Raw genomic sequence first — 144,179 nt, forward strand, 5'->3', positions numbered from 1 at the left:
AATGGATGCAACCTTAATCAAAATCCAAAAGAATTCCCTTATTGTAGTCTACCCTTTCCACAGAAACCTCACCTCATCCTCCTTCACCCGGATTCCACCCCCCTTTTCTGAGGAGAGGGTGGATTTTTGAACACCAGTCACTGAAGGGAGTGTCACAGAGAGTAAAAATTTTGGGCAGGGGGAACATACAATCATCCTCAAATGATTAAAAAAAGAAGTGAAACATCGGTAAGGGAGGATTGCCTCAAACCTGCCATGGTTATAATCCTTAGGGCAGTGGGATTACATTGCCATTATCCTACAGTTGGTTAAACCCAAATTTTACATTTTAACCCCAGTGTTAAAATGGGCTTTCTAATTATCCCATGGTCACTTTAAAAGTGCATGAGGAACATCTGACTCCTTCCCAGGCTTACCTATTAGCTGTTTGGAGTTAGCTAGATTTGGGTGCTGGACAGAACCGCCCACATTGCTGAAATAACTGAATGCTAGCAAGGGAAAGCAAATTGCCGCTGGCTAAGCTGGGGATGGTTTGTGCAAGTTATGGGCAGCGCTCACTAGAGTAGCAGCTTGGCATCTGTAATGACCTGAAAAAAGGGTGAGTATAGGAGAAACTCTTATTTGTGCCCATCTCTCTACCTCCTTTTCCTTGTAAAAAGGCTGGCTTTTCTCCTGTGGACTGTTAAGATTTCCTGTTAGGATTCCCTCTGCTCCCTCTCTCAAAACCAAGGAAGCAAACGACTACTGCTCAGCCTAGGAAAGCATGAGATGCCCAAGTGACAGCGGGAGGAGTGCTCAGAAAATGCGAGCAGCTGTTTGCACACATAGGAGACAGCTGCCTGCTTTCCAGCACACAGAGAACACCCTGTTTTGACCAAGTCTTTTTAGGACAAATTTTTTCCTCATCAGCACAAAACCGAAGCAAGACAACAAAGTATTGTTGCCTTGCTCTCTTGTTGGCTTGTTGCACTACTTCCCTTTCTTTTCCATGTGTATTTCAGGTTACTAGAGGAGCCTGTCTCTTTCCTTTTGCTCTCTCAGACTTTCAGCGACAACATTTAATCACATTTTAGCTGGGCTTATTATTCAGGTAGGTCTGCCTGGCTCTGGGTTTTTAGACATAAGACCATAGAAGTGTAACTAATTAGCAGAAAACTAAAATGGCCTTTATAAAAACGTTATTTGCCTATGTAGCATAACATTCTGTATGTTTTCTCTGAGGTGCTAGAGAGATCATGTGGAATAATAAAAATATCCTTCCCAAACCTATTTGGTGAAAACACACAGTAGACTTGAAATCCACAATGTTACAACTTATTGCTGTAATTTTATTTTGTCTTCTTCAGAAAAAAAAAAGACACATTGACCTTCAAGTGAGTGTGACTCCTTTTCCCATTAAAAAAAATTTCTAATGGGGCAGCTCAAGCTTGATACAGATGCCAATTCCCAATCCAAAAGTATTATTCTTGCTCTTGCAGTAAAAATTATTATATTTTACACACTTTATCCTGTGAAACACTTCCAACGATTCCAATTTTTGGTTCTTCTTATTCAGCAACAGATGCTCAAGTGACAATTCTCAGCAGGCATGCTCCCCAGAATTCAGATTCCCAGCAGTCACATCAGCTATTACACACATCACCAGCTCGAACATAATGCCGTGCTTCCATCTGGAGCCTGGGGCTGGCCAGAGAGGTAGCAGTGCAGATGACAGGACAGCACAGTATAGATTTTAAGTATGTATCTTGGATATTTAAGATGTAGATGTGAGCCATCAAACTCTCATAGGCTCCTTTGTGGTCTTAGAAGCTACCAGTATTATAACAATAGCAACTTAATTCCATTTGGTTTTTTTTTAGGATTTTGGGGGCTGTTATCTTAGAATCATGGAATCACAGAATGTCAAGGAGCTGAAAGAGACCTTAAAGGTCATCTAGTCTCACCTTCCCTGCCATGGGCAGGGATACCTCCCACTAGACCAAGCTGCTCCACACTTTATCCAGCCTGGCTTTGAATGCTGCCAGGGATGGGGCACCCACAATGTCCCTGTTACTTCCAGCGTCTAACTACCCTCACAGCAAAGAATTTCTTCCTAATGTCTAACCTAAATTTACCCTCTTTTAATTTGAACCCTTTACCCCTTGTCCTATTGCTGTAGTTCCTGACAGAGTCCCTCTCCAGCTTCTCTATAGGCTCCCTTCAGATACAGGGAGGTTTCTATGAGGGTTGCACGCAATCTCCTCTTATCCAAGCTGAAAGCCCCGATTTCCTCAGCCTGACTTCACAGGGGAGGTGCTCCAGTGCCCTTATCAGCTTGGCGGCCCTGCTCTGGACGTGCTGCAGCTGTGCTCGCCTGTGGCACGCACACGCGAGGAGCAGATGAAGGACAAGTCTCACTGGCAACACCTTCCGCTGGGCTTCACCTTCCCAGATCTAGAAAGCACTGGGTTGCCCGGCTTTCCCTCAGCCCACGCCGGTCTCTCCCTCAGCCCGGGGAACTCCCGCCAGGGCCGGCAGCCTGGGCCCGCCCGCTCCCCGCGCCGCCCCCGTCCCCGCCCGCCGGGCGCCGCCCCCGCGGCACCTGCGCGGAGGCGGGTGCGGTAACGCGGGGCAGGCCGCGCTCCGCCCCGGCCCGGCCCGGCCCCAGCCCCGGCTCCGCCCGGCCCAGCCGCAGCCCGGCGGCCGCACCGAGCCATGGCGAGCGCCGCGGTCCCCGCGCAGCCCCGGGAAGCGGAGGCCCCGCAGGAGCGAGGCGCGGCGGCGCCCGGGGAGACGGAGCCGACGGAGGTGTCAGGCGGGGCCGGGGCGGCGGCGGTGCTGGGAGAGACGGGGCTGGCCGTGGGCTGCTGCATAGCGGCGGCGCTCAGCTGGGAGCGGCCCCTCCGCAGCCTGGGCGGCTTCGTCTGCGCCAACCTGCTCTTCTGGTGAGCCAGCCGGGCCGCGGTGGGCGCGGGGCCGGGGCCGGGGTCGGGACCGCCCCCGGGATGGGAAAGCCCCCGCCCCGCCCGCAGCGGGCGTCTCCTCCCCCGCCCCGCGCTTCCCTCGGCCCCCGGGAGGAGCCTTGGCCCCCTGCCCGCCCCTCCCGAGCGGCCCTGGCGGGGAGCTGACCCGCGCCCCCCGCCAAGGAAGGTCCTGCTCCTCGCTTCACCTGCGCCACGGCATTCCCTGCCCCCGGCATTCCCTGCCCCCGGCATTCCCTGCCCCCAGCCGCCGCTCCGGGTCTGGCCGTGGCCAGTGCATCTGCTTGGTCGGGTTCTTTCACCCTCGGCCTCGCACACACACACACACACACACACGTTCTGCCCCCATATCCCGCAGCATGATGCGTGATGATGATGATGATGATGAGGAGGAGGAGTCTCAGATGGAAGCTGAGCAGGGCGGCTGCAGGACACCCCCCCGAGAACTCGCGTTTGTCACAGCCGAGAGGAGCCGCGGGCCCGCATTTCTGTGCAGTTTTGAAGCCTGCTGAAATCAGGTCCCGAGCCCATCGGCTGTGCTGTGCTGATGCCCTGGTCCAGTACTTTGGAGTTCACTTTGAGTATATGTGCTTTTCCAAATTGGTGGCCTACTTAGTGGAGTCTTTGTCAAGTGGGCACAGCCAGAATGTTACTGCAGTGCACCAGTTCTCTTTTTGGACTAAGCTTTTTGTAGTCAGAGACTGTTTAGTTGAATAAGTCCCAGAGATTAACATAGGGATGTGTTCATTGTTGTGTTTGTCATGTCTCTTTTGTTAATTTGTGTAGGAAAAAAGTTGTCTATGTGAAACTTCTTCAGGGCTTTCCCGTGATCTCAGGTTTTGCCAATGCCTATGTTTTTTTGCTTTCTGATCAGAAATGTTGTTGTATGCCTGCTTGATCATGTAGAGCAATTTATAAATTAGTGCACTAATAATACTGGAGAGGCTCTTACGAGTGAACAGTGTTTTCTTTCCTGTGGCTAGAACTGCCTCCTTTCCTCTTAAGCAATAAGAGAGGTAAACAAGCAGTGCAGTGGATTAATAGCAAACTCTTCTTGGTTCTTTATAACCCTGAGAGTGTGATGTTTAAAATGAGATCGAAATCATAAAAAAGGACTTTCTGGAGCTTTGTGCTGCACAAGAAAATCTCAGCAAATCTTTCAAAATCATTTTATCCTCTTTGATTCCAGAAGCAGAGTGTGCGTGACGTCTAATTTAGGTTGACTTTTATTATCCATCTTGCTCTTAGGTATCCATGGTAAATCCTTTCATTGAGAAAGTTACATGGTTTTGCTCTCATTTTCCGCATACTTCAGAGGTCACCTGTTCTTTCAGCCATTTGGAAGAGTCAAAATGTTTTATATTTCTTTTCAGTGTGGCTCTGATAAAATTTTCAGGGACAGCATCTAGCAGAATACATTTCCAAGTCTCAAGCAATCATAGCTGCTGGGCAACCCCTTGGCTATTTTTTTTCCAGATTTGTCCCAAGCATGGTATAAAATGCCTGCATTATTCAATGCCTGTAAGAAGTCACCTTTGTTAGTCTTACTGGCAACTTGTTATTGTGACCAGTACTTGAAGTTATTTTATCAAAATTCATAGCTTTCAGAATGAGTTGGAACAGCAAAAGTCAGGGCACGGATTGTTCATTTTAATTTGGTGGTATTGTACCTCAGAAGGAAGCTCGCTATCCTAGTGCCAGGGAGTTTTGAGAGGTGTAGACGAACAAGGAAATGTGTAGAAGCAGGAAGGATGACCAGTAAACTTCTGTAGCTTGAGAACATAAGGAAAGACCTCAGTAAAAAACCTATGAAATCTGACACTCTGAAAATTAAAGTCATTTAAATCTAAGGTCACATTTCCATGCTTTGGTATTGGGATCGTGAGTGTTTGCAGCGCAGTGTGTTTGCTGCTTCTCCTTTTCTTGTTCGCAATCCAGCTGGTCAGCCTGGTTTGTGATGACTCAGACAGTCACAGCTGCTTCAGGACTGGGAACAAGTGTCCACCCCTGCTGCCTGTGAAGTCTCTCCCAGGCTGGCTGGAGCCTATAGGTAGAAGGAGCATTTCCTAGTTGCTGTTCCATGTGCCTTTTCTTTCTTTGTCATGTGCCTACAAGTATCCGTGCCCCATAGGGGGACTCCCAGTGCATGCAGCCTCTGATCAGGATATCTCGGCGTTCATATGTCTGTATTGCTGGATGGGAGACTTCTCCCACTATAGCAGCAGCAGCATTGGTGGAAGAAGGAGAAAGGGGAGGTGAGGTTGAATTTTATAGTTTTCTGAATTTTGGAAAAGCAACACCAGGTCCTTCCTCCCATCCATTTAATTTTGTTGGGACTGTTTTCCTCACGGTTAGGTTAGTTCTTGTATGTTCACCCATCAAAGTATTTAGTGTGTAAACTGTTGCAGTAGGAGCTGCTGAGAGTGATCTGTTTCTCTGGTGTCACAGGATTTTTAAAAAAATATATTTCATTGTAGCCTTTTTGTGTTAAAAAAAATCTCTTAGCCATGGTACTGTTTATAAATGCGTTTCTGATGGTTATGACTAAAATATTGTTCTTGTAAGTACAAGAAATTTACTAACTTAATTTCATTCTGATTTCCTTGCTTTTCTTAATATTCCTAACAAATCATTGTGGACCCTTTAACAAGAGAATAGTAAAAGTAAATAGTAAAAAAAAGGACACAAATCTGGCTACTGAAAGAGCATTTTTCAGTTACCACCTCCATTATTTTTTCACCATGAGCAGCTGTAAGCCTCTTGCCACAAATAAACCTGACAAAAAATCTTTAAAATGAACAAGGGTTAAATAGCTATATTATTTTGCACCTAACCATCTGAAATATTATTTAGATTCTTGTGCTGTATATAGTTTGCAGACTGAAGTCAGAATAACACAGGAGAACTAGGCTGGATTTTCCCCCGTTTTACACCTGTTGTAATGAAAAAGTGAGTGATTGGGCCAAGAGCAGGGAAACTCTGTGCTGGTGCCAGAAGTTCACTCCAGGTGTTCTGAGTGTTAGGCTGTTGACTGATAACTTTCAGTCTTGGGTTTAATCTTATCCAAATATTAACATTCAGTCCTAGATTTTTAGAATTCTATCCTAATTATTATTCTCTGAATGTATGGAATAGAGGGGATAGTGGCAGCTTTTTGTTCTCCCAGTCTGTAATTTTAAATTTCTACAAGGTCACCGGGACAAGTTTATTTTCAGTAATTTTGTACTGTTCCATGTGTTTTGTAGTTTGCAGTTATCTATTGCAAATACATGTTTTCTGTCTGCAGATAAATGTTTCAAACTAAAGTGCATTCATGTCTGCAAGGTCATCCCTATATACACCACTTGCATCTGCTCACCAATTGCCCAATTTCCTGATTTCCCTAGGATTTTTTTGTGAAGGGAGGCAGCAGAAAAACTAAGAGGTAATAGATCTTTTCTCTTTTCCGGTCTTGTGGAATGAATTTATTGTATTACCCTATTTGCTATTGTCTTCACCAATTCAAATACTTTTTTTTTTTTTTTTTGAGGATTTTAATATACCTTCTGACCTCAGAAGGTATATTTGTATGTTACTGCAGGTCTGTTTTTAACAATGTTACATGATGTTATTGTACTGACTCAACAAAGTAACTGACCAACTGTGTAAAATACAAGTATCAGTCCTTGATTTAGACAGGTGTGCAGGCCTAATTTTCCATTAAAAACTAGTCTTTCATCACCATCCCTACCCATACTTTTTGTTTGTTTGTTTGGTCTCAGATATAGTGTATATTTCCATTGTCTGAGAGAAACAATCAAGAGAGAAAACAGTATTGCTTATATCTGAATTGTCTGTGTGCATTGCATCAGGTAAAGATTGTGTATTTTCCAGACAGAAAATCTCATTGCTCTTTAAATGTTAGTAACAAAACACACCTTTGGAGTTTAGTGGTTTGGTGTGTTTTGTTTTTAAGTATCCAATTTGTTTCAGGAGTTGTTATTGAAGTGTTCGAGTTGTTTTAAAGTATCCAGTTCACTTTAAGACTTGTTCTTAAAGTGTTTCTTACTTGAAATCTCTGCTCTGCAATGATGAAGTATACCATTAAGGGATCTCAAAGTACTTTTCATTCATTAATTTATTCTTTCAATGTAAGAAAACAGTACTAAATTAAGGATTTCTTTCATGTATTTGCACACAACTTGTAAATACTACCACTACTATACCTCACTTATATATAAATCAAGATTTCTGCCCATTTAGAGAGCAGTGTGCATGCATAATGTATGCTTGCATTTTTCTTCTTTGTTACAAGAAGAAAACACATGCAGCAGCCCTGTTCTGTGTATTTGTGGACTGTACATTTTTGTTCACTGTCAGCCCTGACTGTGGCTATCACTGGAAATGTAGTCTAGGGGACCTACTCAGACATTCTTAATTGGAATAAAAGAAATATTTAAAATCAAAACATAAAGAAAATACATGAAAATTAACTGAATTGGAGTAAAGCTGGATATTGATATTCTGAGTCCAGTTTGTAGTATGCTGGTCTTCAGATCACTTAATTAAATTTGTAATATCTTCCAAGTCAGGACAACGCATACAGATTTTTCCTTATAGCACCCAGATGCTAAGTGAATTTTGAATGTGGGAAATTTTGGTCTTTGGCTGTCTTCATTACAGGAAATCTTAGAGCTACATTCATAGTTGTCTTGGGGTTACTTTCCTGAAATCCAAAGTGTCAGGATAGCACACAAGTGAATATTCCTCCCTTAAATTCTAATAAGTGTTTGCCTCTGATTACTCAAGCAGGAATAGTACAGTAGGTTAAGTATTGACATTATTATTTTGTAATGATAATACCTTCATTATCAGAAAATAGAAAAAAAAATACTGGCATAGACAGTTTTGAAATTCACTGTGCATTCATGTGAATGGGTTTCTTACATGGTTGCTAGTTTGTTTCTTCTAGTCTGATAGTGCTTAACATTTAATTTGCTGCCTTTTGCTAAGTCTTTGTAACTTATTGGTATTGAGATTTTCTTTTATTACACCTAGCTATAGAACAGCAAATTGCTGACATTTCTTTAAGCATGAAGAGATGTTTGTGGTTTGTTGCTTTTTGCTTCCTAGCAAAAGGAAGGTGGTATTCCAAAATAGTCTTCCTGAAGTAAAGCTAAAATTCCAATCTCAGCACAAGGTGTGATATAATTTTAGGGTCTACTTGTTTTTAACCAGGCATTTTTAGTCTTATGTTCACTTTTCCAGTACAAATTATGAAAACTTTTGAAGGCTTTGGAACTAGAAAAGTGGAACAGAAAATTAAATTCATTTGATTTAGTTAACAAAAATGATTAAAAGCCATTAACAGCTTTTTAGTGACAGTTTTCATACTTTTGGCTGAGGGATTAGTTTACAGGAATGAAAATTGACATTGTTTAAGAGCCAGACAGTGTTACATAAAAACCTGGACAGTTGACAGCATTTTTCAACCAATAAGATGAAATCAGGATCAGTCAGAAAAGAAATCAAGTGGGATAATTGAGGAAAAGCAAGCATTACTGAAAAAATTAGAATCAAATCTAGGATGAGAACATTATGGAAGATGGAAATCCAGAACAAAGGAGAACAGAAATTATTGCAGCATGGCTTGTGTTTATTCTGTCTTGCTGAAATGTACATATGCTATGTCTAAAGCAGTTGTTTCAAGAGAGAAATTATAATTTCTTCTTATATTGCTTCAAAATAATGAGACCTTTCAAATAGTAAGTAGAATTTTGAGAACAATGGATGTTTTAAGGGGATATGCTATGCTCCATGGTAGATGTTACAGGACTAATGAGAGCATTAAAGAAAAGGAGATTTAGGGCAGCACGGTAGAGGTGCTACTGCTCAAACTGCTGGTACTGTATGAGAAAATGGGATTAAGATTTCTTCTGTACTTTGCCAGAGCACAGGTTAATTAAGGTCATCTGGGCATTTGTCTGCAAAAACAAAGGAAGCAAGGTTATTTGATGTTATGTGTTTAAATCAAAATAATTTTAACTTCCGTGAAAATACCGTCCCCTCTTTCCACTGAGGTAAATGTAGAATTTGATGTCATGGTAGACTCAGAAGGTATGTCATTTAGGTAATTTAAACTTTCTCCTTCTTGTGTGCTTTTTATGTGCCTGTCTGAATGCAACAGGTTGCAGTAAATCTGATCCAAAAGCACAAATATTGAAACATGATTCTAACTGCTGAATTCCTCAAGAGGTTTTCTTGCAAACAGTGTGAGATAATTTTGCAATGTGAAATTATTAACTTCCAGACCACCACTACACTTCCAAATGTACCAGTTCATAAGCACATTTTATCTTTGGTAATTAAATGCAAAGTATTGGAACACTTTTTCTAGTGTTTTTTCTTAGGAACATATACTATTTTTTGTTTTATTTAGATTTATTTTTAAGTTTAAGAGCTGGTTTCTTGAGTTGGGGTAGAGAAAATACACAAATTGAATTCTTATGCTATGTGTTATGTTAGCAATGTCCAGCTGTTTTTGCTTTTGCCCTGAAGCCTGTGCACAGACCTTCCAGAGAACTACCCCTTCTACAGATGCCTGTAACAGTGATTTAAATTTCTAGGAGTCTGTTTCTTAGGACAAGAGGTTTATTTATGATTCAAAATTTTTTGAATTCTAGTAAGTTCTAGAAGGTTTTCTAAAGAAAAACTGATTTGGTCCGTGCTTTCTGGCTGAATACGATCCTAATCTTTTCAATGAGACCTGACAAATAAGCTCTTTGAATAAAATGTTGATGGCTGAGTTTTCTTTGTCTTAACAAAGAAAGAATTTTAAAAAATTATTCAAGTTTTAGAATAACAAGCATGCTTTTTTTGCCTGAGGGTTATTTTTTTAAATTATATGTTTATTTTTATATACCTAGTGATAGAATTTTTAGATTTCTGGGTGCTATCCAATGGAACACTCTTTGCTAGCTGGCACATGGGTTACAAATCAACTGCTTTTCAGTGCTTCATTTTACTCTGAAATATCCCAAGTACCTAAGTTTCTCTCTTATTTAAAGAAAAACTTGAAATGAAAAATGGTCCTTCTTTGTAATTTATATCTTTATGGAAGTTTTTTCTCCACTAAATTAGACATGATCTAAAACATTTTTAATGTACATCTTTTTAAGAAGCATTCTATTACAACATTTCACAGGTTTTCAGCTAAACAATTATACAACTTTCTAAGTTCAAAATGCCAGGCACCCAGAGTGCTAGTGTGCATATTTTAAATGTTAATTAACATTAGATGTGGAGTAAATGCTTTTGAAACTATTTTATTCAACAAATTGTGCTTTTTGGAAGGGTGGGGAGGTTTTTTAGACTGAATTTAAGCCTTTGTTCCTTCTAAAATTTTTGACAGAACATATACAGATGTGTTTTTTTACATGTAATTCCCTTTATTCAACATGGAATCTGCTGTACCAGTTCTTGTGTATTTTTCAGACATATCATATAAATAGAATAATATTGTACTAAATTCTGTTCTGTAAAGACATTCTACCAAAAAAGTGTGCATAACTTCCTCTGACTTAAGTGAAAATCTACTTCTTGTGTAGGAATTGGGAAGGGATTTTTGCATTATAATTCTTAAACAGTTACCTAAATACTTTGGCTCAGACCAGGTGTCTTGGTGTTGGCTGGGATGGAATTATTTTTCTTCCTGATACAGTGTTGCAGTGCTGTATTTTGGATTCAGTATGAGAACAAAGTTGATAAAAACCTGATATTTCAGTTGTTGCTGAAATGTTTACTGAGCAGTGTTTACTGCTCAGGAAAGTCAAGGACTTTCCAGTTTTCCATGCTCTGCCAGCAGGCAGGTGCACAAGAAGCCAGGAAGGAGCACAGCCAGGACAGCTGACCTAAGCCGGCCAAAGGGATATTCCAAACCACAGTGTGTCGTGCCTGGGAGGAGCTGGCCAGGAGCTGCCCATCACTGATCAGGTTGGGCTGGGCTCTGGTATTGTGCATCACTGGCCTGTCCTGGATTTTATTAATCTTCCTTTCTGTTGTATCAGATTTCATTTATTATTATTGTTACTCTTATTAACTTTATTTGAGTTATTAAAGTGTTCTTAAGCCCTGGCTTTTACTTCTTTCCATTCTCCTTCCCATCTCACCAGGGCAGGAGAAAAGTGAGTAACCTTAATTGTCAGCTAATGTTATACCACAATACCAAGATATACTAAAGGAGCAATAGGAAAAATACTGGATTATTGAGTTCTGACTTCCAATGTTTTGAGTACTCAAGGCTTGGATTTCTGTATACATAGATAAAGCATTTTAATATTTACAGAGGTTCAGTATGAAAATCTTTTATATAGAAGAGCATTTCACATAAAAGTTGTAAATTTAATAGACATACAAAGCAGGATTCGCAAACCTGCTTTGGGATGGTTTTTCTGTTAGGAGAGTTTAAGCATTAAATTACCTGTAAATAAAATAGTGTTGAATATATATATTTTTCTTCTTGATTCACAGGAGGGCGAATAAAATGATTGACCCTCTGATCAGTAAGGACACAAGCTTTCTGATACTACCTTTACCATGTATTTCAAAAATGTTGTTCAGGCAGTGTACATCATGCTGTTAATTAGAACAAAACTAGCTCTCTTCCCCTTCCCCAGAGCTCTTGCTTGAGACAGTCATCAGAACTTTTTGCAACCACACAGGTGTTTGATTGCTCCAGCAGTAAGTGTGGAAGAATGGTCTAAATTCAGCTCCAAAGAGGAAACAGTTACCACCAGGAAGGAGTTATTACCACATCTTTTCCTTACCCAAATGCCCTCGCTGTAGATGTTTGTCTGAAACAGAGTTAGGTGGTCCTCTGTAAGAGCAAAGTACTTGTAGCTTTGAAATTAGCAGTTCAGTGTTCTCAAAGTGCACTAGAAATATTTCCTCTCCACAGGTGAGGGCCATTCTCTATGTGGTTAATGTCATAGGCCATGCTTGCTTATCAGTGTCTGATTGGAAGAAGACCAGTTCTGTGGAAAGCTCTGGTGGGAAGGTGTCAGTGGATTTTCACCTTAACATTTTATGAGGAAACAGTTATATACCAACCTGTGCTCTTTAGAACTCCACGGAATTACTCTGAAGAGTTTGGCCTCTGGTTTTAAGATGTAAATATGAGTTTGTGGAACATAGAACTGAAGTCCACAAGTCACTCATGCAGCCAATAAACATGTCATAAAAGCTGATGGTGAAGCAAAGCTCCATTCTCACATCTGTGTTATTGACACCTTTCATTTATTTATGTGATTATCTCTGGATTTCATCTAGGGATAGATGACTATTAAAAATGTGCCTGCTAAGGCTTTCCAGAAATAACTAGAACTGGCTGCTGATAGTCTAAATAATTTAATTTTTGATTAAATTTTTTCTTATGTTTTGTGTTTACAAAATGCAACTCATTCATAGCTCTAGAATGTGTTGTGAAAAACCCAAAACCTTAACAGCTGAAGTGAAAGAATAAAATTGATTTATTTAACATTTGAAACAATTTGGTAGGTCTGCACCTTCCCTGTATCTCATGATGCAATGAAAATAGCTTTTGTCATGCCCTGTAAGTTTTATTATGTTTACTGACTCTAATATTGTATGATGTTGTTAACCATCAAAATTTCTTACCTGGCTCATGACACTTGAATAACTTTGCACAATCTGGTTTGTGCAGTTCATTGTCCCAGGTGCTCTGGGACAATTCTGGTGCACTGTGAGATATCTGCTTTTTGATACAACAAATTGACAGTATTGACTGTATTGACAAATGACCATCCGATGCTTTAAAGAACCAGAGAAAAGACAAGAAGGAGAAGGTATTTTAGGCTACTTTTCTATCTTTAGGTTCACCATCATTTAATTGAAGAATTTTCACTTTTAATTGTGGAAGTTTTCAAGTTTTGATTCTTCCTGGTTCAATTTAGAATCATTTCAGAACAGCTGCAATATAATCAGGTCCAGAAACAGAAATTGTTGTGCCTTTAAGGTCTAAGGTCAGCATCTTACCACAAAATATTTGCCAACCACTTCTAATAGCCTACAATAATCACAGAATGAAAATACCATTCGGGTTGTAGGGGCTTCATGAGGTCTCTAGTATGGCTTGCAGCTCAAAATAAGTGGAATTGAGTGGCAGGCTGGCTGCATCACACTTACATTCTTCCTATATAGAAGAATGTGGGATGGAAGGACAGCTGGAGGTCAGCTAGTCTGGCTCCAAATAAGCTCCAATTGGAGCACATTGCTCAGGTTCTTACACAACTAAGCTTTTGAAAGTCCTACTCATAGTGATCTGCCACCTGCTTAGCACATGCAGGTAGCACATCCAGGAGCTCATTCACTTGAGTGCTCTGGACAAGGGGACATCCTTCACAGTGAGGCCGCTGTTGCCATCAGTGCAGAGAGCAGGTATTTCTTGCAGCCTCAAAGCCAGGTAGCCATATCCCACCCCTGGGGCTGTGTCTCAGTGAGGGCCTTCACTCTGCCCTGGCCTGTTTCAGCCAGTGACAGGGACTGAGTCCTGGGCACCTCATGACTGGGGTTTTTTGCAGTCCTGCACTGCCTACAGTAGAATTTCTCTCCCCGTGTTGTGCGAGCTGTCCTGTTAACTGCTGAAGTATTTATCTGGAATGCATTATTCTGTACATTGTTTCTTAATCCCTCTGTTCCCCCCAAAAAATATTCACAAAATACTGCAGAATTCAAGGGGGAAACAAATCTTGGTTATGTGTCCAGTAATGGTTTTTACTTCTGCACCACTTGTAGAAGAAATTAAACAATTTGAACTTCAGTCTGTTTTTTTATTGCTTAAAAAAGAGAACAAATTCAGTAAGCTTTTCTTATATAGCATTCTTCTACAATACAGAAGGAGTGCAGTATATGAAGAATTAATTCTGGAGCCTTTCACTTTTGTCAGATGTGTGTGTGTTAGAAATGCTTGAGAGTACAATGTGTTATTTTTTTTAAAAAAAAGGGGAAAAAATGCCCCAGCTTTTATTAACAAGCAGAAGTATTACAGAAACTGTTAGTCTTGTTGCTATGCATCATATTGATAATTCCTAGAAGAATTCTGACTCCTGACAGTGGTAGTAGCATAATAAGTGGTTTTCAGATCCCTGCATGTTGAGCTAACTGTTTGATAAGCTTATGTTTGATAGATACATACCAGAAGAGTGCAAGGGGACCTTAACAGCTTTTCACCAGGAAGAGCTTCAAGGATGCAGATCTCTGACATATGGCTCGCAAATAGTTTTTCTAATCTGTGTTGCTCTGGCGCCTGAGGACTGACACAAGCTGTCTGAGTGAATTCACAAGGGATGGTCTTTCTTGCAAACATCACAGTCTAGATAAAGAGCTAATAATGCTAAAACATGGGAAGTTCAGTCAGAATAATTCAAAGTTCTCCGAAGAAGAGTCCTTGTTTGGTGACTGCATTAGCTGCTTCAACTGGATTACAGTTTTTTTCCCGCAAACACTGGAGCAGGGACACTGCAGTACTGAGAAGGTGGAATGACATGACTTGGAAGCATCTTTCAGAGAGGATGCTACCTTGTTAATCCTTGTTTCCTAATCCTGGTCTGCATTAGTGCAATTGTTTTTAACAGCAGGTGACAGCTGTGATTGCAGTGAAACTAACAGTGTGGTTTAGTTGTGAGTGTAAAGTAGGTCAAACATGTTTTGTGCATTTTTTGAAAGACACACTAAGCCTTCTCAGTACGCATCTGATCTTACCTTGAAAAGCTAGTAAAATGTGTGTGTATGTACACACATGCACACATTTGTATATAAATTCTGGTATTGATGCATGCATTTGAGACCATCAAAGTGTGGCCAATGGTAATTGCTAAGTCAGGGCCTTCTGTGTGATTCTATAAACATTCATGCACAAGCACCATTAAGACCCTATAGAATAGACATGGTATTAAGCCCAAACAGTTTGAAGCTCTGCATTTGTTATAAACTTCTGCTGTCTGGAAGTTGGATGAAAAATTCTTAATTTGATTTTTTTTGTATAGCATCACATCTCTCCCCCAGCCCATTATCAGTAAATTAAGTAAGCTAAACAAAGTTTTTCATGCAGTGGAACTTAAAACTTAAACACAATCAAAGATTTTTAATGCTGAATAATATAACCAAGAAAAATAGTAGGACAACATGATGCAAAGCTGTTAGAAGTTTTGATTTATTGAGCTATGATTGGGCAGTTTTGATAGAGGTTGCCCTGTAATAACTTTTCTCTACACTTCTCTGTTGGTTTTCTTGAGCTGGCTGAATTATACAAAGGTGCTGATTTTATACACTTATTTTATAGAATAATCTTATAATTCAAATTCTCTACAGATATAAAACCCCTTTATATTTGGATAAAACCTTCAGAGTGAGCTTAGTGTTTGTATTGGAATTCATATACTGGTCTGCTCAGGGTGATTGGTATTATGAGTTTGTGTTAAATGTGAAAATTAGTGGCATGGATATTCTTTTAAATGGAAATTTTCTTTTTGAGGTTTTCAAGGAATATTGGAGCAGTTTGCTGCTACAGTAGTGTGTCCTGAGCTTGTTAGAAATATTGTGAAGTCAGTTTTCTTTCTAAAAACTCCAAGTGTGCTTAAAGAATACCTCTTGGCTTCCCGCAGTTGCTATGTTTGCTACTATTTTCAGTCCCCTTCCCCCTCTTTCTTGCAGAAAAACTCTGCAGCAAAAACTGGGTAGAAGCTGGGTAGCCAGCTGCCCTGTTTTCAAATATGAGAGGTTTCTGTGAAACATCCCAGCTTTGCAGGATTTTGTTTCTGTTGGTATTCTCATTTGATCCAGTGCCTTGAATAGTGGCTTCTTACTGGTTTTGGCTAACCTCAACTATTTAAAGTTAATTGCTTTTACTTTGAAAAATTTACTTGTTCACTGTTTCTCCTCAGATCAATGATTTAAAGTGTTCAAAACCAATTTTTAGTATTTTAGAACTAAAATTTAAATTTATTTAGTTGAATTTTAATTCTTTTTACTTCACACCCTTTTTTTTGTGAGTTAGGATATTTGCCAGTAAAACAGATAGAAGAGCTTATCTCCAAACACACCTGGATAGCAAAGTCAGCAATGCATGAGATTGTAATTCATACTTTCTGAGTCTAGGTCTGTTTGACTTGACTAGACACGTTCTAAAAAATTATGTAATTAAAACCAAAATTCATGAAAGCTTGTTGTGAAGACAAGTTTTAGTGTTATGCTGTTTTATAGATTTACCTCATCTTTGTGTTTGAAAGAATTTGTATAAAAATCTTGCTTAAACATAGGTTCTGTAGGAAGCAAAAGATCATTTTTAACCTTTTTTTGTGCACTGTGCCAAGACAATTAGTTTTAATGAAACAAAAGTTAATTTAAAAGTAGTACTTTCTATGCAATAATTAAAATATTTTTCTTTATTTTCTCTGTGCATAAATAAAAGTATGGACAAAAATCTACTACAAACTCAGTGTTTAATCTTCATATCTTTAAATGCAATGCTTGGAGCTCTCAATATTTGCTTCTTATGGAAAGGTTGTGGGGAGAAACTGAACTCAATTATTGCAATCCGAGTCTATTTCTTCCTATTTATTTTCAGTATTAGTAGCAGCAGTTAGTTTTTGCATGCTTCCAATGAGTTTTGAAGTATTCGACACTTATTTCTACTTGATATTCTAGGTTTGTTGCATTGACCCCTTGGAGAGTGTATCATCTGACTTCCCTTATAATACTTGGAGTGTTAATTCTTCAGATAATGAAGGATTTGGTATTCTCAAAGATAAAAGGTAAGTGTACTGATAGAGGTCCATGCTTGAATACCTGTACTTTGGAGCATGCTAATTCATTACTAAAGCCAGGTCAATATTATGATTATTGTAAAAGTATCAGCTAATATTAGAGAGTGATAGTAGATCTGTGATGGTCTACTGCCATTTTCAATTAAGTTTTGCTATATTTTATAGGGAGGGCATTAGGAGATTTGGTTTAGCACTTAGATGAGCGTGATTGTTAGGAGTGGACAGTCATTCTTGTTTCTTAACTGCTAGGTCTGAAAAATTGCGTTGTTTTCTAAAATACAAATACATTCAAACTTCTTCCATCATGTAATTCCAAACATGTAATTCCAACATGTAATTCCAAAACGTAATTTTCTTCCAACATGTAATTCCAATCATGTAATTTTTGGAAATTTTGGGACATCCAATATATATCAGTGAAATTTTTAAATAGATAGAGAAATTACCTATCTTAGCACACTTGAAATACGAAGTGAGCTATTTTCTTTTTACTTTATATAGCATTTGGTGTCCAGAGTATATAAAGTCTTATGTGAATACAACCAGTTTTGAAAGGGATTTTGAGATTGTTGACTGGTCTGGTGGTTTGGAATTTTTTTTTCAATTCCTGTCCTGTACTTCATTACCATCTTGAACAGTCTTTGACAAAATGCTCATCATAAGTTTTTAATTTTCATTGCCATGAAGATTGTTTTTTTCAAGATTCTTATTTTGCCTTTTATTTATTGTTGAATCCCATGCACAGTGTTTGAAAAATCCTGTGAACATAGTACAAAAGCAGGAAATAGATGTCAGAGAAGCATAGTATTCCTCTGTGATGTACTAACACTTAATTTCCGACTGCCAAAGCCAGTTGTTCCCTGCTTAGTTACAACAGGTATTTGCTACCTTTTCTGAAGAATGATTTACTGCCATTCCCTTTTCTGGGAGTTTTGGGTACCATTCTGTTTCCTGCTTGAGTATTGCAAGCCCAGAGGGCAACTTATACAGCTAAGCAGAATTTGATTTTTTTAAGCTCTGTACTGTATAAATTACCACAAACGTTGAATACCTTGATAGCTGGAAGGCAATGATAAATTCGTAAATTCACTCATACCTGCAAATAATATTTTTGTAGTGACCAAATTCAGGATGTACCGCTCTCATGTTTGTGTGATTATTTAACCATTCATTTTAGAGATGAGGCTAGAAATACCTCTGCTTCCTAGCTTATGGAATACTTACTGTAGTAAACTCATTTATTTTACTAATGTCTTTGATGCCATTGTAGACAGAGTTTAAGAAAAACCAGGCCCTTGAAGTAATACTGTAGGAGTCTTGTGGTAATGAATAGAAATCAATGAAGTGCCACTCCAAGAAGCAGAAAAAATTCTTCCCAGTATATCACATCTGTGTAGCTGCTTCGCGCTTTCAGCCAGCCACTAGATGGCAAGACTATTACAGATTCATGAGGAATGTAGAGTGGTTGTCAGTGTGTAGAAGTAGAGGGTAAGTTCATGTTAAAGTTATGTTGTCATCTGCATGACATTCTTCCATGTGGAAATGTAGCCATAGAGGATCCTGACTTTTTCCATTAATGATTTTAACTGTATGTTAAGTTTACAGAAAGCAATTCAAGAACTGTTACTATAAGGTGCTATAGCTTTCCTGTTTGACTGATACAGAGAATTCCTTAGTCATTTTGTCCCAATTCAGAATATGCACTATGAATAAAAAATAAAATTCTTTCTGTTTTAGTGCATTGTGTTTCATCTTACATTCTTACAATTGCAGGTGCGCAGCTATGGAGGACCATCACTGGCAAGTAGGTATTTTGTTTTTAATGCATGGTTATTTATTACTTTATTTTGTATAGTTGGCCTGGAATTTTTTTCTAATGTTTTCTTCTAATAAATTGCTGAATTATTATGATCTTAAAATATTTTCTAAGTTTATTTGTGCTTATTCATGATTTTTAATAAATTATTTCTTTTGATTTGAATTATATTAAAGTCTATAGTAACATATCAGAAAACCTCTAGAAATGCTTTTTGTTACACTGGGATTATCATGCTTCATGTTTTCTGGGAATTAGTGCTTTCTTTGAAAAGCAGAAGGAGGTAACTTTGAGAAGTTACAGAAGTTTTAGCACTTATACCACTGCTTTTGACTAGAAGTAGGTAAGATAGGTGGGGTTTCTCTTTAAGTCAAAATAAGTGATTGATTGTTATAATTGCAAATAAATATCAGTTGATATCCATATGAATAGAAATTAATAATTTTGAAGCCTGTTAACTTGCCTGTCTTAGGCAAATGCTTATGTCATATTACTGTAGAGTATATAATTTTTTTAATTTGTTGGCAGTTGTCCTGGTTCCAGCCAAGACAGAGTTAATTTTTGCAGTAGCCAGAAGGGGCGTGGCCAGGACTCAAAGGTTATTCTCTAGCACCTCTCCTCATTTTCCAGGGATGGGGGAAGGAGTCCCTTCCAGGTCACATAGTGTGGCAGCACGGTCAGGTGTGGTTGGGAGTTTACACGTGGTGTGTGAATCATTCACCTCCCACCTCCGCTCTGATATTGTCGCTGTTACTGTTTATTGTTCTTTCTTATTGCTGTTTCTCATAACTTATTCTTATTTCAACCCATGATCTTTACCTTTTTTGTCTCTAGTTCTCCTGTCCAGCCCTTCACAGGGGAAGGGGTGATGGGGAAGTGAGCGAGCAGTGTACGGTTTGGAGTGTTTCAGTGGGGACACTGAACTGGGGAACACCATTCCTTAAGCACAACAGCAATATAATCAATGTCTAAATGATTTGCAGACAATCAATTTTCAGAGCAAAAGGCTGCATATTTAAGGCATTATTCTTCTAAACAGACCACCAGGATTTATTATATATCTGACATAATTTGAAAGCATATCCATTGGTACACTATTGTATTATAGCCTGACACTGAAGAAACAGTAATGCAGAGTTGAAAAAGAGAAGATGCTGTGTTTTGTTCTTCTGTTTTGTTGTCTAGAGACAGGTATCAATGTCATAGCAATTACAGAAAGCAGTTCAGATGTGCAGCTCCTGTTCAGTTTCATACCTCTTAACGTCCACAGGTATGAAATCTCATAAGTATAAAATGGAGCTGTATGGAATTGATGACAGCTTAGTTTATAAACTGAGCAGAGTAAAATGCTTTTACCATAGCTAGTGCTACTTCATGTATCTGTGTAGAGTGACAGTGCTTCAAAAAATTTAATTGAGAAGCCATTCCTGCCGCACAGTAGATTAGTGTGATTTATATTTCATTTCTCCCTCTTGTTATTTGCCAGAGAAATTTACATAAAATTTACTGTCTTTTAGGGTTTTGAATCTGACTTTACCTGTCTGTTTACATTCAAGAAGAAGAAGGCAAAGAAAACCAAATTGCTTGTGAAGTGAAAGGAAACATAGGGTTTTGAGTGCCTTTTGTTTCCATAAAAAATAATTCTGCAGTCTGATACATTTTTCTTCTTTTACTCCCTAGTTCATCAGGTAACCAAACCAGAATAGTTGATTTTATGGAAAAGACTATAAATAGTACTTTAAATATCTTGGATTCAGGTTTTCAGTTGTTCAGAATGCTGGCCTTGATTTGCTGTTCTGTGGGAGACAATGCAGAGAGTGAAAAAGAGAATTTGATGAGCTCACCATAGCTCATGCCTTTGGGTAATATAATACAAGCATTGTATGTGTCCATCTAGCCCAGCATCTGCTCTCTGAAGGGATCCAGCCAGGAGAAACATGACCTTGGGTAATGTCCTGTATTAAAGCAGGACAAGCTTGCAAGGCTCTCCTGGTGTACTTTCCCAGCAGCTTCCAGTTGAACCTCACCCCCACCCCCCTCCCATGCTGTTCTAGGTGTACCTTCCGTGAATTTGTCACATTGCTTTTGTTCTTAGAAGCTTCTGCTGTTGGCAACATCCTGTACACAGAGATCCACAGCTGAACCACGTGCTTTGTGAACAGTCTTCTGTTTGTTTACTGCTCTATAATAGTTTGTAAGCTCTTCCTACATTTTTTCTTGTTGGAAGAAATACTGAGCAATTACTCTCTATTAATATTCTCCAGCAATCTGTGGCTTTTATAAACTTCTGTCTTGACCTGTTCTCTTCAGTTCATGACTGCTTAATTGTTCCTAAAATAGAGGTTCTCCAAGATTTGATGTCTTCATTGTGCTTTTCTGCGGTTTTTTTTCCATTTCTGTGCCCCCTTTTTGCTGGGGAGACAGAATTACAAATAGCATTCAGGGAGATCCTTGGACTATACATTGTCCCTCTCTTCTTTTCATAATAAATCCCAACATGTGATTGGGGTTTTTTTAACCTCTACTAAGCTCTGAAATGATGTTTTCATGGATCCATGTTTTCATGGATAATCACTTCAAGGTAATGTCCTGAGTAGTAAAGATCAGCTTAAAGCCCATATGACTTTAAGAATTGTTGGGGTTTTTTTCGCTTTGAATTTCTTCACATTTCTCATCTGCCTTTTTGCAAGAAATCATGTGATAGTTGATTAAATTCTGCTAATCCTTGCAGCTGGTCTCTGTCTACCAGAATAATTCCTCTCATTTGTCATGGCTTCTTATGCTCCATAAAAGCATTTGATGAGAGACCTTGTTGAAAGCCTCCTCAGAAATCCATGTGATTTTTTTATGGGCACAGTGTTCATCTAAAAGCAAGTTCACTTTTGGAAAGGACAGAAGGTTTGTGATACGATGTCCTTTAGAGCTTCCATTAGGACTGGCATGCATGTCCTTTGTTAGTTTTCCTGACAGTTTGCACAGAGCAGAGATGAGTGTTTAGTGGTTTCCAGTTCTCTGGCTCTTGTGTGCCTTCCCTAAAAATAGATATTGCTTTAGACACTTCACAGTCCTCTGCCTTAAGGCAGCTTTAAGAGAAGCTGTTTAACCAAAATGAAATTTCAACTGTTGCACCCAACCTTTAATTTATAAGTTCACATAAAGACTTTTGTAAGTTCACATAAAGACTTTGCATTTGTTTGCACTGTGGGTCGGTTTTTCTTTTTCTGAATGCTCCTATAAATGTGCCTGTTGATTATGTAGAAATTGAAAGAACTGCTGTAAGATGTTGAGGCTGGATGCATAGTTCCTTTTCATTTTACTCAAAATAGGATATGAAAAACTGTTTTCATGTTATCATATATGAGCAAGATGTGCCAAATATATCCCTATATCCAGCAGAGAATAACCTGCTCTTAAGTAACTTACAGAGAAAAAAATGGTAGATCTGTGATACTTTCAGTGAGAGACAACGCCTATTCTGATAAATTTCTATTCTTACAAATTAAATGTGTGCATGGTTTTTCTTTGGCATCATAGCCCTACAGCCCTGCATCCATAGTTTGTAACTGCCTTAAGGTCCATGCAGAATGGCTGTGTGCAGGCAGGAAAGGATTTCTAGTTTGTGCCAACTTTGAAAATCCATTAGATTGCTTTGGCAAGTGCTAGTTGGCATCTGCCAAAAATGTGCTAAGAGCTATTTTAATGGCTTAACTGCAGAACTGACCAGTTCTAGTGCCTGACAAAATTGCTACACACAGTTTGGTTTATTGAAACAGGTGTAGGTAGTAGCAAAATTATCTGAACAGACTAGTTTCCTGCCCTACCTTTTTGTTATGTGATTCTGGTTCTGAAAATTAATATTAGTCAGTCACCAGCATAGTAGAATGTTTCATAAATGGTGGCACCAATTTCTGATGAGTTTTATAGTAAAATGGGAAACTTTTGGTAGTTGGAGGGTGAATTACTGATTGTGACTGTTCTGAAACTTACATTTTTTCAACGTTCATGTGCATTGTGTATTTCATCTGCTGCATGTACATTCCAAGTATCAGAAATCAAAGTACTTCAATGAAAATGCTGTTAATTTGTGGCACTTGTTTTTGGTCCTCCTGCATCTTTGCTGAGAGCTGCTGATTAGTCAAAGCAAGCATAGCATTACTTTATTCAGTGCCATAACTTGAATGCAGAATGCTTGTTGTCTCACATGTAAAATGTGTCTATGTAAGAAGACCTGTGATTGTTTTTTCTAATAGAGTCATTTAGTGCTATTTTAAGTTTAAAATTTAAAACTGAAGATAAGCTGAACCTTCCATAGGGATGGTAGCACTGTAGCACTTTTTTTCCCCTATATCTAGTTCTGTTTCTGAGGAACTGCTGTACAGGTATCTTGCCTTTTTTAAAAATGGGTGACAGCTGTTAAAATAGCACTGGAAAAGGTCACTTGTTAAATTACTCTTCCTCATTATAAAGCTGTTTTATTTCTTCCTATCCTGGTGATATTTCTTTGAAATCTGGTGCTTCTCTAGTCAGTAGATCTATTAGAATATCCACAGGAATTGAAGCATACCTTAATTTCTTGAGTGGTCAAACTTAAGAAGGTCAAATTAATATCAAAGCGGGATTACTCTTTTATAGCAAGCCTAAAAAATCCCTAGTTGCAGCCTGAGAAGGGACTAAGAAACAGTCCTTTTAAAAGGCCATCAGTGAGTGACTGAAGAGAATAAGCCAGAAAGGAAGGTGTTAATGCTCTGAAGACCAGCAGCTCTGCTTAGCTTGTTTTCAGTCCCCTGTTATGTTTTATCATTTTCTCAGATCAAAGCTGCCTGGGACCTGTGGGAAGAGCCTTGCCTGACCAGTCACAGTGCTAAACTCCCTACTGCACTTCTGGCTGCTTCAGCCACAGACTGCAGTAGGTGTGTAGTACTTACTGTATTATTAGATGTTTAATGTTGTGGATATAATCCTTTGGGCTATGACAATAAATCCTGAAAGGGTTCTCCTGGCCCTGTAGGTTGAAAGAAAAGGTTTTTTTTATTTCCAAAGCACACCTTCTCCTCTGCTTCCAAGAGGAAGGAAAAATAAGCAAGTGCAGTACCATGAATAGTATGTCTCATCCACTGTTGCTCATGTGATCAGGTCAATGAAGATTTGGAATTCTGTAAGAAGAAATAGTAACATTTCCAAGAGAAAAAGGACACTTCTTGGTGGAAGCTTTTAACTGGCAGCTGTCTTTATTGAAGCACTTTAGGACTTGATGTTGAAAACCACGGTTAATATTGAAATGCTCTTGAAGCTCGGGAGTTAGCTAACTGGGATATTTCTGAAATAATAGCCTTCACTGATAGAAGGTTACAAACAGACACACAGAGGTTATTTTCTAAGCCCAGGACATTCCTGTTCCTCACCACCTTCTTCCTCTAATCCCTTCTTTGTGGATTCCTTTTATGACAGTTAGCTGTGGTGATACTTGTGGACTCCCAGAGCCACCAAAGTTGTTGCCCACTTGCAGGCGAGTGTTATTGTTTGGTAGATAACAACATCCATTACTGGGTCAGCTGATGTGACAGATGAGCTTCAAATTCAGGTCATAGCTTTTCCAGTTCTGAATTCATCTTTTGAGCTACACTGGTTTCACTCTTGCATCAGCCCAGCTCATAGACATGTGTATGCATTACAATGGTCAGTGTGTTCTGAAGAACAATATTCTGAGCTAGCACCATTCCGAGCTTGACAGATTGCATGTAATATGTGGCTATTGGGCTTTTTTCCAAGAAGAAGAAAAAATAATCTTTTGAATCTAATAACTCCATAACTCTAGTAACTCCATAATGCACTTGTGCAAAATTATTCCTAATATGTCATTGAGAGCAATGAAAAAAACTTTGTTGTCCTTAAATACAAATGAGACAGTTGCTCCTTTTATCTAATTACCATGCTTTGTTCATTAGGTCAGAGCCTTTACATACCTCTGATTTACATATGTTTTGCCTGCTGGGTTTGCTTAAGACAATCTGCAAGTCATGTGCCTAAATATTTCTGATGTAGTCTGCTTAGTCTGATTTCATGATCAATGGAGAAAGATTTGAAATACTTAATGGATATATACTTATATATACTGATCTATCTCTTCCCAAACAAATGTCTGTAGGTGGGTCAGGTATATTGTGTCTTAATGGTGACAGTTTGTTTCCCTTGAATATATACAGGAAGCCTAGGGTGGTGAGACAAGTGAGGGTGTTTACAACCCTTGTGTCATTGTTCCCTGTTGATATGAAGGCCTGTCTGTTTTGGAGATGCCATTGACTGCTGCTTGTGGCTACAACAAGAAACTGACTCTTGCACTCTTGGCACAACACACGGGAATACCAATCCACAGCAATAATAACTGCAGGGCACAGGGACTTGATTTATTTACCTCTTTGTGCACATAAAGTTCCTCTGAAATGAGTCTCAGGCATAGTATGACTGTGTATTCAGATCACTCTTGAAACACCAAGAATATGCTGCTTCACTGTATCTCAAAATAAAAGTCCTGTCCTTCAGGGTGTTGCAAAGAGATTTCTTTGCAGATGAGTGGATTAGGAAATAAGAGGTCTTTTTCCATTAGGAACTCCAACAAGATCAAGGCTGTAGCAGAAGTGTTTCTGTTATACACTTGTTAATCCATTTCCTTGATGTTATAGATAGGAAAAAATGTAATGTGAGCCAAGAGCAGTCATGTGGGCCAGTCAGTAGCAAAACACGGCACCATCAGTTCCTGTTTCTGTTGTGCAGTCTCTTTGTCTTGCTTTGGTCATCCAGACAGAATCCATTCCTCACATGGCCCTACACAACTACACAATCTGGTAACAGACTGAAGAAAATACTTCCTGTGGACCTACAGGCAGAGGGCAGAATATAGTCTAACAGATAGATACAGATAGGCTCCAGAGAGAAAATATTTGCTTCTTCAGTTATTTCAATGTAGTCTGAAGGCATTTGGAGTATTTAAAGATTTCCTTTGTATTTCATAGTAGTTGCTGTTCTGTTAATTTTGCCTCATACATTTGTATGAGTTTGTGTTGGAAGATATATATGACTGGATAACATACCTCAAACAATTCTGCTTCAAGTATGGTTTTCACAAATGTTCTTAATATATAAAAGCTGTTGCAGTCCTTCAGGAAGTGAATGCATACTTGTGGAAAGCAAATGGAAGTTTAGTTTTATTTGCAGCCTAAACCCATACTTTTTCAGTAGCCACTGTACTGTTCAAATACCAGACTGTAATTATCCTTTGTTTTATAGAATGTGTTGCTACAACTCAGATAGACAGCAATTTGTGTGGTGGGGTTTTTCTAAAGGAACTTTACACATGAATGATCAAACCTTCTGCAGATTGCAGAAAGAATTGTCTACAGTGCAAAAACCTCTCAATACTTCATTTTTTAGTTTTGTTTTTTTTTTGTTTGTTTTTTTAATATTGTGTGACCTTATTTCTCCTTTCTGGCTAGTTATTTCCAAGTTGTTAGCTACCTTTCCAAGTAATGTATTCTGCTGGGTTTGTTTGTTTTATATTGATGCATGATAAAAAAAAACATATTGGTAAAGTTTTTCTTACAGGAGCAAAAACCAATACTTCAGTAGAAATGCTGTAACTTTGGCAAAATTGTCACACTTAGTCTGAAAACTGTTTAATACCTTTTTCTTTACAATTGCAGGAAAAGGTTGGTGATTGGTTGGTTCTTTTCTTGTTTAAGGGGAAGGGAAATGAGGGATGTTGCACAGCATTTGTAGGTGTCATGTATCTCACTGGTAGAAATAGTTGGCTTGTTTGTTTTGTTGTTTTTCTTATATATGCCAAAAATTATATGTAGCATACATAACCAATTTCTTCTCACATAGAGTGGTTTGCAAACTTTTGAAGTCAGGACTACTCTCTATGGTTCTCTAGAGAACCATAATTTGGTTATATCTCAGTTCTGTCTTAGCCATCACAAGGCATTTTCCTCTCTTCCATGTCCCCAGAAGCTCAACTCACCTTTCATTAAGGAGGGTGCACAGAAGAGATGATGAGAACATGTTGGAATCATCCTGTTTCTTTGCAATTACCAAACAAATACTACATTCCTCTTTCTGTAAACCTTACTTGTGTTCTGTTCCTATTAATTAAACATAAAGGTTAAACATTATCTTGGCTGACAGAAGAGCAACTTCTGAAGAAGTAAAGGCAGAAACAAAGGACCAGCAGAATTGTACTGAGGCTGCTTTAACTGTTTTTATACAAGGATATATTCTAACCCAGTTATGTTTACAGGAACTGTCATTATTCATGTGTATCTGTATTACTCTGAGCATGATGCTCAAACTGAGCAACATCAGTAAACACTTACAGTATCATGTAATAGACATGACTGTTGCTGTATATGGTAAATGTCTTGTAAATGCATCTCAGGAATAGATTTTTTTTTTCTAAGACTTGTAAATAACTCAAGTAGAAACATTATCCTCTTCCACTGCACTGCTTGTTTAATAAGTTGCTTCCCATTTTGGATTTATGCACTTGGCTTGTCAAATATAGCATGTTCCTGATGAGTTAGGGTAGTTGATTTTGTGCCATTTCCCAGTCTGAGCTCCTATATATTTTGAACCCTGATTCTGTCCTTTGCTGTGTCTGCACTCCTCCTGGGGTATTGCAATTCACTCATCTGAAGGATTAAGGCAAATACTGAATGAAAATGTTAAGGACATACCAGTCTCATATAACAAGGCACTTCTAATACCCTGCTCTTGCCCTTTGGTATAACTTTTCAATTAAATGTGAAGTTATGGGGATTGCTTATATGCTGTATTTTTTCCAGTTTGCTTTTGAGTGTCATATAGCAGAATTTCAAAAGCATTGTAGCAGTTGAGATGTATGCTTTCATCTTCAGGACAGGCTGTGTACTTTTTAAAAAGAAATTATTTTTACTCTTTTGGATGCTGAATAATCCTTCTTGACTGCTTTAACAGCTTCTTAGCTTTGTTACTTACTTGCTCCATATCTTTCTAATATCCAACTGAGAGCAGTTGCTCTAAAATTGCTTGGATAGCCCTTTTTTTTCTAGTTTTACTTGGTAAACTATAATTAATAGAAACATTTATTACGCTACTTTTTGTCCCACAATCCTGTCTTTTCCTGTACCTGTACCTTTGATTACACCCACTGGCTAGGTGTAATCAAAGTAATCAATAATTATTTTAAACTTTTAATTCTATTTAGAGAGCTCTGAAAGCATTCCATATTGTGTATTTCAGGGTTCCAGTACTGAGATATAAGGGAATCATTTGGAAGACTGCTGCAGTATACTTCTGGGAAATTTTTTTCTTCTGTTCTAGTAACAGAAGTGTTCTTACACAAATATTTAATTAAAATTTTAAGATTCAAAAGAGCACCTCACATAGTCTGATTTGGCAGTTAATTTCATGGCAGAACACAAGGCAATTTCATGTGGAGGTTTCAAAAGATCCTTATATCTAGCATTGTGGTTGGACTGGATGATCTTGAAAGCCTTTTCCAACCTAAATGGTACTGTGATTTTGCCAGTTTGTCTCCATGCTGGAAAAAAACTTCATCTGGGTACTGTGAGATGTGTACTTTTACTATACTTAAATAAACTTTTAATTTTTTTAAATTTTTTTTTTAATTTTTTAAATTTTTTAAATTCTTTTTAAAATTTTTTTAATACTTTATTCAAGTGAAGTCTCTGCATCCATGATTAAATGTGTGAAATAAATACCTGACATAAGCACAGTCTGTGCAAACTGCAGGGTGTGCTGCATCCTGTGCAAAAGTGGCTCAGTAATTAATTTCCTTTGTTATACATTGGTAAAAATAAAATGCTACACTCTGTTGGAAAATGTGATCATAGTCTGTGGTGATGGGAGGATGGATATACAACCTTTGTTTGTCATTTTTTGTTTAAACATAGTGCAGTTTTTCTTCAGCAATTTTCAACACATAGTACAGCCAGCTCTATTCCATGTTTGATATTTTTAAGGATGGAGCTGCAGTCACTGTTCAGTTATTTGTGACAGTTTTGTTTCTGGATCCACTTTGTCTAAAATGCAGTTCTGTTAAAGGCATCTGTGAGCACAGGCAGGTGGGTTTGCCCATTGTGAACAACCAGAGAGCTGCTAATTCTGAGCTGACCCAGTTCTGACGTTGCTCACTGGCGTGTCATGTGCCACCCATATTGTCACCACTGGGGAAAAAATGCACCCTCCCCACCGCTGCCTTCCATCATCTCAGCTTTCTCACGTCTTTTTTTTGTCACTGTGTTTATTGTAGTGATAGAATGTTTATTTTGATCACAGCACTAACCAAACATTAGGTAGAAGATTCATAGAATTGAAGGTATTTGAGGGTTTTTTTAGTTCAGTTTTTTTTCTAGCACTTGAAAATAAAAGAACTTCCTAAAAATGATGGAGTTGTAAGGAAAGTTATAAAGCAAATACAGAAAATGGCACAGAGGGGGGTGAGTGAAGAAACAAACCAGGGATTTACAAGGAAAAAAATTGCTTAAACAGTTAGCATTACTCTGAAGCTCTCCCATGCCACTTGTCTCTCTCTCAGCTTTGCACTTTCTCAGTAAGGAGTGCTTAGATCTACTCTTCCATCTTAGACAAGAGCAAGTATGGCAAATGCTGAATTTGAATTTGCAGACTTGTGTCTGCAAACAGGTGTGGTCACCTGCCGTTTGGCAAGTTTTCCCAGCTTTCAACAAGGGAGTCTGGAGGTGTTCTTCACTTTTTAATACTTTCATATTTCTTACTTATACAGCAATAATGACACCAGTATATTTTTACCAACTGAGCTAAAGCTTTAAAAATCTTAATTACAGGGAAAGCAATTCATACTCTCATCTGTTTTGAGATGTGGGCCACACTTTGGTCATACAAGGAAAACTACAAGCTTCTCTTATAATACTTTCCTATCGCATCTTCATGGGACTTCACTTCAGTCTGTGAACATCTCTGTAGAGAAAAACTTTCTGAAAAACTGCTGAGGAATTGTGCTGGCACTATCCATCTCAGGTTACTTTTTCTGTTTTCAGGGACTTCTTGTGAAGCAAGCAATTAATCTTGTTGTGGAGTACAACACCCCACAGAGAGTACCAAATTAATTAAAATGGGCAATATCTGGTTACCTCCTGAATCTAATGAAATGTTGTTTTCTGGCTGGTCAGCTTGAGCAGATCAGCTTTTTCATGCTAGCCATAGCATCTGTTATTCTTTCCCTATTTTTTCCTCCAAGTTGCTTGGAAATTATCGGTAATGGCAGGCACATTTACATATTGTTGTCAATTCTGAATATTACTGCACTTTCAGCATAAATACTTTGCTTTGGCTTTTGTTTTGTTTTGTTTTTTTTAAAACTTGTTTCTATTTACAAATTGTTGATATAAATAGAATGCTTCAGCGCAGGATGTAGAAGGATACACTCTTAATTTGGCTGCCAGCCTAAATAGCATTACAGGAAAACCTGTCCAGGGATGTGATTGATGGGTATGTTGTCAATAAGAAAGTGAAACTTGGTATTGAGTGCATGAAGTAGAAAGCGACAAAGACCCCTCACATCTTAAATAAAGATTCTTCCATTTGAAGGATCCAAGAGGCTTGGACATAGTCTTACAAAATGTCAGCCAAAAGGTAATGTCATGTACTTCAACTCATGTGTTGAACTTACTAGGTTCAAGTTACAAGAACTGACTCTTGAAGGGTGGCAACAGCCTTCCCAACCAGATCAGACAGGGAAAGGAGATGACTTGGATTCAGTCACATCATTTTGAACAGAACAACTGGTCACTGCCTCTGTCAGGTGTCACCTGAATATTTATCCCTAATCCATAAAGATTCATGAACAGGTATTCCATATTCTGGGATTTTCTAATTTTTGGTGGGAATCCATGTGTCTTGCAATTTATGATTATGCAGAAGTAGCTTCATATCAATACAGTAGAACTGACACTAAGTTACTGACCAGAGTGCAATCTTTAATTCCTTATTTTCAAGTGGAGATACTGTACTCCAAGGCTTTCCAGACAGCACAAACTGGAAAAAGTCAATTCCTTGTAAAGGACATCTGTTTTCTAGGGCAATTCTCCGAGATAGCAAGGCTCTCTCTTCTAGTTCAAAGACTTCAAAGAGCTTGGGCAGACGTAGTTAGATGTCTAGACAGTCAGACCTCAGCTGCACATTGTGTTGGTAAGTTTGAATTGGTTAACAGGCAATAGTACTTTTTTTAGACTACCAAGGTACCAAGCCTTGCAAAAAAGAACAGAAACCTGACATACAGTTGAAGCATCCTCTTTCTAACTCCTTTTAAGCTTACACCATGAAATAAATGTAGCTACTGCCTAGTCCGGAAGCAGCCTGTCAGATTGCCACAGAGCTGCTGGATATGTTTGCCTGCCTCAGAGATTTGTTTTGCTTGCAAACATAATGTTTCTTTTTTCACATTTTTTATGTCTTTTAAAATGTGCATTATTATAGAATTCGGTGGGTTGCATCAAATTAGTGCCTAAACTAGCAGAATATTGTTGCAAGAAGTACCAGACTGATCGTAAGTAAAGGATAATTGCATTTTTGATGAGTGTAAGAGCGTTCATGGAATGACAGACCTCAAATTGCTCATAAGGAGAGAAGTTCACAAAGGTGACCTGTTTAAAGAGTAGAAAGTAAATTTAAGCGGAAAGAGTAATGTTAAAATGGTCATGTCCTGTGTGCTGTGTTTGTTCCATTGCACATGTAATATTTTTGCCATCAGTGTTTTTATTCTATTCTTACCACTTTCCATTTTAACAGTTGAACAACTGTGAGAGATAACTTGCAATCCTGAAGTCATTTGACTTGTCATCTTAAAGGGTATTTATAAACTATAGCATTCAGGGAGCCCCCAGTGTTACCTTAAATAGAGAGACTCCTTTTAAGATTAAGAAGAAAATTGGACCGTTTTATTTTGGAATGGCTTTTCTTAAATGTAAGTCTAATAATGGTTGATTAAAAGCTCCATGAAAATAGGTAGCGAGCTTAACCATATTCTGTACTTTTCTATTATCATTAAAGACTGCGTGAAAAGCAAATGGAATGTTTTCTGCTAAACATGTGAAAAATATGTTTTTCTCCTGCAAATACAAGTAGTTTTTATCCTGTTTTAATATTGGCCTGTATTAACTGTTTCCTGTAGGAAGAAATGCTGCTTTTGCTATATATATATTATTTAAAGAGTAGGGTTTGTTCTGCAAAAACAATGAAAAAAGTGCTGGTCTCTTAACAGCCTGTTGAGTTAATTTCTGTCAAGTTTTCAAATTCTAAAGAATTTTTTAAGGACAATGGAAATGTGAGGGTAATAAGAAAGAAAAAGAAGCAAGCAATTTTGATTGATTTGAGAACTTGATAAAAGAAGCAAGAAACATTTGTGATCAATGAAACAAGAAATATATATTATTATTTAGAAATATATACTAGTTATTGATATGGAGGGAAGAAGACATCCTTGCTTGAATATTTAGAATGGTAATAGTCAAGAGAAAGATCATAAGAAGTAGAGTAGTCATGTACTTTCCATAGTAGTCAGGTTTTGACCTTTAATTGCATCTGGTTTGCCAAATGCAAGCATTGGGTTACAAAACGCATGATGGGAATTATTTATAGGGGACATAAGAACATATAGTTGTAATTGGGGGTTTTTTGGTGGTTTGTTTTTTTTTTTTTTTAATGCTGCAGACGTCTGGGTGGTTGTAACATGTGAGGGTGTGCTTCCCAGCCCAGCATCTGATTAGTCACTAATTTAGGAAGGAATGTCCTGGCACAGTTTTGTTGAAGCATGTGAGCCTATCAGCAGAATAACATATTATACTCTTTTAGATGTTTCAACATACAGTTGAGTAAAACAGCTCAGACGTTTTGAAACAAACTTCATGGTATTCCTTCCAAGTCTCCTTTTCATCTCTTATTTCTTATTGACAGATGTTACATGTTTACTTTCTAAAATATATTTCATGCATTAAACACTTTTTAAATTAATATTCCAAATGTTTTAGAGTCTAAATAACACTGAAGATAAATTCTAGACAGCTATAAGTATTTTATTTTTACACTAAGGGAAACAGAAAGTAACATATGCTTATATTCTGCATGACACTCAATGAATACAGATGATCAGACATACTAAGGTGATTAGTTTAATTAAAATTTTCAAAGATAAATATTTGCTGTAGTGCAGAACCACGTTCTCCCTAGTCAACCTGTATGTTATGGCCACAGCACCATATGACACACATTTCCTTTCCCTAGGTTAGATTTTCCCTAGCTCCTCTTTCTGAAGTTCAGCCTTTTTTTACTGAGTGCTTGGATTAGTAGTATGATTAATAGGTCACTGATGTAGTTGTGGCCATTGAGATTACTGCAGGTCAGTTCATAGTGAGGTAATGCTAAAGAGAATTTCACAGTGAATAAAAAAATATCCGCTATTTGTGCTGGAGCTATTCTGAGAAATGTATTCATAAGGGATTTGAAAAGGCACTGAGTAGTAGGGATTGGGACCAGGCAGTAATTATTCAAGAAAATTATGAAGAATTTTAGAAGATCCTTACAGGATTCTTTCTCAGTAAAATAGCATCTGTAGATAACTGTGAAGTTATGCAGAAATACCAGTACTAAATTCATATATAAAACAATAGTGTCTGAAGGTGGCTGTAACCATTTGTGAATAAGATGTGGTCTCACAAAACCAGCATTGGTCAACAGACTAAATCTACTGTTAAGTATCAGTAAAAAAGACATGCAGGGAAAAAGCACTGACAGTCACGTGCCACTCTTGTAAACTTATTTATGTCCAAATCCTGAATACTCTGTGTGGGACTGATCTGCTCCCTTCCAGAAAACAGTACAGGAGAAAAAATAATCCGGAGCACAGCAACAAGGTAGATCAAATACACAGAACTATTTACTTATAAAGAACAAGTAAATGAGGTAGGTCTTTTAAAAAGAGAAAATGAATAATTAAAGGGAAGTACAATAGAGGTCTCTCAAAATACCGCACAGAACATGGCTTCTGTCTCACACTTTGGAATGAGGAGCATCAAAATAGCAGGCAGAAAGGTGAGGAAAAGTAAAAATGTGTAATAAGTTTCAGAAATCCTTGACACATTATTGTTGTAAATATTAGAACCATAGATGGATTTTAAATATAAATTACAGGACAGATTTTTTAAAGAAAATTAATTGGAGGCTTTTAAATAAAAAATCACCACTTCTGACTTTGGAAGTCCCCAAGCTGTAGATTGTTGTATGCTCTGTTGAATTTTATGGAGCTATTATTATGTATTATCCCATATTTTTATTCTGTTGCTTAGGTGTCCCCAAGAATTCAGTTTTGGCAAGTGTTAAAGGCAAGGCACAGGGCTAGATGAGCCTTTGGCAGGCCCAGTCTAGCATTGACTTTTTATTCAGCTAAGTGATGCATTAAGACTGAAATAAATGTAGCTATTTATATCTGCATTTTTATATAAATTGTATATAAATGTTAAACTTGGAGAAATCCAAGAAGGGCACGTGAGATGGCTGTTGCTCAATTTTAGATGGAGTGTCTGTTGCTACCACCACATTCCGAGGAAGTTGCAAGGTCAGTGTGTACCTTAACATCATGCTTTTATGCATTTAGGCATGAGATCAGAGTAATATAATTAATCAGAGCAACAATATCTGAGGTTTGCATGTCTGATCTTTAAAAAAATACTGTTCTAAACATTTGTAGCTTTCCTTAGAACAAACTGAGATGTGTCTGAACCATTACTGTATGAAGTTCTCATGTCAAGGCTGTACAAGAACAAGCTGTATCCATTGTATTCACCACTGTATTCATAAGCAGACAATTTTCTTAGAATGTGTGTCTTGACAGCTTCTGTCCTAACTGGTTAGCTGAATTTGATATTTTTCTTTATAATCAAAGTCTCAAAGTGTGGGAATTCAGCTAGAAACTCAATATGATGATACACAGAAACAAAGTTTCTGACAATGACACATAAATATAACTTTTTTGTTAAAGTTTCAAATACTTTGCTCAAAGTTCTTGCAGATATACCTTGGAAAATACTTATTTCTTCAATCAGTAATCAAACTCAAAACATACTGAAGAGGGTTTTTCTTTTGTAAGGAGTACTTTTAGCAGATGGAAATTAGTCTTTTGGAGCCTTCTTAGTCACTGAAAGGAGGTGAAAAGCACTGCAGGTTACCTGAAAAGCAGTTGAAAAATTATTTAAAGTGCTCTGAATGTTTCCCAAATAAATTATTTGGGGAGTTGGGGGTATTTTTTGTGGGTTTATTTTGTTTTGTTTTAGATTTAGAAGGGTTTTCTTGGTGGATTTTTTTTTGGTTGGGTTTTTTAATATGAAGAAACCACCTCACTGAATTAAAGTAAAAGTCTAAGTAGAGAGGGTTTTTTCCCACCCTCCTACTTCACTTCTTTATAGGAACATCCAGGGAGAAGGGTTCAATGGTTTTTATTCAAGATTCTAAAGGAAGGAGCAAAAGCTATGATAGAATACTGTGTGTTTTACAGATTTGTATAGGTATATAAAAATTTATATATAACTTCTAAATTGAAAGCTTAATTTTTCCGTCTTCAAGCAGCAAATTGTACTTTTAAAATGTACTTCATACAGCTTAATAAAAAAGGATTCTTTATAATTTTTTTGTTGTCCCTTTAAAAATGAGGGAAAAGGAAGTTTTAGCAATGACAGGAGTGGCTGTTGTGCTGTACAATACAAATGGTCCATACCTCTGTTCTAAATCACCTTCTGAAATGCCCTGAATTTAAATAAAAAGTAATAGGAAAGGAGTAGGGAATGACAAATTTGTCTCTGGGACAAAAGCCTAGCTAGCTGAAGTTAGTTTTGCCTTCCCAGCAGTTCTGTCAGCCCCCCAGCAGAAGCCATGGCTCCTGTCATCCTCTCCAGGCAGGGTGAAGGTTATCGGGTGCTCTGCCCTTCTGGCTGAGTGCTCTGGCAGCGCTCGCCTGGCCAGCTTGGGGGATTCCTCTCAGTCACAACTCAGCAGGTGCCCTTGCTGACAAACGGGTTAAGCTGCAGGCCCTCATTGATCATCAGCCCTCCTCTGAACCCTACTTGACTTCTACTAGCCCAGGCGCCACTTGGCTGTAGTTTTTTTGGGGGTGGGTGTGGCTGCAGGAGAGCGCTGAGCTCTCTCTTGGCTGCCCCTCTGCCTTTTCCATGGAGCTGTGTGGTGTTGCATTGGCCTCCCATTGCTTTAAATTTGCAGCTATTTCATGGAGGGCTGGATATTAAAAGAGCAGAATGGTTGGGTTTGACAAGTATTCACTTCAGAGAAACTCTGAAGAAATTGGTTTACCTAGTCACTTCAGGATAAAGCTTTGTTTTAATCAGTGCACTCAGAATTAACCATCTTGCTCAGCTTCTAATTGTGTATGCGTATGAATTGCCGTCGTGTGAAACATACTGTTGCTTTGTATAACGTGTTTCTTGCTGCTGCTTCTCATTATTACCCATCTTACCCTTCTATGTTGTCTGAAGTGATACTAGGTAGAACTATTTGCTTTAAGTTTTGATGTTGGCATTTAAAAAGTTTATGTCTGCTTTCTTTCTTCAGCTGGTAGGGTTATAATGTGAGGTCAAAACATAATATGAACTGTGGTGACAGGTTCCTATATTTTTTTTAAACCAGGTGATTGATCAGCATACACAAATATGTGCATTCTAAAGTGGCATGCACTATGACATTTTCTCCCTGATTTTATTTTGTAAATACTTAAAAATTTGCTTATATAAATGTACATGTTACTGTTTTTCTTACAGTATATCAGGATTGCTAACTTGCTGTTACAAGTGTTGGAGATAGAAAGTAGCAAACAGATGTAGCATACAGATTACCAGTTTCTCCATCACATGAAAATATGGCCTTGAAACTGAGTCATGCTAGTGATCATTTAATAATCTTTTCTTTTGCCACAGCTGCACAGTTTTATAAACTACCACACTGAGACTGAAGAAAGACACTTCTAAGGAAAAAAGCTCTTTTTAAAGGGAGAGAATATGATTGCAATTTTACCATCGGACATGTAAACACTGCAGAGTTCATGTCTTGTGTCATAGTAAGCAAACAGATAAATTGATGTTAGTAAGTAGATAAATTTGCAGTCATTTAGTCATCTCTCTCACTTCCACTATACAGGCATTGAAAGACTGTGAAGCTTAAGGAATCAAAATGAATCATACCTACTATAAAAATGTTTGGCTAGCAATTCTGAATATCAATCAAAACTTTGGTTCTTGGTGCTGGGACGGAAGAACAGGGTTGGTGTCAGTGAAAATAATGAATTATATATAACTGTCTGCTGTGCTTGCATTATAATGTACTTGAAGTACTGCAGTTATTCATCCTTAAGCTTCTAAGGTCTAATTAAAAACTGGTGACCGGGACATGGATCTAGTTATGGCTCGCAATTGCACTAATCTCTCTCTGGAGAGATTTTCTTACGCTGCACCAAATAAGAAATTATATAATTAGGTGGAAAACTGGCTCCTATCCTCATGTTCATAGGATGATTGCAGCACTGAAGTAATGGTGTGTCATCTAAGCAAATGGTGAGCATACCAGCAACATCTTTTAGACATAGGTGCACTCAGTATGTGGTCTGAGTATCTTGCTGTATGGTCTGCTTTCATACAGTTCATCTTTTTGTCAGTAGGAAAAGAAAACAACTGCTGAGAAGAAACAGATTCAGAGTGCTGCAAACAAAGAGACAGGGAGATGGGCAGGTTTCAGAATCTTGAATAGCATGTATGCCTAGGGAAAAAGAATGCATTTTAATATTACTTGACTGAATTACAGATCATGAGAACTAGGAGAAAACTAGTACCTTTGTAGAAATGCAGTATAATAAATCAAATAATTTAATGAAACAATATGTAAAAGGTTACTTGAAAATTTTGAAAAAATACTCAGTTATCTTCAGATATGGTTGAGATCATTGCTAGGTGGGTTTGGGTTTCTGGTTTAGTCTTTTTCTTTTGCCTCCAAATATTTGTTTCTTTTATAGCTGTTTAACAAGATTCCATGGCCAAAAAGTCACAGAGCAGTTGAGATTTTCACCCTTAGTGGTAAGATTTACCTTCCTGTCTCCAGCTCCTGTTTGTCACACAAATCCAGCATGATCTGTCATATTTGTAAACAGCAAGATTTGCTGTCTTCATGTGACTAAAATGTAATAATCTACTTTTAAAACTGCAGTTGAAGTGTCTCTTATTACCTTTAACTCCTCTTTCTGCTTGTGTTTGAAACTTGGAAATACTGTCATGCACCAGGGAGCATTATTATGTGTGCTGTGTGAGAAACAGTAAAACCTCATAGTGACAATTCATTGTTGTTGATACAAATCAGGTTTTGGTGTCTGTTTGCTTTCATGCTCAATTTTTTATGATTCTCTAAAAAAATTCATGTGCTTTGTTCTGCCCAGTGAATATTTCTTGCATGTGGTATCTTGTTTAGCTTTTTGAATGTTGTGCTACTTTTTTTTTTGTCAAAACGGAATGCTGTTTGTTTGGGTTGCTTTTTTTCTGAAAATGCAGCTTGTGATCTTGGAAATGTTTACCAATGAATTATTTCATCCAGGTATATATAAGAATCCTGCATAAAATGCAGAATTCGATGAAGAAAGACAAAATGTCCTGAGCATTTTATTATTTGCTTTTATTGATCTTCAACTGTTAAAAGATTTCTTTTTTCTTTTTATTTTTTTTTCCAATCCTGAACTTTGGTATAGCTAAATACCAGACTGTGTTTTGTGTGTAACAGGTGTCTTCATCTTTTATAGCACACTGCTTACTGCTTGTGGTTACTCCGGTATAATAACCCCAGCAAAGAACTGAGCATGTTCAGCAGGTTCAGTTTAAAGATTTTTCATTTATGCTTGTTTCCTATCTTTTAAAACCAGCCTCATTTGTATATCTCACAGTGTATGGAGAGACCTCAAGGTTAAGTAAATATAGTAAATATTTGCAGTTTGAATTCAGGTTTACATAGAAAGAATCAGGACAGGAAACTTTTAGCAAATTTTGGCTGAAAATACAGGAAAATCAGGCATGCCCTTCAAATTGATGAAATGTGGTAAAACATATACTTTCATATGTGTGTGCTTATAAATATATAAATGTACACATGCCTGCACACACACACAAATGTAATATTTTTACTCAGTTTCCTAAATTGAAAAAGGGGGGAAGTAGGTAATTTTGGGGGACTTCATGTATGTTAATAATATGAAATTTTTTTTTCAATAGCGTTAAAAGTCATTTCACATTCATTTTCATCCTAAACATGTCTTTGACAATCATGGTAATTTTTAAACCCATGCTTTTGCTGAAGTTAACATCAGTACAAGCCATCTACGTAAAATAAAATGCTAGACTTTTCCATTAGTTCTGGAAATGCAAACCAAACTAGATGTCCTTTTGGGAGTGGGATTATAGATAGATAGATAGATAGATAGATAGATAGATAGATATAGATATATAGATTATATATAATTTTTTGATGTCAGTCGAGGGTTTTTAGGGTGTCTTTAAGTGTACAATAGGGAGTTCATTATTTTTCATTCACATTATTGGAAGTGAGACTCATTCATAGCTGAATAATTAGAACAGGGTTATACATTGAAGGCACTGTGTTTCCTTTTAGGTGAGGAGAGACATAGAAGACAGCAGTGGTCGTGAGTACTTCTGGGGGTGGTTGTCCAGCTAAACTGTGCCACAGGCTGATTAATTAAAATCTTTGAAAGTTTGCAGCCTGGGTGGGACACACCACCTACGTCCTAAAACCCTTGAAGATTGTCACTATCTATCTTGAGTGTATAAAGAGTCTATATGACACTATTTCCAACCCTTTTTAGCTTTTCAGTGAGGCTGCTTCCTTGTCTCTGGCAAGAATATAGATTTTATTTCCCTTCTTTTGCTGAAGACGTGTGCAGTCTTTGGTGCCTGCTGGCCAAAGGAAAATTTTGCATAGATGTCCACACTATTTGGGCAAAAGACCATTTACTTGATAATGACAATACATGTTCGGTCCCAATCTGTACTTGGCAAGAGCAAAACTGGTAAGATTCCCTGACCAAGCCATATGTCAGGCAATCTGATCTACATGCCAGCACATCTTTTGGGGTGTCTTCATACCTGACATAAAGAGCGGTTACTCAGCATCTCTCCAGGAAGTTTTTGGAAAAGTCTAGAAGAGGTCAGCTTAATGGAAAACAAGATAATAGAGAGAAGCAGAAGTAAGAAGAACTCATTCTTAAAGTTAGCCAAATAACACAAAGAAGATCAGGTACTCTGGAAAGCTGTATTTAAGTGTGGTACTGACAGCCAACAGAGCATGAGGAACAACTTAGAAAAGAGGCCAAAATGTGTAAATTATAGTATGCTCTCACTGGGAATAACTACATTTCTGGTCTCTCCTACCTTAAATTGGTTATGGTAAACACAGGAAGAATTTACAAAAGAATAGTGAGGATATTTGAGGGCCTGCAAGAACTTACATGAATGAAACAGGTGAGCAAAAATAGGGCTTTCAAAGCTCAGTGGTCTGACCAAGAGGAGGACATTGTAGATAGAATCTTCTTCCTCTTGATTACGAAACCAAGAGCTTCCATGTTCCTTTCGGAAGTAATAGCACAAGGAGGAGGAATTCACTGTAAGGTAGAAGGAGTTGTTCTTTCTCTTGAAGAGCCAACAGAGCCAAGGGGAGGGAGAATTTCAGAAACGCTGCAAGAAGTTAAGAGAGGCATGACAAGGCTGGAATGTAGCAGCTCGGACAAAGAAGTTGCTCAGAGAAGCATGGATTAGTCATGTGAGTTGAGGCCTCAAAAGTGGCAAAAAGGAACTTAGAAGGACAGAGAAAAGTGAGTCAAATCCAGTGCAGTTAATGTAGGGCTTAGCTGCAACTAAACAAGGATATAAGGATCTCTTTGAAAAATAACATGGGTAGGAAAATACTTTCCTTCCTCATTCTGTCACTTTTAGTCACTCTGAGTTTTCAATATTGGAGAAATTTAAAACTGATTTTTAGCAATGATATAGAATGGTAAACTCTTTTCTAAACACCTATGTCTTTCAATTTTGCAGTCCCATCAAAAAACCCCAAACTATAATGGTCTGCAAAAACAATAAATCACTGTAAAAAGCTGAAGAGAGTTAACTGTCATCTGCGTGTTCCAATATAAGACATCTTGGAAACCAGTTGAAGTGGCTAGACCAGAGCAAACAATATTGGGTGGGGGTTGGCTGTTTTTTTCTTCCAAACAGTATGCAGTTAAGCTGCAGCTGCTCTTGCCACAAGATGTTGTAGATGTTACCGTAGGATGGAAATCCGCTCAGAGCTAAAAAACAGGTATCACTGTTGGCTCAAGTTTCCATGAGCTGAAGTCTGGAAGACTGTCTGTAGAAGGCAGCAATGTATTTTTTCCTTGGCTGTTCGTTTTGGACACAATAAAAGACGCCAAAGCCCTTTGGCCTGATTGAGTATGTTACTTCTGTTTACCTGCTGCTTCCACCCAAGTGTTGTTGGAGAGGTCAGTCCATCTCATGCTGCTGTGAAATAATCTGGAACCTGTTCTGCAGGAAACCTCCAGATGGGTCAATACAAACTCCAGTTCTCTTGGGTGCAGAAAAATTTAGACTGATGAAAAAATGAAATTATTTTTCTAGATAGTCTTTGTGATATCAAGCAAAATACTTCAGTGTGATTGCAGTTCCACTAATTATGCACTCATGCTGTTCTCAAGTATGATTTTCAAAAGTGATGAGCAGTGATACCACTAGAATACCACTCCAATACTAGAGTATTGAAGTGTTTCATAAATGCTCTAATTCCAACCTAACACGTCCTTGACATTTTAGATAGGTACTCATTTAGTAGACAGTTTTGAACCTAATCTCTGCAGGTCTTCCTTATGAATAAGTAAATAAGGTGATAATATTCTCCTTGCCTCAGTGAGAGCTGGAAAGAGTTGTAAGGAATTGTAAAAGTAAATAGTTTTTCTGCTGTAGCAGTAAGCTCTGTGTACAGAGTGGGACCAAGAAATGAACAGTCCAAAGCTACACTTGAAGAGTTTGGAGTACAACAAGTTCAGAGGCTGAAATACAGGGATGGACTTGATCCTGAAAGCTTTTCAGCTTCTGAATGCAATCATCAAATGCATTAAAATGGAATATTTTATAAAAAGACATTTGACATAGTAAATTTATGTGGTTGTGTAAGAGCATATTGCAGTGCATGGACTAAGGCAGTCCAAGTTCTATAAGGGATTCAACTTTGTTTGCTTTCATTTTTGATGCTACACTTAAAGTATGAATGATGCTCCTACATGTTTGCACATTTCAGTTATTTCTTTTGCTTCATTTCCTAATTAGAAGACATCACAACTTCAATCTGAAGATTAAACTGTTGCACAGAATCATTTTATTAATTAAGATTTTTGAATTTAGCAGCTCTATTGTTTCAGGGTAAGTTTGAAGAAATGCGACATTTAATTATTTGTAACTATAAGAAATAAGAAAAGTAAAAAGAAAAGAAAAAAGAAAAGAAAAGAAAAGAAAAGAAAAGAAAAGAAAAGAAAAGAAAAGAAAAGAAAAGGAAAGATTACATTGGAATACGGAGGTATCAGTGACCATGGAAAGTTGTAGGCGTGACATTTATTAATGCTTATTTATATATTGTATTACATAATTTAGTCAGAGGACTTGAATTCTGTTTTTTTAGATCTTACTAGTCGTTTTGAAGAAATTTATATGATAAAAAGAAGAAAGGATAGAATCCTTTGTCGTTTTAAAAGTTAAGCAGTTTTCCAGAAATTATGTATTACTCACAATGCACCATATATAGCTTAGCAAATCAAAGATACAGGGCATACCATTGCTCCAGCTTTGCTCTTTTTTTAATTTTATTTATTTTTAATATTTGACATCCCCATGACAATTCTTACTGTCTCATGCAGGACAGGCAGGTGTGAATCTTGCTGGGTTTCTTGCTAGGAAAAGAGATTTGTTACATGAAGGTCTCTGGATGTAATGTGGATTCCAAAATATATTAAGAACAACAGTTCAGTGAAGGAAGGAAGCTGTGTGAAGGAGCAGTGCTGAATGACAGACATAGGGATCCTTGGAGTCTTGGACTGTGTGACAAAGCTTCAGAAGCACAGATAAGGTTGCGGGGGTGTTGAAAATTAATAGAGACATAGCTGGTGTAGCTGGAGTGACAGAATCCTTGTCACGCATGCAGCAATAGGAGGAAAAGCCGTAGGAGGAAATCCATATTCAATTCACCTTCACAGAAGCAATCAAAGTATTTTGGCAGAAAGCTTCCTCCTGCCAGCAAACTTTAGTTTTTGAGGACTCTTTCAGCACAGTGTTCTGGTGTTCCTGTCTAAGATTAGTTGTGCAAATGAGCTTGGAACTTAAAAGCAATGCAATTAATCATTATTGTAAACTTGTCTTCCTATTCCGTATTTAAAAGAATTACAAAGTTTCTGTGGATTTTTTTTATCTGTGAATTTAATCATTGGAGAATAATTTGGTTTCTTCTGACAACTTGTGACTGACACTTTGCAGGGAGGGAAAAAAGGATTTCTTAATAGTTTTAAGAATAAACTCTTTGCTCTCATATTTTCAAGCCTTTCACTTTATTAATAAAGTTTGAGTGATTTAGCTTCTCATCATTTTGGTTGCTGCTTACACCTGAGAAAAGTGGGAGATACTGAGGAAGATTTCCAGTAGAAGCAGAAAAATAAAAGTACTAAATGGGTGGTGATTCTCCCTCACATGACCAGAAGGAAAACAAACTGTTTGGCTTTTGACCGTGCTGGCTACTAAACACCCTGTCATAGTGTGTGAGGTGAGTCACGACTTGTTTATTTATAGCCACGGCCAATCAAAGCCGACCGCTCTGAACTTCATTCAAGACCAGCAGCTCTTAGGATGTCTTGTAAACATTTGCTCTCTGAGCAAGGAGCATTCTTCCTGGCAGCGAGCAGCACAGGTGCCTGGCTGGTGCCTCCTAAAACACAAAACAAACTAGAAGATCATTGCCTGGATTATTATCTAGATTGGTAGAGAGAGACTGAGAATTCCCTTTTACATCTGAAATGCCAGACAGTGAGGATCTGGGACAAGATGACAGGTACTGTACTTTGCTTGTGCTGGCCGTCCCGTGCAGTGCAGGAAGGACTGAGGCTTCATGAAATTAATCTGTGTGTGCTCCTGAGTGCTCAGCCTGAGATCAGTTTTCTCAGCGTTGTAACCAATCTTCTGCTTCTTGAGGGCTTTGCCTCTAATGCTAACCTTCTCTGGAGGGAATGGGAGTCTTAATGTCTGATAGAGGGTAAATGGAACAGCTCTGAGGTACCTCTTAAACTGAAGGTGAAGGGAAGAAAATACTATGTGGTTTCTACCTGGTCACTTTTTCCTTCAAAGCCTCAATATGTCAGGCATGGAAATAGTTTAGTTGGAGCCATGCTACTGACAGAACACTAACTCATTTCTGTGAGATTGGGCACTGGGTTCCTTTGAGGTATGCCTGTCTTTCTGAAGTTCAGCTTATATTTTAATTAGCTGATAAAACCAACAGTCAGGACAAAGAAAAAGTTATTGGATCCAAAACTTGAAAACAATTTTCTAAATACTGTTTTTCTCAAATATGATCCAACACATTTCTATGAAGTAAATGCCCTAATTAAATTTAGCCAAATACTTTTAAAAATAGATATTTGAAATGTAGATGTTATTGATGTTTGGCTATGACGGAGTTTATAATCTAGATTTCTTAAAGTCCACACAGCTTTTCCGTAGTCTTGATGCTAATCAAAATCTTGGATCTAAAATGGTGTTAATGAAATATTTGATGTTGTAAAAAGAGTATTTGTCATGTATGTAAAAAGAGATGCCTTTTTTTTTTTAGAAGTTAGTGAACAAAATGCCAGAATACAGAGGCAAATCTAAGAAATTAAGCAACTAAGGGATCAGAACTGGGCATTTCATTATGGCTTTGGGTTTGATTTCTTCTAGTTACATTTAAATCTAAAATTTAAATTTATGTGGATGGTTTTCCAGTATGTTTGTCAGAGCACTGTGAGATGAAACACAGGAGATAGCTCTGGTTGTCTCTTGTAGAGCAGCACATTCAAGCACTGCCCCCTAACTGGATGAGCGTGGGTGAATGGATCCCCCAGGGGCAATTGGGTCTCTGCAGGGGTGGGGTCACCTACACATTTCCGTTTGCAGGGATATCTGGGTTGTGCCCTATATATATATGGCATAGATTACAATTAATTGTAGTTGCAGGTAGCATTTTTTCTTCTCTTAAGGAAATGTTGACCCATTACTGATAATCACCAAAGCATTAATTGCTGTTTTTCAAAAAATGTTTGGTGAGATCTCCACTTTGTTCAATTGTTTATTTTTCAATGAAGAAAACTGGAAATATGTGTGACCCCTTAAAAAAAGTTTTCAGCTTTGTAATAATATCTAATTTATTTTGTTCATAATTCTTTCTCTGTAAAGGCTTGCAGCAAGATTTGGCAGCTAAACAGAAGGCCTAAGACTCTAAGACCCCTTTTTCTATCAAAGTTGGGAGTTTTTGTTTTGGAAGAAAAAAGATGAGCTTTTCTAAAGCAGTAACCTGGAAAAACATAACAGAGCCTGGTCTGCCCATTTATCATTTTTGAAGCTACCATTAAATTAACTGACCCTGATGTTCATCCCTCATCCTTTTGTGTCTTCCAATTTATTTTTCTGAAATTAATTTGCCTTTTTGTCTTGGTCATGACAAATAGGATATAACTGGAGAACATTACTGAAGAAGTGCTAATGAGGCTTGGTGGAGGTCAGAATATTTTGGTCCAAGTTAAACAAGAGGGAATAGAAGGAGGATCTATGGGAGCTGTGCAGGAGCAATTAATCTTAGAATTGCAAAGAAAGATATTGTAATGTTAATGCACAGATAATGGTGTAATTTTAAGGGCACGCTGAATCAAAGCTTCAGCTTGTATGTGTTTAAAAAAGGAGAGCAGCAGTATTTTTGTGGAAGGTGCAGAATGAGCTTTGATCCCTTATTGGTTTCAGTGCACTGCCCTCCTTGTAGGCCCTGCTCAGATGCACATACCTCTTACATCCTCTCTCCAAGTTCATGTCCTACTTCAGAAATATGTAATGTTGTGTCACAAGTGTATTTCATGAACATGGTTACGTCATAGTTAAATATGTGGCATTGGTCAATACTTTGTTAGTCATACTGTGAATTAAAATGAAAAATAAGCAAAGGAACAGATGCACAAATACTTCTTAGCAAGGCTAGCCAAAAAGTGAAGAGTTGTGAAGAGCAGGTACACACTCGTATCTTCTGTTGTGTTTTGGCACATGATCATGGCTGGTAACAGATGAAGAACAGTGAGGAAATGCATGGCCACAGGTAGAGAATTGAAAACAATTTAGCATAAGGAGATATTTTCCCTCAGTAATTCTTTATCATCGGATCCATTGCAGTTTTGGTGTAAGACAGTATAATTTTGGGGTTTTTTTTAAACTGATATTTTGTGAGGAATCTAATGATAGTCAAGAATGTATAAAAGACACTGTGAACATTGGTCCTGGAGCGGTGGAAACGCTTTCGGAATTCTCAGTAATACATCGGAGTAGTGAGTGATAACCTACTTGTACAAAATACATTAAAACCCATGGAAAAGAGTCAAAATGAACTTGTGTGCAGAAAAAGCTACAGTCATCTTTTGCTGGTAACACAGAAAGTAATTTTAAAAAATATTCTTTGGCACTTGAAAATACAGGGTTTGTTTTTGTTTGGGTTTTTTTGTGCAGCTCATCTTTCCTAGCTGTTTGACTTTGGAAGGCCTTGAGCTAGGAATATCCCAGCTGAAGAATATGGAGGCTGTGAAGGAGGAAAATAAATTGATTTTGTGAAAAAGCACAAAAAGAGTTGTCTTTGCAAGAGAAAAATAATTCCAAAATAATTGCTTCCAACAGCTGGGCAGATCTGTTTAAAGTTCTCCAAATGGAACTTCATGGTCTTGTTGCTTAGTAAGGAGTTTCCTTACTTTTTCTGAACAAAAATATCCCTTTTGTGTTTGTAACAGTTACAAATGGGAACCTGACCTGAAAAGATCCCAGTCCTTGGACCACCTTGGTAAAAGGGCAACAGCACACAGTAAACAGCATTATAGTCTTTGCTAAACAGAAGGCAAGTCAATAATAGTATTCACATGGCACTGAAAGACTTGTTCTCATGCAAAGAGACATTTAAAAACATCCTAATAACTCAAGTCATTAATTTGGACTAATGGCACTGGACTGTCAGATCATGCTTTGAATGACCTCGAACTGCAGTAGTAGCTGGTGTTTTCCTCAGGGGAGCTGGGCAGGAGGAGCACAGGTCAGAGGAAGGGCTTCCTGTGGGAGCTGCCCTGCCAGTCTGCTCACCAGAGTCTGCCCAGAGGAGCTCAGCCCTGAAATGCCCCAATTTAGCTGGAGTATATTTTTATTGTCATAGTGGGATAGTCAGCAAAAGGTGACAACATTTAATACTGTCTGCTGTATTGAGGAACTTGTATGCTGGAATCGCCTTCAAAAAAAGCTAGAATTAACCAGTTTGTGTTTGGTCAGCTGAAGAAATACATTGCAGCTCATAATTAAGACTTCATAAGATCACTGATGCATTATACCTGAATAGAAGAGATGAACATATGCCCTCCAAAAAAAAAAAAATCTTGTTAGTAATGGGTCATTTTTTAAGTTTAAATAATCTGTTGGACAAGATGAATTCCCCTGTCTCTTTTCAGAGCACTTCAGTGTATTTTTGTAAGAATAAGTTTGCTTTCATTTTCAGAAAACTTTGTTCTTGACTACTAATATAAGCAAAAAAACCTACCTAAATTTATTGAATTGACATTGTTCAGCAGGACACCAGTGGTAAAATGGTTCCATGTCAGTTGAAGAGAAGAAAATATAATTATGGATTTGGTTTTACACTCTGTGCAAGGAGTATATAGAGTCAGGGATGAAAGGTTGCTTATCTGTCACATGGTCCCACCACTCTACTATGCAGTCCAGTGGGAAAGGCACGTCCAGCCTCATCAAATGCTGATGATTTAAACATATTTCTTGTAATATTGTATTTCTTTCTACAGTAATATTACAAAAAGTAATCTTGGTCAGGAAATAAAAGGGGGAAAACTTTGAAATAAGATTTTTTTCAGCTTTTTATCCCACACCTTCCCTTGGAAAAAAACCAAAACAGGAACAGCAGATTGGACTGATCCACTGTTAATAAAAAGAAAAAAATTGAAGTGTCAGATGCAGATAGACAAGGCTGGGAAGAAAACACTTTAAGATTTTAAGAAGCAATGTTGCACAGTATAACACAATTAATTTAGTTTTTATAAACAATGTATTAACTACTGGAGGTATGATAATTAAAGGAGATTTTTGGATTGGGAAATGTTAGCTACTCTTTAAGGCTGATAACTCAATCTCCAGCTTCAATTTAAAAATGAGGTCTCTATATCTTAGAGATTCCAAGGGTGTCAAAGCCTCAACATTGAAGGGATGGTCAAATGTGATCTGTTAAAGGATGTTAGCCACAGTACCACATATTAGTAAGCCTAAATCTGTGCAGCACCTGTGGATTAGCAATGGGAAATATGATGCATATGGATATCTACAAGCTGAAGAGATTTCTGTTAGAAAAGTTTTGCACTATTTGGCGCAAAAAGGTTGTAGATGAAAATTCTCTGTGAAGTGTAAGAATTAAGTATATAGTAGATGCTTCCTGGTTTTGCTTTTTCTTTTGTGAAAGTCTTTGATGCAAGGACGGTTTTACATGGTATCCCAATGATTCAGCTAAATTGCAGGTCTTGTTAACTTGGTCATGACCACATGACACAAATACAATTATTTTAGTATACTTAATGATTGCATAGGATCCAAAAGTGGCACAGGATAGAGCCCAGTTCTACATAGTCACCTTTAAAATTAGCCACATAGGTCATTAGGATGCTGTGCTGTGAGTTTAGTAGTGCTGGCCATTCTGTCTTTGCACATAGCGCACTAACATTCACAAATGTGTTACATTTTGTGTCTATAAGGCTATAATCAATAGTGCATTGTGTTCCACCACAGTTCAATAGTAGCTTTCAGAGGTTTTGCCATTGGTACTTTAATATGCTTAACTGTGAAATTTCCTTTTACCACTGTTTTATATTTTAGAAAGAGAAAGGGGGATTTATTTTCATTTTCAGTATATCTCCTCCTGAAATTTCTATGTAAAATAAAAACTACACAAACTTTTTAGTTTAGATACTATTTTAAATCCCTTATCTCTGTACCTTAATAATTTAGAAGAAAAATTTAAAAACCTACTTTTTTGTATAGGTCTTCAGGTATAAAATGTTTGTTTCAGAGAAAAACTGTATCATTATAATCACTCCCTTCTGCACTGTGATGACTTCTTTCTTACAGCAGAAACCTGTGAAAGCTCTGAAAAGGTAGACCTGCTTGATTGGGGTTTGCTAACAGTTTACACCCTGGATTTAATTTGATTAATTTTCATTATGAACTGATTGCTTATTTGTCCTCTGATATTCAGATCCCTTACAGCTGCATGATTCTATAGGTTCTATATATTACCTTTTTAAAAACTCACAAATAGCCATATTACCTATATTTTTATTTACATATCTTTAGGAATGTAACTTTTAGTTCTTCCACCTTGACTACTACATTCCAAGTTACCCTGAAAATTACAGAGTGCACAGGCTACAAATGTGTGTGGTTACAGTTGGGAAATCAGGAGGGTTTAGAAGCTCTATAATTACAAACTCAGTGTTTATGTGGGTGCAGTCCTTCCGATCCACCACATCATGGTGTTCTCTTGTCACTGCTGCAGTTCTGAGTAGCTATCTGCATGAAGATACATAGAAAACTGTGTGCACATAATTCAAAACAATCCAGCACATCACGAAAAGATCTTTAAACCAGTAACATGAGATCTGCTGACCTTTCTGAGAGAAATGTGATGGGGCTTTGCTTGAACAGATGTCTAGCTATGAAATGGGAGCATGACACCATCAGTCATTTTTAGTGAATGTAATGCCACTGTGTTTTCTGGCCAGGGTTTGTGACTGTGATCGGTGGAAGCGTCTGGGTGGTAGAGTGTTTTGGGTAGGGTGTTTTTTTTGCAATTACTAGGCAACAGTTTATATATTTGCTCAGTTATAGAAGTGATGCAATAGGCAGTCAGAAGGATGTGAGTAATTTATTTTTTTCTGAACACCCTCAACCTTATTGACGATAGTTTTAGAATGGAAGTGTAGCACTGTTTATCAAACTAAGAATAAGTGATGGGAGCATAAAATATTATTCTTTCTAAATGACCTACAAAAGCCTTTGAAAGTATTCAGCATTGGCTGCTTATCCCCAGAGGAGCATGGACAGCAGTCCCCAAAGCTGTTTTGGCAGGAAGAATAGGGTTCACATGTAATGTACTAATATTATGCTGAAATAGATTTATATTCTTTGTTGACTTATGTCATAGTCAGGCACTCCACATTCATCATCTACATCACTTCAAACGTCTTCTTTTTCCCTTTTTATCTTTAAATGTGACCATTGGAAAATTAATTTCTCTGGAGTATGCATCATTGTGTGCCTGTTTCCTTTTGATCTAATGCAAGTTTCATAGTTACCTCTGTTTTTACAGGGCCATGACATAACCTGTCTTTGTGTATGTATATTATATGTTGTACATACAATTATATGATGTACCTCCTTTCTTTCTCACTCCCCCTTCACCAGGGTCTGTTGCTTCCCCCTTGCTCTAACCCTCTGGACTGTGGGTAACACTGCTATTTAAGTCGGCTCAAGGTAAAAAGACAGGAAAGATAGGTATCACAAAGGCTGGTGGTTATTGGGAGTTGTGAACAAGAAGAGGCAGCATGTGCATCTGGTGATCACACCGAAAATCAGCAAGCTGGCTTTCTTACACCTCTAATTGCCTAGATCAGAATAAGACTTCAAAATAGTCCCTGGTGTTCCTTGTAAAATAGAAAATTGTAGCTGTTACAGAACTAACAAAGGTGTCTTACAATTTCTTGTGGCCTAGAAGCGACTGCCAAGTACTCTTTTGTGGAGTTCAGAAGTGTGTTTGCAAAGTTTTGAAGCAAATTTCACCTGTACCATCCACTCCTCTTGCTCGTCGTCTTGTCCATGTACCACATGTGGACCACAGGGCCAAAGCATATAGCAAGATATTTTATCTGTACCGCAGCTTTCAAAAAGTTGGCTAAAGAAAGCATCACCATCACCAAGCAAGGCAACTGCAGAGAACTTTCCCTGCAAATGTGCACTTTTTCTTCATACTTTGTATTTTTGTTTTTGAATTGTTACTAGTTATCCCATTGTGCCTTGTTATAGCTCCTTCTCTTTAATCGATATTGTCTTTATGTTAGTGGTGAATATAGTTTGCATTTTTATTGTACTTTCTGCTTTTGTCTTTCCCCCCTCCGTTTTTGCTATCAGCTTAAAATTATTAAAGTGAATATCTACAGTTGTCCTAGGTATTTCAAAGCTCTAATTTGATAGCAGGCATCAGGCCTGTTCATTTTTTCTTTGTGCTTCCACAGAGTTCTACTTTGGTTGTCCACAATTTCAAATAAAGGGTAGGAGTAAAAGTCTATAAAAGGATTTTATTATTCAGAGCACTTTCATAATAGTAGTTTTCAGTAATGGAATAAATGGGCAGCTCTTAAAATACTTATTATTAATGCTGTAGAATGGTTTACAGAATGTGGAAGCAGTATTTCTTCAGGGGAAGTAGCCTATCCATAAAAATTGCAGTTCCTGTAGGCCAAAATCCTTGTATTTTTCCCAAAGCCACTCATTATCAGAGATTATGGAAATTGAAATCTCTGCTGTGGGTGGGATGCGAACAGAAAGTTCTGTGTGATGTTGCTCATTCCTCCAGCTGGGTTCCTGCAGTGATCTCTATGAGTTATATTATGGTTTTATTTGCATCCTCTGTCATGGACCAATATCTGCGTTCAGTGCCTTGTGTGGCTGGGAAAATGCCAAAGTCACCTAGTCCAAGACACAGGGCTCTTATCCTATGCATTTCAGGTGTGCTATTTTAAATAAATGCTTCAATGTTTGTTTTCCTCAAAGGGCAGGAAATGCCCCTCACCCTGACTATTTTGTAGTCTAAGAGGAAATCACACCACTGCAACACCATAAGCACTATAATGCACTCAGGAATAGGGCACCGGTTTTGGGGTTCGGACTTTATTGAGCCTTACCCCGTGGCTGCAGCCACTGTTTGGTGCAGCTGGCAGTGCCCGAGCAGGGGGGCTCTGTCCCTGCCGGGCAGGGGGGCTCTGTCCCCGCCGTGTCCCCCCGCCCCTCCCGTCCCTGGCTGGTCCCCGCGGCTGTGCCACCACCTCGTGGCGAACGAGGACAGCCGGGAAGCAGGGAAGGGTCTCCGCGGAGCATTTTGGACCGAAATCGTGCCTTTTTACAAAAGGGAGGCTGCGGAGACCGTGTGCAGCTGACAGGAGTTGGGGGTTTGATCTGACCGTCTGTGTGTCCCCTGGTGGCTGTGCACCGACCCCTGTACAGTCATTTTTTCATAATGTAGATTTTTATTTATCTTGTAATTCGATCTACTTGTGACAAAATGTTTACTATTACTGCATTAGACATGTAATGGGTTATATATCTCAGTGAAATGGCCAGAGTTGCTCATGGCAGCCTTGCATTCACTGTGATCAAAGCTGTGTGTACTCAGCAGTGCATTATGCAAAAAGTAACTCAGTAAAGCTGGTGTGGAATTGACTTCAGATCTCAGTGTTTGCACGGTGGTTCGTCCATTCTTTGTACCAGTTTGACTTGACATTGACTGGCCTGTGCATGTCTTTATTATTACTTGTTGTTTTATAAGTCAGCTTTGTTGTAGATGCTCTGTTTACTCCACAAAGGTATATGGTGTGATCTTTTAAGCTCAATATTGGATAAACTGATCAGCCCCAAATGTGATAGACGCATATGCTGTCACATGGTTCTCTGAAAGTTCTTTAGTAGAGGTTTTTGAGGTTTTTTTTGGGGGGGAGGATTTATTTTATTAAAAGTACTGAACAGTCATAAGCTTTAGAAACAGTCCTTTCAATATAATAGAAAAACTAACATTCAGTAGGAAAATTAATGTAAACATCAAGACTCCAATTTCTTTTTTTCTATGTTGGGTAGCAATTTCATCATCATAGTTTGCAGAACAAAATAAAAAATAGGGGGAAAAAAAGCACAAGGATTATATGCATAAAATGAAATATATTAATATGTGGCCATCTTGTGGCAATAAAAAGTACTGTGGTATACTTTTTAAAGAAAAAATAATATTAAAGAAACAAGTTTGGGGTCAGCTGCTTGATTTAGATGACAACTGTGTCTTCAACTCAATGTCTTCATATGACAAGAATGAATAAGCAGTAATATTTTACAGACTGAAAACTGCTATTACTGAACAGATTAACTTTTTTTAGTGAAAAAGATCGAATTAGCTCAACATAGAATACGAAGAAACAAGCACAGGTGTCTCTAGCATAGGAACAGCCATTGGATTGCCAGAGGCTAAGACTTTACATGATGTTTTCAACCAGTTTCAACTTCCATATGAGCTGTAAACAAAGTTGGGTATTTTTGTTTGTTTCACTCAGCTGGAAAGTCACCGATTCCAGTCAAGACTACAGACCCAGAATAAATCAGTGCATTTCAGAAACACTGATGAATTTATTTGTATTTCTTCAAGAAATGTCCCACTTTAAGGAACAAAACCCTGGCAAGGTAAGCACTCCCCAGTAACATTAACAGTTCTATATGATTTAATTAAAAGTTGAGATAGATTTAAAAAAAAAACAACAAGTGAACAAGCAAAAAAAGGAAAAAAAAAGTACATTCTGACACATTCAGTCACGAGTTTCTGTTAACTAATTGCAATTAGTGAGTTGGGTTTTATCCTGCATATAAATGGTCCAGCCTATTTTCACGCAATGAAGGTATAATTTCTTAATTTTAGTAAGAAATTTAGTAATTTTATCAAAAAACATGATTTTGTTAAAGCTTTACAGTAAATTAGTAAAAATAGCATGTTTTTATGGTAGAAGAGGGGATGAATCCCTAATTATCCAAAATGCACTGTTTGATGCTTAGTTTCACCAGAAGTGTTAAAAGTAATACCCAGTTTTGAAAAACAAACTTCAATTTTGCACTGCATTCTAGATTTCATTAGCATGCAACATCTTCCTTTTGCAAAATTATCTAATCATTTAAGTGAAAGTGTTAATGGTGTATTTTAATGTTTTTGCCAGTTTTGCCTACTAGTCTGCAGCATATGTACATTTTTCACTGTCTTGGGAAGTTACATTCCTGGAGTTGTCCTCTCCTATGTCTTGTGTAAGTATGGTCTCTTTTCCAGTCATGATTTGTGTATGTGTGTACTGTTCATCATTTGGTCTCTATGTAAGGACTGTTTATTTGTTTATTTATTTATATACCTGTTTACACACTCGTGCAAGTTTGCAGAAGACACCAGTCTCTGTGGTGCACTTGACAAGGGATGCACCTGAGGGACAGGATGCCATCCAGATGGACAGGATGCCATCCAGAGGGACCTGGACAAGCTTGAGAAGTGGGCCCATGAGAACCTCATGAGGTTTAGCGAGACCAAGTGCAAGGTGCTGCACCTGGGTCAGGGTAAACCCTGATATCAACACAGGCTGGGAGGGATGAACAGATCCAGAGCAGCCCTGCCCAGAAGGACTTGGGGGTGCTGGAATGGGTGGACATGACCCAGCCATGGGCACTCACAGCCCAGAAACCAAACGTGTCCTGGGCTGCATCCAAAGCAGCGTGGGCAGCAGGGGAGGGAGGGGATTCTGTCCCTCTGTTCTGCTCTGGTGGCACCCCACCTGGAGTCCTGGGGGTCCCCAACACAGAAAGGACATGGACCTGTTGAGTCCAAAGGAGGGGGCATGGAGATTGTCAGAGGGCCCTAGCACCTCTCCTATGAAAACAGGCTGAGAAAGCTGGGGATGTTCAGCCTGGAGAAGAGAACACTCTGGGGAGAGGCTTTTGAGTTCCTAAAGAGGGCTTTCAAGAAAGCTGGGGACAAACATTTGAGCAGTGCCTGCTGCAATAGCACAAGAGGTGATGGTTTTAAACTGAAGGAGGGTCAATTTAGGTTAGATATAAAAAATAATTTTCTTAGAATTTTTTGTCATATGGAAGTCAGCTTACAAGTTTTTTCAGTGTGTTGATTCTGGCACAATGTTGTATAGTCACTTTTGTCAAAGTTAAGATGTCAAAATCAGACTAAGTCAAGGTAATGATAGATGTTATAATGACAATAAATTGTGTCTTACTGATAGTAAAAAAGGTGTCAGTTGGTATGAATGTAATGGTATTTTCTGTGATGAGTAGGAATGGCTCCTGAAAACTGGATTTTACCTTCAAAGTGTCTGACATGGGCATTTCACAATGCATTTTTATGTAAAACTAACTGTATTATGTAAAGTTAGTAATTATCTTATACAAAGGCATTGTTTAAGCTTTTTGAGTTACTTCTTGTACAGCAATATTTCAATACCATTTTTTCTCTGTCTTCATTTTTATCACAGTATTGTGTGCCTTTTTATGTCCCTTCCTTAAGTGCAATGAATTTGGACAGAAACTGTGCAGCAAAATAAAGGGTGTTCTGATGAAACTAGATTTTGGAATAGTAGAATATATCAACCAGAAGAAAAAAGAGAGATCTGGTGAGTAGTTAATTATAGTCTCACATATTATTATAAAATATTATTTTACTTCTGTATGCAGAGCATTTTCTTCACCTTGCAGAAAGTTTGGTTTGTCCTGAGAAGCCAACTGTAGATATATTACTTGCTTTGAACCTGGCTACTGTTATTAGCTTTATAAGAATAACACATAAATTTGACAATTTATGTCAAATGTCTGGGTATGATAATTAAAAAGTTATTACTTCATGGAAAGAAACAAGGCAAGCTCTTTGTATGTGATTAGATGTACTGATTATAAGTTTTCAGAAAAAAAACTACTTGCTGTAAGCTTGCAATGCTTATCTCTCTTTAGATAAGGCAAACTTACCCAGCAGAGAGACTCATTCAAGGGTCTCAAAATAAGTACATAACAGAATTTTCAGTAAGATTCAAAACTCTATTCCTGTATCTCAATCTGCCTTGGTTTAACTCCCTCCAGCCAAAAAAAAAAAATTTCTTCTCTAAATATTCAAAAAGCATATAAGAATTGCCACAGGATAGCAGCTACAAATTAATCCAAGTTTCTATGTGGAAAGGGGAGGAATCAACTTAAAACAAAATCTTGCCTATCTCATACAATATCTTTGTAATAGTGGAATCTTTTCGATTTTAAGCAATAAAGCTATTTCAAGGAAAATCTCTATATGAACAGTGTTAGTTTGTTTCTTGTGTGTGCTTCAGTTTTGGTAATTAAACCTTTGTAGTGTAGTCACACTACTTGTAGGTAGCCTATCCTTTTAAATTGCTACGTCAGTAGACTTACTATCTGCTTTAAAACATGCATTTCTTGTAACCATTATACAATTCATTATACAATGTGCTGTTCCGAGACCCAAGGAGAACCACCACATGTCTTTTCCCCTTCTCTTACATTTATTGTGATAGTAATTGAAAATAAGGAATAATGCATTGGAAATTTTGTTTCATGCATTGTTCTACTTGTTCAGTTTTTAAGTGAAACTGGCAGAGATAAAGATCAGCTTATCGTTTAATAAAATTCATAAGCCAGAACTGGGAAAATGGTTGAGATTAGATGTGTTCTTTCCTGCATTTCATCCTCCAGTTTAATTTAACACAGACAAGCTCCCTACCTTGCTTTGCCTCTTGGGTTCACCACGTTGGCTCACAAACCTTGTGTTGGCACAAGAGAAGAAACAGCAAGTTCCAGGAAGAAGCAACCAAGATCACTTAGACTGTGCTTTTCATTTTTATATTGGTTTAAAAGATTCTCAGACAGAGGAGGCAAAATTTGTATCTCTGCTTATCTGTAAAGAGCAACATTCTACCTGACTTCAGAGGATGCTTTGTATGCATATTTGCTTATGACTATGAATGCAGGGTAGCTGGGTGTTGGTAGAAGAAGGGGTTTGTGAATGAAGATTACATGCAATTATCAAGAAAATTGCACGTTCTCATGTAAAAGTAATGTGGTGGGATAACTATGTTAGCCTGTTCTAACAACATGTTACACCTGTGCATTTTACCAGCAGTGTAGTCTAAAAGAGAGATATCTGTTTGCCAGGGCAGATGACATTCTAGTGTGCAACAGAGACTCCTGAAGGAAGTACAATGCAGGTAAATAGTTCTACTGGAATGTATTCAGAATAACATTCTTTATTCCACTGTGGTTGCTGTATTTTGATAAGCAGCCAGTCTCTCAGTCAGGCTTGTTTCCCTGGTAGCATAGCAAATAAATGATGCACTGCAGCAGCAGGTGGAGAGTTATTGTGCTACACAAGTTGTGTGACAGGGAACACACGCTGAACCTGGAAATCCATTGTTATGAGTAGGATAAAAAATATATCTTTTTTCTTTCAGAAACAGCAAAAACAAAACCCACAGAAGATGACAGTGAATTAGACATATCAGCTCTGTGTCCTAAGGTGACTTTTTTTCAGTCAGCCCTGTCTTGCTTTTAAAATCTATATAGATAATGGGAGGCTATCTAGATTGCTGTCTCTGTTCTTCTGTGGAAGACTTTGCCCTCCCCAGGAGGCTGTGTTCCTGAACTAAGCAGTATGATTTAGAAGTGATTCATAGTCTCCACCTTTAGCCTTATACTAATCAACCTACTGCATTTGTGACTTCTGGCCCTTCAGGTAATGGTTTCATTGGCCTACTGAGCTAAGAATGTGTTTATTTTGTATTGGCTGTAGAATGATTGCGTTAATATTTAAAAGTAAAGGTAATTACTTTTATTTCCAACACTGAAATTACAGTTGGCTTTTATCAAATTAAAATACAAAAGGGAAATATTAATAGAAAACTGTAGTGGTTCTATGTTATTTGTCAGATATTTTTGTAATCACTTGTCTAATAATTTTCAATGATGGTGCAAATAGGTATACTATCTATAACATCTTTCTAGATATATATGAGAACCCCAAAATTTCTTATTTTTCTTTTAGTATTCTAAATGACTGTATGGCAAAGGTTTCTCTGTTAGAATACCATTTGATATTTAAAAAATCATCTTAATAGGAATTATTACGCAGTATTTGATCAGGAGTGTATAAAACCTGACTTTGACAGAGATTACTTTGGAGGTGATTTTATGCTTGGAAAAAAAAATCCCATGGGATAAAAATATGTATCTAACATAACTAAATATTGTTCAATAAATTGGTAAAGGACAATGTCTTTTTGTTCAGCTAATTTTTGATGGTCTTATAGCTGTTGGGCTTGTTTTTCTGGTCCAAGTTTACTCATTTTGTTACATTATGCACATTTTGTATTTGCAGGCTCATTTTGCTTTATTACAGTAACTGGAATTTTCTATGCTTCTTTAGTATAATACAGCCTTTAGTTATTACAAAGAGGGATGCTTCACTTCTAAGCATTGTACAGTATTTTCATATTTCTTCAATTAGGGCTTAAATAGGAGGTGATATATGTTGCTATGACATAAAAGAGGGATTTTGTTCAGTCTCTAAGCATTGTCTTTCTGTAGTGTGATTTTTTAAAAATGTAATAATACTATGTATGGGACTGTTTTCTGTGTAGGTTAGTCCTGCAATTGTTGCCAAAGAGCTGTCAGTGTCTGACACAGATGTCTCAGAAGTATCCTGGACCGATAATGGGACCTTTAACTTATCCGAGGGCTATTCTCCGCAGACAGACACATCTGATGGTATGTAACAGCTTCATCTAGATCATCAGTGGAATCCACATGTGCAAGTTACCTCAAAATTATTAGATAATTAGATAATTGGAGGACGAAAGGTTTTGGGGCTGTTACTTTTCTCTCTGAAATGAAATTAATCTTAGTGTTTTGTATAGTTTTGGACACAGTTTGTGTATGAACTGTCCTCATCTTAAAAATGTTCAAGTACATCAGCAAGTGTCTAAAAAAATATGTAGTACTGGGTAAAACCCACACATTCAATAAATGCTAGATGTAGCACTCTCTTCTACCAAGCTTTTTAAGGAAGTAAACCTTTTAAAATTACTATCAGTGCTTTTGTGGGTAAGCTAAGCAATTAAATGCTAAGAAAGACACAGTGACTACACTGACTTGTTAAACAGGTAATTAAAAAAAGTATTATCAGGTTTTACTACTAGAAATGAAGACAGCCAGAAATAAGCCTATGAAGACTGGGACTAGGAAAAAGTTCTCAAGCACTTGGCTTGATCTTGACCAGAAAAAAATTCTTACTTTTTATCAGTAAACACTTTGCTGTAATAAAGATTAAGGACAACAGTAGTTTGGTGTTATCTCACCTGGGGATCTGTTGCTCTGCTCATCTTGCATTTCTCCTAGGAAAAGCTGCCTGTAAATGATGATACTACAGGCCAAATTAATAATTCCAGTTATTTTCCTAATATTTCAAGTTATAAATAGGCATTATTGTATGATCACAGAACCCTATGTTATAAAAAGCAATTGTTATTCATCTCATCTATCTTCCTATCTAAAGCAGATTCAAAGCTCTTCATTAAAGCTTGATGAAGTTTCTCAGGGCTGTGACCACTTGAATTGTAAACATCTCTAGTGGTAGAGATTCAGCAACTTCCCTGGAAAGTCTTTTTCAGTATTTGCTTACTCTCATGGTGAAAAAGTTATTTTCTTACAGTGAGTCAAAATTTCCCATGTTCCAGTTTGTGTCAGTCTACTCTGATCCTTTCACTGTGCATCTCCTAGAAGAGTCAAGCCCATCTTCTCTCTACTGTGCCATTCAGTAGGTAAACTGATCCCTCTTTGCCACCTTCTCTTGGGCCAAACGAGGCCCATTCTCTCAGCTACATACATCCTGTTCTCTAGCCCCCTAATCATGCTGGCCCTCCAGGGGGTTCAGTCCTGTGTGCCATTTTCTGTCTAGAACCGGAGAGGTCACAAACAGGCAAAGTACTTAAATATGTACTCTCAGTTGCTGAATAGAGGAGGAAAATCCCTTCCACTGTCTTTCTGCCTTCAATTTTACTACTACGGCTCAGTATGTGGTTGACCTTCCTTGCTGCAAGGGCATGCCATTGACCTGCTCCCCACAGATCTTCTTCTGGAAAGCTGCTTTTCTTGTTGCCCTTGGCCTGTACTGCTGTACAGGGTATTCCATCCCAGATGCAAGACTTCACATTTGCTTTTGTTGAATGTCATGATGTTCCTATGTTCCTTTTCAGCCTGTTCCTTTCTCCAGCCAGTTGAGGTCCCTCTGAAGGCATCCTGACCTCCAGAATATCACATACACCTGTCCCACAGCAATTCTCTTCTGCCCATGAACTTGCAGAGTGCACTCCAGCCTGTCATCCAAGTCATTAATAAAAACCTTGAACAGTGCTGTTTTCAGTCCCTGTGGTAGACACCAATAACCAGCCTCCAGCTGCACCTTGTGTCGCTGATGAAGCCTTTGACCCCTGCAGTCTGGCCACCTCTCCACCCACCTTACAGTTCCCTCACCCCGTTTGCTCAGCAGCTTGGCTGTAAGGATCATGTGGAAAACTATATTCAAAGCCTTGCTAAGTGAAAAATAACATCCGTTCTTCTCCATGGAGCATTTCAGCAAACGGGACATACACAGAAGTGCAAAACCAAATGGGATGCATTCGAGGACTGGCTCGTCTCCTGTCAAAGCTCTGTGCATTTGGGCCACCACTCTGCGTGCAGCACAACCCTTCCTCCTCACCTTCCCAGCCTGTCTTTCCTAAAGAAAATGGAGAAAATTTCATAGGAGTAATTTTTAGAATTTATTTCCTTAACCCTTACAAATGCTCCTACAACAAGCTCCTATTGCTTGTTTTCGCAGAGAGTAAGTTCAAACATTTTGCCTTCTCATTCAAATACTTGAGTGTATACTTGCAAGTATTCGCTTGTGCTAATTTAGGCCTCTTCCACAGGCCATGTACTCCACAGTATGTTTTACACATTTCTAATAACAAATATTGTGTCATTCATTAATGCAGCCATTAAAATTTAATGTTTGATTACATCCTGCTTTTTATCCTCTTGAAAACATGAAACAATTCTGATCATCTGTAGAGTTTCCATTTTCTGTTTCCTTTTTAATACAAACATTGGCCAAGAAAGGAAAAAGAAATTAGTCTTTACATTGGTTTTATATCTTTATTTAAACAGATTCTTTTTGTTACTCTATATGCATGTTAAAAGCTTGTAACACATCTTACATGTTTACATATTTGTAGTTTATATATATTGTAAAGAGAGATAAATTTTAGGACTTCATGTGGTTGGTATATTTAGAAATAGCTGTGCTGAAGATTTGCATGGGTTGTTTCATTACAGACAGATGCCTAAAAAAGTTAGCTTAAAAAAGTTACTTTGTTCAAATAGTTAGGTTGATACCAGCTGATTTGTGGCGCTAGGTTTATGACCTCAAAACCATTTTTTTTTAGATGTCACACAAAGCTCCTTCCACTAGAGAACTACTAGAGTAGGGATTAGTAAATGTATTCAGAGGAACACTTTCTACTCGCATTGTTACGTGTGGCTGCCTTTTGGGAAACCTTTTGTGAGTGCTAACACTGTTTTCTTCTGTTAACCCTGTAATAGATTTTGACCGACCTAGTGATCATGAAGAAGCTTTCACTAGAGACCTTTTGGAGTTTCCCTCTTTAGAAAATGGTGCCGGCACAAACGATGATGATGACTCAAGCATCGGTTTGCCCACCCAGCAGAAACGAAGGAAAGAGCAAACTGATGTCAAGGCGGATCATACTTCCAGACAGAGTAAAGAGAGACCATCCACTGCAGGGCTGTCCTTGCCTTTGACCAGTGACCAAACCTTTAATTTAATGAGTGGAATTGCTGGCGATGTCATCACGGCTGCGGTGTCTGCTGCCATCAAAGACCAGCTGCAGTCCCTACAGCAAGGTCCCTCACAGGCAGCGCCCAGTTTGAGCGAGGAGACAGACACAGAGGAAGCTGATGATTTTGAACTGCTTGACCAGTCTGAGCTAGAGCAGATTGAGAAAGAATTGGGACTTTCACAAGGTCAAGAAGCAGAATCCCAGGAAAAGAAAAAGTCTTCAGGCTTCCTTTCAAATCTGCTTGGAAGTCATTAACCTTGAAGTTGCAGCTGGTAACACAGAAGAAACTAAACATAAAACACAAAAAAAATACCATCAAATACTACAAAACAAACAAAACAAAAAAAAAAAAAAGAAAAAAAAGAGAAGAAAATTCTGAGCTGTAAGCTTTAACTATCCCTTTAGATGTGTTGTAATAATTTCCCTTATGCAGAGTGAATTAACTGGATAAGTATCAGCTAATACTGATAGTTTAATGTTTCTGGTAGTTATACCTCAATGTAATAGCATGGAAATGAATTCTCTATCCACTGTTGGTTGCAGATGTGTGGTGGAAGTCAGTTGTTCAAAACAGTTGGGGGAGAGGTTTCTTTTACCTTTTTGCCAACCATCTATTTTGGGGTCCTGAGCCAAATTTCCAATATCAGTAGTTTATTTACTCTAGTTTTCCAATCATGTAATACAATTAATGACTCATATTGTGAGGGCAAGTTATCAGAGGGCTGCAGTGAGATTAACTGCATCTCACCTCCTTCCATCCTACCAAAAAGTAAGGATCCCTGCAGTTAGCATTATGTGTAGTGCATCTACTGTATATGAAACACATTAACTGGCACAACTCAAGTTTAAATATGTGTGCAACGCTATAAAACCCCCTAGATTTCATACTTAAAACCTTTGAATTATTTTGGATATGGTGATGCATTTCCAAGTTTTTTGCTGTTATAGGCTTGTAGAGCTGTCAAGTGGCATGTTATATGACTGACCACCTGCTGTGTTCCTTGATGGAGTCTGGTCCTTGGCAGTATTGCCCATGTGAAGTCAGCCAATGAATTTTTATGTTCAAAAGTTAATATTGTGTAAACTGAACAACCTGTTCGGGAGCAGTGAGGGTAGTTATTGTTTGGAGTAGAGATTAGAGATTAAAAAAAAAAAAAAAAAGGCAAAAAGGCTTTTTAGGTGCCACTTCCTTAATTTGAGATTCTGTAGGTTTTGGTTTGGCTCTTTTTCCCATGATAGCTGCTTCCACTTGCAGCAAAAATTGTGTTGCAAGGTGATGATTTTAGTATACTTAGAAGCATTTGGTGAGGTCAGTTGCTAGAGAAGACACTCAGAATCTTCTTCTTGGCATGTAATTTAAAACAAAGAAAAAGAACTTGTTTAAATTATTTGCCAGTTTAAAGTCCACACATGCTGAGTGAGTGGCATGGGATCTCAAGCAGATGACTTATTTTTCTAGGGCTTTTTTGTTCACCTGTGACAAAACTGCATTGCAATACCAAGAAATAGTAATCCAAGAAATAGGATGAAATAAAGCTAGTTTTTTTAATGTGATGTAAACCATTAGCAAAGTTGAGGGACCATGTCAGCTGCTACTACTACTCATACTACTCACATAAATTTCCATTTGCTGGCATTTGAAGAGGTAAATGCTGTCATCTAGGACCCTCAAAAAGTACAGCAACAGATGATAAAAATCTTCCACTAACATATATGTGTAGGTAAACCTGTGTTTGAAATTAACTTCATTTTGTTTTTTTTTTTTCCTTTTGAGGTGGAAGAATAGGCAGATGGCCAAAAAGAGTATAGCAAAAGGAAGGAAGGAAGGATGCCGAGATGTTTTGACACTAGCTTTATTGTTGCTTGTGCTTTTTTGTGTCAGTAATGCATATTGACTGTGTTTGCTGTCCTTTACCAGTAAAAGGGTAAGCCTGTGCCTTCATTATCAAATACATTATGAAATAAGTGGATGCTGGATATAGATCCCACAAGACACAGCTTTCAAATTATAATATCTGAACACCTGAGTTTCTGGAAATGATTAGAAAACATGGCCCACATCATTTCCACAGCATTAGTTGCTAAGTTTCTTCTTTAGCTTTAACCAGGTTGTTCTTCTCATTTGGAAAAAACAAATTTCAAAAATCATCAAATACCCAACCAAAATTAAAAAAAGCTTTTGTTAGAAAATCAGTGAGTTTAAATGGTTCTCAGATGACTTAAAAGCCTCATTTCCTTGCCGCACGTTTAGGACAATCTGTACAATTAAAAGAGTACAAATCCAAGTTGCTGATGAAGCTTTGTAGGATGCCCAAACAACAGTGTGCTTCCTTGTCCAGGAGTACTGGTGCCAGGAGGGGAAACAGGCTGCAGGACAGGGAGAGGCGGCAGGGAGGGAGCAGTCCTTCACAGGCTTTTCTGGAGCAGATTGGCAGGACAGGCTAGCTGGCTGTCAATGGTGGCATTGTAACAGCTTGCACTTTATTGTTGTTTTATGGAAAATACTTGTGGTTATGAAAGTATGTAACACAGGGGCACTCTTCTAGAATAATAGATTAGATCAGAAAGAAAAGCAGTTGGAGGAGTTTCTCAGACTTTTTGTAAATTACCCATTTTCTGGTTTCAAGATAGGTAAACAGATTGATTTTTCTCCCGTATGACTCTCGGTTCTGGTTTTGTTTTTTTTTCAGAAAGAAAAAAACAACCAAAACTTGAACGAGTTAATCATTAAAGTTAGGGACATAGTTGCTTATCTGAGAGTCTTTAGAAATTTTTTTTCTGCTGTTGTGATAATTAATTACATTCAAACACCTAAACGCTGTGTAATGGGAAGGATGTAATTCTGTAACATTTAATATTCTTCCTCAGGTAGTAAAAAGATGTCTAATTTTCTGCAGGAAATGGTCTCTTCCCTTCCACACAACCACATGTAAGAAACACTTTGCGTGGACACAATACATTCCACTGCCAGCAGTTCGCCAGCAAAACACAATGTTTCTCTCCTTTGTGGATCCTCTCCACACTGCCCTCAGTTGGAAATCCCTTGAGAAAACATCATTTTGCTGTATTTTAGCAGCAGCCAAGAAATGGCAGTTCCTTAAAAATTCCTGTCACAATGGTCTACAGTGTCTTTCCTACCAAGCGCTGTTGTCACCTTCCCATCCTTCAAATGGAATGCCTGGGCAGGAAGACAGGCAGGGGGATATAAGGCAACACATAGCTTTGAAACATACAGTTTTTCCATGGAAAGCTTCCTTGGACGTGATTTCCAGCCAAAAGGCACACGGGCAGCACAGAGGGCTTAGTGTGAGCCAGTGCCATGGGGTAAGAGTGTGTGATCCTGCCCTGGAATCGGTGCTGCTTGTGTTGTGTGTGTGTTTGTACCTGGCAGCAAAGGGCTCATCCTCTTGTGCCTTGCAGTGGCTTCTTCACGCATCCCGATGGAAAAAAAAGATGTGTGTCAGGGCAGGGATGCAGGTCACTCTTTTGTACTCGGAAAATTTCCCCTTGTGTCAGTACACAAGTGACAGGATCACCATCGGATTGGTGGCCTTTGGTGTGTCAAATCCAGTGCAAAACCACCCGTTCCCATAACACAAAGTTTCCGTGCGTATGTACCACACACCTACTGACCACTCTTGTGTTTGTTAGAAAAAAATTACTATTCTATGCAGAGTAGGTTAAATAATTGCAACCCAAATTAACAGATCTGAGGAAATACTCGTTCTACTTGTTCTGTGTTTGTTCTGCACTTTCTCCAGGCTGTCCCAGCCTTCTGAACAAATAAATCCCTGTAGTCTCCACGTCTGTTCTCAGCACATGAGCAGCGTCGCAGTCTGTGAGTAACCCCCACCCAGGCAACCAGAAACTGGAGAATTACAAAATGTCCGTATTTAAGTATTCTGCAGCACTTTACCTGCCTGATCACTGTTTTGTAAACATGGAACTATGATATTGATTGTTTTAATAAATATGTGTTAGTTTTTATCTCTCATCATCTCATTGTGTGTTTGCTCCCAGAAATGGAAATAAACCCTATAACAACAAAGAGGGTGACCCTTGTCACTCTCTACAACTATCTGAAAGGAGGCTCTGGCCAGGTGGGGTTCGGCCTCTTCCCCCTGTGATAGGTAACCTGTGATAGGACAAGGAGACAGCCGTGAGCTGCAACTGGGGAGGTTTAGGTTGGACATCGGGAAGGATTTCTTCAGATCAGATACTGGAATGGGCTGCCCGGGGAGGTGGTGGAGTCACCGTCCCTGGAGGTGTTTCAGGAAGGACGGGGCGTGGCACTTAGTGCCATAGGTTGGACTCGATAGGAGACATCTTTTCCAACCTGACTCCGTGAAACAGAACAAACAGAACAGAAACTCCGAACAAACAGAACAAAAAGAAACAAAACAAACACAAACCCGCCCAACAGAAGGCGCAGAGCCACCCTGGGGTACGGCCCAGTGGGGCGGCGCTCCCGCCCCTGTGCCTGTCCCTGTCCCTGTCCCTATCCCTGTCCTTGTCCCTGTCCCTGTCCCTGTCCCTGTCCCTGTCCCCGTCCCCGTCCCCGGCCCTGTCCCGTCCGTCCCGGGCGCCGCTCCCGCCCCGCGCCCTCCGGCCGCCAGGGGGCGCGCGGGCCGCTCCCGCCGGACGCCGCGCGGCCGCTTCCTGCCCGCGCGCCCCGCCCCGCGCGCGGCACCGCCCGCTCCGCCGGCCGCCGGTGCGTGTCCCGGGAATCGGGGGCGGGATGGGACGGGATGGGATGGAATGGGTTGGAATGGGATGGAATGGACCGGACCGGCCCGAGCCAGTGAGGGTAGCGGGGGCGGGGGGCAGGCGGCGTGGCCCGGCCGAGCCGGCTTTGCTCCCTTGGGATGCAGGCTCCCTGTGAGCCCGGCCTGCTCCACGCCTGGCCTGCTGGCTTCCGGCTGCTGCCTGCGCCCTGTCTTGTCTCATGGTTTTGTTTTTCATTTTTTTATCTGTAGGTTTTGCCCGAATTTTGTTGTCCGTGTAGTAACGCCGGCCTTGTGCCAGGATCAGGGACACGGGCTCAGCTCAATCCACCCGAAGGCAGCTAAAAATCATCCGTAATAAAGAGCTCAGGAGAGACCGCGATTTGGCCGGAAGGGCTTGGCTGGGCTTGCGAGTGCCTGGGGTTTGGTTTGCTGAGCCCCACAGCAGGTAGGGCCCGGGGCCCCGGTGCTGGGGCTGGAGGCGGGATGGGAAATGCAGGCGGACGTGGGAAGGTGGTGTGCCACTGCCCGGGATTTCTCTGTTGTGCGCAGTTCGTGGTGTAAACGCGTCTCACGTAACAGAGGTGAAGGTTTATGGCTTTAGCTTCTCTTGGAGTACGAATCTCTTCTCCTGAGCTGCTTTCCTTCGGGTGGGGGGAACGGAGCGGGAGGAGGCTGGGTGGGTTTAAATGCCCCGTGGTAAGGCAGCGTGCGGCTTCTGTCTGTCCCTCAGGGACCAGAACGGCGTCCTGCAAGGGGCTTGTCACCAGCAGCCAGCGTGGCTCTGAGTCACTGGTTTGTGGCAAAGGTTGGTGCTCGGGTGGGGAGAAGGGCCGGGAGCGCTGCGGGTGGCAGGGAAACGCCTCAGGGAATACTCGGGATCTCTCCGTGGGCGGAGAACACGTTTTTCTCTGAAACACAAAAAGCGTCTGTCATGCTGGGCAGATGCTTATAGTACTCCAGATTATATGGCCTTCGTTTGCTGCATCCCCCCTGTCACTATCACACTGTAGATAGCACAAGCAGTAATAAGTAAGGATCCCAGTGGTTCCAGGGAATGAGCATTTCATGGCATGTGTTTTGACTCTACATGTTTATGACTTCTATCACTGCTTCTCCTTGTTAGTAGCTTCAGGGAAGGGCTGCTCTTCCTCTCCGTGCTTTCAGACCCCCTCATCCTGATGTATTATTTATTTTTTCTCCAGATTAAGGCATAGTTTTTCTAAATCAGTTAAGCAATGAGGGTGCTTTCTGTGATCTCCAGATTAAACTCTTTTTGCTCTTTGATTTTGCAGCATTCAAGAAATTCCATCAACTTTGTTAAAAAAAGAAAAAAAAAGGAAAATTTCATTAAGCACTGAGAAGGAAGGAAATGTATGGGTTTGGAAAGGACAGCATGAGTGGGAGGTCACTGCTCTGCAGTTGTCCTGTCCCAGCCCCAGTAACATGGGTTGGCTGGATGGTGGGAAGCGAAGGGAGACCAGGTTTTCAAGGGCTAGGCATGACTGACTGCATCTCCAGATGAACAGCTCTGCAGGGTAAAGTGTTGTCAACACTACACGCGCTGCTCCAAAGTAGCTAAGAAGGCTTTATTTTTAAATGCAGTAACTTTTTTTTTTTTTGCCATTTAATAAGGATGTGGAAGATACAAAATAAGCCTGTAAGCAGGTTTTCCCTTTTTACCCTTGTTTCTGTGGAATCACTGGTCTCCCCAAAGTCTTACAGTTGGCAGAAGATGAGCTTGTTAAGAACCTCTAGTCACTGATCTTCAGTGAAAAGTGCAGAGCTTTTGAAATACTGGTGCTGGGACTGGGGGCCCTCTCATGAACCCAATCCCAGCAGGCACAGCAAGTTCTGCATCCAGAGCTGGGATGCTCAGCTGCTGTTGTGGTACAAGTGAACTCAAAGTCTTTTATTTATAAGTTTCCTCTCTTGCTGCTGCCCTGAATACCACACTCATTGCTGATGGTGTTTAATAAATGTAATTCTGTGCAAGAACTGTGTGTCTAGCACTGTCTTAAAATAAGGTTGTCAGGATGAAGGTGTTGGGGCTTTTTTGTGTCTGTTACTTAATTTTTTTTAACATGATTTTATTTTTTTGCCATTTTTTAGTAATGGCCACCTACACTTGCATCACTTGCCGTGTGGCTTTCAAGGATGGTGACATTCAGCGTGCCCATTACAAAACCGACTGGCACAGGTACAACCTGAAGCGTAAAGTGGCTGACATGCCTCCTGTTACTGCTGAGAATTTCCAAGAGAGAGTCCTGGCACAGAGAGCAGTAGCAGAGGAGCAGAACAAAATCACTGCCACTTACTGCACAGTGTGCAGCAAGAGGTTCTCCACCTTCAATGCCTATGAGAATCACCTGAAGTCCAAGAAGCACCTGGAGCTGGAGAAGAAAGCTGTCCAAGCTGTCAGCAAGAAGGTGAAAATATTAAATGAGAAGAATCTGGAAAAGGGGCTGGCCCCAGAGAGCGTAAATAAAGATGAAATGAACACAGCTATTCAGCAAGCCATCAGAGCCCAGCCATCTTCATCTCCAAAGAAGACACCTCTACCTCCTAGTCATGCGAGTAGCTCTCCAGTTTCCAGGGAAAGCACCAGCTTGTCCCAGAGCAAAGAACGACCAGAAATACCTCCACGGCTGCAGTGGTTTGAACAGCAAGCAAGGAAGCTGGCCAAGCAACAGGCAGAGGAAGAAGAGGATAATGAGGAAGGTAAGGCAGTAAATACACTGACAGAAGATAGCTTGGGGTAAGCTATGATTTGAGCAAAAGCTTCCTCCTACTTCTGTAGCAGTGCAGGATTTTCCATCACAAAAGGTCTTGCTGTTGATTAAATTTTCAGTTTAACAAAGGAGTTCAGGTTGGCCCATGTTTGCAGTCGAGGACTCTGTATTAGTATCAGGACTGCCAGCTGTTCAGCTTACAGACAGACACTAATGCATGTAGAGATTGAGTATAAATAGTCACTAGCATATCTATATAATAGAGCACTATTTCCCACATAAAACATCAAAGGAAGTTTCCTTTAAAGAAGGTTAATGTAACAGGTTACCCTAAAACTACTTCTGAAAAATAAGTGAACAAAAATCCAGTTATGATTATTTGCTGTTATCCTAACTCATTTCCTGATCTGTTGAAGGAAGGTGGGACTGTGGTTGGTTTTGTTTTCCTCTACCCACCAAGACCAGAGGAGAAAATTTGCTCTTTAACCTGGCTGTGTGGCGTCACCTCTCAGCATGTTGATGTCTGTGTTAAAATGGGTTTGAGAGTTGCCACCCCAGTGGCCTCTTCCTATGAATGCAGCTCTGTGTTGGAGGTCAGTCTGGAAAGCAGACAGCTGAAAAGATCCGAGCTTCAGAATTTCCAGAAAAGAGTTATTTTTAACCTGGATGCTTTCAGTGCTGCAGTTGACAGTGCAGCTCCAAACACATCTATTGGAGCAGTAGAATGGGGTGATTGAGCTGAGGCACGGGAACAGGTATGAGTGAGATGGAACTTCAATCCAGCTTCTGAAACCCCTGTGTCACGTTACTACATCTGTTACAGCAGTTTTGTGCTCTTGAAATTTCAGTTGCAGTTCAGTGAATCTGTTCTAGATGAGAAGAAACGTTTACCTCTGAGCATACATTGTAACACCTAAAGAAGAAGCCAGTTTGCACCTCTCTAGTGTTAATGTGTTAGGCGTAGATTGGATTGAGTAAATCTTTGGAGGTTTCTGAATGTTAACTGTTTTTTTAAGTGTGTGAACAGGAATGTGTTTTCCTCACTGCTGGAAATGAATGTTTTTCTGATGCCACCAGAGTTGTCTTATTTTCAATGAGCCATGCTTGTGTTTCTGCACTGTGGTGAATTAAATTTAAGGCCTAGAAGCAGCAGTAAAGTGTTAATAGTTGAGAAAGTGGAGGAGCGAAAGTATCAGATCTGCCAACAGTTTTTATGAGTGACCTTGTGCTTTGCTGTGTGTCTTGAAAAGAAATGTCTTTTACTGGCCATGGTAAATTCTTACACCTGGAAGTGACTGTGTGGCACTTAGCTGTAAGAACAAAAAATGCACTACGTTCTATGATGGCTTTTTCTAACTTATTTGGGATGTATTTTGCTTGGGAAAAGTATAAAATAAATGTTTGGGTTTTTTTTAAACTTCCTTTAAAAGATTGGGAAGATATGGATTCTGATGAAGACATTGGCTCTGATGAAGAGATGGAAAGTGTGGAAGAAGAAGAAGGGGAACAGGAGGCAGAGGCTGAAAGCATTCCTGCTGTTGGGGCCATACCAGTCACAGACTGCTTGTTCTGTTCCCATCACTCAAGATCTCTCACAAAAAATGTGGCGCATATGACAAAAATCCACAGCTTCTTCATTCCAGACATAGAGTACCTTGTGGATCTCAGAGGACTAATCAAGTATCTTGGTATGACTGGATGTTCTCTAACCTTTTTGTCAGGATAATTTTATTCTGATAGTTCTTATTTTCATTTGGATATGACACTAAATGTTTTGGTTTGGGTTGTTGTTTTTTTGGTTTTTTTTTTTTTTCCTTGGTTTTTTTTGTGGTTTTTTTTTTTGTTGGTGCTGTCACTATTTTGATCATGAGCAGGACCACAGGCTTTCCGGGAAGAATGAGAGAAAACTTAGATGAGCAAACATGGTCATGTACCCTGCAGGTCTCTCATGGATTTCTGATGTTGAGAAATTTGTTCAGACAATGTGAAATTTGGGACAGAATTCTGTTGCTAAAATAATCACATGAACTCAGTTGTTCTACCAGTGAGTCACAAGAATTCATCTCTTTGGTTTACAGTGCTTGTGAGAGTTAAAAGGAAAAAAAGTATCATCCTTCAAGTCTAAAAATAATCATGCAAATAAAATAATTTTGAAGTATTTGACAGAAAAACATGTTAGAAGTGTGAAATCTGTTATTGAGAATACTGAATGACCCATACCTTGTCACAAGAAATCTTTAAATGGCCAGACTTGTCCCTGGTGGGAACATATGGTCAAGGCATAGGAACAGCAGAGCTATCCTGGAAATTAAGGGCTCAAGGCTCCTCTTAAGTCTCTCTGCCTGCAAACTTGGAAGGCTTTGTCACAGAAATGTTAATTACTGACTGGGGAGATTTTGTTCAGACCATTAGAAGTACCAATGTTTTCTGCAGGAGAGAAAGTCGGCGTTGGGAAAATCTGCATCTGGTGCAATGAAAAGGGGAAATCCTTCTACTCTACGGAAGCGGTCCAGGCTCATATGAATGATAAAAGCCATTGCAAACTCTTCACAGATGGAGATGCTGCCCTGGAATTTGCAGATTTCTACGATTTTAGGTGAGGTCATTTCTCTTTGAGTGGTATACAGGTGGGGACAGACAAAAGAACAGTTAACTATTACATTAGAAACTATTATTCATTCTTAAAATTTAGTGGTGTTTTGGTTCCAGTACTTATTTTGCATTGCTGGTTCCCCACTCTTTTAGGTGATGGTAACAACAAGATTGGTTGTCTTCTTCTGTGACCATAATTACCAGTCCTATATCAAAGTACATTTTGAATTCTGTTTTGCATGTCTGCTGTTACTGAATTGAGCTTTCAGTGCACCAGCAAGGCCATAAAAGGTCGTAACTGTCTTTCCCACTACCTTTTAAACAGATTGTGGATTTAAGACCTACTGTAGGTTTCTTACATAAGTTTCATTGTGTAGCTGGAGTTGCTGTGATTTAGAGGCCTCTTGTTGAACTTCCTGCAACCAATGCTAAGCTGTGTTCATTTTGGTCAGAAATACCTCATATTATGGTGACAGGTGGAGCTACTGCACTTGTTCAGTAGCTGTGCAGAGCTGGTGACCTGCACTGTGGTGGCTTTTCACCATAAATCACTGTTAAGTGTGCAGCAGCAGAACTGTGCTGAGTTGCAGAACAGGGTGGAGGAAAGCAGTTCCTTGTCTCCAGGCTTTGTCCAGGGCAAAGTTCTGCCATTAGAAACTCTCAGACCAAGGCAGGTGAAACACAACAATGTTTGTGCCTTGCTGTAGCTCTGCATGATGGTTCTTTCATAGAGTGGGTCTGGATAGTTGTGGCTGCTCTCCATGTTTAATCCATGTATTGCTGCTCTTCCACAGGAGCAGTTATCCTGATCACGAGGATGGGAAAGATGTGGAGGGTCTTGGAAAGCACTCAGCAGAGAAAGAGTTGGATTATGATGATGACACCATGGAGCTGATCCTTCCATCAGGTGGGCACAGGGTTTGTGTTACAGCTTACTTTCTCTGCACTTCCCATATCTGCCTCCAGTACCTGCAGCACAGGCCATTGTTGTGTTTTTCTCTGGGAAGGGAGAAATAAGTTTAGCATTTAAGTGTCTTTGGGGTTGTGTCCTCACCTTCCATTATTTTCATTGCCGAGTAGTTCAGCTTCTTCAGCACTGATGGACATGTGGACTGGAGCAGTGGGTTGCTTTGCCCATTTTATCTCTTCATTATGTGACTCATGGTTTACTTCAACAAGAGTTTCCATATTTGTTTGAGTGCAGCTTGGAGAGGCTAGAACTTAAGTTATCTAGTATAGGAGTTTATTGTAGAGAGCCAGCTCCCAACAAATTCAGTAAACTAGTTCAGTAAATTAAATTATTAAATGGCCTTTCTCTAGTTCAGCGTTTGGCACTCTCACTTTTTTTTTTTTTTTTGGGTGGTTTTGTATGTGGGGCCCTCAGCCCTTTCATTCTGAAAATGCTGCCAACTCTCCCGTTACACAAGTTTTCCTGAATGTCAGCAAGTGGCTTCACTGTTTACTTGAAACAGTAAGTTTACTTGCCTCTCTGCTCATTCCACTAATTAAGATTTTCTTTTCTGATAACTGCTTGTTTATTATCTGAGCTAAGGGCCTCTTGAATAGCAGCACATTTTCTGTTTTTTCTTCAAGCACCTCTTACAGTGATTACACTGAGTTCCCTAACAATCCTAAAATTTTTAAGGTTCTGGACCCTTTAATAACATTTCTCAGCAGTGGGGTTTTCCATAGTTCTCACAACATGCTTGAGTGCTCCATTTCAGAAGCTGATTCATGATGGATAATAAGATGTCCCCTCCTGTGGGCAGGTGCCAGAGTGGGTCACCGTTCCTTGATGAGGTACTACAAGCAGCGTTTTGGTGTGACAAGAGACGTGGCTGTTGCAAAGAACAGGAAAGCCGTGGGTCGGGTGCTGCAGCAGTACCGGGCCTTGGGCTGGACAGGGCAGGCAGGTGAGTGACAGTGGGAGAGCTTTGCAGAGGAGGAGGCTCGGGGATGTCAGCACTGTACGGTTCCAGAGGTCAACTTTTCTTGACACGTGGGGTTTATGCAGTACTTTGTCTTCCACTCGGTTCATTTTAATTCCTGCAGACATCCACGCAGATATAGGAAGTTTATTTCTAAAATCCAGTGCAGCTTCTGTGCAAGCTTTTCCTTCCATTCTTTGTGATGCTTGGTGACTTCCTGAGATTTCTTGGTTTATACCTGACCGAGTCACTACTCTTGCTATTTAGTAATATAACATGAGTCATGCTTTTCCAGTAGGGGAACAGAGTTTTGGTCTATATCCACTTTTGAAATGCAAGAATCACACTTGGAATGCAAAACAACCTTTTGCTTTAATCACAGTCATGGATATTTGTAGAGGGAGCTGGGCTTTTCCCAGAGAAAACTGGAAAGAAGTATACCAGTATGGGAATGAAAACCGATAGGTAACTGCTGAAGTACATGGGCAGGTCAGCTGGTTTGCATACAAGTTGTAAGTAAGGTGGCAGACATTGATCCATCTCTCTTCCTTCTCTCCCTGCAGGGGCCATCTCTGCTCAGCAGCGTGACATGCAGTACCTGCAGAGGATGAAGTCAAAATGGATGCTCAAGACAGGAATGAGTAACAATGCTACAAAGCAGATGCATTTCCGGATGCAAGTCAGATTCTGAGTTCCAAAGAGAGCTGCCTACAACTGGTTATGGGAAGGGGGATTTAATGGTTTCTGGGTTGTGGATTCTCCTATTAAAATGGACTCGGTACCTATCAAATGCTGATATGTTTGCTGGTGTGTCTTCTTCTGTAAAACGAAGAACAGCAGGGAACTTGCCTTTTCTGAAATAATAGTGGGCCTAACTTAAAAATAAAATATCTTTGGTGGATCATGTGGCAGAGTAGTCATGCCTATGACTGAAAGTACATGCATAGTCTTGCTGCCCATCTTCGTGCAGCTCATTTCTGGGGGCAGTTGACGTCGTCATTTATCTGAATATCTTCAATTTCCAATTCTACTGACTGGTCGAAGCCAAGAGGAGATCCTAGATCTAAATGCTTAAGATGGAGTGTATTGAATGTTTTCAGTTCTGGTGCCAGACATATTAGCTGGGCGTTTTGGAGTTCTAGCTGGCACTATTGAGGTGAAAATTTGAGAGCAAAGTTTAATGGAAGGTTAAGTAATAATTGTTTGAAGAAATGCACTAATGGAAAACATAACTCCAGGATTAATACTGTCCTCAGAAGCTGACTGTACCTGCCTAGTGCTCCAGCTCAGGGCTGGATTAATAATCTGCAGTGTAGTTGTTTTACATTGAATGTAATGAATTTTAATTTTCTGAAAACTGCTCAAAATGAATTATTATTAAATGAATTTTCATTTCCTGAGAACTGCTCAAAATTACCCTTTGATGAATGTCAATCAAAATTTTGCATTTCCTACTTAAAACCCTGAAGATGGATGTGGATGACAGTGTTGGTTTTCCCACTCAGTACTGGTGTTTGGTTATCATCGTGCAGTGACCCAAGACATGTATTGGGTGGAACAGGCAGGCTCTCCCACTTAAGCAGGTGAGCTGTTGCAGCTGGTGCAGAGCAAACCTGCGTGTTAGAGCTGAGGCAGCAGCGCTGTGTTGGTCCTGCTGATGGAGATGTTAAATGTTTCCACGACTTTACCACTTCTGACCTTCCTTTAAGGAGGCAGGCACCTGCAGAGTCATGGGCTGGCTCCTGATACCCCGAGCTGTAGTGTGCTGGACACTGAGCAGGTGCCACAGGAACATGGCTGTTTCCTTGCCTGTCAGTTCATTGGGAAGGCAGCTGGCTACAGCCAGGTTTCACTTCTGCATTTAGGATTGCACTGGATTCCCAAGGAGTGGCTTTCACTGTGTGGTTTTGATAAAACCTTTCTTTCTTTCTTGTGAGTGGTGTGTGTGATATCACTGAGAATAGCAGAGAGATTGTGTGTTAACACTGTATTTTGACTTAAAGTAGGTCTCTAGTCTCCCTAAGAGCTAAGTTCTGAAGAAGCAGCACCATCATCATGTCAGCACTTCTGAGAGAGCAGTGTATTTATGGGACTCTTAGGAGGAAAGTGATAATTTCATAGTGGAGGTGCATGCTGTGTAGGGGTTTTTGGTTTTGTGCATTTGTCTGTGGTATCTTGCTCATCAGTGGTTTTTTGGTTCTTTAGTGCAAGTTCTGCTGCCTTGGAAGTTTGTTTGCTGTTCCTGCGTTTACTGGGAACAGAGCTTGAGTAGTAATGGAGGCTACAGGTTTGCACAACATTTAGTAAGTAAACTGGCTAATACAATTAAAAAAGGTGCAGATTTGAGTGGAGGGAAAACTGAAGCAGAGAAAATTTTCAAGAAAGGCTGTGTTCACATTCAAAACCTTAAACTAAGGTTGGATTGATTAATGAGTACCTCCTTTTTCCTGACAAGATAGGCTTACTGCCATTGTATATCCCTATCTGGATCTGGTGCATGTTTGAATTTACTGTAGAGGGTTCACTCTGGGTTATTCACTCTCAAAGTTAGATTTAAGACACCTGGTCTGATCTATGTGACTCAAGCTATGTGAATTGTCAGACACCATACCTTTGACCTGGCCCAGCCTGTGATTATGGTATGGATTTCTGGCACTGAGGATACACCCTGCTTGTATTTGACAAGTCTCATCATCTGGCTATTGGGAACTGGTTGTGTTTTTTTCTTTGGAGAATTACTATCAAAGGGTCTTACGCTTATGGATAAGTTAGGTTGTCTTTATACATAGAAAATACAGAAATAGAAGGGTTAAGACTTACTAACCTGAGTATTGAAACCTGCAGAACTGACTTTGAATACCAGAGTAAGTCACCAGTGAGAATCAGAGCAGTATGCAGTCTTGAGCTTTTGGTAAACATTCAGGGAATATACAAAACTTACATTAAAGACTAAAGAATTCTTCTGGAAGAGTTTTGGGAATAACTTAATTGCCTCAATCTTAGTGGTTAAGTGTTTAAGGAGGCTTGGCAGTGAAGGCAGAAATACAAGGAGATAATTGATCCACTGAAATATTACTTTGAGGCCATAAGGTTTAGGCTGAAGATGCATGGAGTTTGCCACTCTCCTCAACATGAAAGGGAACCAAAGGCAACTCCTGTTCTCTGTGCAGACTTGCTCAAGGAAGCCTGCTGTTTATGAAGAGATGGGGATTGCCTGGATTTCCTGAACAGTCAAGTTCAAAAAATGCTGGCAAGTAAACATGAAAATTGGTAGTCATTTTGTAGGTCACAGGGAAGCAGGAGGAAGTAATTGGTATAATTTGCACCTATGATTCTATCCTATAAATCTTGCTACAGTTTAGTCAGAAGGAAATGGAAGAGGTATGGAACCTACTGGTATTTTACAGGGAGAGTTGTAAGACTCGGGTGAAAATGGCTGTCTTGGAAAACCAGCAGAGGGCGTAGGAAAGCTTCTCCCGGAATGGCGTTTACTATGAAAATAAATAAAGCCAAGTAATAGTGCATTCATGCAGAACAGAGGTAGGGTGAGACTGCAAAGCTCACCACTGCCATGAGTCAAGATTAGCACCAGGCTTCTTTGGGATGAATTGCTATTAATATCTTTATGTAGGTCCTGGGAGAGCATTGCTGGCACAGGATGGCTGGAGCAAGTACATGGGGATTGTCAGCAACAATGCTACAGTCTGCACAACTTGTAGATCATTCCAGCTATGTCCAAGTATTTGAGAGTGTTTTTATTAAACACACTTCTCAGTGTTTAGTGTTTTACCTCCCTGTACAAGGGATAGCTGAGGGCAATTTTTTGTTTCCTAAGAGAATTCCAAATTACATATGTTCCTATCAGGGAGCAGTGTTTCCAGCTATGATCCAGCCTGGCACTTGTGCTCCCCTGCTCTAACCTTGCATTTTCTGGCTCCTACAATGAGTAGATGTGAGACTGTGTCAGAGTACAGTGGGTACTCTGGAGCAAGAATTTCCTGGTATGAATGTAATTCAGTGGGCATGCTGTTCCCAGAGCAGGAGATCACCCCTTCTCAAGCAGTGCATTCAGTGTAGAAAAGGCTGGTAAGAAGCATAGCAAAGGTACCTGTGTTATGAATAGAAAGTTGTAATTTTTTTGAGTTTCAGAGTTAAAAAACAAGTCAGACCTCTTTGGTTTCGCTGCCGAAGAAAAGCTCTTCAATTACCTGTTAATGGCCGGTGATTAACTATTGTTTCCCTGATGCTGGCCGCTTGCCAAGAAGACACCAGGACAGACCCTCCAAGGTAAAGAGAATAGGCAGTGACATCAGAGCCAGTATGCAGATGAGAAATGCATTGCGCCCTGAATTTTTACAGTTTTACAGTTTTTACAAGAAAAACCCCTAAAATCACGAGCCAACAAGTGACTTAAGTGACGTCTAAGGATGGGAACATAGTCCCGTACCTGCTTAGACCCTTTTTGTTTCTCACCCTAGCCTGAAAAGATACTGATTAAAGAGACACCCCGGGTTGTTAAACAAACAAGCTAGGAATCTACGACTCTCCCGTGAGGACAGAGTCCCCAGCTCTGTCTGCAGACCAGTGGACAAAGCTGCATCATCCTCCTTCTTTGTGCCACGCCTGGGAGCAACGGTGGCGAGGGCGCAACCCGTCGATTTCTCCCCACCTGAGCTGATTCTTCTTAATAAAGGCATCAAAAAGGAGAAAGATCTCCTGCCCATTTATTTCACCTGGGGTTCTTCCTGCCACTCCATCCATTAACAGCTGGGTATTGAAGTGATCCCAGTGCTGCATCTGGCACTGCAGAATGAAGCAGCAGAATGAAAGAACTGGTGAACCTGGTAGAGCACATCTGTACATCTGACAACTCCTTTTGGAAGTAGTTCTTCTGCTTTGTACACTTTAGTTACCTAAAAACAACCAAATGCTACTAGAGGGAAAAGCATGTACCTGTCATCTGGAAGGAAGGGGCTAGGAATGAGAGAGAAGCATATGGATGTAGTGTTGCAGAGACACAGAGGACTCAGAAATGTAAAGCAAATTAACAGTTAATTATGCTGAAGCTACAAGTCAGCAAGTATTTAAAGTAAGCATACCCTTTAAGAGTCCACTATTGATCCCTGATTGGTTTCTTCATTGCAAAGGGCCTGACATGTAAAGGTGTTGGACTGTTACCCAGCTGACAGCTGCTGCTGGAGGGGCATCTCAGGGAGATTCACTGCAGCTCTTAAGAGTTACTTTTGATCTGTTAAAACTGAGGCATCCTGTGCTAATGGGCTTCATCTGCTCAGGGCTTTGGTCATCCTCCTTCACATTACCAGATCAGTGCTGCTGGTGGGACACTGCACTGCAGGGACTCAAGTGGGTTTGTACTCTCATGACCACAGTGAATGGAAGGTTATAAGTAAGCGTTAGGACACATCTGACTGAAAATTAAAAATACATCTTTAACTCCTTAAATGTTTAATTAGTTTAATGAATCTTAATGTTTAATTGCTTAAGTCCAACAGTCTACTATGCTGCAGTTGCAGAATAGCAGTCACCAGAGTATCATCAAATCCTCGGCAGCTGGCAGAGCCTGGATATTCAAAATGACCATCTAAAGGCACTTCTGGCCCAAAGAAAATTTCTGTTGTCTCCCACTGCATTCCAAACTGTGTAAGATGCAGCAGCTGGGCACTTGAGGAGCCATAGAAGTGGTCACAGGACACCTGTAACTGGTGTTGTGTTAAGGATTTCTGCACATCTAGCATACTAGACTAAAAGGCAGAGTGATAAATTCTAGCTGGGCCAGGAAGGGAATCAAAATCACCCTGAAAGTTCTTCCCAGTGTAAAGTTACAGGACTCTTCCCAAAAGCAAAAAGTGATCTGTAAGCAGGTTTTTTAATAATGACATTACCAAGCATATATGTCTGCATACAGTTCTCTGATGCAAGGAAAATTGAGATATATTCTCTGTTATTCCTTATATTTGTTGTCTTGGGATCTTATTTGTTTTTTACTTTACTGTATTTATGCATTCAGCTTCATATTTGCCAGCAATTGACAGTGACAAATTCCATAACCTTTAATGTGGAAGTAAGAGGCTTGCTCCTCCTGCATCGTGTTAATAGGCAAAAGGGAATGTGTACCAGGACTCAGAGAAACTGCATGTTCACATCATGAGGTAACCTCATATCTTAATATTCCTTTCCTGAAGGATCTTCAGGAAACAGGTCTGAGTAGGAATGACTGGCAATCAATAAGCCAAATAACAGACTTAGCAGCAGCAAATGCTATTGATTACAGAAGGGGAAAAGGAAAATCCTTACATTTTGTATGAGCTCTAGAGGCCACAAAGAATAACCTGATGTTTTATAAAATGAAATTTGTAGCAAGATACACTTCTCCTTGGAACACTTCTTTGTTTATTCCGCCGGCTCAATGAGAACTTTAATATTTAAAGCGTGCCAGGAAGACCCAGACAGAAGTTTACAAAATTGAGTGCTCAGTAAATAGTCACAAGACCAACAGAAGTTGCATTTCTGCAACAAATGGGTAAACCAAGGACTTCAGATGTGTAAGAGCAGTGCAGCAGGATAACCTGTTACCCAGCTCTGGCAACATTTTCCAGCAAGCTGAGGTGGAAGGAGACTTCCCAAGCATTCTCCCTGTGTCACATGGGCTGCAGTGCTCCAGACCTTTTGGTCTCCACAGAACACTCACATCTGCAGCACTTGGAGGTGCAGCCCTCAACACCTGCTGAATCCAGAGTGTGCTGTCTGTTCCTCTGTTATTTGTGTTTCTTTTAAGCTAGAAAAGAGGGCACGCTTGTAAACCTCAGGGCCAATTTGCCTTGCATTGCTCCACCTCAACCAAATCCCCCCATACAAAAACAATCTCACATTTCCTACCCCTGGCAATGCCTGTTAATGGTTTGCAAGGTTTATACAGTCACCTACAGATATGTTGGCTTCTCTTTTTCTGGCTTGGGTAGCTTTCCACCCTTAAATTTCTGCACTTTACAGACATGAAAGCAGCCTGGCTTCCCTAAGCAAGATCTGTATTTGCTCTTTTCCTATTCTGCTGCACTAACACTAATGCCTTAACAGGTAGGGCAGCTGTGTGTTTGTTCATGATATATGCACTGAAAATATAATAAAATATTCACTGAAGTTTTCCACAATGCAGATATTTTCTTACATCTTTCATAGGAGCAGTCATACCTAGTTTACTTAATTCCTTGCAATCACAGTCTTTCAGTAGATCCTGCCATTCAGGTTGCCATATTTTAACTAAACTATACTGTGCAGGTTTTCCAAATATGGCATTTCAAAATGAAGAACTGTTTCAAGGGGTTTTCCCACTAAGTGCTAAGCATTGCCAACTGATATTACCTTAAAATGGCCATAGGCCAACAATAAACCCAGACTTACTTTTACTCTAATAATTGATCCCACATCCAAATAAATTACTGGTAAATGGAATTGTCTTTCTTCATCTTCAGTACAGGATGTGGCAGTTGCCTCTGTTTTCCTGCCAGTGGAAGGTTCATTGTCCCAGAGAAGGGAAGAGTGACCTGTGAGGTGTGGAGCTGTGTCCATCACCCTTGGATATTTGAGAGTTTTGCCAACAGGTGTCAGTAGAAGCCCCATAATTCATCATAGAGTCTGTCTTGGTTTCCTTCCTTGTCTGTTGAACTCAGCTATGCCTAACACAGCTGCATGAGAGAACACATTGTGCTTAGGTTTGTCCTTGACTCTTTTCCACCTAAAGCCATCGTGGTTCTTCCTGCAACACAGCTCCTGACAGAAGAAGGGCCTTTTATAAAAAAGGGGAGGACCAGTACAATCATAGCACTCTTTCATAGCCATTTACAGAGCACAGAGAGGATTAGGTGGCTCTGCTGTGCCCACGCATTTCTCTAGCAAGGAGCTATCAGGAATTAATCAGCAGGATCTAATGCAACATCTTGCCTTCCCCCAGGTCTGGGCACTTGTCTTGAGTTGTAATCTGAAGCAGAGAGTCCTCTCCTGAGGGCAGATGCTTTTCAGACAGCTGACCAGGTCTCACTTGAAGGTTTAAGTGCTTGCAGGAGGGTACCCTCTTCTTAATTAATAGGCCAGCTGTTAAAATTCTCGTTACTAAGCAGCTAAATATAGAAATCAGCCAGATGCCTTTGAAGTTTTATATTAAATGACTTGGTCTTTTGCCCCCATGAATCATCCATTTTTTTCTGTACTGTGGCATGGCTCCAAGAAGCAATCCCAGCACAGCCATTAAGAATAGCTGAGGTACTTTGGGCAGGATTACAGCCAAAGCTGTACGTGCGTTCTGAAGTTACTCAGGGTCAGGAACCAGTGCCAGAAACTGCAGTCAGCCCACCTTGAACATTTATCATGTCCCAACTGCGAGATTACCCAGGCTCAGAAGGTCACGAAGCATTGAATCATTTGGAAATCCACCTGTTCTTTCCATGGTTAGATACCCTTGCCCTGTGTCCTGTTTTACTGCTGTTCCTCTTGTTCCTGAGTCATCTGAAGCTGGCTAGGAGCTCACAGGGCTCAGTAGAATAGCCCCAAATCCATGCTTTGTTCCCTGACACCAGCCCTCAATTAGGAATTTGAGCTCTGAGTAAAGCAAAAGAAGCCGCTTGGTAACTCTAGCAAGCAACCAAAGGAACTCTGATAACAAAATTTACATTTTATTCTTTGTACAGTTTGTGTCAGCAGGAGCCAGGAGCAGATCACAGCTCCCATGCTCACCTAAGCAAGGCATTCCCCAGCATGGAGGGTCCTGAACTTCCAAGCCCACTGATATGCCTATCTGACAGCAGCAGATTTTAACTGCAAATCAGTCAAGCAGAGAGAATAAATAAATAAATAAATCCTCTGTTATGCTGTGTAGTATTTTACTGGCTCACTGATTGTGGGGAAATAATCCCCTTCTGACTGGCTAGGGGATGGTTTGATGTCCAGTGGCAAGCGCAAGAAGAAGCTGTGCCTAGGACTGAAGGTCATGCAAATGCATTAAGTCATGTATCAGGAGCATCCAGGTAAACTGTGCCCCATCTACCCACATGGTCAGTAGCTCTTATAAGCAGTTTTACCATAAGCCTTTCAAACCTTCACACACAAAAAAAGTGTCACAACTGGTTGCCTTGATGTACTTAATCAGATCCCTTTCAGGTTATTTTTTGTGTAAAATCATTATGAGAGAGGTTTATGGGCTTTCTTCCCTCCTTAGCCTTCTATTCCTGCTAAGACCTTCCACCTTTAATAAATCTTTGCTTCTTAGGGTTTTACTGTGTACCAATTATATCTTAAGTGCTTGTGGGGTCTTTTTGTGTGACCAAGGCATGCATTCCTATTAGATATTATCTCAGAGGCAAACTCTTGAGAATTCTGAGTATATGCACCTTGAGCTTCCCTGTTTTAATTCATTAGTCACCTACCAGCAACTCTCAAGGTTATCAGAGCAAAAAATGAAATCTGCAGCACAGCTTAAAGAGTTTGGAGAAAAAGAATAAAGTAGCATGATAATGGGAAAAGGGTTTGTGCAGTCCAAGACCTCTGCATACTGAATGTGTAAAAGTTTGCAGCCTGCAATAAAGGAATCTCAATGGACTTTTAGAGGATAGTATTCACAGAGTAGTTACTTAATATTTTAAAAGTCCATAGAAGAAGTAGGTGAGCTATTCTTACAAACTAGCCAAATGCTTTAGAAAAATATGAAATATAGCCACTTCAGCATTTTCCAGATATGGAATTAGTGACTGGTTCTCAGGTAGATGTAATTTATTTTATTTAGTTCCATTTTAACCTTTTTGCCTTTCAGTTTTGTTTGGGTTTTTTGGTTTTTTTTTTCTTTTTTAGTCATGTGCACGGAGCTTTTGCTTTTTTCTCTGTATGGTGCTACAATTAGTGATTTTTTGGAGCCATTGAAGACTTAACTGGAATTCCTTCATTAATGCATCAATTTATGAATAAGTACCCAGCAGGTTTTGAAAGGCCATCTTCCTCCTTGGCCAAGGTGATGATATTGCAAAAAGCCTCAGCATTCCTACACATCTGTTCATCTTTCTCTGTGGTGTGCCCTATCTGGAGTACAAATACAGATCAAGGTTACAGCAAGAAAAAGGTAAATGTATTCAGACAGAAGGAAAAGGAAATCTTGCAGTAGGCCCCAAGGTCTCTTCTATGGGAAGCTACACAACACTGGGGATGTTCTCCCACAAAACTTAGCTTTTTGTAAGGGCTCTTATTCCAGTTGATGTTTCAGCATAACATAATTTGCATTATTTGCAAACATGATTTTAGTTGTTCAGTTTCTTTGGCTGACGTGGGATGTGTTAACCTCATTGCTTTCCTCTTCCTGCTGTCTGATGTCTGCTTGTCCTGAATTCTGAGACTAAAATACAGAGAAATGCTGCTGATTCAGTCATTGGATCAGGCCCCCAGGCAGTGATCTCTAAGCTTCCTTCTAGCAATGTCTCCTATCCAGTCACTTGTGGAAAACACTCATTTTGCAAGGACCCAGCAGAATCTGAATTAAACAGGACAAACCATTGGTTGTGGTTTCTTCTGTGCTTGGAGACAGAACTTGCTATCTTTCACCAGAAGTTTGTTACAGTCTTCACCAGAGGTGTCGAACTTTAGAGATAGAACACCAGCCTAATCGGAAATGCAAATTGTTGTCCACATTCAATAGTGAGCACAAATTGCCTTGGAGTCAAATGTAGCCCACACTAGCCACAAGAGGACAGGGCAGGCAATTACTTCTCGTGATACAGTTGCTGTAGTACATCCATTAAAAAGCAAAACTACTTCTGATGCGGGCAGAAGTTGCCTCCAGAAGGAAGCCACCGCAATGTGAACCTCAGCCAGGTGACTGGAAGTAACTGACTCCAGCTACCGGGAGTGCAAGAGCTCCTGTGCTGCACCTTGACAGCTTTCACCACAATGCAGATTTATCAGAGCCCGTTATACTGCAGTGTCTGCCTGAGAGGGGAAATGCTGTCTCCTGTAGCCCTGGGGAAAACCTGAAGAACTCTACAGAATTAAGGGGCTTGCATAGGAGATCCCACCACTGCTTCCCACCTGGCATGTGCACTGAGAGTCCAGTGGGGGCTGTGGCCTAATAGTCGATCTGTTTGCTCTCAGTTCTTTGTGCTGAAAGGAGAAAAGAACAGAACTGCCTTCCCTGAACCTGTGCTTGGAGACAGCACCGAGTCATTGTCTTGGTTTGAAAAGACAGGTGTCTGCTACAGAAGGCTGCAGCTTCCCCTGAAATGGAAAATGTAAAACCCTCTCTCTGAAATGTTATAATTTTGTAATTTAGGGAGCTCTCAGGCAAAGATATGGGAGCAGGAATAGCAGTTCTTTATTAGGGAAGAAAAAAAACCCAAAAAAACCCCCCAAAAAAAACCAAAAAAACCACCCAAAACCCAAAAAAAAAAAAACCAGAAAAAACCCAATGCAGTAATACAAAGCAACACTGACAGAGTCAGAATACAGCCTGACACCCTGTTGGTCAGGGTGTTGGTAGCAGTCCAGTAGAAACGGTGGCTGCAGCCCTCCTGGAGTGACAGGTGTGGTTCTGTTGAAGCAGTGATCCTGTAGAAGGGTGTAGTCTTCCTCTGAAGATCCAGTGGTGGTGTAGATGGGCCTGGTCTTCCTTGGAATCCAGTGGGAAACAACTGCTCCTCTGGAAATCCAGTGGAAAAGGCTACTGTGGTCTTCTAAACCTCTGATTATATCCAGTTAGGAATACTTGGCTCCTCCCTCTGGGCGGAGCTTTTGGCAATGGGACAATGTAGTTTTATTAGTCGTGCTGTGCCATTCAATGGCCCATTAACAGAAGATATCTCCCTGGAAGGAGGATGGGTTGTGGAAGAGAAAGAAAAGAGCCCAATTAACAGAAGATAACTGCCCCATCAGATAGGAATAGAATACACACACCATTTTCAACCTAAGACCTGAGCAAATATTTTGAGAAGGGAAATTTTTCCCTCAGAGCCCTGAGGTAAGCAGGTTAAAAAAAAAAAAAAAGAATGGAACAAAAGATGCAAAGAAACAATCACAGCTAGAAAATAACAAGTCTGTGCACTGCAGTAAAGAGCACTTCACCTTTATTCATCCAAGGCAATTGCATTTCTGCCTAGCAGAGAGACACAGCCAAGATTTCTGTCCACTTGCACTGCCTGTTGTAGCTGCATTAACAGACAAAACTATTTGCCAACAGAAAACCAGTCTTTGATAAATAGTGTCACTATGGGTATTCCAGAAAATACAGACACCATGGCAAACAGTGCTGGCAGGACTCCTGAAGACACAGTCTGCCCTCTGTTCCCTCTGCTTTCGCTAGGCTATTCACCCTGGAACTTCTTCCAGCGTTCCCTTGCTTGGGTGATGAACTGGGCAGATGGCATGTGGGGGCATGTGGATGAAGAGTTTCACATTTGCTAGGAGCAGCCTTATTGCCTTTCCCTGAGCTGGTACTTCACTCAAGCTGAATACGTCTAATGTTAGCTCAGGCACCATATGGGTGGGAAGCATGGAGTCTTGGAGGAACATGCCTTAGGTGCTCATGTGCTCCCTCTGGCACCTGCTCTGTGGAACCTTCCACAGCCAGGAAGCTCTCTCCCCACTGCTGCCCCCACACTCTCCTGCTTTCATGCACTGTGTCTCCATCTGCCCCACTCCACTCCTGCTCCTATGGCCTATCCACAGCCACACTTCAGCTCCAGCTCCACAGCAAGCCCCCAGGGTTTCCAGTATAGAGAAAACAAGGGTTAGCCTTTGCATTCCAAGCAGACCTGCATGCAGGGTCAGAGAAATAACAAACTGGACCTTGTGATTCAAATTCAATAGTCATAAATTCAGTGTAATCTTAAAGGAAACAGCAGCCTCTGTCCAGCACACCTTTCCAGCCTCACAGCTGAAAAGCAATGGCTTCTAAATTTGACGTGAGCTCACAGCTTCCATTTTCACTTTATCTCCTTTAATAGTCATCTTCTCTGATTAAATGGGGGTCCATAGTGTCACTGTGTGAGATGTAGATAGCTCAGTAGTACAGCATATGCTAATTTACCCAGCATATGCTAATTTACCTAGGCCTGCATTTTATTTGGCTCCTAATGGCAGGAGCCCAACTCATCAGCATACAGAGCTCTATCTACAGTATTCATGACCTAGACTTCTTATTTCACTTGGAGCCACATTCTTTAAGTTAACATGAACCTTAAAATGGACTGCATTGAGAAGATAGCCCTGTTAATCAAAATGTTTTTTGCATAATCTTAGCTTGGTTAAACAACCTTAAAGAAGTTAATGACTGAATGGAGAAGCAGTATGCAGAAAATCAATGGTGATGCTGATCCAGCTGATAAACACATATTATTTGTGAATGGGAATTGTGCTAAATACCTGATTAGAATAAGCAGAATATTGTGCACTGAGTGCTCAGGTGTTCCCTTTTGCCAGTGCCATTTCATTTGTACAGCACTTGCTATTGTTGACAGTACCTTCCATTACCTGGGCAGATAAGAAGGCTCCATACTCAGCTGTAGAACTTTGTCTACTACCTAAACTTTTCCTCTGCATCACTCCTAGAGATGTAGGACAGTAGGGGGCTCTTTTTGGGGAGCGGAAACCAAGAAGTACTGGAGAAATTGCTCCATTCAGCACAGGACTTGGTTGTCCTTAGTATCTACAGGAAGTCCCTTCAACTCCACTGAAAAGTTTCTCCTCTGTGGTCTGGGCTGAAGTCAAGAACACAAGTCCAAGACATTTTGCAGCATTTCAGCAGTATTTTGCTTACTGATGGCTGCTTTGGCAGGTAAACATCCCTGGGAGAGTAAAAGATAATAAGGAGTGGCAAGAGGAGTGATCATTGATCAATGGGGCTAAATTAACCAGAAGAATCAGCCTCACATAGAGAATTACATGTGATGTGCATTTCTGTGGAAAGTCTGTTTCTTACAAATCCACCATGCAATTGGAGGTGTGCCACGGCAAGGGAGAGGAATGTTATTTTTCTTACTATAGTCCACTTTAAGGTGAATTGGTTATGCATCTTAAATGATGAGTCAAAATTTTAGGTTTTGATTGTTTTCCTTTTTAATGGGAAGAGCTCCATGCTCTTGTCTCAATGTACTAATTTATCCTGTTGAACTTTGTATGTTTTGAAAATATCACTGCAGTACTGGAAGAGATTCAATCCTTTCGAAAGAGAGACTACAAAAAATTGCTTTAATCTTCCTCAGATCACTGTGGAGACTAATAAACATTGATATTGCACAGACCAAAGGTGTACCTGGTACAGTTCCCTGTCTTGGTGGCACTGGCCTCAAGGTGTCTACTGGCAATAGCAGCTTTATAGCACCTTCTCCACCCCCCAGATCTTATTTTATAAATTAGGAGAAAGTTGCAAGAACCCTTTAAAATATTTTCATGCATAGTTGGATTAACTTATTTCCTTTTACAAGATACTGAAAAAATAGCCATGAAGAACAGAAGAGGCTCCAGTGCCACAGAAGGAGGTTTTCATAGGAATTATGAGTTTTATCTCAGTCCCTGCTGTATGGAATAACAAACTCTCCCCTACAGCAAAAAGTGGCAAACCCAACCCTCATATGCTTCCTCCAGTAGGGACTTCTAGGGTGCATATGAATTGTATTTTTAAGCTTCTCTGCAGAGAAGCAAGAGCTTTTATTAACTGTCCCTCACTCCCTGCTGCCCCAATGGTAATATTTTATTACGAAAATCTACTTGAAAATGCTTTGATATTGCAGCTTGAATGATGGATCCAAAATTCAGGTTTTGATAATTTTTCTTCTAGTGGGAAGAACTCTATGCTTTTGTCTTAATGGACTAATCTGCACACATAACTGCAAAGCTGGACTTGCAGGTTGCCCAAGTTGCCTCCTCTGTTGATGTGGGTTAAGTGGTGGATGTTGTCTACCTGTATTTTTCCAAAGTTTTCAGTACAGTTTCCCATTGCCACTTCCTGTGGTGGGCTGTGATGGGTGGGGAACCCTCTGATGGGCTGCTCACAGAGTGGGGTGGGAAAGAGCTTCTCTTCAGTCTGGCAGTCTGGCACACATGGGGTCCCCCAGGGATCAATACTGGGCCCAACAGTGTTTAATATCTTCAGAAGTGATCTGGAAGACGGGATCAAGTGCATTCTGATGAAGTCTGACAATGAAATCAAACTGAGAGGAGAAGTGGACACTTCCAGAGAGCCACATTGCAGGAAGACCTGGATAGGCTGAAAGAGTGGCCTGATAAGAACCTTATGATGTTCAACAAGGACAAGAGTAAGACCTTGCACCTGGGAGAATAAAATCCAGGAGTGCAGCACAGGCTGGGATCTACCTGCCTAGGGAGCAGCTCAGTGCAAATGGACCTGGGGGTCCTGGTGAACAAGTTCAGCATGAGTGATCAGTGTGCTGCTGAAGCAAAGCAAGCCCAGAGGATGCTGGGTTACATCAACAAGGACACCACCAGCAGAGATAAAGAAGTCATTGTCCTATTCTACTCAGTGCTTGGCAGGCCACCTTTGGAAAACTGTGTTTGGTTTTGGTCCTCACTATGCAATAAGCTGTGGACAGGGTCCAGAGAAGGGCCATGTGTGCCATGTGAGGAAAGGCTGAGTTGGGTTTGTTCAGCCTTGAGGAAAGAAAGCTCAGGCGAGACTTTATCACCATGTTCCAGTATTTACAGGGTGCCTACAAAGAAGACTGAGACTCTCTTTGTACAAGTAGTTATACGGAAAGCACAAGCGATAATGGGTACAAGTCACTCCTGGGGAGATTCCAATTGGACACAAACATTTGTCATGATAAGAAAAATCAACCATTGGAATAATCACCCCAGGAAAGCAGTGGATTCCCCAGCATTAGACACTTTTAAGATCCAGCTGGACAGGGTGCTGGGCTGTCTTGTCTAGACTGTGCTTTTGCCAAGAAAGTTTGGACCAGATGATCCTTGAGATCCCTTCCCTAGATGATCCTTGAGATCTCTTCCAACCTGGTATTTTATGTTTCTGTGAAGATACTGATGTCTTCCTGGAGCTGAAACAGTCAGTGAATCCTCAGCTTTAAGGAGCAGCTAAGGAACAGACCCCACTCTCTTCTCTCCCTACCCCCATGCCCTCCCAAAGCTCTAACAGCTGATTCCATCAGTTTTGCCAGCTTTCCTCCTCAGTCCTAAAGTTTGTAACTGGAAATGGCATCATCTGTAAGGTAAGGATAGACTCCACAAGGCATTGAAGGAGAGAACAGAATTAATGAAAAACCTTTAAAAGCCTCAAGGCTTTAAACTCTGGCAGCACTGCTCCATGGGTGCCACAAAAAAGCTGAGCAGTTGTTTGTATAAACAGCATGCAATCTTTGTATATGATTTTGACTCATTTTTTCTTATCCTACTCCCATATTAGCACTGCCAGATTCTCACCAGCCTTTCTTCCCTAGTGCCCCACAAGCCTTGAGCATCACTAGACTCCAGTTGTCTTTGACTTCAGCTTCTTAAGTGTACTTCATATACTTTTCTTGTTTTGTTTTCAAGAAATTGAGTTCCCCTGTAGCTGCCCAGCACAGATTTCCCTTCCCCCAGCCCAATAGTTTAGGCTGTATCCTATAAGCAGGTTACATCTCCAAGGACAATTTTTTTGAGGTTTCTAAGGCTGGTTTTCTAAGGCCAGCTGCTTGTGCTAGACCACACGCACCTGTGTTGCTTCCTGCTGTGTCTTGTTTTGGACTCCTGCTTACTAAGACAAAGACAGTCATTTAGTTCACACTCTGTAATGCAGACCAGACCTGTGAGTCTGGCTCCTCCTTCCTTTCCTCAGCACCTTACCTCAGTGTCTAAAGTCTGTATTAGAAGCAGCTGAACAATAATGATGGCCTTAGGCAGAGGATTCAGGTGTGACATCCTCTGTTGTCTGACTGTGGTCGAGTTGAGTTTGACTTTACAGGCACCTTCATAATGCCGGGGCAATTGTTTTCATCCACTGATGGGTTTTTTTGTGTCTGCCTTCCAACCTGGCTTTACTCAATGAAGTTGGCTGCAGAATTAGTGTCTCACAAACAAACAGAGTGTACATTCTCCTCTGCTGAGTTTTTCTTCAGCTCCTCATCTCCTCAGAGCAGTAAATCACAGCATTTCTTTCTGGGAGTCGTCAGAATGAAACAATTAGATTTTTTCAGATCTGTTTTACCTGGACAAGGTGTTTTACATGTTTCTTTTTTTATTTTCCAGCTCTCTAGGAACATGAGAATATCTGTACTGGGTCTTATGAAAAGGCACTTAGTCTAATATCCTGTTTCCAGCAGCAGCCACAATGCTGTGGAAAATCCACTTGAACAAATTGCCCATAGAGCCAGCAAAGGCAAAAGGAGACATTATCAGGAGCCTGTGAACCTGGCCATTTTCAACTATCCCTCCTCATCTATCCTTGCCAGTCATACCTCTCTTAATAGCAGCACTGAAGATGCGTTCCTGCTTATTTCCTTTAGCGTCTCTCCATGGTCAAGGAGTTTGTCCTTGAGCCTACTGATCCAGTGTGCCTCCAAAAGCTACCTGTAGTGAGTTCCAGAGGTTACCTGGGAATAACCTCCACATCTCCAAACTGAATGTCCAGGGTCTGTAAATGTCTTTGTACAAAGGCAGGTGCTTGTTCACTTGATTTTTTACTAAACCTTCTCCAGCTTTACTCCCTTTCTTTAGATGCAATGAACAGGATTGTAGACAGTACTTAAGATCCTTGTGTTTGTGCAAAGTCTTTTTAGGGCCAAAAGTCTTGCTCTTTCATGATGATTCCCCACATTTTGTTGGCTAAATGTGCAGCAGTCAGTGTAAAACAGTTTCAGTGAGCTGTCAGTGGTAACTCCAAAATCCTGTTGAGTTATAACTCAGGTTCTAAATTCAGCATTGTGTACATGTAGGATTAGATTATTTTCCTCTCCAAAATGCATAACATACATTTTCTGATCCTGAAGATCATCTATCCCCACTTCCACCACACAGACACACATTTTTACAAGTTCTTGTCATCAGGTGGGCATTTGGCTCCTGGAAAGACTCCAAGTACCTCCACCATTGTGGAGATTTCAGTGTTCCTTTTCCAAGGAATTGATGAAGACATTGAAAATGACTGATGTCAGAACCGCTTCTTAGGTGAGCCCTTCAGTAGTAGCCCTTCATCCAAAGAAGTCACCATTAAGCCAACCATCTGCTTTCTAGCCTTTAAATCCAAGGAAGGAGCTTTCCTTCAGGACACCCCTAAATACCATCCATATGGAATATTATGAAACCATTTTTGAAAACCCAGGTGAACGAGGCTGACTGGATCTCCTGTATTCGTGTGCTTATTGACCCCCACAGGTGTCCAGAAGGCTGGACTGGAGGTTTTCCTTGGAAAGCTTATTTTTATGGGTGCTTATTAATTATGGAAGCTTTGCTGTTTCTTTCCCAGCTAGTTGTGTTCATCCTGTGCTCTGAGAACCTATTTTATAAAGCAGAGTCCTTCTTACCAGGGGTGGGAGGGAGGGTCACAAGTCTGGTTCCCAGAACCTCCTCTGAGCTGTACTTTGGGATGGGATCAACCCTGGCAGGCAACACTGTGTATGTGCTGCTGTGGTGTTGCAGCATTGCTGGCCAAGAGATGGGATATGTTGCACAGCCACATTTCCACTGGGTTGGGAGCAGATGTCTCCTCATCATCAGCAAAAAGAAAAGAAAAGATTTAACTTCTCTGCCATGACTTTTTTATTCCTGAATGTTCTTTCTACACTTTGGTCATCCAACCATCTCACAATTCCTACTGCTTCCGCCTTGGAGTATTTATTTAACATTCTTGCTGTCAGCATAAGCATCCATCCCAAGGAGCTCCTCTAGTTCTTATTTCTCTCTGTTAATTTCCTGTTTACAGTTGACCCAAATTACTTTGTGACCATTCTTGTTCTCATTTGAGCATTACTATTTTTAAGTATTGGCTTATGTTAATATCTATTGCATCCATTCTTTACAGATTCCTGTCTCCTGGTCTTAACAGACATAAATCTCTCCTTTCTACCACTTGTCCACTTACTGGCACTCAGGACCTCTACTTGCTCCCATGGTTTCTCACAAGAAACCAGAAGTATTCTGAAAAAGTCAGAATGGAGGTCTTGGACTACACTCTTATTCTTAACAGCAGACCTCATCTTAAGCTTACCATCCTACCCTTCCCTACCATTTGGTGCCAGCATTCCTGCACATCTGGGTTTCATTCTGGTACCCTTAAGTACCCTCCATAGGCATCAAACTTCACTGCCTTGGTGCCCTTCAAGCAAGTGTCCATGCTGCCCTCTTAGCCATCACAAACCCAGCTGCTTGTTTTCAGTCAGAAACCCACTACCACCACCTTCTTCTTCCTGTTCTTGAAGGTCCCCTTTACCAATGGACTGTATTTGGTGCAAAAAGACACTAATATGAGCTGGAAGCCAAATCTCATCAGTGACAATAGCGCTTTCCTTCCACCAGGACACTGGTCTTCCTGGAAAATTTCTAAAATTCCTGGCCAGACCAGAGGTGTGCAGGAGAGTGAAGAGAGAGCATCTTTATCTGTCCTAGTATTAACAACGAGCACAGACCACCCATTGTCTTTCATGTCCCAGGTGATGAGAGCTGATTGTCTTCAAATAAAGGGCTCTGTGCAGGCTTTCTGGTTTGGATGGAAACACAGTGGTGTTTCCACTGTTGCATTTTCCTAACCTGCATAGCTCAACAGCACCTGGGGCCCACCTCAGAAGAGGTTTTATTTCACTGACAGAGTACACACAAAGCACTCTTTAACTGATACTTTATTAAATGCTTTTTCTGTGATCATTGTCCTTAATATCCTACTCATGCAGAGGAGTGTTGGCAGGAGTTTTGCAGGTTTTTTATTGCAGCTATAGATTTTAGAGAAGTTAATCTGGCAAATAAAACAAGTCTGGCTTCATAGTCAGACTGTGCAATTAAAAGATGTTCTTGCACTTTATAAGTGTTTTAATAGTATGGAACTTTCACTTTTCCTTCTTTAAAGAATTCTGATTTCTCACTGGATAACAAAGCAATGTTTAATCCTCTCTGTGGATTCATCACCATGGTACCAAAGTGCCTTACAGAGAAATAAGGCAGGTGGTTGGCAGTATTTTCCTTGAGACTTTCAACAGAAGTGGCCCTTGAAGGATTTTGACAGCCTGCCTATGTCAACCTATTAGTATTATTAGTATTACATTGGCATATATGCATCAATGAAACAAACCCAAGGATTTCTAAGCTGCCTGGATGCCACTGTAACAGATGGCTGGGAATAGGAAAATAGCCCAGAAAGCATTTCTGCATGCAGTAGTGCTGCTGTTAGTTGAAACAAACCTGAAAGAGTTTGTTCACCCTGAAGACATTATCAGATGCTTTAGTGGATGGAACTCTCACTGACAATGGGGCCAAGTTAGCGAAGCACTAAATTATTGGCAGTTTCAGTGATAGTTTCAAATGTCTTGACTTGAGCTTGTTACTTACTGAAGAGATTAGCAGAGACCTAGTGTAGTCTCCCTGAGACTGCTCATCATCCCTGAGGGAACAAGTTCCTTTGGACTGACAGACAGGACATTCAGCAACATGTGGAAGTACACATTTACATTCCTGAAATTCAGTAACAACTGAAAGGCCAGAAATTAAGTCTCCAACAACAGATAGGAACACTTTTTAATCAAGAATAACTTTTCCAGTTCTTTTTCTCCTTTACCACATTTCCCCACGCTCCACCCACACCCCCTGCCAGCTTTTCCACCCCAGTGGCTTCTGGGCTGCTGTGCAATCAGTACACAGAATTTATGTAACTCTTCCCTTTCTGCTAATTCCAACTGATGGCAGATACATGTAACAACTGCATTCAAAGAGAGGATTCTGTCATTTATTTTCTGAAAGAAGAACACTTTCTTTCTGCTTTGTGCTCATCTGGATGAAGGCAGACCTTGAGTCTATAAGTATTTTTATTTATCATTGTACTCTCCCTTCCACCCTACAGCTGTTTCCTCCCAGAAGCCAGAGTGCAGATTAAGTGCCACAATTAGATTAAATCTAATGACAGTTCAGTTTCCAGAAGGTGGAAACAGTTCAGTTTCCAGAAGAAGGTGGATATACTGCTCTGGTGGAAACAACAATTAGTCAGATAAGAAATATGCATGTGTTCATCTGCAAGGTGCTTTTTCTTAGTTAAGCAACATCAACACAGAAGTAATCAGATGCAAGGGAGCAAATACTGTGGATAAAGTTAAGCAACTGATCTGCTATGAAACCTGATCTGCTGTGCAGAAAAGAATTAGGAAAACAGAAAAGCATCATATTACATTTTCAGAGGACTCCTTAAAACTTCGACACCATGTCAGGCAGTGTGTGGTATATATTACCGATAGCTGAGTTGCATCTCACAAACATGACTTAAGGTTTCATTTTTCCACACGCCACTTTGCAACAGCTGGCATGTTGGATTTTTTCTTTTTTTCCCCCTTACAAATACTAAATTCTCGAGTGGGTTGGCTATGAATTCCCATCTTTCTAAGCAGAAAGCATGCAATTCTGCTTTTCCCCCCTGTCGTGGTTTGGCCCGGAAATGTGTTTTTGGAAAGGTCTAAGTCGGGCCAATCAGGGGCCAAATTCAAAATTGGCATTTAAGGTGGCCACTAAGGGTTTGGATACGCCTCTGAGAACACACGGGGGTTAAAAGCAGGAGATTCCCAGAGAACTTCCTCTTTGGGAATCCGGCGTTGGTGAGTAGAGTCTGGCCTCTCCCCTGCCCAGCTGCGTCTGGGTGGGGGAGGGGGAGGCCATGATGGGGAGGAGGCCGGGAGCCCCAAAAGGTGCAGAGGTGGAGGAGAACATGCAGGGGTTGATGAGAATTGAGATGTCTGGGCAGCCCCCCCGGAGAGAGAGACAGAAATTGCGCGGGCAACTCAGCCGGCCAGAAGCGGGGGATGCGGCAGAGAGAAGGTGCCCGGCAGATGTGGGAGTCCTTGGGCAGGCAGAGTTGAAGATTTTAACCCCTTTGTAGACTAATAGAAACCTTACAAATACTGAATCCTCCTGAATCAGGATGAGGTGAGAGAGAGATGAGAGATGGGCAAGCGTGAGGAAAGCTGGAAGAGAGAAGAATCCTGAGTGGAAGAGATGATGGAGTGGCCTTGGGCTGGACTCTTTCTTGTATAGCCATGGACAGACCCGTGTTTTTTCCCTGTGACCCAGAGACTGTATTTAGGGGGAGGCAACACCCGGGAGTCAAGAGTGAAGCAGCGGCGTGAACAGACACGGCTGAGGAGGGTGTGGGAGGCCCTCTGTCTCCACGGAGAGGAAGATCTCTGTTCATGAGGCCCCTCGGCCCCAGGGGGTGAAATCTGGGGGGGACTGGTGTCCCAAGAGTTGAGAGACTGCTGTTTCTGGAAGTGGGTGGAGCATCTTTAAACGGGGAGCCCTAAAGGCAGTCCTGGCCCGTGTCCAGTGGTGAGAGCACTGGACATGGGGGGGAGAAGTCACGAGGGCCGATGTTCTCTGGGTGGGGCCATGGAGGACACGGAAGCACAGGAGGTTTCAATTGTGCTTCCGGGGGAGGCCCATGAGGCAAGGGGGGACTCCTCTCTCCCTGATGGATTTGAGGGTTGATAATTTGAGGGGTGGTGGATCTCTGGAGAAAAGGGAGGGGGAGGAGGAAGGTATTTGGAAGGTTTTCATTCTTAGTTTAGTATGTGTTCCTTTCTAGATTTGTAATAAATAAAGTGTTATGTTTTTTTTTCCTCCATCCCCGAATGAGAGCCTGCTTTGTTCTGTTCCCGGGTCACATCTCACAGCCACCATTTTGAAAATATACCCTTCATGGGGGCCCTGGCATTGTGCCAGGGTCAAACCATGACACCCCCACATTTTGAAGAGCTAGACATGAGGCACAGTGGGGAACTGAGCTCAGAGAATTAATTTCTGGATCTGATGGGGATCAGAGTTACAGTGAAACTGAGTGTTCCTGTGCAGAGATGAACATCATCAATAGCCCTTCATTAAATGCAGCTTCTCCTTTTGTGAAAGGAAAGCTAGATTAATGGACACAAAATTTACTCTGGATCTCAGGACACTGAGAATCAGGCATTCCATTCTTTTCATGCCTACCAACAAAGAGGTTGGCACAGAAGCTGGACAAAAGAACAGTGAGAAATTATACAGGTTTCTATCAAAATTCCTAACAAATTCCAGTGACATAATCTGCAGAATTATTTCTATCTGAAAGAATAAACAAATCTGATTAAATCATATTTGTCTCTGAGCACACCTAGTTGGAATTTTTTATGGCCTAACAGTTCTTGTCTCCCATTCCTGCCACTATCTTGCACATAAAAGCACATTTCCTCCTTTTATTAATTTGCCAATAATTTTGTTGTTCTTGTTGGTTTTGTTTCAGCTCTGTGTGCAAATGATGGAAATCAGACTGGATATCCCAGCCTTAGCTAAATGAAGACTTACAGGGGAAAAGTGAAGATGGTAAATTGGCTTCAGTGGGGACATACAAGCTTGGCACCACTTCAGGTAGAGCAATTGTAAAAACCAGCATTCCAGATCCCATGGAAGAAGTTACAAATACATTGACAGATCCAAAATACTAAGGAATGAAACCAATACTTGGAAAGGGTGGGATGGGGAGAAGAAGGGAGCTTGCTCCCATCCCAAACTAGATTCACTTTGACAAGTGCTAATCTGCTGAGTAGTAAAGACAATCATGTTTCTAAAGAAGAATTTGAAAAGGTCAATGAACATCACAGAAATGTAAGCTTCTTGGTTACTTAGAAACAGAGCTCAGTGATTCACAGCCATTTCTTAGACCAATCTTTGCTTTATACACTCCCTCCAATGCAGGTGATAGAAGAGTGATTCAGTCTGTCTGACACAGACTATCAAGGTCTGTAGGCCTGTTCCTCCCCATCTCCTTCATTTCCTTCTCTGAAGCAATGTTATTTGTGAATTGTGGATTGGCTCCCAGCCAGGAATATCTGAAAATGCAGTCTCATATTGCCTAAACCCATAAAGAGGAAACTATTCAGACAACTGATGCACCTTCAGGGCGGAACATTAAATTGATCCTTTGGCAAGGAACTCCATGTGTAGCTTTACACAGCAATTCCCATAAATACTACTAAGATTATCAGCCAAATCATAGATTACCTTGAGCTGTGGTTGTCTTTAAGGAGCAGCTATGAGAACAGTTTGTACTGTGTGTAGGTACTTGTCCAGTCTATATGTTCCCCCCACCTACCACCCTAAAATTTGTGCTTTGAGAAAAGCTGGTGGCAATGCCTCATCCTGTATAGCCAAGGTGACTGCTTTACTGAAGCATGACAAATCACCCAGTGGAAATGGCACTGTTGGCTAGTCTGAAGGGAACAGCTCAGATATTCTCCTGCCATAACTGAGTGGAAGGGGAGTAGCTGTTGCTTGCTATATCTCCCATTATTTTCTTTTAAGTGTTGAAAGACCTCAGGGTAAGTTGTGTGGGGTCTTTCTGGGGTAGATGGAGTCTTGATGTCCTTCTTGCATTTTCTCAGCTGAGGGAGTAGCCTCCACTGAACATGGTATGTTCCAGCTCCCCCTTTTTGGTCTCTAGAGGTTTGCAGTCAGCTTGCATCTCTGGGGCAGCACATATGTATTGTGTGTACATGCAGAGTTGCATATGTATTCCCATACACATTCCAGGTCTGATTTACAGTTTGAACTACAGGCCAAACTAGGCCATTTTCTGAGTTGTCTCCATCATTCTGCAGAAAGTTACTGTTCCCAAACCATTTTGCTTGGAATTTAAATGTAGTGTGTACAAGCTTTGAAAAGAGAATTTGCCATATTTTTTTAAAGAAAGTCTTAAAAAATTAGCAAATATTATTAGTACCTTTCCCTGAAAACCCTTCTGGCTGCCACTATGCATGATTTCATGGAATGAGAGTTTTCCTTTCTGAGAAATATAAACAAGACTCTTCAGGTATTTCAGGCTAGTATTTGTGATCCTCTATTCTAAAGCACATTTTTACTCTTGGCCCCTCTTTGGTAACTGGTTACCTATTTAGCAATAGAGTAACCTTAAGAAATTCACTCTGATGGAACATTCTTTGTGATCAGGATGAGTTAAGTGTTTGTTTTAACTCTGGAAGCAGGGTACATTTTTGTATATGCTTGGCTATTTCTTCGCTTGTTTTTTAAGTTATTTTCCAGGCAACAAGGACACGCAATGTCATCATCCATAACAACATCTGCTGGTATTGAAACACTCCTCTCAGCAGATGCCTCCAAAGTGGTGTATGGTGGCATATCTTCCAAATTCTCAAGATTCAATGACTTGAGAAGGCAGGGTTTCCTCAGTTCATGTGCATCTCCCTCATGTGCATCACTCTACCCCAAGACATGTAGAGATTTGGATCAAATTCAGCGTGGCAACTGACGTTCTCGTGATCAGGAATCTAGCTGGCACATTACAAAATCTTTCAATACAGGCTTTCAGTTTTGAGTGGGCTGGTGCTATCTGCATTTTCAAATTCCTGCTAGCATTTGAAATCAGGAATAACATCGCCCTGAAATTCCACCTCCAGAGAGCTACCAGATTTCTCCACAAGTACAGCTTGAAGGATGAGGATGCCTCTCCTATTCAGACTCATTCATCCTCCCTTAACACAAGGCTCTGAAGGAGTTAAATCCTCAGTCTAGTAAAGATTGTGGTCTTGCCAATCTTTTCTTTTTTTAAACTTTTTTTTTTAAGGTGCCAGACACAAAAATAAAGAAGATGTATCAGCACACTTCCTTAGAAGCTGAGCTTCCTGATTAAGAATAAATGCAGGATATACAGTATATTTCTTTCTGAAGTGGATTCCCTTCTAGAATTTCATGAGTACAATTAGCCATTAGCAAAATCTCCACACACACACAGAGGTTTCAGATCAGGGAAACAGCCACATACTGCTAAAATGTGGAGAGGGAGAAAACCACAAAACAAGAGCCAACTGTTGTGTTAGTATTGTCCTGACACTGCTCTGTGTCTGTCTCTAGACAGGCTGAGAAGAGGGAATGAGTGATAATGTTGTAAAATGCCCAGCTACAATTCAGTGTGTTTGCATTCTTTATCACTGTGCAGTGGTGATGGCTGATCCTGGAATGCTGCATTTCACCAGTTTAGTCCAGGGTACCTATATGTCACTGCTTCCTAGGAGTACCTCAAACATCCATGAATTAGAATTATTTCAGTGACAGGAAATTCTTTCATCTTTTTGATGTCCAAGTACAAAAAATATTGACAAACCTGAGCACTCAAGTGTAAAAATGAATTTGAAAGTTCCTTATATTTGGTGCTGCTTGGGGCCATCTTAGTGTACAGGAACTTGTTCTGTTTTTTTCTTTTGTGGTTTCTTCTCCCCTGCAAATTTTTCCTTATTGGGTGTGGGAAGGACTTCTATTAGATTGGTGAGTGCAACATGTACACGACTGCCTGATTCTACTCTCTGCATCTTCACACCTGTGATGTATGGAGAACCTGGATTCTACCACGTTTAAGACATTCTTCAATGCTTGGGGGTAGCTTGGGGTTACCTGAATCTGGTGTTTTGAGGAAAGTCTTCTCTATGTACCTTTTACATTCTACTGAGTGAATTGCAATGTTTTCCATTTTTATATGTTATAAAAATAATCATTGTGTCTTCCAGCAGTACTTGCAGATATTTCTGACATGCTGGTGAGGAGCCAGGTTCTATGGTCTCAGGGCTAAAATGGGTAGATACATGTTGGATTTCCGACTCTGGAGGTAGCAACATGCCTTGGACTGAGTATTGTAAAAGGAAAGATACAGATTGACATCCAGAACATCCAGAACAGTGAAGCAACCACTCTGACTATTTCAGGTTCAAAGTGGATAATTTCAGAGGAGTTCCTGATACACAAATGAATACGTAGAACTCTCCCTTCCTGAATGACAAAGGAACATCTCCTCACATACTTCAGGGTATTTTTTTAAACAGGATTTAATATTATTGTCTGTGTTTTAGTGCTACAGCTGGTTCTTATGCCTGATGCTTTTTTCTTCTCCCACTGAGTCTAATTTCCTCAAAACTAAACAAATCATATAACTCTCTCCACGATCATGCTGCAGTGGTGTTGTCATAATTATTTTTATCTTCTCTTGTACAAGCCATATTAAATAGTGGCTATTATAAGGTTTTTCAATTTAGACTTAATTGGCAATCTGAAGCCTACAATTTTTTTGCTATTCATCATAATGACTTTAAAGTGTACTCTGCCTAAATTCTGGATCCAGTAAATCAGGAACATTGTATCGCTCTAGGAAAAGAAAGAAGCCTAAGGAGGAAAATAAAACATCTAGGTAGAACCTGCTTGAGATGCAGGTTCCTGTGCTGAGGCAAGGATGGGAAGTTTGTTCCCCAGTAATAAATGGCAGTGCTCCATTCTAAAGAAATGAGGACAGATGAGTTGAAGTCATATAGTAAAAGTTTGGGAGAGTTTGTGGCATGTGTTGAGAATTGACACAGAAACACTTTGCTAAGCAGGACCTAAAGTAACCATATGTTCTCAATGTGTCTGCTTGTCTTGGTGAATGGGATTATCTGTTTTCACATCCCAGTTACAATCAAGAGAGAGTACATGTATGACCTGAGCTAGAAAGGCTGTGTACAGGCTAGTAGTGCCATGCCAATACTCCCCAGAAAAAAACAAAAACAAAAACAAAAACAAAAAAAAAAAAAAAAAAAAAAAAAAACCAAAAAAACCCCAAAAAAAACAAAAACATCAAATGGTACCAATTCCTCTCTGAAATACCTTTTTCTGAACTGGGTTTGAGCCTTTTTTTTTTTCTCTCCACAATTGCCCCTTCCTTGCTTTTCTGTCTCCTTCCAGAAGTGCTGTGCTTCCCATGCTAGTTCCTACTCGGATCACAAGACTCTGTTTGTTATGCTCCCTCCATAAAACTAAATGCAGAGCTCAAGGCCACTGTGTAAAGCAATCATGCTTGCATCTTGAATGGGCACATCTTCTTTAAATGTTCATAATATTGTAAAAACATGCATAGCACTAAAATTGTCTGCCTCTCCCCCACCTCCCAAGATCAATACATAGCAGACTAGAGATAGATAGAGTTTTTCTAAAATTTACAGTTATAACTGAAGTTTAATACCTTAGTTCAACTAAGGTATTAAATACCTTAGTTGTCTTGATCTCTATTTGCCTTATTTAATCGATCCTAACATCATCTCTCTTTGAGGATTTTTGAAATATATATGTATATAAATAAAAATGTAACTTTTTTTTTTAATGTTTCACTATATGACCTCAAGGCCCAGAGCCTTATTTACAGACTCTTTATTCACTTTTTTTTTGGCAAGCAGATTTTGCATTAGTTTGCTCAAAACCTGAAAGCAGCATCAAGGATTAACAGAATCTAAAATTCATCATCTACAGCTCCTCAAGTGTGAATTTAATATGGAAGAAAGCTGACAGTATTATTGCTGCCAGGGTATATGGCTCTGAAACCATTCAGCAGGGCCAGAATGAATTTGGTTCACATCTGAAAAAGATGCCTATTGACAAAAATGCATCAGCCCATTTCTCAAGGGAAAATCAAAACCATTCTTTTCCAGGATTTACATACAGAGCTTTGGAAAGCATTTATTTTACAAACAAAACCAGGCATATTGCTTCCTCTCTATGCTGCACTCATCAACTCAGTATTCTAATAGATTTAACAAGAGGCACCAGTAAAACCATGGTTTGACCAGAGCAAATTATTTATAATTAATGCTTACAAGCCAGATTAATTTAGTCTCATTCCTCTCAAAGTGACTGGTTTCCCTATGAGGGCGTTTCACCCATTGCTAACCACGAAAAAGCCACCTTTGAGGACAGCTTTGAGTGACCAGCTCCATCAGAGGTCACATCCAGAGAGACTTGTCCATTACACTGCTTCCTATTTCTTCCTATCGCTCTTTGAGTAGTTGCAGAAAAGTACTTGAGATTTTATTATCTGAACTATGGGATCAGTTATAATTAATGTGAAATTGTTTGTTTCCTGGCAGGATGATGCCACGTCTCGGGATGTGGGTAAACTGATCATGATGATGGTCTCTCCCTTTGGGTGAGGAAAACTTGGAAGAAAAGCTGAGGAAGCCACACATGCTTTTATTTCTTCAGTAAATTGTGGCAATTTAAAGCTAGGTAGCAGAGAGAGTTACAGATCTTAAACTAATAATATTGATTTTCCTTTCTGGAACACACAGCCCCTCTACAAAACATTGCTCTCAGAAAAAATATTAGACATCTGCTAAGCTGTGCTTAACAGAAGTATTTATGTTACTCTTACACTGAATTAAGCAGGGTGACATATAGCAAGTACATAGGATTAATCATATGATTTACTAATTTTCACCATCACTACAGTTATTCTTCTAATCTTGCATGCTGAAATTGAAGTGCTTTAGCAAAGGCCTAACACTGTCTCTTAAGCTTTAGAAGTTACTCTTGTACGTTTCAGAGAGCATGTTTACATACTGAGTTTTTAGACTGATACATAGATATAGATTCCTGTCTGTATTTTTGTAGATAAATGTATTTTTTTGCATTTTAAATAAACTGGATGGAAATAAAATAATGTAATAAACGAGGACCCAATTTCTTTTTCCATTTGAGTAACCATGGTCAGGATCGAATGAGCTGTAGTACGAGAAAGGATAACTACTGATCAAAGCAGCTGCAAAGCTACGTGTAAGCCAGGGAATGGCACACAGTTTCAAGGACTCTGAAAACTTTCATCTTCTTTTATCATCTCTGAATAAGGTGAGGAGTTTCCAGAAAGGCACATTCTCAAGAGTGTACCCTCAGCCAATTTGCTGATGACACAAACTGGGATGAGTGGCTGACACACCCAGAGGGTTGTGTTGCCATCCAGAGGGATCTGGGCAGGCTGGAGAAAGGGGCTGATGGGAACATCATGAAGTTCAACCAGGGGAAGTGTGAAGTCCTGCACCTAAAGTCCCCCAAGCACTAATATATGCTGGGGGATGCCTGGCTGAGAAGATGCTTTGCAGAACAGGACCTGGGTTGAACACAAGCCAGAAGTGTGTCCTTGCCACTGGAGCAGCTAATGGTATCCTGGGCTGCATCAGGAAAAGTGCTGCCAGCATGTCCAGGGAAGTGATTGCCCCTCTCCTTAGCACTGGGAAGGCCTCACTTTGTCCAGGTCTGGGGATCCTCAATACAAGAGGCCCTAAGACATACTGGGGAGAATCTAATGAAGGGCCACAAATATGACAGAGGGACTGGACTATCTCTCTATAAGGAAAAGATGAGAGAGCTATGGCTCTTCAGCCTGGAAAAGAGAAGGTTCAGAGGGACTTTATCAATGTGGTAAGTATCCAAAGGGAGGGTGCACAGGGGACAGAGCCAGGCTCTCTTCAGTGGTGCCCAGTGAGAGAACCAGAGGCAATGGGCATCTACTAAAATACAGGAGGTTCCCTCTGAACATCAAGAAACACTTTTGTACTGTGAAGGTCACCAAGCACAGGTACAGATTGTCCAGGAGGGTTGTGGAGTCTCCATCCTTGGAGATACTCAAAACCTCTCTGAACATAGTAATGGGCAGCCAGCTCTGTGTGTCACTTGCTTGAGCAGCAGGGATTTGACCAAAGGACCTGCAGAGGACCCTTCCAACCTCAGCCCTTCAGTGACTCAGTGAGAATCCCAGGCCAGGCAGGCATAGCCGTAGTTAGGATTCCCAAACAGTCCCTTGTTTCTATCTCATTTGAGCAAGTGAATTCTGCTTGATGGCCCATTATGGGAGACAGAATGAGCAGGAGGAGGAGATCTAAGATTGCAAGAACATCTATGTGTACAAGACGCTAAATCACCTGGTCCTTGGAGTGAAAATGAAAAGCGTAAGAGCCTGTGAGAGGTCAAAATTACTGCCAGCAGCTCTAAAGGGAGACAGAAAGAACTCGATAGAGCCTGTTTACAAGGACTACTGAGAAATATTTCTCATGTGGGTGGTTTCATGAGATCAGATGCCACTTCTCTATGCCTTCCCAAACAGCACTGTCTGAATGCTTTAGTGATCTCCTGGGGCTCACTGCCTTCAAACTATCCATTTCTTCCCTATATTGACTACAAAAGTGTATTAAAGGAAGCAGCAAGTGCCAGAGAAAAGAAAGACTTGTAGGAGGTACTGTAGAAGCAGCACTAGAGAAGGTGGCAGCAGGTCTAAGAACTTAAATAAAGGATGAGGGAGATGCAAGGGGTTTTTTTATTAAAAAGCCCCCAGTGTTTGCCCAGGCAAATCCTTCATACTCATCTGAAACCATATTTAACAGCAATGGATTTCAAAGGGTCAGTGGTACAGGGGTTTAAAGAAAAAAGTCCTGCAAACATGGGAAGACCTTTTCCAGTGAGATGATTAACAGGACTAAATGGAGTTTTTAAATTTTGCTACAGATGTTCACTGCTCTGCACCTTATGAAAGTTCAGCTCAGGTTGGGCTTAGATACCTGCTTTTATCTTCATTACCATATTCATTTCCAGTTATCCTAAAACTGGGAGAAAACTTCCCAGGTGAAAGACTTATGAATGCAGAGTACAGACCCAGCTTACCCCAGTCCTTGCTGTCTGTGTAAAATACTGCCAGGCCAGAATGGTAGCTTTTAGATCCAAGTCTTTTGATACAAATGTGTCAAATGGGAAGAACTCACCCTTGCACTTTGACATATCAACATCCGTAGTTCAATTAGGACAAAATTTGACAGTAGAACATTCTTCTAGCATTAATAACTGTTGTAGCTTGGTGTAACATGAGATTATATTGCTAGTCATAACATGAAAGTTCCACAAGCCTTTCTCTAACTGACAGAAGAGAAAGCATGCCAGGTTTTTCAGCCCATGAATTTTGCGAGAGGAGTGAAGAGAACTGGAGAGGCCCTATGAACTGCCTTTGGCAATTAGAAGATTAAATGGACACACATGTCTTAGTTCTATATAGATTTTATCAGTGTACAGAATAGCCCATCAGACTGCATTTTCCATATATTCACCAGTTTTACACATCTTTTTGCAATTAACATATGGTTCAAAGACTGAAATAAAACATCATTGATACTTCATGTTTATGTCATTTGGCATTCATCCATAATTTCTCCCTGAATTATTCCATGTTGTCTGGGAACAGCATTTGACAACAGCAGTCTTCAAAGGGTTAGTCCTGCAGGAGCTGTGTAAAGCAGATCCTTCAGACGCTTACATGGATAGTCCTGGTTTAGTCAGATGATGATTAACAAGGAGAGCTGATCCAAAACAATCGAACTAATGTAATGTAATGTCTTTTTAATGATTTCATGCTGCTAGGCTGAAATACCTGATTTTATGGCATAATGCCTAAGAGTTGGGTGTCCATCCAGCACTGCAGGATCTTCAGCACTCCACCCAGCCATGTTACACGTGTGCAGGAAAACCTCTTCTACCTATAAGGGACCCTTCCACAAAACTAGTGTCCAAGGATGCAGCAACAACAAGAGATGCAATTTTTCTTAATGTCAGTAACATTGAGATTTTCAGTGTATATTACCTTGGAGAAATTCTATATTGATACCAAATCTTGATTATAGTTTTTCCAATAAACTTAGGTTTCTTACCAGTTATAGTGATCCAGGTGATCTTATATTCCTAAGCTTGTTGAGTCATATTTTTTTTTTCCATCAGTATTAACAAAAACTCATGAAAATGAAGCCAAAGTGGACCATTGTTAGAAAAGCATCTACTCCTTGAAGTAGTGGCAAAATTTAGCTTTTTAAAAATAAATAAAGATTATTTATGCATTATTGAATATTGTTATAATTATTATAACACCACATTCCTACAAGCAGGAAATAATTTCTGGAATGTAAAATTTTGATATTATGATGGTGGTTTATTAGTACTTAGCTAAAAGTTATGGCAAATGTAAAGAGGATCAGTCCTACATCTGCCACGTACTGTCATAATTCAAGGTTTATGAAAGTACACTGAGTGATATCAGCCTCTGGCAAAGCATTACTGATTGACTGTCTGCCTCACGTAGTCTGGCACAGCAGCAAAACACTGGGCTAAGGCTCGGCCCGAAGTCCATTGTACAGCTCTGCTGAAATTACTTGCAAGACATGATAATGTGCAGCTGCACAGCCACTCTCTTGTGCACCAGCTTAGCATTGTGGAACAGGGCATTCCCAGCGGATGTACAGAAGTATGTGTGCCATTGTGAGACACATTGGTTTAATCTAGATGTACAATGAAGTCAAGGTACAAAACATGCAAAGAGATCCTCACAGATGTGGCAAACTTATGTGTTGTGAGCAAAAGCTACGGCTCTGGCTGCACTGCAGGCACTGCTCTCTGTAGCTGATGGAAGCTTCTGGCCACATAGACTGTGCTGTCTCACGTGGCAGGCATGCTTACATCACCTCATAAGGACTGGCGCTGACAATGTGGGGCAGGTATACAGGGTGAACTCCTCAGGAGTAACCCCATTCCCTATCAGGATGAGCCATGGGTGATGTCTTTGCTGTCCTGTGTGTCTGGTTTCCTTTGCAAAGACCCAGAAGTGCAGGCAGGAATGGACCTGCAGCAGAGAACAGTAACTCCTTGATTTCAACAAACACTGGACCAAGAACTCTGAGACACAAGAGTAAGAAATGCAAACAGAGAGACTGAAAAATTAGGGCTAATTCTAGCTGACACTGAGACATTTGCCATCATTTGTGCACTTAGGTTTCTTGAAAGGTTGAAAAAAACAAAACAAAGGATCTTCTCTCCTTGCCAGTCTGGGCAAGTAACAGTAACTCCTGTGCCTCTGCCTGCAGTAAGTCTTGCCTCTATTACTCACTCTGTATGGGAATGTTTAAATACTTCAGTGAAAGTATTGGGCAGAAGGTTTAAAATTAAACAAAAATAAATATTTTTTACACATTACTACCCATGACTACACTGTAGATTTCAATAATGCTGCTTGGTGTCAGCTTAAGACTACAAGCAAGTTGATGAGAGCCTTGGAAACTCCATGAGTGCATTAGAAGCTGTCAGCTCTAGAAACCCTTAAAGAGACCTTAAACAGCTCATAGAAACTGGAAAACTGAAACAGAGGCATGTACAAGGACTTCACATTAGTTTGTATTTGTCTTGTTTTTATGGTTAGTTAGAGCATTGAGTTAATGAACCTTGAAGAGTGTCTGAGCTGTATTTGTTCACATCTGTGAGTATCAAAGCAGACACTTAAAATGGACATTGAGAGATTACCATAGTCAGTGTCTTACCTGCATATTTTCAGCATGCTTTCTTCCTAGTTTGTTATTTAAAAATTCAGTTAAGGAGAATGTCACTAGCCTGAGAAGCATTTAGAATGTTTTTTCTCAACTTTACCAGGAAAGATTTCCCAGAGAAATGATTTGCAGTGTCTTGCTGCAGAGCATCACTTGAATACTGCTGGGCCTTCTTAGAACCCACTGCAAACAAACACGCACACTGACTGTGCACCCCAGTAAACTCTTTGTCTCTCTTTCCAATGTGGGTTGTGACTGCTCTGTTCTAGACTCATCTATATAATGTGTTCTAATTTGCTAAGATGAATGTCTTCACCACCACCACCAAAAGCCTTTCTAAAGTAAAATAATATACAATAGCAATTGCTTTTCCTTTGTCTGCAGCATCTGCTACCCATTATAGAATAAAAGTAGATTATTCTGATATAATCCATTCTCAAACACGCACAAAGTTACATGGTTTTTTACTCTCTGTGTGTTATCCTCCAGGTAGTTTGATAGTTACTTGTCCCATTATTTCTATTTCCAGAAACAGGAGCTTTGCTGATTGGTTACATTTTCTTCCTCTCTTTTTAAAGCTCTCAATATGTTTACTCTTCCCATTAGATGAAATGCCACCCATTATCCATAAATTGTCAAAAGTGATTTTTAATAGCTCTGAAATTTCATCAAGATGCATCCTAGGACACAATGGTGCCATCCTTGCCTTGGCACTGACCACTCCACTAACCAAGCTAATTAATAGTAGTAAGTCAGTCAGCTGTCTGATATTGGAGAAGGCCCATGGAGCCACACTGAGTTTCATTTATCTGTGGACTGAGGCATACCAAACAGAGGGTACTTTGGAAATGCCACCATTGCACCTTTAACTTTCAAAATGTGCACTCTGCCATTCTCATTATCTGTGCTCTGTGCAACATCTGTAGTTCTAAGTGATTTTTTCCATGTGGTGAAAGTCCTGGAGATTGACAGGCTAATTTGTACAACCAGAATGTACTCATATAAATAAGATTACACTAGGATCTTGGGGGCAAGGGGAATTTGCAATGCCATATGTGTTAATTTCTGTGCCAGATAAAATTATTTTAATCCACTATTGTATGCAATTGTATGTGCTTTGCCCAGGAAAATTATACTCTTGATATCTTATTCTCTCTGCTGCATTTCTGAACTTCTCAGACAATGGGAATGCTCATCTGTACTTGAATAAAATCTCACCTATTGTGTTAGTTTTCATCCTTGTTTGCTTGATTACTCAGCATGCCACAGAAACAGGCTCTTGTAGTGTTTGCTCCTTACCAACATTGTCAAAGGGGATAATGCCAATTTCAAAATTGGGGTCATTTTTGGTATATTTTTTTGGTGGAAGACAATAATATTTTTGTGTCTCTTAAATAATTTCTGTAAGGAAGTAAAAAGAACAAGACAGACCCGTCAGCTGGCTGCAAACAGTATTTGAGTTATAGTAATGAATTGTGAAGGTGGAAGATAGGGATTGTGAGACTGTTTGGACTGAGCATGTTAGATATAGGAGGACAATCCCTTGTATCCCTCAAGCTCTCACTGTAAGCCCCCTCCTGATAGCTGAGCATATGTATGCAAATATTTGACTATTAGGTTTGACAGGAAAGGGACTTGAAGCTGACTACTGAACTCTACAAGTTATGAGCATAACACAATTTTGGACAATGTCAGTGTCCCTATTAAAAATCTGAAAGTATTGCTGAAGTCAATATAGGATTTGTGATTAATTTTGCATCAAACACACATTGAAGAAGTCTTCACAAAGTCAGTTTGAACAGTGAGTATAAAAGCATATGAAGTGGAGGCTGTCAAGATGACTGAAACCCCCTGTGAATCATTGCTTTGGACACCTTTCTCTCCAGCTGGACACCTTCAGAAACTCCTCAGCTTGAAAGAATTATTTGGTCAACTTGTTTCCAAAGCCTATTTCTTTTTTTTTCAGTGTAGCTGCAAATACAATAAACTCAAGCAGAGTGAAATGAACTGGCACTTCAGATTAATGTCAACATCTGTGTGAAAATACTTCCTATCATTGGATAGCACTTTTAGCTATATCTAGTTTATTTGGATAGCTGCATTTATTACTGCAGACTTCTCTCCATTGCAGCTGCAGGCTATTAACCTAGAACATGACCTCTTTTAGTTATTACCTAAGGCAGTAATAGTAGTGATACAGATTACAATGAAGATCCCTTGAGAAAAAGTACAGAAATTAAGCTCTATGTCATTAGAATTTTTCATGTCCTATAGTGAAACCAGTGTATTAATGAAAAAAAATATGGGGAAATAATGTGGAAACAGTTAGCTAAAAGAATCTCATTTTTTGGATTGACGTCTCTCCTAAGTATCAAAGATAATATTAAAGGAGCAGTGGTGGGGGGGTGGGCAATAAGAAGGGCAAAGTCACACTAGAATGATTTAGGAAAGCAAATCAAATGCTTTAGGGCACAAGATGAACACCCCTGTGACTAGGATTTGAAACATAAATTTCAGGTAGGCTTTACTCAGCATGGAAATAGGCCATGTGAACTTTCTTTGAAAGTTAATTACAGACCATTGCAGGAGGCAGGACATTTCATCATTTGGACTCTTGTTCTTTTCTGGCTTGTTGAGACCTATGCTCCTATACATCTCAAGTTACCACAGGCTTCTGTTCATTTTCTTGCCTCGGAATCCCCTAGGGATTTTTATGCTGCAGTTTCATGTTTATTCAGAACACAATATCAAATTTGATAAAAATTCAAAAATGGCATTCAATTGGACAAGGATGTATGCATGACTTTTTTGTTGTTGTTTGATATCAAAGTTACTAGTGAATGTGTATGGGCATGAGAAGATAAACTACATAAATAGGCAGAAAGATCAGTTAGTTGGACTGATGATCTTTGCTCCCAGGACCTACAGCTTTAAAGTGCTAATTAAAGTTAGCTGGTAACTTCTCATATGTGCATCAGCTGTGTAACATTGCAAATTGAGTATGCTTTGCAAGGGAACATTTCTTATTAAAGACGGTAAAACTCCTTTTCTTGTGATTCAGAGGAACATGATCCAGACATAAAAATATAAAAATCACAGAATGTTACTTTTCACTTTGGACAAGATCATCTAACTCACCCCACTCTCTGAATGATTCATTGCAATATTATCAAGAGAGAGCTGGGAATGTGTATTATAAATAAAGGACAGACCAATTTCAAAAGAGGTAATGCTATCAGGAGAAGCATCTCTGAGAAGAAAATAGATACAGGGATGAAATTTAAAGTAACATATTAAAATATCTTTATTCACATTTTAACACCCAGGTTTATCTTTCAAGTAGTGTTATGCTTCCAGCATTTGGCTAAAAAGAGCTAGGAGTCTCTGGGACATGCAGAATTTGAAAAGTTTACAGCCAGTCTTGGAAGCTTTATAAAAGCTTCCCTATTTCACCTGAAGACAGACACAGCCATCCATGCATATTTGTGCATTTTAATTCAATAAAAGGTAGCGATTAGTTTATACTGTGCACAATTTCAGGATGCTCTCCTTCCTCTCTTGAGTGTAAAAGGCACATGCTTACCGTAAATGATGAAAAAATTTTAATTAATCCTGAGGCATCCTACAGATTGATTGCTTTGTAAGTATCCCTCATTTACTACAGCAGGTGAAAAAGAACCAAACAGCCATCTATGGTATAATACTTCCCTCTTGCTCCATGCCTCCATAAATATGTAACACAGCCAGAGCAGCCAGTGGCATCCTTCCAAGCCAGTGAGAAAGGGTACCCATTTCTTTAGTGTGTGCTGGCCAAAAGCCACTTTCTTTCCTGCAATGGAGAAGGTTAGAAAAAGAACACTTTTTTAGTTAATTCTGCATCTTCCACACCACAACATGATTTGCTATTTTCCAGATAGGATGGATCCTTGAGGAGAGATGCCCTGCAGGGTCCTTTTACCCTTGGCAGCACAGCTCTTCAAGATGCCATGCTGCTATTTGTGGCTTCCTACCACAGCTGCACATCAAATATACAAAAGCAGCAGCCAGGCACACTTTGGCAGCAGGAATAAAATTATAATGTGAGGACTGGAGGAGAAGTTACTTCTTTTTTATTGTTCTTCTTAGAAATTAGCAATCAAATGTACAGAAGAAAGTAATTGCTTACTGTTCTAAGCAATTGTTCCAGAAAGAAAAGTTTGTTACCAGGAGAACAAGGGTCAAATTCACTAATTGTATATTCATGATTATCATAGGCCTAATCTAGGAAAATTTTGAAGTTGTATCCAGGATCTCTTCATCCAAGTTGCATTTTCCATGTATCTGTTTCTTCACCATTGCCACTCCAAATGACAGAGGCAGAAGAGAAACTGTGACAAAACCAAAATGGGAGTGGTAATGCTTTAGTTCTTCAGAAGTCTAAGGAAAAAGTGAGAGGCTGAGATGCACTTAAATGCAGTCTGACTTTGCCCCACTCCTATTTCTGAAGTGACTGATTAAGCTTTTTTGTAGTTGCATGCACATTTGGTGCCATTTTGAACACCCTTAAGTACCCTGTCTGGTCTCCACATCTCCAGATGCTACCCTAAAAAGGCACAGATTTCCTACAGGTCCTCTGGCATGTCTACAAACTTGATGTGAATGCAATCATAGCTTGAATCCAGAGGGCACAGATTTCAGATGAGCACACTTAAAGTTTTCACTGAAGTGTGTGCCACTGAGGCTGAACCCACTCCTGTCCCAGTGCCTCCACACTGTCCAAAATAACTCAGGAAAGTTATATTTTGCAGTTTTAACAGTCGGGGACTATTCAAACTGGTTGCAGGACAATCCCACAGTCTATCCTTTTCCTGCAGCCATTCTTCAAAAGGGTCACATGTCAATACACATGCCTTCATCTCTGCAGGAGATTTTATTCAAGTGAGTGTTCAGGTTCAAGTTTGCAGTAAGTTCAGTGGCCTTGCAAACTCTAAGGGTGAAGCTGCATCTGGTAGTGAGAACACTCTTCACTAACATGCTTCCTGTAGTGAACAGAGTGTGCAGCGAAGGAAGCAGGTACCCCACGGATTTGTGCTCAACCCTTTGTGGACTTGGTGTGTTGGGATGTCACGTCAATGAAAGACAGAGATCCTTGCCACAGCCCAGCCCTGGGTTTTACTGCACTGCAGGCATTTCCATGGTTCCCTTTTCTGCCCCTGCCCTGTCTTACCTTGCTTGCAAAATATCATAGAGCCATAAATAAAGAATCTTTCCTAAAAAACTATCCTTGAGTTTGCATAAACCCCTACTCAACACCCACCTCCAGGAATCAACTCCTAGCAAGGTACAGAAAATCCTACATTTCCTTTACTATAGATTTCAGACCTTGATTAAATGCTCATGAGCTTCCACTAATCATTTTATTTTCCTTTCCCATACCGGATAACATCGTCCTGCATTACCTAGCATTTTTACAAGGGTCTTCAGGGGAAGAAAATGAACTTAAAAAAATCCCTAAATAACCAACTTAGCCAACATCTCAGTCATCTGTCAGGAATCTGGGACCAGTGAGAATGGAGTGAGAAAATACTGTTTCCCCTTTAAGAAGCACAGAAGATGTCACTTCTGGTTTATACAACTTTCCAAAACAAATCTTCCCAAAATAAGATTATTTAATTCGCAAATACAGTGGATTTTGTACTAACTAGAAGATCCTCTTCAGTGATGTAACACCTTCATAATCGAATCCAATGTGGCCCATGGTGACTGTTATATATTTTCCTACAAATTTATCACAAGAAGGAGAACTTTGACTCCTGGTACACATGGACAGTCTCATGAGATAGCATATTCGTCTTTGTATTTTAATTCTTTTTTGGGAGGGCTGGGGGGTAGACAGATAAAGAGGACAAGAGATTATTTCACAGAAAAACACTCTCAAGCTGCAACCTTGAAATTATAAAGTCTATCTCCAGTTCTTCTATTGAATTTCACTAATGTTTTGGAACTTTTAGGAAGGAAAGTCTCATTTCTGCAGAAGCACCTCACTTTTTAGGAGTTAGATAACAGATAACTGACAACTTCCTCTGGTCACTTCTGGTAGAGCTAGAAAACTCTCAGTACAACCAGAGCAAAATCTGTCAGTTTGCATTTTTTCTGCCACAGTTTCTTAGAAAATTCTAGATTAGGTAATTCTGTAAATTATGCTGATTCATCTTAACTGTGTCATATTCTATGGCTGAGATCACACAGGCTGCAACAACTGCTGCTGCACCAAGAGTGGAGGATTTATTCAAATGGAGGTCCTTTATTCAAATAACAGGGGCTTGTATTTTTAATTTTTAGTTGAGACTAAACCCTTGAAGACAATACAGACCTACCTGTGGTGTGAGAAATAACCAGAGCAGTGCTTTTTCAGCCAGGAATGAACATCTCAGGCCTGAGTGGACGCCCTTTTCCTTTCACCACATAGCAGTAAAGTATGTCAGCAGTAAAGTATGTCAGCAAAATACCTACTTAGTTGCCCTTTGTGGTTTGGTTTATCAAGAAAAATTAATTCTCACTTAATGGGTATCTAGACTTCAATTTTGACATCATGGTATAATTATGACAAGCTCCAGTTCCCACCATCACAAAGTCTCTGCTGTGAAGTGCTCACCCTGCCCTGTGTGTACTGCAGAGATGACCACACCAGGGTTCAGCTCATGGTGAGATCCCCCAGAAGGTGTTTCCAAAGAAGAAGCCACATTTCACTGCCTGGGTGCAAACATTGGACAGTTTGCAGGTTTTCAAGTCATCAGACATAGGCTGGAGGCATATTGAATGGACTAAAAGACAACTATAAGGATTTGGGAAGCTGTTACATTATTTTTAATGTCTCACCACTACTTCTCAAGGTTTGATGTTGCCTGCACTGCATATTATAGATGCCTGTACTGCATATTACAGTCATTCTGATGCTTATAGACAAGGAAATACAAATAAAATGTCTGTTGTTTTTTTTTTAAAGGTGGTTTGGTTTTTTTTTTTTGTAAACATATCTGATACTAAAATACATTCACTTTGGCCTTGTACAGTAGCTTTTGCTCATATAACATCTAATGGAAAAGCTAATTGACATTCTGTCATTTCTGTTTCAATTAACTGAACTCAATGATGCCGCCCTCTAGAATTCGTGACAGCTGATCTATTTCCAAAATAAACCAAGTAACTAAATTTATTTGCAAACAAAGATTACCTCATTCTGGAATACATGCTTAGTCTTTTTTCTGTCCTCATTAATTGGTACAAGAGAAAATGTTAAGAAAATGCTTTCAAACAGTTAAAGATCAAAAGGGAGACTATATGTCACGGGAAGATTATGGTTGAGAAAAATTAATCATAGGTAGTTTCAAATGTTTAAAAAAAAAATCAGCACCTTCAATAAAAAACAACATACTGGCAATTAAGACAGGAATTCCAGCAGAAAAACATAGCAATTACAGATGGTATGATAGCATTTCAAGAAGAAAAATGTATTATAATGAAAAATCAGAACTTTCATCATCCATGTAAGCATCTGACAGCATGCTGAAATAAGGAGGGAAGAAAAGGAAAATAATGCCGCCCACCATTTCTTGGACAATGCAAACAAAAAGCCCTACAGAGATCTGACAGGGCAACCCAGACTCCTGTTCCAGGAGTGCTGAGAGGTCCCCAGGTGTGTGATGGTAGGATCTGGCAGGGCATTCCTTGGGCACGGGATCAGCCACAGCCCTGGGGTGAGGCTGACACTGGCCAGGCATGGTGGGAGCTGTAGCTCAAACAGCAGAGGCTCATCTTAAAAGCAGCTCCCATAAAAACGGGGCTGTGGCTTCCCCAGCATCCCCAGCCACAGAAAGAAGAGGATATTTTCATATTTCCAAAAATTTCCATGTTTCCTCCATGATGGGGAAATGCACTCAGAGCCCCAACATGTATGGAAGTTTGAGAAATGCCTCAGTCTTCTGCTGAGAATGGATGCTTCTGCCTATATAGGTATATATCAGTGTTGAGCAATACTGGTTGGATAGGAAACTAGGTATTCATTTCCAAAAATGCAAGAGAGCAGTGTGAAAATAAAGATTTTCATTGGACAAGTGGTTTCTGCCTGCATGAGATTTGAATTGGTTGACAAAACTGTAAAATCTTCCACTGCAGGATGAGTGCGTGTGTTCATAACAAAAATCAGGCACGCTCAGTGAACCAGCAAATAATCCATTGTCACTAGCACGGCTATTAACCATCTGCAGGGATCTTTTCATGTAATAAGGCTGGACATGGAAATGTGGCAAATGGCCTTATTACTCAGGAGTGTGTTTTATGTTCCTTTAAACATGCAAAATGTCTTTAAAATTAAACATCTTCTTACAGCCAAAATGCCTCATTTTTGTTTACAGGTGATCTCCACCAATCTGAGTTTCATTGTGAAAGGGGTGTACATGTGGTATTCAGCAAATAGAATGATGTGCCTCTATTATTATCCAAGTAGATTTAACTTTCAACTGTCTCATTAGTATTTTGTTTTGAATGTAATACACTGGCAATTACTCCCTTTGCTCCCTTATTAATATTTTAGGACTGTATCATCTTGTTTTCCTCAGAGGTACAGGAAGCAGCAAAAAGGAAGAAACTCATCATTGTGCTGTTTTGTTCCTCTATTTATGGTACAGGTCAATGTGTTACGGAAATCTTTTGTGAAATAAAAGAAGAGCAGTGTTTGATTTTTCAGCATGTGGTAACACAGTTCTTCCATTCCTGTAACCCTCCCAAGTAGTTTTCTACCTGCACACCTTATTCCAGTGTAACCTTTTCTATACATAAAGATTTGCATAAAGTGTTTATCTTGATATACAATTGAAAAAAACCAAACAAAAACCAACAACCAAACAACAACCAAACAATACCCTCTATTCTGTTTATTCCCTGAACATTTCTCCTCCATTCATTCAAATACCTTCCTCATATTTTTTTGTTCCTGGATGTTCTACCTACAGCTGATTCTCCTCAGGTAAAAGAACTGGTATGAGTTTCCATTATTGTATTTGGAGGAAAATATTGCACAGTGCTGAGCTGGCGTTGTGGAGAAAAGAACGTACCTGTTCCCTCAGGGGTTGTACTTCTCCTGCCTGTTCCATTGCCTCCTGGAAATGCAATTCATTTCACTGTCCCACAGTCTTATTACTTCGGTGTTATTTTTATCCATATCACTGTTCGTTATTATTTGCCTTGTTATAATGCCTAGATACTTCTGCCAAGATCAAGACTGTACAAATATGGCCTGAATCTGCCAGTAAAATGTTGCATATTATAGTGGAAGAGGTAGGAACAAGAACAGAGAAAGTGAACATTATTGTTTCAGTTTTATGTAGAGAATAAGCTAGTCTCAGGGAGATGTTCTCACATCTGGGAGTCTAGTGCTGGTTTGAATGTATGTCCCACTGTTCCCAAAAGAGATGGCAGATGTGACAGCCACAGTCCTCTGGAGGCTATTGGACACATGTCTGGGAGTGCAAAGAGCTGCCTGCGTTTAGGCAACCAGACGCCTCTGTTCAGCCTACTTGAGGTCACTTGCTCAAGGTTCTTCAAGAAATGTATAGCAAAATGTGCTTCAATATAAATCCCATAAGCTCCAGTTCACTGTCTTAATCACAAATTAATTATTCCTGGTTTCAGCTTCTCTTTTTTTGCTTTCTCCCAACCACCTACACTACTGCTGTTATGAAGTGAATTATCCTTTCTTGCTTGAATTTTTTCTTCTTTCTGTTTCGATCTTTGATTTTGGCTCCAGTCCTCCTCTCTCGCTCAGCAGAAGGCTGAACGCTGCTTTGGTTGGAGGCTGTGTTACAGAATGTTCTCCACCCCTTCTGCTCTTTTGTTGGCATCTCCTCCCACCCCCAGCATGCCAAACAACTCCAATGCTCTCTGAAGCACAGGGATCGCTAGCCTTTGTAATTCTGTTTTAGCCAGCATGCCAGTAGCTGTTGGTAGATGGCAAACAGGTGATGTATTTAAAAACTCGTGTCTGTGAAACACACACTCACAATCAGCTCTCCAAGATAATTACATATGTGTGAACAAAAAAATGATTCTGATTCATGTCAGATGGATTTCCTTTTAAGAGTCATGTTATACATTTATTTCAGGCAAGATTAGGTAGAAAATACTGATCTTAAAGCTCTCTGTTATTCTCTACAGTCACATTTTTCTTTCTTTTTCTGTCACTAAGAAGTCATTCCATTTCTGTGTTGACATTTTTATCTTCTTTTTATAGCCTTTCCAAAAGCCATGTCACTTACTGAACTTTTGCTGACAAACAAAAGAAAGAGAAAGAAAAATGTCATAAACCTCCAGAAACAGCAAATGGCAAAGGCATGCTGTATTATTCAGATATGGTTGAATAACTTTTTAGCATTCATTTCTCATTTCACTCCTTTAGTTCCACTGTCTTTTCCTTCTGGTTTTGCTTTAATTCTCTTCTACCCAGTATTTTTGACTCATCTGTTTGTTCTGACACTTCCCTTTTTCTCCCCATAATTGTTTATGATTAACACTTCTTTCTTTAGAATTAATCTATTTGATTAGTTCTGTCCTTACTTTCATTTAGCCTCTCTGCCAGCCCCTTCAGGTATTACATTGCTATGAAAAAAATTATATGTAGAGAATTTCCTAAGTCCACAGCATCTGCTGTTCATCAAAATGTCTCTGTCAATGTGCCATTTTTTTGCTTTACATTATCAAATCTGGACGAATCATGTTATTTACCTACTTAACAACAACCTTATGAACAAATGTAATTTTAGGATTGGAGCATCTTGTTCTAATGCCAAGCTAAATGGCCACCACTAACTTAGCTAATGTAGAGCTGCCAGAAAACCAGATTTTCATAAGAATCAGAATTAGAGGCTGATGAGAAAAGTTAAAATGATACTTCTTATTCCACTATGAGAAGTCAACCTCTGAATATGCATTTTTTAGAGCAATACTGTAAATAGCATTGTTGTTTTTTGTCCTTAATGTATCTGTTGCATGGCCTCCATAACAGACGCAGACTCTAGGGGGACTGAAATTGCTTTAACAGCACCTCGCCCCAACTGGTTTGAATGTCATTCTCCTGCAATATGGGTCTGATGCTTTTCTGCCAACAGCACATTGCTGAGCTGGTCTCCAGCCAGGCCAAAAGGTCGGACCAGGTGTTTGGAATTCTGCAAGGCTCTCTGATGAGCTTGAGAGCCATCTGATGCCGTGAGATCGTGGGCTGAGGAGTGCTGCTTTGGTTCTGTGTGCTGCTTCGGTCTGCTGATAAAATATCCACACCGAGCAAGCCACTACTATCACAACACAGCCCGTGAAGGCGCTGGCTGAGCTCATCAGGTACTCCCTCATCTTGAGACTACGGATAAGTGGCCAATGAGGAAGCTGTGTGATTTCATCACGCTTTGGATCTAAAAGTGGCTATGGAAAAGCATATGGATTCGCAATTGTTTTTGATTGGGGTTTTTTTTTTCAGGTTTTATTTCTCTCTCCTTCCCTGCACAGACAGTTGCTGTCATCTTCACGAGATCAAATGTGCACTGGTGTCACACTTGATGCTGAAATTCACACCTACTTTCCTTCTGCAGCCCCAGCCAAACTTTAAAGAATTTCTAACTGCTGAGGATTTTTTTTTTTAGAAGGTATTTGATCACTATGCTTTTGGCAGATTTAATTTTGAAAATGAGGTGATGTAACGAATTAAAGAAAAGGGGGGGGGGGAAAAAGGCAGCCACAGAAGACAGGGAGAGCTACTGTTTCACACCCAAAGAACAACTGTTGAATATTCGTTCTGCAACCTCCTGCAGCCAAACCCCCGATAAAGCAGAAAGATCTGTAGGTGTCCCCTGAAGGGCGGAATCCTGCGGCGCTGGGGGCCCGTGCTTAAGGAGCCTCCTGAGCACTGGGCGCCGGGAGCGGGGCCAGGACGTGCCCACGAAGGGAAAGGAAGGGAAGGCAGCGCCCGCGGGGCGGGGCAGGGGCCGCGGGGGAAGCCGGTGCTGAGGGCAGGAACGCCGGGGGGCGGGCGGGAGAGCAGGCAGGGATTTTCGTCCCGGAAAGGGGCAGGGATTCCTCCCGGCTGGGCAGGCGCCAGGGCGCTGCCGAGGGCGGCGGCTTTCCCGGAGCGGTGCGGGGGCGGCGGTGGCGGTGCCCGGTGCCGGACCCGCGCCTCCCTCCCTCCTTCCTTCCCTCTCTCCCTCCCTCCTTCCCTCTCTCCCTCCGTCCCTCCCTCGCCCCGTCCCCCCGCGCGTGCCGCCCGCCCGCCCCGCCCCGCCGCCCGCGGCCCCGCGCGCCGCTCCTCGCGCAGCGCCGGGCCGTGAGGGAGCGGCCGCGCCGGGTCACCTTCCCGGCCGCCGGCAGCCCCCGCCGCCCCCGAGCCGCCGCCATCCGCCGCTGCGGGCCGTCCCCGCCCCGCGGGAGCGGGTGCCCCGGGGCATGAGCTGCGCCTCCGGGAGCGTCGTGCTCCCTGCCGAAGAGCCGCCGCGAGCCGCCGCCGCCCCGCTGGAGCTGCCGGCCGGGGCGGGGGAGGCGAGCGGGGACACCCCCGAGGAGGGCGAGGGCCGGAGGGGCGGCTCGGAGAGCGGGGCCGCCGGCGGCGACAAGCCCGAGACGCGCTCGGTGTGCAGCAGCAGCGAGAGCGGCAGCGGCGGGCACGCCGGCGGGGCCGGCCCCATCTGCAAGATCTGCTTCCAGGGCCCCGAGCAGGTGAGCAGCGGCGCCGGGGCGGGCGGCCGGAGCTCCGCACGCCTTCGCGCCCTCGGCTCCGGGGTCGAGCCCTGTCCCTGGTGCTGATCTCGGCGTCGCTCCCCGGCAGGAATCGCCCTCCCCGGCTGCCGCTGTGCGCGCTGGTTGTGGCGAAAGCCTGGGGCGAACCTGAGCCGGCGCAAAGCTTTGGGAGAATTCAGGATTTTGCCGTGTCTGGCTTGCACGCTGGGTGTCCTCTGGCGCTCGCACTCCCTGGTTCACCTCTGAGGGACTCTACACAGTACGAATTTCTCAGGTTTCTGTTGGACTTTGAAATGAGAGTGTTAGCTTACAGGTAATGCTGAGAAGACCTCCAAGTATCATCTCTGTCGTGACGTTACTGGGCGTAATATCAGCAATGGATGTGTAACTAGCGTTTTATAGCTTGTCTTGGAGTTGGAAAGAAGAGAATAGCTGATTTATATAATACAGAAACTACTGGGGGAAGTGCTTACTTACATTATTTAAGGTCCTGGCTGACAGCTGGCTAGCTGGACAGCACAGAGCCATGCTCCAAGAGCAAGGTTCTCTTGGAATCGTGACATCACACATTTCTTTCTGAGTGATGACTTCAAATAGCTGTTGTAGAAATGTATCCAACCACTTCTGGTACCTTTTGAGATATTTGAAATGGCTGATGGTACTGTTCTTTTATGCATGGTAATATTTCAGTTGTTTCACATAGGTACGTGAACATGTGTAGACAGCTTTCTGGCTTTTCTCAGTAGAAACAACTGGGTATTTTTAAGACAGTTATATTTTTGAGTATTTCATAACCAAAAATACATGTTTTTCCAGATAGTGAAATTGAGACCATGGCATTGTTACAGACCCCTAAATATTTTGGTATTGAGTGTACATGAAGGGTTCCTTTAAAGTTGATGTTTCTGTATTGCCTTTCCAGGGTGAATTGTTAAACCCTTGCCGCTGCGATGGCTCGGTACGATACACGCATCAGCTTTGCCTCTTAAAGTGGATAAGTGAAAGAGGGTCATGGACCTGTGAACTCTGCTGTTACAGATACCATGTTATAGCCATTAAAATGAAAAAGCCTTGTCAGGTAATTTATTCTTTTAAAAAAAGTATGTCTTTTCAGTCTTTTTTTTAAACATAATTATTCTTACTTTTACTTCCAAGGTTTTTGGAAAATACAGCAGAAGATCATATATGCCTCACCAGCTAGGACTTGCACCTACTTGAAGTTGGTTTTTAAGACCAGTTACATACTAAAATGTGTACTGATTTGGTTGTGTTATGTTCTTCTAGTTTTTGGTTTGCTTAGAAATGGTCTTTAGAGGTTGGTAAATTCTGTAAGTAGTTAAATCATGCTGAGATGTGACAGAAAACTTGGATCTCCCAGATTGACTTCCTAAATTTTAAGCATGTCTTTATTTTTTGTTCAAGACTCAGTCAAAGGTTGATTTTTTTCTTTCTTCAACTTGAGGTCCAGAGGGGAGAAGGGAAGAAAGCTTCTGTTGTCTGTCATCTACTGTAAAAATATAAAAGGAGGTGAATTATCAGTCTTGGCAGAATTCAGAGCAGTAGACCACTCTGAAAGTTCTGTCCACCAGTAGCGGTTTCAGGAGCTGAAATGTGCAGTAACATTTTCCACATCTCTGTTTCAGCAGCCTCAAAACATGAGATGGGAGTTAGAGCATTGTAGTGGTAGCATGTTCAGGGAGAGGTGGGGGGAGAAACCTAAAGCTCCACCAGATCTCTTAGGGAAGCCTTAATACCACTTTGCATATCAGAATTCTTTAGAGGCTTTAAATTCCGTCTTGGAAATGATGCTTTATGACATCTGAGGAACACATTTAGTAAGATAATTGTATCTTTTTTTAGTTTTGATCCTAAGAGCTCAAAGATGATGGAGCTCTCAAAGGCCAGAGCACTCGGGTCATTTTTCCGTGCCTGTGTTTGATTGGAGTTTTATAGAAAAGACATGGTTGGATGGTAATGGCAGTTGTGTGAACGTGAGAAGCATTCCTTGGATACAGAATATCTGGAGTATTTGCTTACAGCTGTTCAGATTATGGGCAAGTACTTTCAGACCCAGTAGACTTCAATTCTTTTTCCTTCATAAATTCTCAAAGGAAAGGTTTTGGTAAACTTTCCTGGATGGAATCATTATGATGTAAAAAAGTAAAGGATTTGTAAAACAATCCAAAAAATGAAGGTGGTAGATTCTGTTTCTACACAGACATTGTTTGGCATGGGGTTTAATCCTTTTGGCTTTTTCTACCCTTTGAAAAAGTCTTTCTTTTTTTGCATATCCAAAGTAATCTCATCCTTGTCCTAGCAAAGCTAACAATAGCAATAGTTTGCAATTATACTATCTGAAAATTGTTAGACAGCAAAGACACGACACAGTTGCCTGCAGCGAGGCATCTAGTACTGTTTGAGACGTCCTAATGTAGCCAAAATGTGTACACAGAATAGCAGATATGACAGAACTTATGAGGGACTCTGGAACTGCAGATGGAGGCCAAGTGGATATTAAAGGACATCTGAAAAGTCATTAGACATCTATCTGTGGACAGCAGAATCAAGCTCAAGTTTGAAGAACAGCTATTCGGTTTCTGTGGAAGCAGAATAGAGTCAGTAGATGACACAGTAGGCAACAAAGTTTGGCCAAGCTTACAAGGGAAGTAGAAAGAAACTGAAGAGACAAAAGTTAAATGCCACTCATTGCGTTAGTTGTCGCCTTTTCTTTCTTTTTTTTTTTGTAGAGTTGGGGGTGGGGGGGGGAGTGAAAGGAACCAGATTCATGTTTCTCATTCAATAGCTTAATACTTAATTTATTCTTAACCATGTTTTTAATTTTTTTAGGTAAGTCATTTAAGTCTGTCCTTTCTTTCTTGACAAAATAGCATATAGAAAGATTTCATGGAATTGCAACTCAAATAATAAGTTGGACATATAATCCTGAGGTCAAATTCCTGGCACCCAAAAGATCACCCATCTCTTTGAGGGAACACAGTAGTACCTTTCTCAGTTTCCTACCCAGAATATTCCTCTTGTAGTAACAGAATCTTAAAGGAAGTCTCAAACTGGAGTCATCTGTGTAATTTTTTAAGGGGAATCAGTCTTAAAATGCACTTACTCACTCCCCCATACTCTTGACTATAATAATATTGGCTGCTTTTAGCAACTGACATGGCTTAAACTTTTGGTTCTGAGTAGTTTTCTACATTACACAAAAGCTTGTTTTAAGGTAACTTTTTGGTTAGTTTTGGCAAAAAGCTGAGTGAGACCATTTCAGTACAGAAGGAATTTGAAACATCATCAGCTGAAGTAGTGAATGTACTTAGAAGTTCCCAAAAAAGCAGGACTTCTTGCATTATTTTAGATACAGTATTTGGACAGGAGTAGTTTAGTCTCTCAACAACCAGTAGTCTGCCTCAGTACATCTTCCCAGAATTGTCTCTACCAGTCTCTTACTTGTTAGAATTTTGTAGAGTGTCATAGGAGAGAAAACTGGTGCTATTAACAAAACTAGCTTTTTCTCAGGTGAATGCAGATTTGTACCAGGTCTGTACAAACCTGGCCTATTTACTCTCAGGTCTGTGCAGATTTACTACAGCTCTTCAGGTTTGCTTTCACCTCATGTATTTAAGGAACTTTACAATGTGTAGAGACTTAAGAAAGAAGAGATTTTTCTATGTTGTCATTCAGGATGTTGGAATAGATGTGAATATTCCATTTAATAGCTAACATGTTCTGTGGTTTCCATTGCTTCATGGAAGGCAAATTTATCTCCAAGGGGTGTGTCTCCTGGGGCAGTGCATTCAAGAAACAGAATATTTCTATTTTGATAGAAATTCTTGCAGTCTCAGTGTTCCAGTTCCAGATTCAGCAGCTACTACATAATTCACTTTTAAGAATCTAATCCTGGAAACACATAGGTTTTATATAGAAATAAACCTTAAAACATGAACAAAATCCCAAATTAACCCATGGGCTAGCAGTGGAAGATGAGCCCACAAACAGGTTGATGACATTTGGTATGATGTATAACAGAGATTTGGAATTTTTCAGTATCCTTCTTAGGATCATATCAGAAAGACATATTTAACTTTAATGAAAACCATTAATGAAAATACACATTCATGTTGCTGGACTTGCTCCATTGGCAGGGTGGAGTTTGATCCAATAATAGGCAGGGCTATGTTAATAACTAGAAAATTCCCTTACTGCCCCTCAAACTATAATAAAAACTGCTTTGAGCAGGAGGTTTTGGAAGGACTTAAAAAGCAGAAAGAAACTTCAAATGTATGACTTGGAAATTAAACTCATTTGGAAGTATATTTGAGATTAACAAAAAAAACAAAGTGCAAAAAGAAATATTTTTATTAGTTTGTTAAGGTTATAATTTGTACAGATTTCCTTCCTAAAGGAAATATATTCCTAAAAGAACTATAAACACATTGTTTTATTTTTATTGGTGCTATCTAATTTTTATGCTGTTAGAAGATTAGTTCATAGGCTTGCACTTAAGTATGAATGCATATTGAAGAATGCCAGTGCTCTTGTAAGATTCAGAATTAATGTTTAAAAGTGGAATAGAATCCTGCAGAGGTAGAGAATATATACTTTGGTGCTAAAACCTGTCACTTCTATAAGTGAATAGTAAAGATATTTAGAGAGTAGCCTTTTCCAGACTGTTAGTGTAGTCTGTCATAAAATAGTGTTATGTTAGATGTTTGATAAATCCTGTTCATTAAAACATTATATTCTGGTACTTCAGTGAAATGGACCTATTCCAAAAGCGATACAGTAGATAGATGTGCTAATTTAAAACCTAATTGTGTAGCAGTTCAACACCTTTTCTGATACCAGAAAGATCATAAAACTTACTTTAAAGAGTAAGTGCTTACTTGTTAGGCCTGATTTCTTAAAACAGAAAAAATTAAGGAAAGGTAAGGTTCCACTCTTCCAAATTTTGTTAATGTGTGTAATCCTCACTCATTGTGCTCACTGGCATCAACTAGATAAGCACGAGCAAAACTACACAGCAGACTGCAGGTATGTGAATGTGTGTTACACTAAAAAGTGCAAAAGTCAAGTTCTTCAGCTACTTCAATATGGAGATCAGTGTCCAGAAAAAAATGCTTATTAAATGTTTAGTAAAAGTTTTTGCTAATTACTACGCTCAGCTGAATGATAGCATTAAGTTCTTCTAGGCATAACTACGAAGAGGAAAGGGAAAAGGCTGAAATCTCCAATTATACATTCTAAACTGCACAATGTACTAAGAACAATCTATTAATGTCTCTCCCTGTCCTGAAGATCCAGAAGAATACATTGTGCTATTCTGTATGTCAGTGGACAAAAAAGAACAAAAAGGATTGTTCTAATATTGGACAATTTACAAAGAAATTTGAACAAGAGATAAGGAACAAATCTATGGTACACTAGTGCTGGTACTGAGACCACTGGTACACTAGCCATTTCTAACAATAATTCAGTTTTTGGCATCTCAAATGGGATGTGTTTTAAGAGGCTTTTTAAAAAGAAAATAATGAAACTTTGCAGGCACCCTTTGAATATGAAGGCACTGTGCAAGGGCTGTTGGAAAATAAGATAGTTGGCTGAGACAGGTATCATGAACAGAATGAAAATGAGATTCAATGCCTGAGTAGTCATTAAAAGGTAATTAATATGTCAATAAATGCCTGGAAGGACTTAAAAATCAAATCAAGTCTTTTTAATTTCATGTGATGGAGAGGAGGGTCCATCATAGTGGAGAAAGAAGGACAGTAACATGGTCAAAGTAGTGGAATAAAAGGAATTGTACTTGAAGCAGTTTTGCACTTGCTGAGAAAATTACTTTTGTCATAAGCTTAAAAGATGTGTTATAGTAATTGAGACAAAAGTAATGATGAGAAATTATTTTTTTATGTATTAATAGTCTTAGATATGCTAATTAGAAAGTACATGCAAGATTTTAATGAACCTAATTGAGTGGTAAAATCCATACAAAATGTAGTAGAAGCAGAGTAATGCTTTAGATTTGACAGGAGAGAGAAATCTGAAACAGAAAACTAATGTCAGTCATCAGCATAGATATAGTAGCTGTACTTCTCACACTCTTTTTCTTTTGGTAAGCATCTGCTTTTGGCCACTTCTAGGGAGAATTTACTAGACTAGATAGACCTTTTAATCTGATACACTCACAGTCGACTCAGTGACTGCAGTGGGTCGGTGGTGATTATGATCAGTTTTAAGTAGCATGCTTAATGATTTAGAAGCAAAAGGATAGCAGAGCTGTTGGAGAGGGCAGTTGAGGGTTTTTTCTGTGGTGGAAAAGGCAAAATACATTTTCTGTCTACTTTCTGTTAAGGATCTGAAGGTAAATGAGAGACTGAAAAGGAGAATTGGGTAAGCAAGTGTTAGTGATGCAGAGTACAGAGAGTATAAAAGAGAGGACATCAACTTAAAAACAGATATGCAAGAACATGGAAGGTGTCAAAGAGAAAATTCTGATGGGATAATGAATTTCCTGTTGTGTTTTCTTGTAATTAATGCATAGAGAGACTTGGAAATAAAAGGAGTAGAGAACTGGCAAATAAAGGTGGTGGAAAGGCGTGGAGACAAAGGTCAGTTTAGCTTGAGAAAAACATTTGGTTGGCCATTGGAAAGAGCACATTTTTCACAGATAAGTAAGCAGAGCACTGGTGCACTGCTAGCACACTAGGAGCTGCATATTTGGCTGTTAACATACAGAGCTGAAGGAGTGCAAAGTGGACATTACAGTGCAAAGGAGGAACAAAGCTTTACCAACCTCAAAAAAATGGATATAATTATAATTAATAACAGGTGAGAGAGAGCAGGGAATGGAAGACTATCTTAAGTACCAATGATCTGAAAGTCATGAAATAATAAAGAATAGCGGTTGAACAAAGGAACTGATTCTATCATCACAGTGAGAGTTGGGTAGAGATAGAGAAGAACTAATAACAAAATACTAGACATTGACTACAAACACTGAAGCATATTTGTAAGTAATGAGAAGAAAATAGATTTGTCTTAAGAGGTCAGAGCAGACATCAAATGGGAGCTGAAGCCATCAGGAAGGAATATGGGGGATTACAGAGAAAGTCAAACAGTTTAGCAGTTCTAAGTCAGACTCCTAAGTATATCCTAAGGTAATCAAGTAGAATACAAAATAAAAAAACAGCAGAGCGTACTTTAAAAAAAATAGTATTAAAAGTACGTGGGTGACTCTTTTATTTTCTGTAGCTTATTAAAACACAATTGCTTTCTGTTTTTATTTTGTGAGATGTGTAGATTGCGCTTAAGGCAGTTTGCTCAAATAATGTGAAAAACAGTGCAATGTAAACTGTGAATACTACTTGGAAATAATTTAATTACAAGTGTCATCCTGATCTAGTGGTAAGACATATAATATAGATTTAAAGAGTGGCATTATCTTGTTATATTAAATTGTGAGTTAACTACTTCAAGGAAAAAAAGGTGGATTCCTTCAGCCTAAGATTTTAATGGGGCAGAATGTCTTGCATGAGATAGAGTGCGAGGTTGTTTTTCAGAGGAAATATATAGAATTATAGTTATTGCTGGAAATATAAGAATAAATTACATATTTGCAACAGACTTTATTGTAAAAAAAATGCAAAAGTAGAAAAGGGTGTGAATGGGAATCAGCATTGCTACATATACATAGGTGCTGCCATTTAAAATGCTAAGAATAACACTGCAAGGCTCAAGATACTCAAGGTGTCAGACCTGCATTCAAGAACCTTTGTGTTACTGGATTTTTTTGTCATTTTCTGTGCTTGGGTGTTTTCCCAATGGCTTGATCTGCTAGAAATTTGTTTAGTGATCAAAGATTTCTGAGTTTTCACAATACAAATTTTTCTCTTTTTGTCATATGTCAAAAATCCCAATTATTCAAGTCCTATTAATTCCTATGAACAGAGATTAGTGGAAAAATACTGAAACCAAGAAGTGGTTTTTTCAGCAGGCTTCTTCTATTTCTTAATATGAAAAATTGTTAATACATGATGGTGTACTGCTTTCATACCATGTGTCTGTGATTCCTTAGCTTAGGCCGATTTGGCAGTAGCCTGCTTTGAGCACCAAATACTGTCAATACATGCTGGCTTCTCTACCAGTCTGTGTTAACTCTGAAGTGTCCCTGTAGTGTTATCCACAACTGAAATTTGTCAAAGAAAATTTTATTAAATTAATTTTGAAATTTACTTTTAATACTTCTTAGTTTTGAATGTTGGTCCATTCTCACTGAAGTCTTCAGTGCTTCATCCAAAAGACTGGCAGTCATGCCAACTTATTTCTTTCTGAATTTGCTGTATTGGGAAGACAGCTTTTTCACCTATTTCACTAGTATTTTAAAAATTTTTTGTCCCATGTATGTATTCAAATTGGATGTTTGGTATTCACTCTGAAGATTCTTTCTTATAGCTTCAGCAGTGTGCAGAGAATAGCCCCTGCCTGCTTTCATGCCTACAGTGCAACAGTGAAGGAACACTTTGACCTCAGTCAAAGTCTTTGTTTGAGTCAGAGCACCCTCACTGTGCATCTTGCCTGCATGACTCTTTTGCCACAGAGTTCTTTTTTTTTTTATTCTTTTCTCCTGCTTTTGTTTACATTTCAGTGAAGCTCGTGGAGAATGAGTATTCTCATTCTTGGCCACATGCTGTTTCCTTACTCCCTACTCTGTTTGTGTGAATGTGTCCCATTTTTGTATATTTTTCTGGCAGTGTCTTCCTCCAGGACAGCATTAAACTTCATCAGTTCTGTGATGAGCATATTCCCAGTACAGGAATATACCGTACTGTTACTCTCACAAACCATATTAGTGAATGGGAGGCTGTTTCTTAAGTGAAGGCTCATTTTTGTCATCTTTTATGGCCAAATAATGGATATAATAAAATAATTCCTTATCAGTTTCACAAAGTCATGTATCTTGCCATCAAGATGAAATGCTAGCTAGCTTTATGTGCATTTAACTACTCTGCTAATACTGGAAGTATATTATTCCAAGCACTACAAATATTTTGGAAAAAGCAAATTCCATGAAACTGGCAGCCAGGAAACTGTAGCTGAAGAAAATGAGAGTAAACTTCAGTATTCTTCCTCTTCTTTCATGCTAAGGAAGCTCCCTCTGCTCCATGGCCAAGAACAGACAGACTGAGAGTCTACATCTTAATGGAACACTTTATGTATCTCGCATTGCTTTATCTGAGCAATCTGCAATTTACAATCTACTAGAGCTTGTGGTCACTCCCAGCACATTATGTTCCTCCTTGAATGACTAAAGTCTGCATCTGTTTCAGGGCTTCACTTTCAGAGGAGTAGAGCAGTAGGACAACTTTTAGTAGAAGGAATGGGTGTAACAGCTGATGTGAGCTCCCTGTGTCACATCAGAATAAAAGAAATAGAATATAGGATACTTACACTTTCAGCCTTTTCCTTCACCTGCAGCACTGTTCCTCCACATAGCCACTGTCTTTAGTGGCCGCAAGAATCACTGTAAGCTCAAATCATTGGATGCCACCTTCCAAAAAGGACACTTTGATGTACAAGCTGATTTAAAATCCTCCTGAGACTTAATAAAGAGGGTGACTTCCTCCTCACCCACCATTTACAGAGTACTGCATATCATCTTATTGCCTTCTGGATGCTTGCACCAAACAGAAATTTGATTAATAACGGATGCTTTTCTGATATCTGTCAAACTTATGGAAAATATTTTCATATCCTCCACTACCCAGTATAAACAGAGGGACCTTCAAATACTTCTTGTAGAAATGCATTTATGGGTACATCATTGTTCTCTACAACTACCTGAAGGGAGGTTGTAGTGAGGTGGGTTTGGCCTCTACTCCCAATGAAAAACAAGCAATAGGACAAGAGGAAATGGCCTCAGGTTGTGCCTGGGGAGGTTTTGATTGGAGGTTAGCAAAAATTGCTAATTGAAAGGGTGGTCAGGCACTGAAACAAGGTGCCCAGGAAGTAGTGAAAACATCATGTCTCGAAGTGTTCAAAAGGCATGTGGATGTGGCACTTGGGAATATGGTTTAGTGCTGAATGGAATTGTACTAGGTCAATGGTTGGACTTGGTGATCTTAGACATCTTTAGCAACTTTAAAATTCTATGATCTTATAATCTCAGGGATTTCAAAATTTTCTAATTCAGCCTGTCCTTTCCTTCATATAGCCTTAGTTAAAAATCTAGAAAATATGTGAAATTGATGGTTGTTCTATGGAAATGTGCCTACTTCAGAATTTATCCACTGAGAATTGATGTCATGTACTTGACTGTGTTCAGAAATTTGTGGAAAATCTATTGTGGAAAATCTAGTGGAAAGTATTTATGACTGTTGGAGTTTTAAAAGCTTATCATTATCCTGGGTCTTACCCTCCTGCTTTTGTAGATGTCACTGATACAATTGATGTGAACTTAGCCCCAGAAATTAAACCTACAAAATCTAAGGAATTCAGTCTTCTAGTCTAGATTGTTTTACAATAGAAAGCAGTTTCAGTAGTTTAAGTACTTCCAGATGTCTTGGTGGTCATCATGTGACACAAGTGAGTCTTTGTCTTCATTGTACAGCTCTCATGCATCAGATCATTGAGATAACCTTCAAAGTTCTTCCTTCCTTGTTTGGGTTCAGAGATATAGGCTTCCAATCTGTTTACTTAAAAATCATCTAGTATATCTGCAATGCTATATCCTACAATCCTGCATTAGCATATCTGAAGTGTGAATAAGAAGCCATGTCTTTGTCCCAGGGTCACTCTCTCTGTTTTCATCACCACTTTCTGGGCAACCTGTTCCAGTATCTCACCACTTTCACTGCAAAGAATTTTTTCCTAATATCTTGTCTAAACCTACTCTCTTTTAGTTTAAAGTTGCTAAGCCTCATCCTGTCACCACACTCCCTTCCTGTCTTTCCTATTGTCCCTCTTGTAGGGGAAGAGAGTTTTTGTAGAATATGTTTTATGTTAAGAAAAAAAAATATTTTAGAAAGTTAACTTTTGTTTACAAACTCAAATTCATGCATGAATTTGCATTCCTCCAAAGAGATGGTTAATTTCCACATCTCATGTTTAATTTCATTACTGAAGGAAAAGCACTTTCAGAAAACTTCTGTATATGCTGGAAGACAACAATCCGACTGTTCAGGCTGACTGTGGCCATCAGCATCTCTGAAGGATGTGGGTCCAAAGTCGCAACTACTTAGCTTCCTGCTGGAGGATTCCACCACTGGACTTGGTTATGGTGTTGGTTGAGAGTCTGGGCTGCTTAATTTTGCTGGACCATGAGCAGGCATTCACCAAGTGCCATTTTAACAGCTCTTCTATTGGAAAGTTGCTTAGGCTTGTTTTCACAGTCAAAAAAATACCAACTTTTCTCGTTTGACACCTCATTCCAAGTTCTCTGACTGGAAAAATGATGCATTCCTTCAATCTCTCTTCTCCCTTAGAATCCTGTATGAGTTAAGGCCAATACAACAGAAACTGTTCTCTTCAGTACAGCATAGCAAAAACTTTCTGGCGTCAATATACTGGCCATTTTAATGATATTTTTTTTTTATAATTTATAATAGTGATTCACAGTCAGTTTTCTGTAATTCAGAGATGGATGCTGGGTAAGTTACTAAGTCAGCCAGACCTGACTGGGCAAACCTACCTGAAGAAGAGTATTAAGTGCTCTCTTTATCAGATGTCTGAGGCATTTACCTCTTTAAGTGCTTTGAGCCATGAGATCTTATACTACCTGTTTCACAGTTCTGAGACATGTTCCATTAGCTCTGTCTGCAGTCACCAGTCTTAGATGCTCTGCACTTTCTCAGCTCAGAGGCTTGATATTTACCAGAGTCTAATAAGTAAGTGAAAATTCCATCTGAGATGGAGAGGCTTCCCTACTTTTTCATTAGACATCATCCATCTAAGGATGAGTTGCCCACACACTCTGGAAATCAAGGAATTTTTGTCTGACTACAGTGGCAGAACCAGGGCCTATTGAAGATCTCCTTCCCTTGTTTCTATCCATTCAGAGAGGTGAAAAAGGATCATAGGATCATAGAATGGTTTTGGGTTGGAAGGGACCTTAAAGAAGCTGTAGTTCCAATCCCCTGTGCCATGGGCAGGATTGACACTTGGTAGATGAGGTTGCTTAGGATCCCATCTAACCTGGCCTTCAACCAGTGCTTCACGACCCTCTGAATAAAGAATTTCTTCCTAATTTCTTTCATTTTTTTCAAGTGGTTAGCAAGTTGATTGAGGGCTTATATGCTACAGGACCACTAAGGTGTTCTTTTAAGAGTGTCCTAAACTAGTTTAATCAGAGCTCAACTGTTACTGTTAATATTGGCAAGGAATCCAGAAACTGGTGACTGGAAAGTAGAACAATCTTATGAGCTTCTGTTCTGAAACGAAGACCAGTAGCTTCATCACATGTAATCAGTGAATGTAAAGAGGGGACTAATGTCTAGAAACAACAAAATACGACCATGTTTATAGTAATAAACTTAAAAAATGACAATTGCAGAATAGTAAGTGATTCTTCCATAAATGTATTTTCCATATTAAGAACATGTACTTATCTTTCATTCTTTTTGGTGCTTTTGGTATTTTAGAGAAATTGATTGCATTTTTATTTTATGTCTGTGTTTTTACTGCAAGAGATGGTACATAGGTTATATATAAGCCATATAAGCACCATCAAGCCAAGAACAATTTATGGCTTGGGAATTTTCAAACACATTGATGTGAATGGATACTACAGGTTTTGGTATTGCAACCATTGCCTTTTGCAGCACTATGATTGCTGACACAAAGTCTAACAAGTCAGACAGCTGGAAATTTTCACAAGCATATTCTGCAATTTAATTTAATTATGCCAAGGGATTCCAGACATATTCATGATGTGGTTAGAGAGAAATAGAGAGTATCTGGTATAGTGTATACTAGAAAGGCAGCTATTCTCTTTTTTCAAAGATAGAGCTCTACTATTAGATGATATGTAGTATCTAAATTGCCACTCTGTAATGAAGCACTACAGCTTATATGTTTTTATAAAAATGGAATCTTATAAGTAAGTGAGTGAGCCAAACCATGGCTACTCAAACTATTAGAAAAAATTTAGTACTGATTCAAACAACAGCACTTATTAGTGTGTAGTTGCAATAGTTTAGCAGTACCTGAAAAAACTAATTCAATTGACTGCTACAATTTTGCTGTTTAATATATTTAAATAACAACTTAATTAAAATCTTATTAATAATAATGTTAACATGAATGCTTTATACTAATTCTTCTAAATATATTATGCATCTTTAAAAAATCTTCTAGTTATTATACATAATGTGTGATATATTAAATAATTAATAAATTACTTAATTCTTCCACTAGGCCAAATTTTCAAGCAGTATATTACTTACCACATTTCTTTGTACAGTCTAAAATTCTATAATTATTACTAATTTCTCTTTAAGTGAAGACTTATTGCTAATTTAATTCACTACAAAATCAATCTAATTGATTTATTAATTTAAGAAATTACATTCAAATTGACTTAGAAAGCAGACTTTGCCAGATTTTATACAACCTAGAACCCAGGACTGTCTTCTTCATGATTACATGCTATATAATAGATTAGTATTCTTACCATTCTGCCTTCTATCCTTCATCCAAGGTACTCATTATCTTACTTCAGGATTAGAGAAGGCAACAACCCAAACTCAGGATATGTTTCTTGAGTCATTTTGTTGTCCTTGAAATCTGAACTTTGTTTCATATCTTACAAAGAAACACATGAAATCAGGATTGCTTCTTCACTCATGAGCATCTTCCAGATTTTCACATGAAAATTCTGATCACAGCCTGTGAATTAGTTTTTGCTCAGGGCCAAAAGGGCAGAGGCCAATATTTGTACTGAGTGAATTTCTGGTGAGGTTCTATCTTTCATTGCTGAAACATATCATTGCCTTATAGCAACAGGAAAAAGACTGAATAGGGAAAGTGCATCTTCCTCACTAAAGGTGGGGATGTTGCTTTGTTCCTGAACTATTGTTCAACTGTTGTGACTAATGCTGCTGCAGGATGCAGGGAAATCCAGTGACAATACATGGTGATGTTATTTGATTGCATGTCTTTGGATTCATAGAGTGTCTAGAAGCAGATAGGGGGAAGCAGTAATTACGATGTACTTTAAACAAAATTATGCTTTACAACTAAACTGTGCTTATCCAATCAAATGTGTTTGTGCATCTACATTCTGAGGGTCCTCTTCCAGTCTTCTTTCAGTGAACTGGGAACTTTGAACTCTGAAATTCCAATTACATGGAATTTCTTTCACTTTCATATAATTTCTATGGTTCTTTTCCATTAAAGCCTTTCCATAGTTTATTTTTCTGCATCCAGAGCTCACTGAAACACACCAGTGTCAGAAATAGTTCCTAACACTTTCTTTGTACCATACTAAAATAATTTCCCTACTTATCCCTATGGAGATTATGTGAATAGAGTAATCAATTTCATTTACTTTTCCTTTGGTTCAGTGAACATCTATGTATTGTATAGGAACTGGAAGTGTTCCAATAAATTTCGTGGAAGAAGTTCTACTATTGAATATCCTGAGTAACACAGAAATCTGTTATTAAAATAGTATCCTTAGAGGTGAAAGTTTAAAACCTTGCTTTAAGTCATGTGAACAATGGGTTTGAGGCAAGGTTCTCATAAGGGAATGGACCAAACATTAAGGTGTAGAATATTCTCAAATAAACTCTCTATGTTTCCGTTTGCATGGGTTGTAAAAATTATTTAATTATTCAGAGTCAAAAGGATAGAGAAGGAGTAGCCAGCACTTTCAGAAAGTCAAGCTAGCAAATTAAATGTGACTTTCAGTAAAGGAACCAGAATTAATACTTAAATACATTCAACATGATAGACAAGAAGGCATAAACAGAAGTGATCAAGAACAGATGATTCCTCTGTATCGTGACTAGCTTCCAGGGTATTTTTGTGGAAGAGGCTTGATCTCGCCCTCCATGCTCAGCAATTTTTTACATACATTTGGTGAGTGCATCAATATCATCATGAACTGCACAATCTTAGCCTCATGATCATAATTTTTTTTAAAAATTTAAACGTTGTCAACAGTTTTAGGTAGAATTTACATATAGTTCTTTTCCCAGGAGAGAAGGAAAAAGCAAATCCAGAACCCTTTCTGATATTGTGTATTTGTGTTGGAAAAAGCAAAATGCAGAACTGTATAGGCAAAATGTGGTTAACCCTCCAAAGTGACTACATGGCCTGAAAATTGTTAATACCTCCTTCATATCAGTTATTTATGATCTTGCTGAGGTTTACTTCCTCGGTGCAATTATACTGAATGTTTTTTTCTCTCAGTGTTCTTCCAGGAATGTGGACCTGACTGTAACAGGACAGCCTATGTTTGAGCTAAGCTTTCAGCATCATTTTGCAGATCATCTTTAGGTTGCAGAGACTGCAACAACCATGGCAGGCTTTAATTTCCTCCAGTCATTAATATTTAATTTTCAGATAATGCTATCAAAAATACAGTAGGTTATAATGAAATTCAGTATTTCCAATACAGCTGCAACAGAAATTGAACAGTTCCTACTTTACAGTAGGAATAGTGTTTATTCTCATAGAATGGTAATTTCATTTTCACCAAATATACACATCCATGGAATGTGCAAAACACAGATGAGCTATGCCACTAATCTAAACGTAGGTAGTTTGAGTCTCATAGGAGTTAAAAGTTAACTTGAGAATAATTTACCTAACCATACATGTTTCTCATTTCCTCCAGGAACCCTCCCCAGACTATCTCCTCTTTGCTGTGTTGTATATCAGCAGACATCTGTTCTTGTTTGTTTTAGTTCCCCGTGAGAACAAGGGCTAGCAAGCATGAGCCTTCTCCTAGCTTCCTACAGAATACTTCATCTGTGTCTTCATCCTCCTTGGATGGCCTGTAACAAACTCCCACCAGGATATCTGCCTTGGCGCCCTTCCCCTGAATCTTTACCCATAAACACTTAACTCTATCGGCACCATCATTAAGCTCTAGACAATCAGAACACTCCTAACGTTCAGGGCTACCTTGCCAACTCTCCTTCCTTTCCTATCCCTTCTGAAGATTTTGCAGCCATCTATTGAAGCACCCCAGTTGTGCAAGTCATCCCACCATGTTTCCATAATGTCAGAGTTTTCCTGCTGCCCAATAGCTTCCAGCTCCTCCTGTTTGTTGCCCATGTCACATGCATTGGTGTGGATGTACTTCAGCTGGGCTATTGATCCCACCACCATTTTGGGGGGAGAAGCCCTAATTCCTGCATGACAGTCTCAGATGTTTCTGTGCTTTCTAATGTATCAATAACTTGTGCTGTTGCTGACACATACATAGATCTTCGTTCCTGCCTTACTGAGATGGCAGACCAAAGGATCTTTGTAGCACTCTGCCTCTCCAACACTAGTGTGCCACCCCCAGGCTGATGTCTAGTGAACATGGCTTTATCCCTTCTCTCTTCAAGTTTAGTTTAAAGGTCTTCCAGTGAGTCCTGAAAACTCCTGTGCAAAGATCCTTTTCCTGCTTTGCCACAAGGTGTACCCTCTCTGTCACCAGCAGGCTCAATGCCATGTAAATTGACCCATGATTAAAAAACCCAAAATTCTGCAGGGAGGGAGTTGCAGGGATTTGCCTGCTGCGCTTGGCAAGAACTTGTCGCCATTGTCCCCTGCCATTTAGGTCACTGCATTGGACAGCGGATAGGGAATCCTCCATATCATGCATTCTGTCTGCCCTTTTGGGCCTATCACAGGGAAGGTGGTTGAACTCTTTCTTTACTTTTTCTTTCTTACTCCAATATTCCTTGACCTGCTTGCCTGCTCCTGGAACTCTGTCAGTAAGCAGAGAAGCTCCCCTGCCTAGGCATGCCTCCCACAGGGACATCACTGCTGCTGGCTCCTGCTGGCACAAGAGCAGGGCACACTCTACAGCCTGGCACCAGGGTGTCAGCGTATTCCCCTGAAGCTCTGCCTGGGCAGCTGCCTCAGCTGGTCACACAGTCTTGCCTAATTCCTTTCATTTTTTTTTACCATCAGCAAAAAATAGATACTGGTAATTTCTCAGAGAAAGAATAATGTAAGGCTAATGTAGTTGATATCACAGCTCTGCTTGTAATCTCAGATCCCAATTCTAACGTAATTTAAAAAATCATAAGATAAAAGGTTGAACTATTCTGCTTAGTAAGTAGTAAGATTTTGAAAGGTGAATGTAATAGAGTGTGAGGATGTTGTATATTGACTAGGATGTCCAAGCTTCTGGACAGCCAGAAATCCAAGGTGTACCCAGTGTGGGTGTAGATATTCAATCAGTTGTGTACATGCAGTAAGTCAACACTTCCAGGAACTGTCAACTAAATTGCTTGAGTGGTGCACAGATGGACGGGATCTGCACAGTACATGTTATGTTTTGAGAATGTCCCAAGTAAAATACTGGTGCAGCCGTCCAAGCTGACAGAGAAATTACATACAGCCCAAACTATCTGTATTGATGAGCTCTCTGCCAGATGAAAAGATAATGGGCATCATGACTCCAGGCACTCTATGTGTTAATAATATATCAAAATAGGCAGCCATTAATGGTGTACTGCAATTTTTGGGACATTGATTCTTTTAAGAAAAAGTCATAAAACCAGAAGCCTATAGCTAAAAATGACATTTCTAATGTTTGTGTGTGTGTGTGTACGCAAAACTATGCATTTTCTGTCCAGCCTGGTTAGTAAGTTCACTACCATTGCATACTGAATCATGTAGTCATCGTGTGCTCACTGCAAAACATTTTAGAAATCTTAATTATCTAATCACATAGACTACCAACAAGATAAGGTAAGGAACAGCCATTTCAAACATTAGTTGCTGGACTTAAATCAGTGTATTATTTTGCTCTTCTGTAAGTTTTATTCATATGTATGCAGATTACAAATCCTGTAATGGATAATGGATGACAGTAGGAAAGAACTTTTTCTTGTAAGAGCTGGTGCTAGCAATTGGAGCAATCTAACAAAAGGTTTTTGAGGTCGCATATTTGGTATGTCTTCAGGTTAATCATGTTATGTTACAGTAGGTCACAACCAGGCATTACTGTTACTGGTATGTAAAATATTAATTCCAGAATGAGTGAAGGGATTGAGAGGTTTCTGTCAGCAGTGTGTTTCTGAGAGAACAGAGTGGGATAACCCCATAACAGCTCTTTGTCTTAAGGAATTTTGGTGGATTATAAATTGGTACAGTTGAAGCTGATACGTATTTGGGTAGCCATAAGGAAATTTCATATGTTCTTTATTGAGGATGTAGGAAAACCTGTGGTTTCTTGGCAGATGTTTTTAAGGCAAAGTATTGTAAGTACAAACACAGTATCAGTTCTTTTGAGATCACTTTTCTGCCATGTATTATACAATAATCAATGGGCTTCTACAAGACATTATTAAAAGAAAGCCAAGTTAATATTGATTCATCTCAAAGATGACAGACCTTTGAATATTTTATCCACCTTTATGTTAGTAAGGACATGCACATAACTGTATTAACTTTATTCTTTAACAATTATTCCACCAAAGCAATACATTTCCTTCAACTTCTGAAAGTCTCAACCTCAAAAATAAGGAATTATTTCCTTATATTTGTATTTTTGTTTGACAGAAACCTCAGAAGAAAAGAGGAGCAATATTTCTGGGGTCAGAATTTGAACTCTAGAGTACCATTAATGTATTATACTCCCAAATGATTTATCAGGAGAAGACCAGTGGTAAATAAAAATTTAAAAGAACCAAACATAATGAAGTGTCAGTAGAAGTAAAAGTCTAAAAAATTTTCAAGGGGAGGCAGTATTACATTAAAATCAGAAGCATTAATTATATTTTGCTTAAAACACCATTTTCATTGCCATCGTTGTAAATTAAAATAAAATGCTTTTTTTTTCATGTGCAACTGAGATGGCATGGTACATCGTAATGCTACAAAAATTAAGGAAAGGAATATGAAATGGGATTTTCATAGAAATTTAAATGAGGTTTTTGTAATTATTATATCTGAAACCTACAGGATTATTATAGCTATCAAGATACAAAATATTTCACATTTTCTTTCCATTTCTAGTTATGAGCAAAAATGACAATATTTCTCATAATATTTTTTTTAGGGTCATCTACTTTACAGAAGCTGACACAAAAATACTGTCTAAATCTTTCCTAACTTGGCAAAATATTTAGCTAAAATATCTGTTACTGACTGTGGAATGCATAGTCAGCAAATAGCAAAAACAAATTAGAAAGTCATAATATTATGTATAATCATGAATGATTAAAATTTTAGAAGCAAGTTATATGAAAAAAATAAGAAAAACACTAGTGGAAATAATGGATTTAAATCATGGCACACTAATAATGTGATCATTCAATTTACAATGTTAAATAATTCAGTCTGTTATATTCTGAATGCAATTTCTCAAAATACTATCACTGAATAATTTTTATTCTTTTGTGACCTCATAAGCCATTAATTTGACATTAAAAGGTGAAGTGATTATAACATAACAATGAATACAATAAGGAAAATGACTGTGAGAAGTCAAAGAAAGTTTAACTGACTTTGATGTTTTAATAAGAATCTTACTCTCAGAAGGAGCTTTCTTTTCCTGGGTTTCTTTCAGTTGTATTGCCACATGTGCTAGCCATGCTCTGAGTGAGACTTCAGGCACAAACAAATGGTGTGACCACAACTCCAGTTCCTCCTCACAAGCCTTGTAATGAAATGCAAAGCAACCAAACAATAGAGTCCTGTGCAGTTCATCTCGTTGTGCAATGGCTAATGCTGGCCATGTTTGAGAAAGGACTGAACAGTCCAAGCCTCTCAACATGTGAATAACATCATAGCTACAGAATACCACCTTCATTATGTGAGAAATATACCTGTCCCAGTAACATCTGATCACTTTTTTATAATTTCTACTCAAACTCAGTCAAATTTATGGGGAAAAAAATCTAGACACTCATTTCCCAAGAGACAATCTCAGACTGTTACAAATCCAAACATTTTGAAAAAGGGCAAGGAGAAGGAAATTTCAGTTGGGGTAAGTTAACCATCAGGAACATCCACAGTCTTCTTGCCATTAGCACTATGGACTAACATAGGCAGAAGATGAGGTCCCCAAGCTCATCACATGTTAGAGCTGAACAGAAATCCATCCCACCCCATCACTCCTGGGGTGCTGGATGTATATGGCAGACTGCCGACCACAAGGAGTTAAATTATTGGTTTCACGTAAATTTTCTAGTCCACTAAAATGTCTTCCGTCTTACACACACAGTCCTTCCTCACCCATCTACTATGGAATATCATCAATTAGCATAACTTACAGATTACAGTAATAAGGAGGAAAATTTCTTAAAATTTTTTAATTTCTTGATTATTGCTGACCTTCATACTGAAAAAGGTGGAGGACTGAAATTTCTTTTATAGAACAAAGACAGGGAATACCACAAAGGTTAAAGTAGTTGGGTAATAGAAGAAAACATCCAATCCTATTTTGGTGTTCTTGTTTTTTATTATTTTAATGGAGTTTTTGGTTTGTTGGTTTGGGGGGTTTTCTTGGAACTGTTCTTTGATTTTTAAAGGCAGAAGAGTTAGGAACAACAACCTCTGGAATGCTTGTGGTTTTTTCTCAGTAATTGTAGTAATTTGATAGCATGCTAATGTGCTGAATCTTTGGAATTACTGACTTTATTGAAGTTGAGTGATTCAATTGCTTGCATTCCTGACAGATCAAGAGAAGAGTAAAATAATGAGAATACATTCTTTAGAAGAGGCTAGGAAATGGTGAGGATCATATCTATGTTTCTTAGAACTTTTCAAGGTCAGGTTTTTCTAGAATAAAGAATTGTGAAAATCCAACAACAAGCCAACAAAAAGCCCTCGTGACATGGGTAATAGGAGTGGTTGACACTGAGGAAGAGATACTGGTTTTCAGGCAACACCAGAACAGGGGATAAGCTATCCAGACTGCATGCTACATTATTTATCACAAATGTTTGGATTTCTTTTTCTTTTGTTCATTACTCTTTTTGAAGACTAACTATGAGCAATCTAAGTTTATAAAAAAAAAAGAAAATCAAAATAAACTGAAGTGAGTTTACGAACTTCTGCATTACTGAAATCGCACTGTGACAGATCTGCTGTTTATTTCATTTATATAAGTATTTTCAGTTTATTGCCATTTCTTCTGTGAATTTGACAGTGTGATACTTTGTGACAGTTAAAGCTTTACTTCATGTAAATGGACTTTGATTTCAGGCATTCCAAAGAAATTTAATACAGTTCTGTCTCACACTGATAAAGAAAGACGATAGACATACATAACCAGCAGCATTTTGACAGTTTTCTGCCAAGTCACACTATGTAGCTTCAGCTGAGAAATGAAAAATAATTTTGTTTAACATTACCCTATGGAGTCTAATGAATGTTCAATGAATTTCAGTCCTGAACTTTCAATCCTGTATACTGAGTCATGGAAAGCTCACACCATTCTGTCATGCATCGCTTGTTAATGACCTTCTTTGACCTTTATAAAGACACTTAACAAAGGAAATTGGTATCCATTGTTGTTTGACATAAAAAGGTAGTATTTAGCATGAATAGCCCCATTCCAAACCTTCAAGTTCCATGAAAAAGCTCGTATGCATTTCATGAGTTCATTATAAAAGGATAGTATTTCAAGACAGACAATTTACAAATTGTTATGTATCTATCTCTTTGTACGGTTATATTCAGAAGTTTGCAAGAAGAGAAGGAATGCAGCACCAATTGTGCATATTAGGCTACAGTAGAAAAGTTAATGGAAAAAGCTGAAAGAGATGAAAGGGAGAGAGGACCAATTGCTTGCCTAGGCTCTTCATGGTGGTACTTGATGGGAGGAAGAGTGTAAGTGGGACAAAAGAGCATCAGAATGAATATAAGAAAAAATGTGTTTGAAGAAAAGCTTTTTTCAACCCGAGTACAGTCAAGAAATGGAGTGGGTTGCACAGAGGGGACGAACAGCCTCCATACCTGGAAGTTTTCAAGGTATTACAGAATAAACCCCAGAGCAACCTGGTCTGATCTCATCCCGTTACCATGTTTTGAGCAGGAGGTTGAACTAGAGGGCTCCCACAGCCCCTTGCAACCTGAATTATTACTTTAAGCTATGGTTATATGGTACTGGGTACCCAACAGCTGTAAAAAAGAGAAGTCTTTTAAGTAATAGGAAAAAGGAAAAATTATTGCCAGATGGGAAAAGAGGCAAGAAAACCCTTATTGCAATAGGGGGCAGGTACATCCAAAATTAGGAACAGGAAAGATGGCTGTCTACAGAATATTCACACCAGCCCTGGAGGGAGTGATGGGGCTGGAGTGGGGAATCTACCAAAGTAATTTACATAATATTGTCCAAGAAAAGCCATATATGTTAAGGGTAATCTAGAACAATTAGTTCCTTATACTGTGATTTGTTTTTGTGACTCTTATAACAGAATTGTATTTCTCTTATCTTGACAGACGTCAGTACGCTCACTCTTTTATATCTAAATCTTGTAACACCGTAAACCAGAGTCTTGTCACATATGGAAGATACAGCCTTCCCTGGAAAGATGGACATAATTGGGGTGCACTGAAAAGAAATGTTTGTGCTATCTATATTCAGGGCTCCTCCTGAGTTTTCATGTTACTTCCACACTAGGTTGCAGGAGTCTTTTTGTGCTGTTAACACTGGTTTATGCAGAGAAAGACAACTCCCTTGGTATGTCTGGAACTTCTTTGATGCGAAGCCTGAAAGTGCAAAATGGCTTCACACTTCAGGAGGGAGGGATGGAAAGGAAACCTGCCACACTAACATAACACATATTTGAAAACATCTTCTTCCTTTATTATTCTGTTCATTGCCATCCAAAGATGAAAGACAGAGTTCCATTCCTAAGACTTAATATTTTTTTTGCCTACATACTCAAAACATAAGTAAAACTATTAACTCTTCAGAAGTTCACAGATAGATCATATTGATAGGGACACTGAGGGAAATGGGGAAGCACCTATTAGCTTCACTTTAAAAGTGAAATAGAAAAAAAAAATATATAAAATGTCAGTATCAAGAATATTAGTAAATATCTATGAAGATATGTGTAAATATTAAAATAATTTCTGATTTCAGGAAAAAAAATGGAGTTGAATGTGCAA

The 144,179-nt window shown here is 39.6% G+C and overlaps 3 protein-coding genes and 1 long non-coding RNA gene across 13 annotated transcripts in view; all 4 read left to right on the forward strand.

Moving 5' to 3' along the window:
* Positions 1-492: 492 nt before the first annotated feature.
* RETREG1 (reticulophagy regulator 1) lies at positions 493-65,775 on the forward strand. Of its 5 annotated transcripts, none has more exons than XM_064428069.1 (9): positions 493-598; positions 16,662-16,768; positions 18,554-18,584; positions 53,410-53,536; positions 54,061-54,145; positions 55,369-55,506; positions 57,346-57,410; positions 58,531-58,657; positions 61,532-65,775. In XM_064428069.1, the coding sequence occupies exons 2-9, from the start codon at positions 16,738-16,740 to the stop codon at positions 62,041-62,043; spliced, it is 1,116 nt and encodes a 371-aa protein (XP_064284139.1). In that variant the 5' UTR covers positions 493-598; positions 16,662-16,737; the 3' UTR covers positions 62,044-65,775. The 5 variants fall into 5 exon arrangements, with proteins under 5 accessions (XP_064284139.1, XP_064284128.1, XP_064284138.1 ...); XM_064428058.1 differs by lacking the exon at positions 493-598 and adding an exon at positions 2,584-2,924; XM_064428068.1 differs by lacking the exon at positions 493-598 and adding an exon at positions 3,315-3,478.
* A 658-nt stretch (positions 65,776-66,433) lies between these two features.
* Positions 66,434-74,560, forward strand: ZNF622 (zinc finger protein 622). 4 transcript variants are annotated; one of them, XM_064428023.1, is made up of 8 exons: positions 66,434-66,499; positions 66,765-66,960; positions 68,625-69,233; positions 70,675-70,932; positions 71,678-71,840; positions 72,631-72,743; positions 73,606-73,749; positions 74,328-74,560. In XM_064428023.1, the coding sequence occupies exons 3-8, from the start codon at positions 68,627-68,629 to the stop codon at positions 74,453-74,455; spliced, it is 1,413 nt and encodes a 470-aa protein (XP_064284093.1). In that variant the 5' UTR covers positions 66,434-66,499; positions 66,765-66,960; positions 68,625-68,626; the 3' UTR covers positions 74,456-74,560. The 4 variants fall into 4 exon arrangements, with proteins under 4 accessions (XP_064284093.1, XP_064284114.1, XP_064284104.1 ...); XM_064428044.1 differs by lacking the exon at positions 66,434-66,499 and adding an exon at positions 66,577-66,595; XM_064428034.1 differs by lacking the exon at positions 66,434-66,499 and having other exon boundaries at positions 66,607-66,960.
* A 20,877-nt stretch (positions 74,561-95,437) lies between these two features.
* Positions 95,438-103,456, forward strand: LOC135305007 (uncharacterized). Of its 3 annotated transcripts, XR_010366290.1 has the most exons (4): positions 95,438-96,273; positions 97,220-97,344; positions 100,689-100,789; positions 102,873-103,456. It is a non-coding gene; the product is annotated as an uncharacterized LOC135305007 (long non-coding RNA). The 3 variants fall into 3 exon arrangements; XR_010366288.1 differs by having other exon boundaries at positions 95,445-96,273; positions 100,689-103,456; XR_010366289.1 differs by lacking the exon at positions 100,689-100,789 and having other exon boundaries at positions 95,445-96,273.
* A 16,543-nt stretch (positions 103,457-119,999) lies between these two features.
* MARCHF11 (membrane associated ring-CH-type finger 11) overlaps positions 120,000-144,179 on the forward strand; it is a 32,191-nt gene continuing 8,011 nt past the window's right edge. Inside the window, exons 1-2 of the mRNA XM_064428095.1 lie at positions 120,000-120,860; positions 121,804-121,959. Coding sequence (XP_064284165.1) covers positions 120,591-120,860; positions 121,804-121,959 — 426 coding nt within the window. The 5' untranslated portion in view covers positions 120,000-120,590. The remainder of the gene's footprint in view (positions 120,861-121,803; positions 121,960-144,179) is intronic.

This window comes from Passer domesticus, chromosome 1 (assembly GCF_036417665.1).
Source record: "Passer domesticus isolate bPasDom1 chromosome 1, bPasDom1.hap1, whole genome shotgun sequence".
Taxonomy (NCBI): Eukaryota; Metazoa; Chordata; class Aves; order Passeriformes; family Passeridae; genus Passer; species Passer domesticus.

What these genes read in the sequence shown, in the direction of transcription:
- RETREG1 (XM_064428058.1), top strand. Translation starts at nt 2,695, where the DNA reads ATGGCGAGCGCCGCGGTCCCCGCGCAGCCCCGGGAAGCGGAGGCCCCG. An exon ending in TGGAGGACCATCACTGGCAA is followed by an intron (nt 18,585 to 53,409) that starts GTAGGTATTTTG and finishes TGTTTCACTCAG; the next exon opens with CTGGAAAGTCACCGATTCCA. An exon ending in TATCAGCTCTGTGTCCTAAG is followed by an intron (nt 57,411 to 58,530) that starts GTGACTTTTTTT and finishes TTTTCTGTGTAG; the next exon opens with GTTAGTCCTGCAATTGTTGC.
- ZNF622 (XM_064428023.1), top strand. Translation starts at nt 68,627, where the DNA reads ATGGCCACCTACACTTGCATCACTTGCCGTGTGGCTTTCAAGGATGGT. An exon ending in GCAGATTTCTACGATTTTAG is followed by an intron (nt 71,841 to 72,630) that starts GTGAGGTCATTT and finishes GCTCTTCCACAG; the next exon opens with GAGCAGTTATCCTGATCACG. An exon ending in GGGCTGGACAGGGCAGGCAG is followed by an intron (nt 73,750 to 74,327) that starts GTGAGTGACAGT and finishes CTCTCCCTGCAG; the next exon opens with GGGCCATCTCTGCTCAGCAG.